The sequence below is a fragment of the Sorex araneus genome, chromosome 1 (genome assembly GCF_027595985.1).
Source record: "Sorex araneus isolate mSorAra2 chromosome 1, mSorAra2.pri, whole genome shotgun sequence".
NCBI lineage: Eukaryota > Metazoa > Chordata > Mammalia > Eulipotyphla > Soricidae > Sorex > Sorex araneus.
The window spans coordinates 169,194,893-169,339,071 of NC_073302.1; positions in this window are offsets into that span (position 1 = coordinate 169,194,893).

Here is a 144,179-nt window from a genome sequence, read left to right on the forward strand (position 1 = left end):
GAGTCAGCCAGTTTACTAGGTGCCCCAACTTCCATAAAATGCAAGTAGGAACAAACCATGGGGCTTGAAACGTGGCTAAAGATCAGTACTAGACAAGGAAGACTGTACTGGGACCAAAGTAAAGAGAATGACAGTTTTTCATCAGTGATCCTCTTTCAAAAGCTGAGAGATAAGATAGTCTTCTTCATATTGTTTTTCCCTAAAATTCTTACTTATTTAGGTTGGCAGATAAAATAGAGTGTGTCAGGGGACCCGTCCATGGGGAATCTTAGTATTCATTTTGGAGTCTAGTCATAAACCCATACTTTCTGACCCATTCTCTCCCCTTTTTGTGGATATGATGACACGATAGTTTCTTTGAGATCATGAATCCTTAATTTTGCTGTCTTCCAACTTGCTGTCTTGTTGTCATTTGATGGACCTCTGAGTGCCAGTGGAACCAAACTTTCATGGTTATATGCTCATAATGAGAATAGCCATGTGCTATTGATTAAATTAGAGTGAGTGGATCACATTCTCACATTTCATCTGAAGTTCCTTTTTGAGAGGGACAGTCCTTTCTTAGAGGACAGAGAGAACAAATCAAGCTGTACACAGGAAATCATATTAAATGAGACAAAAACTTCTGGTAAGCCTTGGGAGTAGGCTACAAGCTACACAGAGAACATCACCTCCTCAGGGTGCAAAATCCTTATTACAAATAAAATGTCAGGACCTCAGAGGGCCATATTCATTTGTCCATAATTTCTTCAAGTTAGTTAAAATATCTTTATTTTCTTCACTAAAATGTCTTTTTTTTTCACAAGTTATAAGTCACCTAAAATCAAATTTTGGGGAACAATTTGCATTAGTAAAATTTTACAGTGTATTATAGTCATATCATGTATTTTTTAATTGATCATGATAATGATAATAATGAGGGAGAGGCAAAGAAAAAAACATTTACTACATTTTTTTTGACATGTTCCAGGTTGGGCTCAAGGCTTACTCATGGATCTGCAAACAGAGATCACTTCCTTCAGGACTTGGAAGAGTATCCGTGGGACTAGAGATCAAGCTTGGGTCATCCATGTGCATGGCATGCAACCTATCCACTGGACTCTCCTTCCAGTCCCCAAGAAAAAAATCACTTATTGCATGCTTGCTAAGTGCAACAAGTTTTAGGCACATTATCCCATTGGTACTTCATGTCAATAAAGTCAGGATTATTTTTGTCCTCAATGTATAACTGTGATGGATTTAAAGGAAGAATTAAAAAGTTTTCATCTATGACTTTAAGTGCGACTCTGGAATGCCAAGACTTCATTTTCCAAAAGGTAAGCCTCTGTGAGTCACAGGATGCAATACTATAGCTTTCTTACCCCAAACCTCAAACATGGCAGAAATGCTCTCATCTACCCCAGAAGACTCCAACAATGCAAATGCAAATTTTCTTTCATTTTCGAAAATGATTTTAATATAAGGAAAAAATTAACAAGAGACATCTATTAGTATAAACATTCACATACTCAATTTATTTAAGAATATCTATGAAACCCTTTGGATCCGGCTGCGGAGCGAACATGATGGAAGAGCCCAAGGGAGCGCCCTTGGACTCCAGGCAGCCCACTGAACTAATTCCGGCATGGGACCAGAGACCCCACGGTGCGCTGAAACAGTGGGACCCGGGCATCCCCCAATTCTTTTAACCTGTCTCTCTCTCTCAACTCCTCCCTCCTGAGCACAGCGCAGAACTTCTCCATCTTATGAGCACCATAAAAGGGTAAAAGTTTGTAGTGATGTTATTTCTGGTTGTACTTTCCCTGGACTTTATACAGAAACCCAAAACCGCGCGGCCGCTGCCGCGGCCACGCGACCTAATGTCATCTTAGCATCAGCAATATGTAATGGTTCGCTTTTAATGGGTCGGACTTTTGTGGGAGATCCTAACAAGAATAGTAAATCTGTTGCTGAAATATTGAAGGCAATCAAAACGGTAGCCATCTCTCTAGACTAAACTAAGCTATATCCCCACGCCAGCTGAGAAGAAATTTTCTTCTTTCTCGGGAAGAAACGCGGCATGTCGTCAACTACAGTGTGATGTCCATTAAGCAAACAGACCTGGTGGCGTGGGAATGGGATATAAGGGGAAAAATTATGTACATGGAACAGTGGGACGCTGGTGGAATCTCGAGCCGGAGCCAATACCAGCGCAAGACCTTCGGTTCCAGAAACTGCTTCCAGACACTCTACTAGTCTATCAACTAAGCCAGAGCCCCACGTCTGCTGATGACGGGAAATAACCATCCTTTTCGTTTTTTTCGTTTTTTTTTTTTTTCCCTTGTCAGGCAGCGTGGCGATTACTAAACAGGCGTGAACTCGGTGGCGCGGGGCAAGGGGGAAAAAGAAAAGTTATGTAACAAACAGCGGGACTTAATATCTCTATATTCTTAGCAGTGGAGAACTATCAAATGCCTCCTTGGCAATAGGACTGCTTTTCTTTTTTGGGGGAAACCCCAACAACGGTAGTGAGTTGTGTGTTGAAACATGGAATGTAATCGAGATAAGGCATAAATGAAGTGAAACTTATCAAGTACAAGGGTGGGGACTGGGGAGGGGGGAGGGGGCGGCAGGTATACTGGGGGGGTTGGTGATGGAGGATGGGCACTGATGAAGGGAAGGGTGTTTGAGAATTGTATAACCGACATAATCCTGAGAACTATGTAACCCTCCACATGGTGATTCAATAAAATTTAAAAAAAAAAAAGAATATCTATGAAAGTTTTACATAGTCAAAGCATTATCCGTAACATAGTTGTCACCTTCAGTTAAGGATGGATTTCTTACCTGAGAGGTCTGCCTATTAACCCTTAAATCTGGAAGGGGGGGAAAGAGCTGCTAGTGCTCTCGGAGGCTGGTTATGTGACACGTGGGGATTTGGGTGTTAAGTGAAAGGTAAAGGCATATCGTAATTTCCTTTTATTCCAGCCCCCCTACCTATGAACAGTTGACAAGCTGAATAGCTTGTGAGGCTGAGCTGATCAAGTAGGAGTGCGTGGAGGAGGCTGAGGCAGACAGCTCTCCCAAATTAGCCGATTGCCAGTCTTGGTTCGCTGGCACTTTGACACCAACGTTAGGACACAGAGCTTTATTGCTGTGGCACTTTGGCAGGATACCATTTCACGAAGAGCTTCCAGCTCCGAGAGGGAGAACAGGCCTGTTATTACTGGATGCTTTAAATTCATGGGCCTTGCAAATTGAGCAAAGTGTTTGTCAAGGAGTCCACATTTAAAGAAATACTTCATGTTGACTTTTTTTGTGGGGGTGAAACTAACTTCACCCTCTGAGATTTCACATTTCAGCTAAGAAAGAGCAGTGGTTAGCTGAGTTCTGAAGAGAGAATGATAAGGGTTGTAAATTATCTTCTACAATCCAAATTTACTCAAGAAAGCACAACAGTAATGAGCATTTATAAATGCCAAAGAATAAAGCGTTTAGTGAGGAAGCTGATGTTAGATTGTGCCTATTTGTCATAGGATTTCACTGGGAGCCTTTTAAGTAAATTCCTCCAGTTCCAAAGGATAATTTGTAGGTTGACACAAATGCTGTGATGTGTTGCAGATGCCATGGGTCCTCTAATGCTGAGAATGTGAACAAGACCAGCAATATGACCCCCGACTCCCTTTTATACATTGGACATAAACAACCATGCTCTGTGGGCCACAAAGTGTGAAGGTTAAACCTGTGGGATGTAAAGTCAGGACACTAGATCATGTGACTATCCTAAAAACTCAGTGCCATAGCTTTGGAGTCACTGCCTTTGAAGGGGAGGTGTAGAATTTTTACCAAATTCAACTTAGCAAAATTAACCCAGGAAATATTAATCCTGCTGTTAATGGAATGAAAATTATCCATAATTTTTCATAAGTGGTACATAGTATGATTAAAACCTGTATTACCTTCTCATCATGGTAATATATTTTTTCCACCAAAAGTCCTCCAGAAATTTGATATCAACATGATTACAACTATGCAGTCTCTAAATTTAGCACCAGTGTGTCCCTGGCTGCTACAGTGAATTCACCAAAGAATACTTTTTAATTTTGGAGGAAAACACAGATATTCAATATCTGTCAGATACCCTACAAACAACTTGCTGAGGTTGTTCGCAGTTTCAATATAATATTGTGCTAGATTTCCTCCATCTCCTCATGTCTTTGTTCAGCTGGGTTTTCAGAAGTTGCTATATGAGGCTGAGGCACATGAAAATCAATGTAGAATGTGGATTAGAAACTGAAGTTAATAATGTCTAATTTGCTTCCACAAACTGAGGAACTCTGCAGTGGACAATAGGTACACATGCCAAATCAGTACACAAGTAGTGCCCAATAGGTACACAGATCCTTTTGTATGCAATATTAGATAAGAATAACAATGCACATTACTAATCCAGGTATGTTTTTGAAAGCTAATTAGTTTTCAGCATATAAATCTTATTAACCTATTTAGAAACAGCTTCTTAATGGAACTGTAATGCATTTCTTTTGGCTTCGGAATGCTATATGAAAATTTGCTGAGACACCAAGAGTTCAGTGAACCAAAACTGATTTTAATCCTTTGAGGTAAAATTTTCCTTAAATCTCTCTTGCATGCTCTTTTTCTTGGTCTCTCCCTTCTTTCTATGCCTCTCTCCTCTCTTTGCCTTACTGTGCCTCTCTATGTCTCATTCTGTCTCTCACCCTCTATATCTACCTTTTTCTCAATCCCACCTATCATCTCTCCCTCCTCTCACACACACATATAGATACAAATTCACATATTGACAAATGAGGTCCTTCCTCCCCTCATTCAACAAACATTTACTGAGCATAAAATATGTGTTAGGCACTAAGTTAGGGGTTAAATAATCAGTATTTGTAGAACTGATGGTCTTCGTTTTCAAGAACCTTAAATTCTCAAGAGGTATGTAGCTAATGAGCAAGTTAGCAAACTATGCAAAATGTAATGTACAGTAGAGAACACAAAAAGGCATGTTTATTTCCTTTTTTCTGAAGGGAAGGGCAGCTTAAGCCATGCTCAGGAAGGCTAGGGCCATGCCATGAAATGTTCAACCAACCCCATCAGAGTTCGGTGCTAGGTCCGGAGGATGTAGTGCTGCTCCAGTTGTGTGCTGGGGGCCTGTAGGCCAGAGCTGGTATATTTCAGGAGCCACAATGGCTTCACCCAGTGATGCTAGAAAGCCTACGTGGTACCAGGGAATGAACTTAGTTGGGCACATCAGTGGCATGAGAGAGAATGAAATGGCATCAGAGGAGACTGACAGTGAGAAAGGGTTACATAACGTCAAGGTGCATAAAGTCCTCGGGTAAATAGGTAAGAAGGGGTGTGTGTAACAGAGTGGTTGGACAGGCAAGAGGAAACAAATAGTATTGAAGGACCAGCCTTATGAGAAGCCACGTTCCAAGGCAGGATCTTCTGACCAGTCTGCTTCTCTGCAAGCCATAATTCCAGAGTGCCTTACTTCAACCCCTTGCTCTAGGAGTGAGGGACTAAGGCTGAGTTACAAGACTGTTCCTAAAAAATAAATAAATAAGTGGGACACTTGCATTTTCTTCCACATCAAGCCCTGTCTGTCATCAATGTTCACAGTCAATTCAAAACTGTGAACATACCCACCCACCACCTCCCCAGCCAATGCAGACTCGGTTCCTGTTGCTCCCTAATTTTAGCAGGAAGGATGCCTGATAGCCAGGCGAAGGAGACTGTGAGTGCTGAGTGCCAGAAGCAGCTGTCACACATATTATTCAACAATGAAACATCACAAACTTCAAGTGACAAAGGGAATTCAACCAAAGTAAAATTCTCTGTATCTCTGTGTGTATCCCTCCTCTGAAAAGGAGAGGGGGAAAAAAGTAAATGGCACCCTCTCCTCTTTGAACAGAGTGGGTTTCAGAAGAAGAATATCTGTTTTTCTTTCTCGACTAGCCTGATCTTAGCAAAGTCAGTTATTTGGTGCCATCCGAGGAAGGACAGTCGATTCTAAGTGATAATTTAGAACCGCTGAAGGATTTTTCGTGGGACTCTTCTTAAAGAGAAGAGCTTGAGGAAATGAAATGATCTCCTGCCTACAAGTAGCAAATTAGGCTTGGAGAGTATCCTGGGCTATTGGACTTCGAGCACTACAATCATTCCACGTTTTCTCAGCAAGAGGACTAGAGTAATTTGTCATCCTTGGGGGAAAAGGAGAAGGAAAAAGGAAAAGGCAATTTGAGGAGTCTTGTGATGTTTAAGATACAGCGACAATGCTGCCCATTGTTTCTGCCCTGCTACAAGGATGACTGTAATTAGGGAGTAATTTGCCAGCCTGCTCAGCTCATGAACCCTCTAGGTAGGAGCCTGTTTGACTCATGGTACTCACTGATGTTGGCTGTGTTTGCCTTGCCGGGTGTTCTCAGCGACTAGACTGAGAGCACCAGCATGTTCTTTTTCATTATGATTTTTTTTTTCATCGAATCAGAATAGTCTTGCTCCAGAAAATCGGGTTTCAAATAAAAAGAAGAGGGGGACAGGAAAATTGGTGGGGATTTTGCTTTTTTTTAAAGATAAGAGTGAAGTTTCAAAAAGCCTTGCCATGTTGCTCACTATACAATTTAGCACTTAATTGTATACTGCCTTGTTTTGTTCTCTACTTTTCTTGCTCACATCTAGAGCTGGACATGACCTTAGCCCTCATCTAGTCCAAGCCTCTAATCTTAAAGATTTTTAAAGAAACACTATGGAAAAGTTTTGTTGGCAGAGAAAATGCCAGGAATAGATATTTTAGGTTCCCGGATTTGAGTTTGCTTCTCTTGGGTTTGTCTCAGTGTCCTCGAGGGCAATAAATTTGCACTTGCGAATATGTCTGTATCTCATAAACAATACTCAGGTCTGTACCCTCAGTGAGTTTGCCATTTTCTTTTCATTTTGCTCTGGTGAGTGTATAAACAAAAGAGAAAGCATAAAAAATCAAAATTGCAGACAGCGATTTGGTCCTATATTATCATCTGATCCAATTCATGCTCTGTCTGGCCTCTGAGGTGCAAATGGGACAAGGCCCAACCCTGCAGGTCTTGGGATAGGAGAGTCCATCTTTACTGAGGCCACCTTTGATGTAAGAGGGGAGATGTGACCTTTGCAGCCGCAGTGCACAGCAACAGCTCTGCGCTAAACTCAGATTCTCTCCTAAGGACAAGACTCTCTCTTGTCATTCCAAGCTACAGAGTGCTTGAGTGATAGATGCCTCTCTTTTGAGCCTCGCTTGGGCAGCCTGTTACGGGGTGGGCACCCATTACTGACCTTTACCTCTGACTGTCTTGGGAACTGGCTGGCCAACAGCTTCCACTGTGCTCTACACATCTGAGAGTCTGTCAGGCTTGTGCCTGCTGGGAGGAGCCATAGGGCCATTTCTAGTTCTGTTGCAGCTATTTCCTGTTGTAAAGGATCTTCCCTGTGAAAGAAAATCCTTCCAGCATTCTAAACACCAAACAGACAGTGTCCGCTACTGGGTCCTTCTTCTCAAGCTACAATCATCAGGGTGATGTCTCCTCTTTCCACCTCACCCCTAGACCCCGACCCTCATACTTTTATTGTTCTTTAGGCACCATGATTTGCAATACCGTTAGTAACCAAATTATGCACCAAATATTCCATGCATATTTGTTCTGGCACCAGCCCTCCACCAAGTGCATTCCCACAACTTTTATTCTCCATCTCCCACCATAGTAAACTCAGTTCTACAGAGAGGATCTCAGGCTCTGTTGTCTGTGGCTAATTGTTTTTCCCTTAAGATGTTCTCTTATATCCAATATATGAGGGAGATAAGTCTGCATCTGTCTTTCTCTTCTGCCTTGCTTCACTCAGCATGATAGTTTCCAGATCCATCCATATAGCAGCAAATTGAGTGATTTAATCTTTTCTTATAGCTGAGTAATATTCCATTGTACATAAAGACATTTCTTTTTACACTCATCTGTTTGGGGGTTGTTTCCAGACTTTTGCTTTTATGAGTGGTATTGCAATGAACATGAGGCTGTAAATGTCTTTTTGGAATAGAGTTTTTTGGCCCTGGGGGAAGATGGCAAGGAGTGGAATTGCTGAATCATAAGGAAGCTTAATTCTTATTTTTTTTGAGAGATGTCCATATTGTTTTCCCAAAGATGGAACCAATCAACATTTCTACCAGCAGTGGATGAGTTCTTTTCCCCCCACATCCACTCCAATATTGCTTAGTTTTGTTTCAGTCCCAGTGGTGTGAGGTGATAGCTCATTGTTTCAATTTGCATTTCCTTGATGGTAAGGCATCCAGACCTTTTCTTCAGATATCTTTTGACCATCTATATATTTTCTTTGGAGAAGTTTATATTCATCTCTTCTTCCCATTTTTGATGTTTTCTTTTTCTTACTAGGCTTTTCAACAAGCACATTATATATTCTTGGATGTAAATCTGACACTTTGTCAAATGAGTGGCACAGAAACATTTTCTTCCAGTCTGTGGCATGTCTCTTATTCAGGTCATTGTTCTTTTGTAGTGGAGAAGCTTTGTGATTTGATGCAGTCCCGTTTGATTATCTTTTGTTTATTTACCCAATGGCATTGAATCATTGAAGATACCTCTAGATTCAGTGCTCTAGAGGGTTCTATCTAGATTTCCTCAACATAGTTTATGGATTTAGGTATATAATATTAAGGTCTTTAATCTATTTTGATTTAACTTTCATACACCCTTTGGACCCCGTTTAATGCATGAGGTAAACTTGGACACTGATGTCTGATTCAGGCCCAGACTTCACTCTGCTCTCAAGCACACCCTCACCATAAGAGAGCTTTATACCCACCCCAACCCTCAGGGAGAGCTTTTCTCACCTGCTCTCTGTGACTCTGCCATGGAATTGGCATGCAGGGCATGATGATGGAATTTAGAATCAAGTTTGCTACTCTAAACTGAGCTATGACCTCTATTCCCAGGGATTCGGCCTGACTATGAATGTGATTGGCTCCATCAGCTGAGGAGTTACTAAGCAACTTGCTAAAGACATTGGAAATACTTTCAAAAATATTAACCTCATTATTTTTTTTAGTTGTCTCAATTTGGTACTGACTTTCTTATTTTTTTTTGTCTATTTTTTACTACTATGATAGCAATTGAATCTATGGCAACGTTGCCTTTACCAGAATGGTACAGGAAGGAAATAGTAGGACAACAGCAGTTCCACAGCAAAAGGAGGGTGATATTTAGAAAGATTGTCTCCCTTTCCCCTGCCAGCATCTAACTGCCCTGTTAAAATAGTAAGTGAAAGATATCTGTGTGACTACCATGGATAAGGTTTATTTTGTTTTCTTAAAAAGCTCTTTTCAATAAGTGCAGATGTCATTTCGACTATACTTTTTGGCTTTTCTGGGATATATTCCCAGAAGTGGTGTTGCTGGGTCAAATGGGATTTCAACCTCTAATTTTTTGAGAATCGTCCATATTGTTTTCCAAAAGGGCTGAACTAGTCGGCATTCCCACCAGCAGTGTAGAAGGGTCCCTCACATTGATTCACTAATTAAAAATAAATAATTTTAAAAAAAAGCTCCTTTCAGTCACGGGGGGCGGGAGGGGAGTTAAGTTTTAGCTTAAGTATGGTAAAACCTCCTATTTTCTTCTTCTTTGGTAATTTTTATTTCAGATATAAATTAATGTGTCTTGTGATGGATTTTTCCATTATAGTATTCACTGAACATTCAAGTGGGCTGTTTTTCCAGTCCTTTAAAAACTATGCTTATGCCAGGATGATTATAAGCCCTTTTCTTATCAACTGGAAGATACCTTGTTCCAAAAACTCATGGAGAAAAACCAATGGTACAGTTCTGGTTGACAGCATGAGAGTCCCAGAACCAAAGGAAGTGTCCTCTGAAACAGTGCAGTAGAATCCAGAGTGTCTTTCATGTAATTTTTTGAATTTTTGTGTCACTCCCAGTGGTGCTCAGGGCTTACTCCTGGCTTGAAGTTCAGTGATCATTCCTGGTGGAGCTGAGTGGAGGCATATGACGGAATTCATGTCAGCCACATGCAAGACAAATACCCTATCTGTTGTATTAGCACTCAAGTCCTCCCCAAGTGTCCGTTAGTGAAGCACTTATATTTAGCAGCTCGGACCAAGAAAACTAGAGTTAGGGGCTTCTCATTACCCAAGGTCTCTCAACAGATCCAACTTATTCACCACCTCTACCATTTCATGCCTGCAGGCATATTGTAGGCTTTTACAAAGATTTGTTAATTAATTTATGGTGGGGTAAGGGACTTTTGTTTTATTTTCAGTTTTATGTTTATCTATACTTATAAGTAACAAATTTCTTATTTGGCAAAGTAATCTTCTGGTGATTATATGTCTTTGAGATGTGAATTAGTAGAACAAAGCAATTAGATCTTGAAAAAGTCCATGTTCAGACATTTTAGCAAATGCTTCGCTACTACTTAGCAGCACTTTGAATAGGAAGTTCAAGAACTCAGAAAAGTCCTGAAACAAACCAGGGTGTCCCAAGAGAAATTCCAGAAGACAACACTGCCAAGAATTATTCCTACTTCAGCAAATCATTATTTAATATTAAGCAAATAAGAGAGGAGTTGGAATTTTAGCAGTAATACTAAAGTAAAGAGGAACAATGCTAAATTGATTGTCCAGGTCACAAAGAGGTCAGAGCACTAGATAGTCTGCTTTTTTACATAATTTCTGAATTTGAACTAGATATTCACTAAAGTATTTTTACACTCTGAAGTACGCTGTACAAAGCTTTAAACTTCAGAATATGAGTTCTTTAAAGCCATGGAAGATTGATTTCATGTTTTTCTTTTACAGCATTTTGATGTGGACTTGGCAAAGAAATAGGTTCCTGTGTTAATTTCCTCTTGCTCTATGTAATTAGTCAGCATTTAAAATGAGGTAACAGGATACAATTGTCTAGTGACCATTGCAAGCCCATTTGTTTATGACGAACTCTCCTGGCTTTTAGATGTACAATATTATTACCCACCTCTTCACTTGCGCTGCTGTCTCTTTCCTCTTTTTTTAATTTCTCCAGTTCCACACTCCTCGATCCCTGCTTCCTTTGTGGGCAATGCAAGAAAGCACTTTTCCTTCCAGCTGGCAAGGCATTAAGGAGGTCTGAAGGGGGCGTGCAGAGTGACTTACACACTCCCTGGAGGCCAATTACACTTGGAATCCTCCTGATCTGCCCTGATCAGGGAGTGAGACTTCCCTACACAGCCCATTGTGCTAGTTTTAGGCCACCTGATCAGCCTGATCCTACCCAGTATTTAAATGAGAGGAGTACCAAGCTTGAACCTCTTCAGGCCTCTAGGTAGCACTGGGGAATAAATTAACATTCTGCTGTTGTTCCAAAGCCACATGGACACGATTATTAGAAGCCTATCAGCAATAAAGGACACATAAAAGCCTCAAGAAGAAAGAAATGAAATAGCATCATACACTTGTGCGTCATTGTGCTGTCTTGGTAATAAAATATGTATATATATATATATATATATATATATATATATATATATATCATTGTTGTCTTTGTTAGGTTTGGTGAAGGGGAAGTGACAGCTTAGCATAAGACTGAAATCTTGCCTTCAGAATTCTCAAATACAGCAATGCAAGGAAGAGAGGGAAGGAAAGGCTGAAGGAAAGCAAAGAGGGAAGGAGGCAGGGTGGAAGGGGTGCAAGAAGATGAAGGCAGAAAGGGGAAAAGAAACGGAAAAAAGAATAGAAGTCAAAAGGATGCAGCCTTTTATTCATGCTTAGCTAGAATTGGAATTGAAACTACTGAAAGGCAAGTGATCAAGCTAGTTTATAGGAACACTTGCATAACAAAGCAATGACAGAAAAGGAAAGATACTGGAAAATGACTAATAGGCAAGTTAGCAAACATCAAACAGTCTGGCTCTGAGTAAGAATTATGTGAGAAAATATGTTTCAAAATCAATAGCAATGCACTTTACAGAATTTTAGAAAGTAAAGAGAAGGACTTTGAATTTATTGAGGACAAATCTTGGCAGGACATCATGATGAAATGCTTTCATTTTACAGGAAAAAAATTTTTTTCATTGTTGAGAATTTTTGCGTTTTGTTTTACTTTGTTTTCTAAGGCAATTGATAATCTTGCTACAATATTAAGCAGTAAATTTCCAAGATGTTCCATGGTCCTTCACATTCAAAAAAACACATCTATTATGTAATTACATCTATCTATATATCAACAATCTTACTTTCATAACCCTTATAACCTGTATTACAGTGTCCTAAAATGAACACCAAAAACGAAAGCAGTGAAATCATACTCTATAAATAATCAATAAAGGGAAGAAAAAGATTTTACATAGAGTGTGTTGCCATTCTTTTCACCTGAAAAACTATATTTACATATGTAGTTAAATATATATGTTTTATGTACAAGCTAAATATATAAATGAATACTCAAACTCACTATTATAAATAAATTTACATCAGGAATTATGATTTTCATTTAATATTAAAAATGTGATACACGGCTAAAATAACTTCAAGCATTTTACAAACATTTACAAGACATTGTTATTTTAAAATTCAAGGCAATCAGTGGTCTAAGAGATAGTATAGTGGGTAGAGCACTTGCCTTGGACGTGGCTGACCCAGCTGCAATCCCTGCACCCCATGGTTATGCAAGGTTGCCAGAGGAGATCCCTGGTACAGTCAGGAATAAGTCGTGGGCACCAACAGGTATGGCCACCCAAATAAAAAATAAGTAAATAAATAAATGAAATTCAATCATTTTTATATTAATTTTGTAGTATACACTGTTTATTAAGAAATAAAATTTTAATTAAAAATCAACTTAACTGGTATTATAACTACGAAATCTTAATTTTATCATAAATATTATGTTAGATCAGAACAGTGAGTAAAACTGCCAATAAAGATAGGTAAAAATATCTTTAAATTATTTTAAATTTAACTTTAATTTATGGCATTTGGAGAAATTCTAAACTACATGAATTGGATGAGTTTAGATTTTTGCTTCAACGTACTTAGGCATATATATCAAAATAATTAAAATAGTTATTGAATACATAAATATTTTAGAAATAATTAGAAATAGAATATTCTGGGAAGCAGTGTTTCTCATGCTTTCTAAAAACTACCTGAGAATGTTCTAAATTATATGATAAAAAGATCAGTGAAATGGATCATAAAATGACAATGTTTCAGGTAATAGAAACTCTAAACAGAATCATTACTAAGTAATTAATTACAGAAAAACTAAACTCCAGAAAGAATAATTGCTATAATAGACATTTAAAAAATTTATGTCTAAAAGACATAAATTCATATGATTTTATGAAAAACTCTTATTAAATATTTCCCCATATTAGATAATGTCCATAAGCATTCAATATGGGAAGTAAAAGAAACTGCCCAACATAATATATAAGGCAAAATTCTGAGACCAAAAAGTTGAACAAGGATAAGATAATAAAATAAGATTGCAATCCAATTTTATTTGAAATATAAATTCAAGAATACTAATAAATGAATCTCATAGTTCAGCTACAAAATAAAATATTTTTAAATAGGATTATCATAGAATAAAAGGATGATGTAAGACTGGGAAATTAATTACAGTAATCCACAATAAGAAATAGATTAAAAGAAAAACGAGAGAGTCCTCTATAGATGCCAAGAATTTTTAATGAAATCAAATCTCCATTACTGATTTTTAAAGTGGTGGTTAAATGCTTCTCCAACCCTGAAATTCAACCATCCTACTGCAAATAAGAAGTTCATTTTTATTGAAGTATCACCCATTATAATCCCTATTTATGGAGAAGAGCCACTACTGACTTTCTAAAGACATTGAGAGTCTCACACCAACTATTTCTCAATGTGAATTGAACTCATTGTTCTTTGTACTTTATCTGCAGTTAAGAGTGAACAGGTTACACATAATTTTATGGTAACATTTTTATCCTACCAATTATGTTTCATCCCTTTCTCTGTTAAACATCAACGAATTCCTGTATCAAAACTTTATTTAACGCAGTTTAGCATAGAGAACAGAGCCATGCTGTTGAAGCCAATCCCTAATACATCACACATTTCTAAGTTCAACTGTCTATGGGGTTTTTGGGGATTTTTTTGTTTTGTTCTGTTTTTGTTGTTGTTAATGATTCTGTCTCATGACTAAGAAAGAAACTCTGAGACACTAGAGAAAAAGGCTTTATTTTTGTTTGTTTGTTTGATTGTTTGTTTGAGGGGTACCAGACCTTGCAGTGTTTAAAGATTACTGCTGATTCTGTGTTCAGGGATTTCTCCTGGCTCTGTGCTCAGTGATCACTCCTGGCAGTACTGGGAAAGTCATATGTGGTACTAGGGATCAAACCTTGTTCAGATGTGTGCAAAATGTCCTACCCACTGTATTATCTCCCTGACCTTTGCTTAAACATTTGCATCTGCCATAATTACTTAGAAAAGTACATGACAGATATTTATCATTCTTGTATTAATTTAAAACTAACAGCTTGATACGCAAATAAAATGACTAATTTAATCTTAAAACAAATTTAAGAGACAATATAGGGAAAATATCTTAATTAAAATTAATATATTTTACATTTTATTTAAATTATTATATTTTCAAATTTATTTAAATTCAAATGACAAGTGGGGAGCTATTTGCTTTTTTTATTTAATGACATAGACCTGGGTCAGCATTTCTCTGTTCTTGGGGCCTTTCCATCTCCTAACAAGCTAAATTCTTTGTTAGTTTTCTGACTGCCATAACATACAAAGCAGTATATAGTGTGGAGCCCTAGATGCATGAAGAAAATAATTCCAAATTTTTAATATCCACAACCAATGTGAGTAGCCACCCTTACAGAAAAGTACATTTTCCATTATTATAAATAATGGACCATATTTCCCCAGTTCTCACTTGACTAAGGTATGTATATTTGAAACTCACGGGTAGAAATTAATAATCCTAGCCCCAGAGTGGTCTAGAATCTTTAATGAATATTGAACACTTCACCCAAGGACAGGAAGAGAGTTTGGCATTATGAAGAAAAATAAGAGTTTATAATTTCCTAGCTTTGTATTTAAATAATCTTAGCAATTGTTTCATCTCTTCTTAAATAATTTGAAGTGCTGACTTCCTTATTCTGAACATATTATGAAGGCAAGACATCGCAAGTCCTGGTACATATAGCTGAAGAGTGAAGAATAGATTTTTTGTTTTGTTTTGTTTTGTTTGGGGGCCATACCTGGTGGTGCTCAGGGCTTAGTTCTGGCTCTGTGCTCAGGGATCACTTCTGGTGGGCTCAGAGGATCGTGTATGTGGGGAGGTGGGGGGAGCAGGATTGAACCCAGTTGGCCAAAAGCAAGCACTCACTTTACTATCACTCTGACCCCTGAAGAATAGATATTTTTTTTAAAGATTCGTGTGTCCAATAGCTCAAGCTCTACAGTATTAATGAGCCTTTACTCTAATAGAGCCAACATATGTCAGTGACCACCCACTCAGCGCTAGTCTATCAAATGCTAATGGAAAATTATAATAAACATTTCAATGGGCTACCTCCACAAATAAGAAATCACTGTATATTTAGGATACTTTTACAAATTGCCTCTATCTTCAGAAAATTAGGCTTGCCCACTTTTCATCCTACTCTCCTTTTTTTTTCCCAACTGAATTTTGAAGTCAGAGGGCAGAATCTGATTCATACCATTAATGTCTCTTTGTTCTTGGTTCTACTGCTTTCACAAAAATGCTGTAGGCGGTTCACTAGAATGACTAATTTACTGGAGAAGTTATCAGAGTCCATTCAGTTGCAACTATAAAATAATTCAAGTAAGACAATGGTGCCTGCTAGCACTCCATGGTGAAAGCTTGTCCCTGAAATCATTTGATTTACCCCAACATATTCATCCATGAAGTTAAAGATCTCATCTTGAATGCCATGTCCATAATGAATTTTTCATTCCTGTTATAAATTAGAAAATAAAACCTAGAGACTTTCTTAAAGGTTTAAAAAATAGTCATATTTCTATGCCTTTCAACCAAATTTTGCATTACAAATTTAAACATTTTAAAGTTTGTTTATATTATAATATTCAGAAGCCAAAATCACCTTCCTTAAGTTAGTTTGAAGTCTCTGTATTGCTTCAATAAGTGTAAGTTATATTCAAGAATACATATACATATGAATATATATGTATATACATATATATATGGGGACCATGTAAAGTGTTAGGTATCAAAATGGGTTGACCTGGAATAAAGCAAATGTATTACCCTCAGAACTACCTCTCTTGCTCTAATTTTTCATGTTTAATTTTAAAACCTATTACTATGAGCATGACAAAAATATCAGTAAACATAGACTAAGGTTGAAAATGTAGTAAAATTATAGTGCCTACTCTGTTTGACTTTGCTAAAATATTACCAATTCACTCAGATGCATATACTTTTAATGGTTTCGGTTAAATAATTGTGTTTTATAATAAGTCATTCTACTCTACCTGGAGTTTTCTTCTAGTAGTGAGCTCTCATTTTATAACTTAGTTTTTGCATATAAAATAGGAAAGTTTAGTTTTAAAATACCCATTCAATACTCAAAATACTGTTCCCCTACCATACTAAAGTGCAGATCGTGGAATTAGAAATCATTTTCCATAGCAGTTTCCAAAAAAAACTCAAACTTTTAGCATCTATCTTTGTAGAAAAAGGTGTGCTCAAAACCAAATAAAATAAACTGATGATAAAGAATACCAGAAAGTAAACAGGTAACAAAAGAATATTAAGACATAGTATTGTAATAGAAGACAATGCTTCCTATCCCAACACTATTATATTCCCCTTTCTTTAATAAATAGAACCCTGACAGTAGAATTGGGATAAATTAAACAGTTATTGGGAAATGTTATCAAAAAAGTCAGCCAGAATATCAAAATACTAGATTTAATAAAATAATCCATATTATATTATATATATTAAAAAATAATTCGCTCATGCTCTGGGACTCAAGTATAGTCTCAGTCCTTGCTCCTTCCAATTTCCCTCACTTTTTGTTAAAATGTTGAACTAGTTAAATGTTCAACTTGACAGGACTTCACACATCTTACCTTTAGGAACAATATTTCCCCTTCCCTTTATCTTATGAATTTCTATTTGACTAAATTTTAACCCAAATGAGCTTTTTCTGGGAATCTTTCTCTAGAAACCTGGATTCTCTTTCCTTTATGCTTGCATCATATTTTATACATGGTACATGTTTTCTGAAAGCAACAAAGCTCTCAAACAGCACCTTTTTAGAACAAAAAATAAATCCAATACATTTCCATACTCTCGATATATAATACTCGTTCCTAGCACACTATAGATGAGCAGCAGAGTCTTTTAAGTCAGAAATGAGGGAATCAAAATAACAAAGTTCTTAATTTTTCCTAATATTACATAAAAGGTGTTCTGAAACAGGAAATAAAGAAGTATATCTAAATAGGGCTTTTAAAAAGAAACTATTTCAGGGAATGTGATGGACTTCAAAATGACTTCTATAAAAACAATGGGAGTTATCATGAGACACGAGATAAAATACAAAACACATAGATAACTGTTCTATCAACATTTTATCAATGTGTTTTGAATTTGGTCTCTGACCAATGGAATGCTACTTAAAAAAAATTGTAACAAACAGAGTGAGTAAGTGAGTTAAGGAGAAGAAAGTGTTCATCACGAAAGAGAATGAAGTCAGATGGACTGTGCTGGAATCTGAGTAAAGAATTATCCTTGGGCAGTGGTGAGGGCTGGGGGTGGGGACTGAGGGGAGGGAGTGTGGTTACCTCAGAGAAATACTGAGGAGGAGAGCAAAATTAGCACATGAAAGTGTCTCTTGTCCTGGACCTTGGCAAAAGCAATTTGGTTATAACTGTGGAATGAAAACTACATTAAAGAACAAACGGGAAAGTGAGGAAGTCCAAACAATATACACAGCTGAATATAGTTGAACAAGTTTGGTTTAAAAGGGGAAAAGAGGTGGAAAGGGGCTAACTGAAAAGAAAGTAGAGCAAAGAGATCATTAGTTTTGAGTTTCTTTTGTTCCTTTTGGAAAACTTTTTTTTTTTTTGAGATGACATTTTATTTCAAAAATAGCATTTTATGCTTTGAAAACAAAACAGGATGCATTTTGTGTTTTTCTCTTTCAATTGCTAAGCTGATGTTACTTATAAGGGGGGGGAAAGAAAGAAATTAAAAGAACTAATGGAACTACTTTCTTTCAGATTTTATTTTGCTAACATAGCTAAAGACAGATTCTGATGGTAGAACACAGAGGGACCGGCAAGAGGCTCCAGCTCGTCCAGGCTCGTGTGCTGCCTCGTGCCAGGGCAGACCAGGAACTTCTGTACATCCCACACGTGGACTTGTGTCTGGTTTCCTAATATTTTTAATTGCACCACACAAAAGGCAGTTTGTTTACATTATGAAAGACATAAAAGACACACTTCAGAGAGAAAGATGGGATTGCAAGAGAGGAGGAATGGGTCACAGAGAATAAGCTATAGTATTAAGAAGATGGGATTCAGAGCACAATTAGAAGCTTGATAGTTGATGAGAGGCATAGCATGAAGTTCATGCTATTCTTTGAAAAGAGAAAACAATGACAGGTATAAAAGAAAACCCTTAAATACGTCAGCTAATTTCATCCCAAAGTTCATCAATACTATGTTCTTTAACTCATAATAAAAGGATACAAATAAGTTATGTTTGTCAGGGTAACTGAAAAATGGTAAAACCTCAACACCAGATATAATGAAGGCGTTTTTTCTTTATTGTATCCTACTTTCAATATTATGCATACTACAAATTAGTCTTAACTGTAGAGATCCACTGTGTCCTTTATCTGGAAATTTGCTGATTGTCATGCATAAGGCAAAGAGAATGGAGTAACTATGCCCTGGCTATAAAAACTTCTGCCTGGAAGTGACACACCAGACTTCTCACATTTTGTTGGCCAACCCACATCAAAATGTCATGCTTGCATTAAACAGAGCAAGATATAAATCCTTCCTGTAGGAAGACACTGCAGGGAATGTCACTGAACATGGCTGAACCTTATATAGTTGGTTCATACCCTTCAATTTAAAAAGTCTCAGACAAAGTTAAAATCCTGGTTGTGGGATTTTTTTTTATCCTATGACTGTCTGTTCTCCACAAACATGTCAAATGCAATATGATAACTTAAAAATTACTTATTATTTAAGGACCTCATTGGACTATTACTGTCATGAAACTGCTACTTCAACTGTAGTTTTAGTCTTCACAATGGTCAATGATGTCTGCTATTTACAGACTCAAAAAGTATTTGCTATGGACTAGGAATATCAGGGCCATTCAGACCTACTCCACCACAAAGAAAACTGTAACACCTTCAACAGTATAAGTGGATAGCACAAGCATTTTGTGATTACATTAATGTAGATGAATATCTCATAGGTTTGAGTGAACTATGGAAAATTGAAATGTGGATATTGGCTCCTAAATTAAATTATGCATACAGTGACTTTATGACAAATGTATTTTCAATTTCTTGAAAATGGAGGCAATACCTATGAGAAAATCTGCCCTTTGAAACTGTGTCTTGATTGAGCCATTTTACTCAAAACATCATAACCAGTAGAAAAAGATGATCATTTTATGAATGAGATGACTGATAGGACAGATATATCGGGAAAATACTGCAAGATTAAGCCTTGTCCTGCAAACTTTCAAAATGTGAAGAGATAATGTTAAGTTGTAGAATTTAATGACAGATCATAGAAAGAAAGCAAGGATGAACTGGCTCATCTCTAAATGAAGAAATATAATACTTCCATAAGCTTTGTATAAATTAGAACACCTTCCTTGGTAACTGGCCAGAAGAGCAAGAGGCAGATAGACAGTAATAGTTTTAGCTTTTAAACGACATTTTTCATGGTGTTTTCCTATATTTAAAATGATTCCTGTCCAGGGCATGTTGCTACTTTGTATTCATCTTGATATTTTCATTTAAAAGAGAGCTGCAGTGCAAAATAATGTCCTTGTCTGTCCCTTCCTCATACAAACCTCCAATCAAATTTAATAAAGCTAGTTTGATACAATGCCAGCCTACACTTGGTTTACCCTTGGTCGACTTTAATAGGGTCAAAAATATTTTCGCATTGGCAGTGTACACATTAATCATTTTTCCAGAGGATTTAGAAAATTGGAAGAGACAAGGCCAAGCAAAATTTTAAATTAATTGGGCCTACCCCAGCCTTCCAGGGTCACCTTGTGGCAGTTGTCCCACATTTTCCAGGTCATGGAGTTCCTGTGTTTCCTACAGCTGCCATGAGGAAAGATCCATGCTGTGGGCACACAAAGGTGAAAGAATTTCTCTCTAAAAGTGAGAATTTTCCTACAGCAACCACAACAATTGCAGTTTCCAGATTGTCGCCAGACACCAACCACTTAAATAATGCATGCTCGGCTGCCGCCTTCACTTGTGCATTTTCTAATCGAGTAGTCAGGAAAATTTGCAAACACTCTGTCATTTACCATAAATCCGCTGCCTACTTATAACTACAGAGTAATTAATTTTAGAACTGCTCAGAATTAATAATTTCAGCCAGAAAAATCTGTTTTCTCAATTGCTATTCCCCCCCCCAATTGTGAACCCCCCCGCCCCCATCAATACTCATGAAAAAAGATTGAAGTCGTTTTCTTAGTGCGGGAAGGTTTATTCACAGGAAAGTTATTTGGGATCTATGTGATAGCAATAACAGACTTCACCATCTATACGTGTCCTCGTGAGTGCCTAGCTAACTCACCACCTGAAGTTGGCAGCATAAATAAGGGTTCTCATGAACATAGTTCTCTGTGGGCTTTAAGGTCTCAACTACATGACAGGAAACCCATCTCAGGATATGGTTTTTCTAATGCGATTTAGGAGTAAACTATAATCTCAATGAAGAATAGAATTTCAGCCTTTTATCAAAATTAGCAAATATTTTTCACTGCTTAATTTATCTTGTCATTTGACAGAAAATAGAGCAAGAATCTTTACCAAGGATAAAAATAACTTGCAGTAGAACACACAATTATGAACATACTGATATGAAAAATCTCAATCACGTGTGTATATAACATACACGAAATGAACATTAAATATGGTGCATTTTTTTCTTAGTAAAGCTAAATCTGGCACCCTCTCTTCTAATACTACTTTTCAGCAAAAGCGCTGCATGACATGTCAAAGAATGTCCACTCTATAAATATGAAATGAGCATGAGAAAATATTGGCACAGCTTTGTTTGACTAATGACGTGATCTCTCCCTATCAGTAGCAAGAACACAAAACTAGCCCAAGTATTGGCACTTTAATTGCCATGGAGGATTTTGTTTCCGCTTTCCACTGCATGAGCGATCAAGAAAAAAATGAAGGGAAAGTAAACTAACATCTAGAGATGTAAACATGACTCACTGGGAAATCAGACATGGTTAAGAAAATTCCAGGATGTTTGTGGCTATCTGGGCCTAAACATTGCTGATAGTTCTAACTAATCTTGTTTTTAACTATTTTTCTTCTTGGTGTTTCTTAGTCCAAGTGAATACTTATAAAGACCTCCAACCTTTTGATTATAAAAAGTCTGACAATTGTATAGGAAGGAAGAGATGCCAGCCAGCATTAATGAAATTGCATAGTAGAATGCAAAATACTCTCACTAATAAACATCCTTTTGTGAGGAAAAAAAATCACTAAGAACACTTTTGAGAAATCTGAATATTGGTACAGATTTGTCCTAATTTTTTTCTTTGTAATGTGGTAGGATTGGTCCCATCCACTTTGGTCATAATAAATTTTATAGATCCTAAAAAAAATAAGAATTTTAGAAATGCTAGTCTAAAACTATGTGTAAAATGTAAAGAAATTTTACAGAAATTTCCCAAACCATTGCTGAAAGTCAGATTTCCACCTGTATTTCAAGAGAATTCCATTCAAAATTCTAACACTTCTTTTTTCCCCAAGTTTTCCAGACACAAATGTAATGCTATTCCAGACACAGATAAAATGAACATGTCATCAAGACACCTTTATGTCATACCAATGTAAGAAGAGAAACACTATATACTTAAAAGTCAAGGAAAGGAAAAAACACTAATCTCTATTAAAGTTTCTTAGTTTATAGTCTGTGGCATTTTTCTTTGCCATGGCATATTTTTAGAATGGTAGATTTGAAAAATATGCCTTTGAAACTATGATCTTCTTAGATAAAAGGCAAAACCTTGAATACTCCCAAACTGATGGACTAAATTCATCTTTTTAAAAAAATTTCCTGGGTTATTATAAAGGTTCATGGAGAGAAATAACGTTTTTTAATCACTGCAATAAATAATTCAAACATTGTGTAACTAATCCAGAAAGAGAACAGAGTTCAACTCCATTAATTAGTCATTACAAAATACTGGCTTGTTAAAAAATATTAGTGGTGTTTCTGGCATAATATACTAGAGAATTGTGTCCAGGAGAGAGTTATCATACACAAAGACAGACAAATTTTTATTGAAAAATGTGTTACCAAATTAATACACTATTAAGATATTACAATATTAAATATTACTTTTTTCTATTAATCATAAACATTTAAACTTGCATTCATGATATTTGTTAAAAGTAGCACTGTTCTGATTCTCACTGTATTTTGACAGCAAACTGAATTCTTGTTCACAAGTATAGGGTTTGTTTAGCTCCAGGCATCTGTGTTTGGATTACAAGAACGCTGATTGGTTCCCTGCCAGGGGCACCCAAAGGTCAAGCTGTCCTTTTAAAAGTCTCTCTCTCTCTCTCTCTCTCACTCTCTCGCTCTCTCGCTCTCTCGCTCCCTCATTCCCTTGCTCCCTTCTTGGCTCGCTCTCTCTTTTTTTCCTTCTACTTCTCTCTCTCTTTTCTCTCTCATGCTTCATTATTCAGAATTTAAAAAGTAAAAGGTAATAACTTCAAATCAGTTCATTCTGTTCCAAGGATCTTTGAAAAGCAGAACTCAATGTTGGTGTGAGGTCAAGGCCAGGTGAGCACAGATCACACTCTTGGCTCTTCTGACAGGTGACCTGAAACCTTTCAAACTGACATCTGTCACACAGACAGACACAAGTTTTTTAGCCCAAGAGCTTGTTTTCCTGACATTTCATTTTTCATCAGATTCTGAGAGAAGGGAAGAAAGATGAACTTGAAAAAGTCTTGCCAGGGGCAGAAAATAAGATCAGGTTTTCTACAGCTGCCTGACTCACCTTTAAAGGTTAGAGGTCCAACAAAAGGGAACGAAAAAGATCTCGGTTTGATGTTATTGGATAAAAGGAAGTGTTATTACTTTAAATACATTTCTGAGACTTGCATAACCATTAGGCAGCATAACAGGAAAAATGGGATCAGAGTGAGATTACATATCCATTTTAAATCCCAATTTTAGAGTTTAGTCATGGAGTAAATCAAATCCAACTTCACCTATTCATCTGGCACAAAAGATGAAATCCACAGGTGCATGAATTTTCTCATGAATTGAATAATTTCCTGCTCCTATGGTATTGAAATGGCCGGTGAAATTTAGACAAGGTATTGAAATTCTTACTTCATACTTAGAGGAATTTCTGCAATAAAGTAGTTACATGGTTTATCCTTACTGAAAAATATTAGGTGAAAATGTACACTATTGAATAATAGAGAAAAGAACTTGGGAGTCCCAAAATACCGGAGTTAGATTCTTGACCCTACTAACTGTGTGATCTTGGATAAGAATCATCACTGTTTGCTTCCAGGGAGGAGTCTTGCATGTCGCTGACCCAGATTCAGAAGAAACATCAGTGTTTCAACTTTACTGTTTCAATTTTATTCACCTATAAAATAAGGGAGATGATAGCTACCTCCTAGTGTTTCAAAGAGAGTGAAACAACATACTAAAGATTTGTATTCTGCCAATATAAAATAAAGTATGAATTGGTGGGAACTATATTGTGCTCTGCTTTTTTTTTTCTAATTTCCTGTGCCTAATACACTATTTTAAATGAAGTTACCTTACAAGAAGTAGCTCTTGATTTAAAATGGAAGACAGTTAATTTCTTATCAGGTAATAGTAGTTTAAACTTGGGTCCAAGAAACTTTTCTATGCAGAATACCTTGATTATAGGATGGGAAATGAATGCTTTCCTTCAGATTATTGTAAGTATGAACATAAGAACAATAACTGGAATAACTAGGTGGGTATAACAGAATAAATTCAGAGACTAAGCATATATTAGACTAAATGATTTTCACACCTACAGAACCAGGAAAATCAAACCAATTAGGCCAGAAATCTCCAAACTTCTAAAACAATGACTTCAGTATCGACAACAGGCCAACAAAAAATTTTTTTAGGATTAAATAAAGAGTTTTCTGCCATAAATCTCTTAATAGTGTAGAATACTACAAAATGTAAAGAATTCATTAAATAATAGGAACAACTTAGCCTGGATCTTATTCCTGATAAAGGAATCAAGTAACACAATATTTACAAAATACTGTTTATGTATCATCCTTAGAACATATCTCCATAGTAGCAGAATATTGCAGAATTTGTCTCACACAGCTGTGGGTTTTTGTATATAGTACTTATGAAAATATTGAAGTTAACTGGAAAGTGGATGACAAAGGCAAGCCCTTTGGAGAGACATTTGGTTATGACATCTACTACTATAGGTAAATTGGGGTCCAGAGTTTAATGTGCTCTCATATTTTTTCAATACACTTCAAGCTAATATATGTAGTAGATGAAGTTAATGTATTACCATTTTGTAGAGAAAACTTGTAATATATTTTAGAATATGAAGCAAAGAAACATAGTGTTTGTCTGATTCAAATCTTATTTCAGATATTCAGATTCTGTTTTCCCTTAAAGTAGAATCATATGCATTATAATATGTGCTACAATTCTTGGTTTTGAAGACATTTCACAAAATTATGAAAATAACTTGGATCAATCTTTAAATCTTTTTTTTGTCTATATAGGGTGTCCTATGTGCTATTTTGAAGAAGTTGCCTAGTTTTAGAAAAGTTGCCCTTTTTATAGGTTATAGTTTCTCTCTATTAGTTTCCCGACAATGCTGAGAAGATCTTTGTTGCAAAACTATTTCAGTTTTATTTTACCTTCTGACATATGCAGGGTACCTTGGCTACTAATAGCTATTGGAGTAAAAGTTCTTTGGCATCCATCCCAAAGGAAAAGTGCATGAAAGTACTAGCTGGAAACTTAAAAGTAAAAAAACCAACCAAGAAAACAAATACATAAAGAATATTTTTCTGTAAATTTTATAGAACTATGGAAATTTCATTAGTCTTAAACTTCTGACATATATTTTAAGATTTGTGTATAGGCCTGAAATCATAATCTGTTTCTGTTATTTGGTATCTTTTATACAATCCGTTATACTATTTCCTATACTCATTTTAAGGGATAAATGTACTTTCATTATTTATGCATTATTTCTGAATGTGTGTAATCTGAGATGTACAATATGTACATTTTTGCTTTCTTAGCATCTATTTTTTTCTCAATTACACAATATTTAGGGACTGGAGTTTATAAGTGCTACTTGATTTCCAAGAACAGGGAGGACCCTTTCATGAAACTTAAAAGTCATTCTTTCTTAAAACAAAAAGTTACATTGTTCTAAAGTTATGTGAACCAAAGTGCCAGAGTTCAATTTCAGTTCAGAAACCCAGAAAATATGAGTGGGCTTCCAATTTGGAGAAATATTTTAGATCTAGCTTCTGAACTATAGAAGGATGATACAAACAAAGTAACACTCAGAGTCTATGAACAGACATTTCATCCACCCACCGGTTTTGGACACATAGAAAGGGTTGCTAGGACTTTTTAACTTATTTTCCCTACATCCTGTTCCTTGAATCATGAAAAGGGGATTCTCTAGATTTGGCCAAGAAATGATACTTCTGGTTTGACCAAGAAATTCTAGGGCTATTGAGTCTGTCCACCTGAGAGTGTTCAAGTCTGGACTGCTGAGTAGGTTTCTTCATCAACCAATATGACTTGCAATAAGGAAATTACTACCTCTCTTTCCTTTTCCTTCTGTCTTTTCTTCTTCCTTCTTTCCCTTCACTCCCTCCCTCCTTCCCTCCCTCCCTCTCTCCTTTTTTTCCTTCCTTCCTTCCTTCACTCCCTCCCTCCCTCCCTTCCTCTCTCCCTCCCTTCCTTCCTTCCTTCCTTCCTTCCTTCCTTCCTTCCTTCCTTCCTTCCTTCCTTCCTTCCTTCCTTCCTTCCTTCCTTCCTTCCTTCCTTCCTTCCTTCCTTCCTTCCCTTCTTCACCATGACATAATATTGTTAATGATAGAATTTCAATCATACAACATTCCAACGTCACCTCCTACCCCAGTATGTCTGCTCTTGGCTTACTCTTCTCCCAGCACTCCCAAGCCTTCCCAGACCCCTACCCACACTTAATAAACTCAGTTCTATAAACCACTTCTGAGGTTCTGTTGTGTTTGAACATTTGTCATTAACACACTGTTTCTTACACACCAGCGTGAGGTCATTCTGTCTGTCCCTCTCCATTCTGGCTGACTTCTCTCAGCATTTACTCAATCCAGTTCCATCCATCGACACAGCTGCAAATCACATGATTTCTTTCTTTCTTACAGCCAAGTAGTATTCGATTGTGTATAAATACCACTATTTATTTGTCCAGTACCTTTTCTTTTAAGGATATAATGCACAAAATTTGTTTTTAAAACCATTCTTAGTCTTTCTTTGCCCATCTTTTTACTCTGTGCCAAGTAAATTGTCCCATTTATGATATTTTTTTCTTCAAAAAATCACTTGGTTTGATTGAAGATGACAAGTGTTGGTGAGGATGTGGAGTTACAGGTACAAATGTATAGGAATGTAAATTGTGTATCTGTTATAGAAAACTGTCTGGACACTCTATAAAAACAAAAATGTAAAAACTATATAATCCAATAACATTGTACTACTGTCACTGTCATCCCATTGTTCATTGATTTACTCGAGTAGCGTCTCCATTGTGAGACTTGTTGTTACTGTTTTTGGCATATTGAATATGCCATGGGTAGTTTGCCAGGCTCTACCATGCAGGCCAGATACTCTCAGTAGCTTGCCAGGCTCTCTGACAGGGGCAGAGGAATCAAACCTGGGTCAGCTGCATGCAAGGCACACGCCCTACCTGCTGTGCTATTGCTCCAGCCCATTGTACTACTTTTTTTTTTTTTACTGCCCTTTGCTATTTATAAAGGATCCATACAGGAATCCTTTTGGGGGTGGGCATTGCTTTTGACACTACAGTTCAGGAAAGTGAACAGAAAACTTTTAAGTCTAAAGGGTCTTTTACACTAATTCCCTTCTGAGGAACTTATAAGTCACCAATCTGGGATCCAGTTCATAACCTGAATCATGCCCCTAAAACAGAAAATTAGAAATCGTCTATGAGAGAATTACCATTTTGAGAAACATGCCTTGGCGCCTTTGCTGATGTCTGGGTTTCTCCCACTCAATTGTTTTTCTCTTGACTCAGAGAAATAAACTGTCATTTCATTAGCACCAGAACAAGAACCCACCATCCATGAGAATTTTCCCACTAAAACTGCCAATTCTAGCATTTTCCTGAAGGATATGAGAACACTAACACAAAAGAAAAAAATCTCATTCTTATGTTCATAGTGGCTATATCCACAACAGTTAAGAGATGGAATTAACCTAAATTCCCATCTACAAATAACAAGGTAAAGAAACTGCAGAATATTTACACAACAGAATGTTACTTTGCCACTAAAAAAAATGAAATTGTGCCTTTTGGGACAAAATGGATGGAACTTGAGGTGATTATGCTAAGTGAAATAAGTAAGGAAGTGAATGACAATTACCATATGGTTTCACTCCTATGTAGAATAGGAAATACTAATGCAAACGAACTGGCGAGAGACAGCGAACAAAACTAACTGCAGACTCAGTGAAAACTAGGTTAGCTGAGGGAAAGGGGAGGAGTGGCAGGAACCAGCAGAGTTCTTTTTTGGTCATGGAATGACACTGAAGATTTGGTGGTAGGAATGGTGATAATTACATACATATAGAAGGATGATGCGAAACCACTGAAATTCCATAATGTAATCTATAAGTCAACTTAAAAATTAAAACGTACTTTTATTTTTGCTTTTGCTGATTATACTAACAGTTCATAAATGTTCATTGGATATAACATACAATATAATGTCCAAGAGCATTGTGTGCTCAGTCAATTTATTTCTTAATCCTTTTTATTTTTTAATACATAGGAACATACAAAATATACCATGCTGTATTCTCATTTTTCACTGTCAGGAGAATTTCCCCATCACTCCAGAAATTATTTTTAAAGATGATTTTACTAGATGCATAACATCCTCACAATTTAATCTCCGTTATATTCTTTTCCCTTTGTCCTTTAGCTCACTTATTACAATGTCAGAGCTTAGTCATTTTTAAATTACTGTATGTCTTCATAGATTAAAAATCAATCCCTTGCTATTTGAAATATTTCCAAATTACTACTAGTCCTTTATAGCCTTTAAGTATTTTTATGGAGATTTTTAATATTAGCAAATATATTGATTTTTGGTTTGTTTCACTTTGCAATTGCTCACTTTATTACATTTTAAAGTTTTTCCCATTGCTTTATAAGCTTGAAAATTTCCCCACATATTTATGTGTATTTTTCATTTTAAATATTAATGTTCACTATCATTACTTATACTTGCGAATATTTGGAAATCTGTTATACTCTTAAACTATTTTTATTTATCATTTTATGTATTAAAAATTAAAAAGCAATGTTTTCATTGCCTCCTAGCCCACAGATACTTAACTTCTTTAATTTTCCCCCTGGATTCTGATGGAGATAGTACTATTTGAAGTAAAGTGTCAGTGAACAATAATGATATTATGGCAGTTATTCCCAAAGTTCAGTAACTACAAAAATCACCTCAAGTATTTGACTAAGATTGTAATTCAAACAGGCTGGTGTGAGACTAAGAAATTTGCATTTTTAACAAGAACTAAGAGCAATTATGTCTAGAGATTCTATGGACCACACTGGAATTATGTACTTCTTATTTTAAAATTAGATGAACAATTTCAACACATGGTGCAAGAACACTTGGATATCCATATGCAAAAAAAAGGAATTTCAATCCATATATTGCACAATATTCAAAAATTATCTTAAAATGCATCATATAAAAATTAAAACAAATGGATATAGACCCAAATCTAAAATTATAAAATTTCTAGAAGAAGATGTAGAAGAAAATCTTAGTAGCCTTGGTTATGCAAAGATTTCTTAGCTATGACATTGGAAGCATGATCCATAAAATTTTAAAAAATTGTAAATTTGGGCCAAAGAGCTAGTACAATGGGTAAAGTACTTTGTACACAATAGACCCAGGTTTGATCCCTAGCAACACACATGGTCCTCTGAGTCCCACCAGAAATGAACCTGTGTGGAGAGCCAGGAGTGAGCTCTGAGCACAGCTAGATGAGGCACTCTGCCCCCAAATTTTTTTGATAAATTGAATCTAATTTAAATTTAAAACTTTGTTGCTTGAAAAACACTGTTATGAAAAGAGAATGAAAATACCAGACTGAGGAAACAATTTCAAAGGACAAATCTGATAAAGCACTGTTCAACAGACTATATACCCCTTAAAACTTTATTTAAAATTTTGATGACAAATAAATAGATAGAAATACTTTAACAAAATTAAGATATGGGTCCCTCTGAGGGTATCCTGCCCCCATAGCAGAGCCTGACAAGCTCCCCGTGGAGTATTCAATATGCCAAAAACAGTAACGACAAGTAACAACAAGTCTCACAATGGAGACGTTACTGGTGCCCACTTGAACAAATAGATGAACAATGGGATGACAGTGCTACAGTGCTACAATATATGGGTAGCAAGTAATATGATGGGAAAAAATGCTCATTATCATTAGTCATTGGAGGGATGCAAATTAAGGCACAGTGATATATCTGGCATAACTAAAATTAGCTAAGACTTAAAAAGATAGAAGTGAAATGATGAGGATTGAAGGAACTGGAACTCTCATACCCTATTGGCATAGATATAAAATGATACAGTCACTTTAAAAAACAATCTGACAGTTTTTAAAAAATTAAATGTACATCTGACATATGTTCCAACTACTTCATTTTTAGTACTTAACCAGGAGAAATAAAAGCAAATCTATACAAAGACGTAGCTAAATGGTGATAGCAGATTTATTTATAATAACAAAAAATTGGAAAAAATCCAAGAGGCCATCAACAAGTGAATAAACTATGAATAAACAAGTTGTACTATATATATATATAATGGAAAACTACTCATCAATAAATAATAAATTAACTCGATGCATGTAATAGGTGTGAATTGCCAGACAATTATTTTGCATCAAATAAGGTAAACAGATTGAACTCTGTATTATTATACTCATATAAAATTCTAAATAGTACAGATAAATCTTTAGTGAATGAAAGCTGATTTATAATTTCAGGGAGAAAAAGGAAAAGGGTGAAAGAGGAATTCCAAAGGCGTATAAAAAAACTATGAAGAATGAAAGATATTTTCTTTATCTTTAATTTAATTATGGTTTCATGTCAAAAAAATGAAAACCATCCCAACTTGATTGGAGATTCTAGAAGACAGAGGTCTATCTAGTTTCTCTGCCCCTCTTCCTAATTATAGAATATAACACAAGCTTCTAGGCTGAATAGGCGGGGTCTATAACTAAAACCTAACAAGAATTCCAGAAAAATTGTGCAAAAGTCACATGTAGTAAAATTGTTTTGTTTGAGGGTGAGCCCATAAAGAATCAGTCTGTCTTAAAGAAAGTTACACAGTTTGGGGTTATCTAAGAGGCAGACTCGGAGATAGAATGCTCCTTGTGGAGTTGCAGAGTACATCATTGGAATTAACCACCATGTAAAAAAAAAAAGAAGTATGATTGGAGAGTGGAATCAGTTAAAGCTATAAAACAGGTCTAGATGCTTTAGCTAACCCTATATCTACTCTGGAGCTAAAAAGAAAAGCAATAGTTGAAAAAAATTCAAATAGATGATAACCATGTTGCTAAGAGTTATAGAAAGCAACTATAGAATATAACAATTAATTCAGGCAGGCTTTGAGTTGTGTTCAAAAAATGTCACAAAAAACCAAGCTTATTGCTGTCTCTCTCTACCACCTTCCACAGCTCAGGTTCCACGCAGTGATCACCTCAGTTACAGACCTCAAAGACAAAAATACTTTGGACATATCTCCAAAGTCTTTTTAACCTATGAAAACGTTTTTTATGTTTCTTTGGTGGTTCTGTGCTCGGACCTGAATCAGTTTCCTTCAGGAGGCTGATGGAGACTTAAGGCACAGTCCAGAAACTCAGGTGGAATCATTTCTTCCCAAATGGGAGAGAGTGGAACTGGTTTCACAGGAACTTGATGAAGTAGGTGGCATAAATGCCGAGCCAAAAGTATAGCTGGAACTCTAGTAGAGCTACAATTATTTAAAGCAAAGGTAGAAGCCGTAGGGAATTTCAGGAACAAAAACAACAAAAAGGTTACATTTGGAAGCCCCGAGTGACCCCCTCCAATATCATCACAAAGGGCCACCTGAACCCACTTACTAATACATAATCAGGTTTTGCTCTCTCCATGGGTAAACACATCCTCATCCTTTGAAATTAAAAATTCTAAGAAATGTCAAAAACGAAAAACATTTTAAAATTAAACTCTATTAAAGAAATGCTAGTTCAAAAAAGACATAATTGGGCTCTCTAAAACCTGGCAGCTCCCAAACGCCAACAAGTTTTTCTCTTCGCAAGTCTGTTCTCAGCCATTCCAAGAAAGGAACGGAGAAGAACAGAGCTATATCGTTTTGATGACAACCCACTTCTAATCCACAGGATCATATGCCTTTGCACCCTGCTCAGAGGAAACTTGGCCTAGAAAAGAATTAGTTTCATAACAAACCAGCCACTCTGAGAATAGAGGTGAGAAGAGATCGGGAGGAAGAGTCTGAGAAGCGTGAAGGAGTTGGCGAGTTTTAATTGCCAGTTCATATGCAGCTTCGGGCTTGTGCACGGTGACCGAAGCAACTTGGCTTCCAGTTTCTTAGTTCAATTCTTAATTCAGGAATCAAAAATAAGAAAATTAAAAGGTGCCTGGTGATTATTGAGCTATCAAAATAGAGGGGTCTTTTCTTTTCTTTTTCTTTTTTTTAAGTCACAAGCTTAAAACAATCCATCAATAGGAGAGATCAGCATCTTCAGCAGCATCTTTATTATTCCCATTTCACACTTATTAAGTGTCTGGTTTGCAAGATATGCCAAAATTTCTCTTTTTTCTGAACCTTAGAATGCAACACAAAAATGCATATTGATTTTGGCAAGAAGAGAGAGAAATAAGTCAGAGGAAGGCCATCAAATTGGGAAGTTGCTATGAAACAAAAATAAGACAAACATATTTTTATATGAATACAAATTCCACCTAAGGCATGCTTACAGCAATAGGTGAGTGGCAATTGATTATAATGAGATTTAAAAGTTTTCATCTAAGACGAAGAATTAAAGTTGAATACCAAAACCTTTAAGAGGGAAAATGTGTTAAGTGATGAGAACCATCATTTCATCAAGTCTCTTCTCAGAGAAGTGTTTCAATGGCACAATTCCTTAAACCTCACTTTTATTTCTCCTCCTACCTCTACTTTCTATACTTACCATTTCAAGAAAGCTTCACACCCAAGAACTTCCTGCTGTTAATGAAGCAAATGGTAGTAATGAAACTCAAGTTGGAAATAAAAGACCTGTTTTAACTGTCTAAGTTCTAACAAAGCATCTTACGGATTAAAGCCGTATAGGTGATATGTGTGTGAGGCTTAGGTTTTCATGGTGCTTTGATGAAATAAGCAAAAAGACATGAAAAATTAGTTGCATCCAACCAATCCCTTCTCCTCATCACCCTGTCACCTAACAGGCCACTAAATACACTAGAGAATGATTATGGGAAACAGAAGACATGCTCCTTTGATTCTCTTGATTTTCTCTCATTTCTGTGAATTTAATTTTCTGTGTGAGCATGTGTCTGAGCTGGGGCAGACAGATTGGTGCAGGGTTTCTTAAAAACAATTTTTTGCTCCATCAGACACAATATATTCTGCTGAAAGAGAAGAGAGCACTATACCCCAGGGAGAAGAAAGTTTCCCCAAAAGTTTGTTCTCTCAAAACTTTACAATGGAAGAAGGCGTCCCTCTTGGGTGATTCAATTTAATTGTTATGTTTTTTAACTTTGTTCTGGGGGAAATTAAGCAACCATCAACTGCACTTCATAGACAAATACCACTTTTTGGTAGATAGAACACAAAACTAGGAATCGGAAAACCAAAAAAAGAATCCTGGCACGGAGCTGGGTGATTTCATCTCCACATGCCGAAATTTCCTGTTTGCAAAATGAGATAGAGCTTCCCACTCATCACTTCTTTCTTGGAGATGCTATAAGGACTAATAGTCTTAACTCTGATTTTTTTTCTTCCAAGAAGAATCAGAGACTTTTCGTGGTTTTAAAAGATGCATCTTGAGAAGCATGGGTAGAGGCACAGAGCTTATTCTGTAGTAGATTCAGTGAACACAATGGTTCTTGAGCTGCTTATAATTTACAAGAGCATCAGACTCTGACGTAGATGACTGAACATGGCAAATGTCAAGATGCATATAGGAACAGACCAAATTGAACTAAGTCTTATGAGGTAGGAAGTGCTGGGAGTTTAATGCACTGGCTCTTAATCTCAGTTTTAGAGCCATATTTCTAGCTGTGTAACTTTGAACATGTTACTTCTCAGTGCCCACGTTTTCGTATCCTTATGAGAGACATAACAATAGCACCTCCCACAAAGGCATAATATAGACAGTGTCTGAATAGTCAATGCCTCGCATATTATAAGTGATATTGTTCTTATCCTTATTAGATGAAAGAAAATTGTCCAGATAAAGAGAAGTGGGAGGGGATCTCAATGTAGCAGCCAAAATTGTAGAGGCCAGAAATAACACAATTGAATTTTTAGAATTCAAAAATATGTTCTATTCCTAACACGTAAAAGACTGAGAAGTTTAAGTCTATGTGGAATGCTCATGAAGTTTTTTTTTTCTATGAGCTTGACTTCATTTAATAGTCAATTCAGAGTCTGTAACAATCTTAGATAAAGAAATATCATGACAGACTTGTAATTCAGTAACTGATTTAAAGAATATGCTGGCAGGACATGGGATAGTTTTTCATTCTTTCTTTCCTGATGTCCACTCCTCTTTATCCTTTTTATGAAGAGGGTCTCATTAAGACTCACAATGAACTTTCCTGTCTACCTAATATGAAATGACCTCGAACAAGCTTTACCTAATAAAACACCATCAAGTTTGATTATGCTACTGTCAAATCTAAATTCCAAGAGACGTTACGCTCTTTGATATACTCTCATAGAACCTAGACTGAATCAAGTGGACAAACCTACTAGAAAATGAGAAGCCATGCAAAGTAGGAATAAACCATCTAAGTAAGCCAGTTAGTTTCAGATAATCTAGTAACAGACCACAGAGACCAGACAAAACAAATAGCTTAGTTCAACCCAGCAGAAACCATAAGCCTGAAACCTGCATAAAAAAAATTGTTGTTTTAAAAAATTAAATTTAGGGACTGGAGCAATAGCATAGCGAGTAGGACACTTACTTGCCTTGCACGTGGATGACCCAGATTTGATCCCTGGAACCACATATGGCTCCCACCAGAAGTGATTCCTGAGCACAGAGTCAGGAGTAAGGTCTAAGCACCATTGGGTATGGTTCCAAAACAATAAACAAACAAACAAACAAAAATAAGCTTAGGAGAAGGTTGTTATGCAGTTATATGTAACTGATATACAGAGGATGGACTTGTTTAGAATAACTAAATTCAAATAAGTCTTTAATGGTTCATTTATCTATGCACATGATGATAAAAAATAATAACGTCATCACTGTATTTGTAGAAAATATTCTAGGAAGCTCTAATTTAAGTTATCTCTATGATTCTGAAATTTTCAAAGTATTCTGAAATGAGTATTATATTTCATTTCATTTCATAGAAAGCTGTGGCAGGTCTATAATAACACAAAAGAAAGTGGCTTGAACTATAGAACCGAGTTTTTCTAAGTTTATCACTGTGTTTCCCCAGGAAAATAAATAAAAATGCCATTTCTATTATAACAAATAATTGAGTTTTTAGGTGAAATGCTATGCTGAAAACTTGGAAAAGCATGATGGATACAACAGTAATAATCGCTTTTTTTATGAAGTGTTAGTGAGAGCCATAGGTAGGTGAACAAGTTCCAAACAATGTGGGGAGTGTTATGACAGCAAAAGTACAGAGTGTCCTCAGAATTTAGGGTATTACGGAATGCTTTCCAAGACAAGCAATGTCTAAACTGAAATCCAAAAAAATGCCTGAGAACTGGCCACACAAATAGGGAAAAATGATTCAAGAGAAGGGAGAATGGCATAGGAAAAGTCACTGAGTGCACAGGGCACTTTTCCTGGAACTGAAAGTAATTGCTCTAGTGTATAGGCCATTCATAGGTAGATGAGCAGGGAAGAAGGAGTCAAGAGCAGGAATCTGACCTTACAAGATTCATAGTATTTGGCCAGAGAATTGAAGGCAATTGGAAGCCATGGAAAATATCTTAAGTAGGGTCATAACATTGTCATAACTGAATATTGGAATGATAACCCTGCTTAAAATAAAGAGACAAAACTGAGAGAGTGTTAGAGGCTTAGAAAGAATTTGAGAAACATTTTCTATAATTAAGATAAAAGAAGGTATCTTGAGACAGGATAGATGTGAGTGAAGTGGAAGAAAAAGAATAGTCAAAGTCAGGAGATAGAGTGCAAAGGCTTTAATATTTTGTTAACTATTGATAACACTGTAGCATTGTCATCCTGTTGTTCATCAATGTGCTCGAGTGGGCACCAGTAATGTCTCCATTGTGAGACTCGTTGTTACTGTTTTTGGCATATCAAATATGCCACTGGGAGCTTGCTGTGCAGGCAGTATACTCTCAGTAGTTTGCCGGGTTCTCGGAGAGGGATGGAGGAATTGAACCCAGGTCGGTTTCGTGCAAGGCAGACGCCCTACCCGCTGTGCTATTGCTCCAGTATGACTATTGATAAGACTGTTGGTAAAAGAGGGAAAAAGAGCTACCCCAGATTCTTGTTTGTTTGTTTGTTTGTTTGTTTTTAATTCTTTTACTAATTCACCATGTGGAAAGTTACAAAGCTTTCATACCCCAGATCCTTAAATTGAGCTAACTAAAGAATACAGTGTCCATTAGATTTACTGATATGGGGAACACTGCAAAGGAACAGCTTCGTAGGGGGAAATAACAGTTCTATCATAAGGAAAATCAAGTATAGTATTCCTATAGGGTGTCCAAAAGGAGATACAAAGTAAGAAGCTGAGGAAAATTGTGATATGAAGAAACAAAAATTTAATCTCTGATGTCTTGAAGGATTTTGGATCTGTGGCATAATTACCAGTAGCAACAATCTGGAAATGTGGTTTGATAGTACAAAATGGTATTTCTTTTTCTGTGGATCCCCAAGGATAAGAAGTTTGGCAAACAGCTTCTAAAGAGTATACATGTAAGGACTAGTGCTGAGTAGTTGAAGTGATGGATGGGCACCCATTCATTTTGCAAACATATGGGAATATGGAGTGACAGAGGGCAGTGATTGTGTTCTGATCTCAAAAAAGGGGCAGATTATCTTGTCTTCTACCCTGTAAATTGGAATAATCCACAACTTATACTGATTCACCTCATGAAAACATGTCTATAATATTGGAAATACAGGTATTACCATTCCTCAATTCATGGGTAGAGGCTCTAAACCTTTTAGTAACAAGTGAGGTCCCATAATTAGTAAGTAGCAGAGCCATGATGCTGGAACTCCAGGTCTACTGTTCTAAATCCAGTACTTCTTCATTAAGAAGGAAAATTGCATTACAATCACCAACAGCACATAGCATATTAGATAAAGGAAATTAAAAGAGTTAAGATGACTATAATTTCTGGTCTGATAAACTTGAATATTAGAAATGTCTCTAGTCAAACCCAAAAATTTGAGGATGAAAACCTTCAGTAGAGAAAATGCCTCGAGTCTTTAATTGAAATTTCCAGGGGGAATGGGGGTTGACCAAACAAAGTCTCTAACCTAGATAGCTCTTGCCTTTTCCTGGCTGTAAATATAACTTCATCTTCAGATTAGCAGAAGGAGAACAGCATCTTTCTAAGAAATCATCTCTTCAAGCACTTTCATATACACAGTCGCTTTGTTAACAGTTAAAAGCAGACTACAGTACATCCTAAAGACTAAGTGTTCAAGGTAATAAAATCATGAAAATAAAATAGGTTACTGGTATTACTTTTTTAAAAAAGTTATCCCTGGCTCTAAATATAGCTCCTAAGCATGAGTTAGAATACATTTAATTGTATTTCCAGGTTACCCATAAGGAAACAGGCAGTATTTCTACTCACTTACCTGACAGAAGCATATGTGTCTTAGCTGATAAATGTGTTTAGATGAAAAGAGTCAAAGAGGTTGTTATTTATTAGAAAATACCATAACTAGAGCTTTTCAGGCAATATTTTTTCTTACTACCTTTCTGACATTTCCTTTGAAGGTCGTGGAGATGACCGAGTGCAAAGAGGTTCATAGTATTTGGGGTTATTTATGCAACTTCTTGTGGACATACAATTTAAGTCTGACTGGTCTGATCACTCTGGAATGAGCCCTGGCCAAGTGCTAGGGATTAATCTGCCAGGAAAGAGTCTTCAATAAATTATTTGCTTGGATTTTCCCCCCTTTTTCCTGCTTTAAAACATTTTCCTCCGATAAATAATCGAGTTGTAGACTAGAAAACAAAAATGACTGACCTCCTTAAAAAGTAAAGTCTGAAAATGGAAACTGGAGATTTTCTCCTTCTAGTGTCCACTGAGTGAGAAAATGTACTTATTTATTTGAAATACCAGCAAATGGACTCCTATGTAATGAAATATTTATTGAAATTGCTTCTTTGGCCCTCTACACTTGCTGATAGAGTTTAACGAGAGTCAGGTAAGGAAACTAGAGTGAAAGTATGTCTATTTATTTATTTATGGTCCAAGCAGCTTCAATCATAAGGATTACAGTGGGAAATCATACGAGCAGGGTCATACATGATTGACATAATAGTTATTTTATATTTTTATTGAATCTTTGGCTTATAGCTCAGGAAAAGCTATCTTAATGGATTTCTATATTTACTTGGTTCAGTGCTTAAAACTTTACACTATGTTTAAGATATGGTAGTTTTAATTAATATTCACAATATTGAGTACTTTTTTAAATTTTTCAGAAGTATAGCATCAATATCATGTTTCTTTTTCGTTGTATAGATTTTTTTGTTCACCTATTTGTCAGTTTCTTTACCTTTACCCTGAAAGTCTGTTTTACCTCACTAATTCACCATTTTTCATTTTTCCTTGCACTGATCAAGATTTGTCTATAAAAATTAACATCCTGCCTCTTCCTATTATAACAATGACCCTGAAAAAACAATTTCAAAACAGTTCTTAAAATAAAACATGTGTGAGCTACACTCAGAAAGAAAGAGAAGTGTATAACATTCTAAATTTTAATATAAACCAAACAAAGGCATTATTGGGAAAAAAGGGACATCTCGACTTTTCAGAGAACACTGGAAGAAGTTGGGGCTCTGTGAATTTTCATGAAGTTCATCATGATTTATTGAGAGAGCTTGAGAAAGTCACTAACCAGAGGTTGCAAGAAATAGACTCCAGCATTACTTTAAAAGCATTCCAAAGTGTTTACTTTTGCTATTTCTGGCTTTTAGAGGACTAATAAATTAATAGAAGCATATACTTTATATCTTAAAGTAGCATTAGAGACCATCTTATCAAAAAGCTCCTCAGTTTATGAATAAGGAAATGGATCCAGAAACATTAAGTGCATTGAACAAAGGGATATTGCTAGTGAAAGGCAGAGCAGCAACTGGAATACAAGTTTCTTTTTCTTTTTTTTTTTAATAGGGACCCACCCCCTGGTAATTGGGAGCTCCTCCCAGCAGCATATGGTTCTGAGGCTCTAATTCTACCTAAGTCCTGGCCCAAGAACGCATGTGTCAATTACCACTTCAGTGTCTTCAAGAACATTACATGATTATACATTCATCATTAGGGTAATCCCCATCTTCACAAACACACATACAAGGGCACATACACACTACAGAAATCAATGATACATATATATGTATATCATAATTTGCTAAAAAATTTCAAATATTACTGATCAAGATGGACTGGAGCCATAGCACAGTGGGTAGGGTGTTTGCCTTGCACACAGCTGACCCAGGTTCAATTCTTCCCTCTCTCTAGAAGAGCCCGCCAAGCTACCGAGAGTATCCTGCTCGCATGGCAGAATTTGGCAAGCTACCCATGACATATTCGATATGCCAAAAAAACAGTAACAACAAGTCTCACAATGGAGATGTTACTGATGCCTGCATGAGCAAGTCGATGAACAACGGGATAACAGTGCTACAGACAGTGCTACTGATCAAGATACCATAATACACATGCACATATTCTAAACACCGATCTTGTGTTCGGTGCACAGTCCAATTCCACCTTCAAACTCTAGGTCCTCTTATGTTACTTCTTCATTATAATTGGATTTCTCTTTATTCTCGGTTCTGCTGTTTTCATGCCTCAATAGGTACTGATATTTAGAAAGCCAGTCCCCCTAATTCAGCATGCTTGCAATTATTTACCTCAGAGCTAACTTCTGGAGAACTTAACCAGAGACATACAGTGTCTTAGTTTTAAAAGCAGGCTATGGAGTCAGAGAGACAGTACAGGAGCTAAGGTGTTTGCCTTGCAAGTGGCCAATCCAGTTCAGTCTCTTGTACCATACACTGTTCTCTGAGAGTCAGGAGTGATACCTGAGCATAGTCAGGAGTAATCCCTGAGTTCCACCACAATGTGACCTCAAAAGCCTTAAAAAAAATAAATAATAAATACAAAAGAAGGGAAAAAGTCTGTAGATTCAGGCTGCTAGGTTCATGGTGCCACCACTTTTTAGCTCTGCTTGGTCAAATTTCTCTCAAAAATCTCCTTTTGATTGTTTCTTAAAACGAGATTAATATTAGAAACTACCACAGTGAGTAGATATGCATTATAAAGATAATCCATGTAGAAACCATAGTGTAGTGCTTGGCAAAGACTAATTGGCAGTATCAGTCAGGATGCTAAAGGAAACAGATGGCACATTCAAAATAAAAGACTATTTACAGGGATGTGGGCAGAGCTAAAAGAACCAATAAGGAATGGCAAGGCATGCAGGGATTAGCAGCAGTGGAACACCAATACCAGCCCCAGCCCTGACAGAGTAAGTAATCAAAACAATGTGATAGATGTACACTTGATATATACAGCCTTGACAGAGCTGAAGTGGTGAAGGGGACAACCTCCAAGAGAAGCGAAGCAGAAGGGGAGCAAACTCCTCCTAGATAACGTCAAGGGGGATAGAAAGCAAGAACAATACAGAAAGTTCTCTCCCACCCAGCCCAGGGTTTCCTCTAAGTTCAACATTGGTCAAACACAACAAAAAGAAAGGAAACAAGAGCTGCCAGGCAAATGTATATGGGGAGACTATCCCCATCTCCCCCCAACCTCCCTGCAAGTCCCATGTTCACAAACCAGGGCAAGGCAAAAAGGGCAAAGATAGATGAATTGAGCAAACTAATAACAAATCATTCTGGTAGTTCTCAAATATTAACACTTATCAAATCTTGGAAATTCCTGGCATATGCCATATTTATGGTCTTGTTATCTATAAAAATGGAAACTAATCTAAAATGTGATTCAAAGAATAGATCCGGCTTTCTCATCAAAAGTCAATGTATCCAATCAGTCCTAACAGTCCATTAGCAAAATATCCGCCACAGAAGAGGCACTCAATTAATCAATTAACAACATAAATACAATTAAAAATTTCTCTTTTTTTTGCTTTTTGGGTTACCCCCAGCAATGCTCAGGGATTACTCCTGGCTTTTCACTCAGGAATCACTCTGGCAGTGCTGAGGGACCATATGGGATGCTGGGGACCGATCCTGGGTTGACCACATGCAAGGTGAACGCCCTACCGACTGTACTACCACTCCTGCCCCGAAATTAAAATTTCTTAATAGGGAAAGTAAAAAAGTAAACCTTTGTGAGATAAGATTTTACTTCAATTTTAGCAACCTACTTTCAAGTAACTAAAGAAATTTAGAATTGTGAAGAGTTATATTAGTTGATTGTTATTAGCGTCTCGAAAGTAAACGATTGAAGGGGTATATATAACACACGTGCAAAAACAACTGAAACTGAGAAGTTGTTTTCAGTACTTGTCTACAGAAGTAGGCAGACTAGGACAATGGTAAGTGGACACGTGAAATGGGAGCATTCTGCTGGAATATTTGATGTGATGTATGAAACCATATTGATAACATTTTGCAAAACGCAGAGCAGAAAATAAAATAAAAATTTAAAAAAGAGCTTTTTAAGTTAAAAACAGTAAAATATTAAAAGAATAAAATTCTATACATAAAGATAAAAGATAATAATAACCTCTGAAAATTAATTCATTAAAAGTAACAAATCCACTTATGAGAAAGTCTGTATTTCATCTGGATTGATACTTTTCAAAAAAATTTCAAGGAATAGAGAAAAGAATTCTGCTTTCTCCCATATAGGATGAGTAAAGCATCAGGATCAGACAGGTCTTCAGAACAGACAATCCCCACTTCACAGGTACTTGTTGTATAGTTTTGGATATGTCACTACCCTTTTCTGAGTGAGTCTCAATTCATGGTCTAGAACCAAAAATAAAACCCCGTATATTCCATATTTCAAAGACAAATGACATCACTGAATTCCTAAGAGATACACAGGAATGCTGGTGTCATTCCTTCTGCTTGTGTGTGCATGGATGTAAAACAGCAGGGTCCTGCCTGCCCCAACATCAAGGAAACCTGGATATTGACATTTAGGAGTGACCTTTGCTGCTTGCATGGGGGCAATAGACAGAGATTACAGAAGACTCCGATCTTCTGATTACAAAGTCCAAATTCTACCAAAAAGTGGAACCCAAACCACCTAAGCTATTAACCTAGAGATCTCCTGGAATCCCTGCAATACTGGAATCTCCTGGAAAAGAGGATGAAAAAATATATTATATTACTCAGGGGAGATAGTCCAGTGATTACAAGAAACTTTCATGGAAGTGAGCATCACACAGAAAGTTTATGATCTTATCTAAACAACCTCTGTGGCCACATCCCAGGGAGCACTCCCTCCTCATGTGGTCCTGGAAGGAGCTTGTATCTCTCCCAATTAACCTGTGTTCCACATTCCCTTCACAAGGGGTAAAGAAAGCAATTTTATCTGTGAATACAGTGACTTTGCTCCCTGAAGCTTGAATATCAATTTACATAATGCAGTTTTCAGCATGTGTAGTCAGTTCTCACAGTCCAATGTCCTCTTTTATTATTATTTCAGATTTTGCTGAGGCAAATCTTTTGATTGCCTGAAGGTTTGCTGCAAGCTTGATATAGTGCAACTTTTAATGTGTAGGCCAATATGTATGAAAATCTCAATCCTGTGAGTAAAACGCGATGTTTTTAAATGTTTTGAAAACAAAAGTACAATAATAAAGCTGTAGAATAGCCTAACCTTTTTAAAATTCAGGTATAATTAACTGGATTTTTCATGTTTTAAAAACATACTTCCTTAATATTTAAATTCTTAATATAAGCTTTTATGAGAAATTAAATTTTTCTTATATAATATTTAATTTGACTAATACAGTGATAATAATGTCTATTTAAATAGCATTATATATAATTTTTATTTGATAGACAATTTTATAAGTACTTTATAGTTTTTTATATTATTTAATCCTCAAAGAAACATTTGTATGTTACATTGTTCAGAAAAAGTATATAAACATTTACATCTTGTAAATCAAGGCAACATTAACAAATTTTAAAATGATACTCATAACAATTTTATGACATGGAGATGATTATCATTCCCATTTTACAGATGAAAGGACTAAAGGAGCAGATCCAGATTTTAAATTCAGATAGAAAGAAAAATAGCAGCCCCAGTAGAATTAAGAACAACCAAGAGTTCTGAGTACATACTATCTGCCAGGCATTAACCTTGACACTTTCCCTTTTTCCCTGCACTATTTCATTCAACCCTTACTACAGCAATATTGTATTTAGGTATTAAAGTACTAATTTTATCCCACTTTACAAATGAGCAAGCCAGTCCAGAAACACAGTTTACTTTAGACCACACAGCTAGCAAGTGACAGAGGCCAAGATTCAATCTATGTTAGCAGACTCCATGGTCAGGGCTTTTAAATGCATTATAAAGAACTCAATTAAATACAAAGAGGTTAAGGTCAGGACATGACTCCCAAAGCTGGAGTGCAGGCTTTGAAAGCGGGAGGTTTGGGTTGACATCCAGCACCACTTGGTCCCATAAACACCTCCAGAGTTAGCTCTAAGAACAGATCTGGGAGTAGTCCCCAAGTATGACCAAGTGATCCGACAAGAAAGATGATCCAACAAGAAAGATGAGGAAAGAAGGAAGGAAGGAAGGACGGAAGGAAGGAAGGAAGGAAGGAAGGAAGGAAGGAAGGAAGGAAGGAAGGAAGGAAGGAAGGAAGGAAGGAAGGAAGGAAGGAAGGAAGGAAGGAAGGGAGGGAGGGAGGGAGGGAGGGAGGGAGGGAGGGAGGGAGGGAGGAAGTAAGGGAGGGAGGGAGGGAGGGAGGGAGGGAGGGGAGGGAGGGAGGGGAGGGAGGGAGGGAGGGAGGGAGGGAGGAAGGAAGGAAGGAAGGAAGGAAGGAAGGAAGGAAGGAAGGAAGGAAGGAAGGAAGGAAGGAAGGAAGGAAGGAAGGAAGGAAGGAAGGAAGGAAGGAAAGGAAGGAAGGGAGGGAGGAAAAGGGAAGGAGGGAAAGAGAGAGAGAGAGAGAGGGATGGAGAGAGGAAGAATGTTTACCAGGCTCTGTCAGGCAAAAGAACATGAAAGTATGACAAGAGAGTAAATATCCCTTCACTTCATAAACATCAATTCAATTTAACAGCTAAAAAAAACTGAAATTATTCTTCAGCATGAGACTTTAGTTGCAAATTCTGTTCTCCCACACTTCTCCCAAGCATGCCATCCCCTTCTAGCTGCCATCAAAAGCAGATTTATGTTTGTTGGAATCCAATGTGCTGTGTGCTCAGATATCCTGTCCCTGGGCTGTGGGAATCAGAGGTGACAAGAAGTCACAGATACAAACCCCAGCACACACACAAAGCAACCGGAGTCTTCCGCCCCCATACACTGCAGAATCCCTGCCAGTCTTCCCCCGAGAGACTGTTGTTAATCTGGTCTCCTGGCCCTGGGGGATGAGAATCTGGGCCAAGGTATGTGACAACAGAATAGCAGAAGTCAGCAAGGCAAATAATAAAAATGCATTTCAAAGGCTTCATGCCTTATAAAGCTGTTTCACATATGTATTGTTTCATATGAGCACTTCCTATGGGAATTATTTTAAACTGAAACTGGTTCGAGGTAATATTGCTGCTTCTGAGTTTTTATATTTACCTTTGGCTTTAATATGATTATATATCTTATTTTCTGTAGTTGTTCTAAGTTTGTAGCTTAACTTTCCCATTTACTCAAAAACGACTAGTAATTTTGGAAACATATTTGACTTTACCACAAACTTTTAAATGACTAAACTATTGTAATCTTGTAACAAATATTGCTAGTATTGCCTTATGTTTATATGGAAACTTTATTTAGATTTGAGAATAATTTAAATATACTTAAAGGACAAACACATCACGTGTATATATACATATGTATGTGTATATGTTTACATATGTACATATATACATATCAGAATGGGGCCCTTATTCTGGCATAACTGCCCTTATGATAAGAGATACTACAAAGTCTGCTCACTCTCTCTCCACTTTCATATGGACACATAAAATGATGGTATCAATGCAAAAGACAAGAGCTCAACCAGAACCAACTATACCGGCATCTTGACTATGGTCTTCCAGTTTTCAGAACTATGAGGGAAAAAATCCCTGATATATAAGCTATCAACCTCTGGTATTTTGTATGGCAGCCCAAGCTGACCAAGATGATTTTCATAGACAAAAATAATACACAATATAAATGATAGACATGCAACATTTATATATATGTGAAATTATATTTATAGCGATATTCTGTTATAGAGTTGTTAATATTGATATACACAATAAAAAATTGAAGGAGAAATTTAGGAAGAAAGAAGAAACAAAGGAAGAAAAGAAGGAAAGGAGGAATTAAAAAAGGGAGGGAGGGTGGGAGGAAGGGAGGAAGGGAGGAAGAAAGGAAAGAACTAAGGAAGAAATGAAGGAAGGAACGAAAGAAGGCAGACATGAAAAATGGCAATATAATACCTCAAGACATTTTTGCAATGTAATTTTTAAAATAAAAAAATATTCTAAGAATAGCTCATTGGTTGCATCTAGAAAAATAATTTAATTGAAGCAAGCTTAGATATAAACTGGACGAAAGGAAACTATCCAAGGAACCATTCATAGTGACCACAGAAGATTGGCACGGGTGAAGGAGGAGAAGAGAAAGGAAATGCCTCTTACCTAAGGAGCATTTTCATTCTGAAATTATATAATGTCACATGGAAGTAGACTGTTTAAGGAGAGAACTCCTGTGCAAGGTTAGAGTTGAGGATCAAGTAAATGCAAATTTGCTTTTGACAACTTGATCTTGATATCTTTATTGTGACTGCTCTGCTGTTGGGTGCACAGAGTGAGCAAGAGCAGAACCAAGGCCCTGGGCTCTATTAAGTAAAGTCTTATTCCATTAAGCCCTTGGTGAATTAAATTGCTCACACACAACATACAGTTATCTTCAGAACAATTATAAATGTTAGAAAAGATGGGGAATGAACTTCCATAACCACTTTCAAGAGAAGTATTTTTACACATGCATAAAAAAAGACAAAAAATTCTTCAAGAGCAAAACAGGCATTTAATTTAATCATTTTGGTATTACAATTCTTAAACAGTGAAAGTTCTCAAAGGTTGTTGTATCTTTCAAAACCTCTTATAAAATTAGAGAAATTCACTTCAAACTTCCTCATCACATAGGTATAGATAAGAAATGTGATGGTCCAAGTAGGAAATGTGAAAAGGAAAGTCCATGTACTATTCATCCAACTTTAACATGGGTAAATGTCAGCCTACTCTAAAATTTATTAAGGTTACTTATACTTTTAAATGTATTTTTCATATTTTATTCTAATATTTAGTAACAAAAATCTGTCACTTCTATACTTTAATTCAGTTTTCTCCAGATAAATGTAGTCTAATGAACCTACCAAAGATGAGGAAGATCTAGAATTGCTGATCTTTACAAAGATTAATTGATTTGACTTAGATGTCAGCCAGACTGTAAAAGAAGACCAGATTTTTAGGAGAATCAATCATTGCAATTGAGTGATTCAAATTTTGGGTGAAATAAAAAATTCAGAACAATATTTTTCTGGTCTTGGGACTGGACTGATACTACAGCAGGTAGGGCCTTTGCCTCACATGCAGATGAATCAAGTTCAATGGTCCCCAGAACACCATCAGGAGTAATTCCTGAGTGTAGAGCCAGGTGTAACCCCTGAGCATCACTGGGTATAATCCAAAAGGCCAAAAACATTTTTCTGGTCTTTTGATGTTATATAAAATAAATTATCATCATTCAGCTTATTATATGCTTTCAGCTAAAAAAACTAGAGGTAACAGATTTGAACTCAATGGCTAAATTTCCATGTTAGTTGGTTTTTGCAATTGAGTTAACTAGTGAGTACAAAATACACAGCAGCTCTGAACTTAAAAGATTGGTTTGTATCAGGATTTCAGAGCTACTTAATCTAGGAAAAATACAAAGTTCTTCCTGAATAAACTTTTTATTGTGTGGTTGCTTATTTTGTGTGTATGTAGGGGGAGTGGGGAGCCACACCTGGAGTGCTCAGGACTTACTCCTAGCTCTGCATTCAAGGATGATTCTTGGGGACCATATAGGTTGCTGGTGATTAAATGTTGGTTGGCCCCTGGTGATTAAACATGGGTTGGCCGCATGTAGGGCAAATGCCCTACCTACTGTACTATTGTCCCAGTTCCAGGAGTGGACTTTCTTATTAACGAATCATCCTTGAATGAATAAGTGCCAAATTAGAAAATGTTTTCAGTAACACCTTGTGTTTACTATGTAGCAGACATTGTTTTAAACATTTTGCTTTCCAAATACATAATTTAAAAATCCTAAAACCTTAGAAAACCAAACTTTTTGTAACCAGAATCTCATCTGGCAGCAAAATCAAATTTGATTTTTAACTACAGACAGTGTTAATGTTTTGTTACTGACAAATTTCCTAGATTTCACTGCGGGTATTACATTATATATAGTGCATTATAAGACATACACATATAAATCATATTATCTTTCTGAAATCTAAAAAGTTCTAAATTCCAAAACACATCTGATAAAAATTATTTCAACTAAGAAGAGTGTTTCTTTTAAGTCTCACAACAAATCTTTAAAGTAAGTGCTTTAAAAATTCCAAACTTCTCCAAGTGGTCCTGGCCGCCGGAAGTCACGCCCTCGACCCACCCTCGCGCCATCTTGCCACAATCCACAGAGAAGCGGCAGGCATTCTGGTGAGCAACGCGGCCCGGACAATGCTCCGGACCCGAATCGGGGCCAGCAACACCGGGGGCCGGAAGGAGGAGGTGCCGCCAGCACACCTTCTCCAGATGGAGCCCTGGCGACACTGAGCAGCAACTAACACGGCTCCAGGATTCGGGACTGGGACACATCCGAGCCGCACGGCTGCGTTAACGTGAAAACATACAATCTTTTAATGGAAAACTAATTATCAAATGCCTCCTTATTAGGGTTATCTTGTTTGGGGATATAACTCCCACAACAATAGTGAGTTTTGTGTTGAAATATGGAATGTAATCAAGGTGAAGAGAAAATGAAGTGAAATTCATCAGTTATACAGTTGGGGTGGGGGGCGGGGGGTATACCGGGGATTTTGGTGGTGGAATATGGGCACTGGTGAAGGGAAGGTGTTTGAATACAGTATAACTGAGACATAAACCTGAGAACTCTGTAACTTTCCACATGGTGATAAAATTAAAAATAAATAAATAAATAAAACAATAAAAAAATAAATAAATAAAAATAAAAATTCCAAACTTATAGATGGGAAATCTAAGATAAAGATAGTGCAAACTTAATGCCTAAATGTATACAAGTGGTGGATCTGGAATATGAACTCAGGTGCCCAGGTGTCTGTCTGTAGAGCCCATCCTATTAATTACTGTACTACAATACCACCTTGAGTAATCTGCAAATGAGGTATCTTTTTAAATAACATTCATTTGTTATTATTGCATATGGATTTGACAGAGACAGTCAGATTATGTGTGTGTATATATTATCCTTAGATATGACTGGTAGCCTTCCATCTCTTTATCAGTCAAATTCTGGCTAGGAAGGCAAGTTATTCACCCAGGTAATTCACTCAAGGGAAACAAACACAAAGGCATTGGGTGGCTTTATAGGGGACTGACTATAAAGCAACTTAGGAAATTAGACTCAGAAAAACTAAATCTCCAGGGCTTAATTAATACAGAAAAGAATTGGCATCACCATATCACAGGACCCAAGGTTGGCAAAAGTTATTGACACCAATGAAAAAATTTTCTTTTCAACTAAAGCAGCAATTAGTACCCTGGAGCAGATGCCCAAAGTAAAAACATATAATGGCGAGATGTATCTTGTCTTTACTCTTTCTTCTGCCCACCAATTTTAGCTAAGTATCTCCATTTTCCAAAGCTAACTAAGAGGCAATTACCAATAAAAACTGGAAAACATAGTTTTAAAATGTCAACCCTCTATTCTTCAAAGTGGAGGAAAGGAGAAGGGCATTGAAAAATGAGTCTAAGGGGTATTGATCAAATGAGACTGTTAGCTCGAAGCAACCATTTTGGTTAACATATTAGAATCAATTTGAAAAAAATTAATGGATGATTACAAAGATACAACCTAAAAATATTATTTTCCTCATTTAGTTACCAAAACCATTATTTGTTTATGAAGGATATTCCGCTTATATTGTATAGATTGTTGCAGAACAGCTGGACAAACAGAAGAGACAAAGGCATATACTCTGAGGAATAATAAAAATCTACTGAGCACTGGTGTCAGCCCAGCCTGAGCCTATAGTTCTGGTTACGTTTACACAGGGCACATCCCTGTGCTTGGGCATGGTGTGTGCTAGGAACTTGGTACTGGGTAGGAAAGTGGGTCAGCTTACACAGGAGAGGGTGATAAAGTACACAAACATGTAGGGGTGACATAGTACATGGACTTGGTAGCATGAGATTGTGGTAACCAGAAACAGGAACAAAAATCAAGGCTTCCCTTCAGAAATCAGACTTCCCTTCACAAAATGCATCTAAGACCCAGGTTTTTCTTCGAGCATCAGTGAGAAGTATTGGAGTACTGGCCACTACGAAGGACAAAGCACATTTTATTTAATATATTCATGATTTCCTTTCACTAAGAAGGGATGAAGCATATTTTATCTTATACATTGATGTTTTATATATTGATGTTTTCCTTTTTAACAAAATAAAATTCAAGAAATGTAAATGAAATGGAGGGTCTTAAATTTGAGTATACAATCCATTGTACCTGAAATGGAGAAAGAGCTGTCTTAGCAACATGTGTTAAAAACAGTCTGAGAGGTTTCATCCAACAGCAAATTCTATGAGACAGTAAGTCAAGAAGCATCAGAAGAATAGCTAATTAAATAATGGGTAACATTAGTCAAAGCAATGTATTAAAATGTGATAAGTGATAGAATGTGGTAAGTCATATCATAAATCCAACTGGTCGAATCAACTAAGAGTGATGCTTTTAACTTCTTGCTATCTCTTTAAAAGAGATATAAATCAATCAAATTGTGTCCTGAAGAGAGATAAAGTGGTTAGGACACTAACATTTTGTCTTTTAAGCAACAATGAACAGACTGAGGACCTTTAATCTAAAGAATAAAGAATAGGACAGAAGATAAACATGTGTTTCAAATAAAATTTTAATGCACATGGAGGAGTTAACTGCCCACCCAGTACACTTGAAATAGTTCTATAGCCTTAATATCCATGCAGCAACCTTGCTTTATATTCCATCATTCCAATGGGGCAGAAGTGATTAGACCACAAGTTGAAATATGACTGTGAGACTGAGGCAACCAGTCCAGAAGCAAGTCACCGATGCCAGCACCTAGAATAAAAAAGGTCATCTGGTCGTGACTCCCTAATTGGGAATTTGCGGTAGGAAACAGAAATACTGAACAAGTTAGTAATAGGGACAGATGTTAGCGGAAACCAGCAAATAGCACTGGCCCACAGCAAACCAAGACTGCATAAACTAAAGTGAAGAGAAAGCAAAACACTGTCAGCTGAGAAGTTTCAGCAGCAGAGGAAAGAAAACAAAGCAAACCATGGTGGACAGATAAGTTGCTAGAGGGAGAGAGAGGAAAGCAGAATCCTATACTCTCTGTCACTCTGTCTCTTTATCTCTCTGTCTCTATCTCTCTCTGCCTCTGTGTCTCTGTCTCTGTCTCTCTCTGTTTCTGTGTCTCTGTCTCTATTTCTCTCTCTCTTGCACACACACACACACACACACACACACACACACACACACACACACACACACACACACACACACACACACACTTCTAAGGGCCAGAGATACAGTTAAATGGTAGAGAACATGTCTGCATCAGGCCGTGGATTTGATCCCAGCATCACTTGGCCCTTCAGAAGCACTGCAATTGTGGCCCTCACAGGAAAATAATAAATACGTTCTTTGTTTCTTAAGATAACTCTTGTGAGTCTCTGCCCTTGCGAACAAAATAACTAAAAGCTAAAACAAACTGTTCTGGGAAAAATGGATTAAACCGGTTCTTTTGAGTCTTGAGGAGTAAACACCAATTGTTAGAAGCTCTGGGGACATTGGTTTCTTTCTAGGCGCCCATAAATGTGAAGCGGCTGCCTGGAGAAACTGTTTTTTCTGCCAGAAAGCCCAAACCCACTAGTCACATGGCAGGAACCCAAGCCCAGAATACAAGGCCTGACTGACCAATTTCATGATCTTTGCCATACTGAAACAACATCTTCTGATTCTAGGTGGAAAATTCACTATCTTAAGGTAATAGAAATGATTTTCATAAAAGCATAACTTCTAAAATAAAACTTTGCCTTTTGTTTTTCATTTAGACTATTTTTCCATCCAGTGTTTTGCCATCTTAAGCTTCTTTTCTTTCCAATAGAAAATGACAAGCCCAACTACAATTTTAGCTTCAGTAAATAATGTCTTCAGTGAACTTTTTTTTATTTTTGGTTTTGCAAAAAAGGAACAGGTCATTTTGGCACTGTTTGTTTTTTCCATTAATTTTTAAATTCACGTGTATATTTTAGTAAATTTAGTTCACCTGATTTTGATTTATTTACACTTAGCAGCCTAAAATGGGTGGTTAGCAATTTGATGATGATGCAGCTTCTAATTAGTCTGTCTCACAACCAAAAAGTCAAATGTTGCCAGCATGACCCAAGTAAAATCCAGTTGACATGGATTTGGACCCAAATCGAAAAAGACATAAAATTCATGACCATTCTAAACTCGGCAATAAAAGTTCTCTTGTTCCCCAAAGTTACAGACAAAACAAGTCTCATGCATAAAATACTTACATTTTTCATACAAATATGTGGTGTACAGATAAATGGCAACGCGACAAACCTCTCCTAATGCTCTGCTACCACAGTTATCTCGTGAACTGCTTGTGGTTATAGGATGGATGCTGCTTCCCAAAGGGGGGGGCATCTCTCTCCCCAAGGAATCTGGGACCTAGTCAAGAAAGTTAGTCAGCCAGTTATTGAGTAGCATGTGAACCTAATTATTCCCACGATGTAGAATGTTGATCATCCATTGAATTAGATCATGTCGAGTGTGATAGGATCCTTACAAAGTATCTTGGCCAATCCTTCACTTCACTAATGTATTTTAAATGGCTGTTTTGACATTTTATGTACATAACCTTTAAAATTCAAATGACATTGGTCCAGGCATGAGTTTAATTATAAAATTCAAGGCACATATGGAGCAGAGAGAACATTTTCTAGGGAAACTAGATAATTGAAAACTAGATAATTGTTTTATGGGTTCATTTTTTCCCCACTTATTCTTGAAACCCCAAATATGGAATTGATTTCTTTAGGTAAAGAAACCTTTAAATGTGTTACAATGATAATGCTACCAGGGTATACTAAGTATACATTTTATATACAAATTATGTTGATAAAAATTCTAAACCTGCTTCAACGTATCTATATGTGCCAATTTTCTGCAAGCCAACATTTCATAAATCATCTTCAAGATAAACACCAAAAATACATGACTTACATAATTAAATACTTTTGAATTAAATTTACAAATGTGTGTAATTTTTCCAATTTAAAATATTTACTCATGTCAGGGTGTATGTATTCAGCAGTGCGTGGGTGTGGTATTAATCCTTAACCAGAAGTCTTTGCCTTGATGAGTTCAATGGTAAAAGGTTTAAGGCCACTGCCTTTGTATCCTCTTCTTGGCACTCTGTAAATTAGATGGGCCTAAACAATTCTGCTTGTTGATTTTTCCCTTTTCCAGCAGTTTCTGATTATCCTTCACCATTTACAAGTTTTAGTTTTTCCTTATTGGTGTTCTCATATCTTCTGAGATGACAGATGGCCCATTAAGCTTGTAAAGCATTATCTTGACCAATAAATCCTCAACAAATCTCTTTCATTATTGTACCACTCATCATCCTTCTGAAAAATCTAATTGATACCATATAAAAAAGAGAAAAAGCAATTTCAAAAGGTTATTTTGAAATTCAAGATTTGTTTTGAGGTCAGAAATGTTTGAGATTACTTCTTTTTTCCTATAATTTTAAATTGTTCCTGTTTTAAATCGCTTTCTTGGGAAATTCCTCATTCTCCCTAAACCATGTTACCTCCTTCTACCCAAAATGCGTCCCATACTTTCAGATTCTACTTAAGTCTCATCTATTCCAGGAACTCTTCCCTAATCCATGCTTCTATGATCAGTTCTTAATTTAAATTTCAATATGCATTAATATTCTCTGCCTCACAGTTGTAAGTCTATACTACAAATAAGCTTAAATTTACTTGGATCATTTTATATTAGTTCTGTCTTGCTAAGTTGATTAGACACTCCCATGAGGGAAAAAACATACTTTATGCTATTTTCACATTTCTGTAGTGAGTAGATTGTATAACCCAAAGTAGTTATCAAACTTGTCTGAATTAATAGATTGATAAGTATTTGTTTCTACTTCACAAATTATAATTAAGAAATATTTCTACAACTAATTGAAACATTTATTTTCAGTACAGTTACCACTGACAGAAGTTATAAATAAACTTTGCAATAAAAATCATCCCTTCCAATAATATACTGGTTTAACTAATAAGCATATGACACTGATTTCTGCCATTCTTATGAGGGGGGGTCAGTAAATTAAGATGCAACGAAGAACTGCTCCTAGAGGAAAGTCCTTCACATTAAAGGCCGGGGATAAGGAAAAATTGACAGAGATTTCTACCCAAACTCTATCAATATCCTATATAACTTTCTAGACACTAATTCTGAACAATAGTTTTGTTCTTCTGGGAAAAAAAAAAAACAGGGTGCTGTAAAACACCATTTGCATTGAAGTTCATACTAAAATGTACCTTAAGAAAAGAAAATAGCTTGAGTATAAAAAAGTCATTATGAAAAGTATATATAACATTATCTAAATATGTATTTGGAAAACATGTGAAGCCCTTTTAATAAAAGTATAGTTATTTTTCTATTCAGAATAAAAGTCACACTTGCAATTTCTGTCTACATCAGTCATATTATTTGCCATGCTTTGCTTTTTTATGTCTGTACAATTTCTTCTAAACATGGCTGGGAACCGACATAGATTTGGTAAGGTTTTGTCAAGAATCAATAACAGTATTGTAAACCACAGTGCCTGAGAGGGTTTTATGGTTTGTTTGGGGTTTTTTTTGCTTTTTGGGTCGCACCTGTCGATGCACAGGGATTACTCCTGGCTGTGCACTCAGGAACCACCCCTGTCGGTGCTCAGGGGAACATATGGGATGCTGGGATTCAAACCCGGGTTGGCGAGTGCAAGGTAAACACCCTATGGGCTGTGCTATCACTCCAGCCCCTGAGAGGGTTTTTTTTTAAAAAAAAAAAAAAAAAAAGAAGGAAAGAAGTAAAAAGGAAAAAGAAAATTACTGCACATTGCCTGCCATAGAGGCAGGGTGGGAAGTGATAGGGAAACTGGGAACATTGGTTGAGGAAAGTCAACACTGGTTAAGGGACTGGTTTTGGAATATTGTACCCCTGAAACTCAATCATGAATAACTTTGTAATTCTGTAATTCATTGTCATTCAATAAAACAAAAATTGTTCAAAGAATGCCTTTTGGTAAAATGTAGTGTAGGGTAGAACACTGACATTATTTGTTTTGAAAACTTACTGTTCTGTGACAATATCAGATCTCACTGCAGACTAATTATTGTACACATCAAATATGTGTTTCAAAAGTCTTCAAAAGTTCAAAGAAGGTACAGCTGGTAGTACCCACAGCTTATCCCAGCTCTAAGCTCAGGGGTCACTCCTAGTGGTGCCCAGGGGACTATATATGATGCCAGGGATTGAACTTTGATTGGTTGTATGCAAAGTATGCTCTTTACCCATTGTATCATATCTATGGTTTCCTTTTTTGAGCTTGTTATTAATGCTCCCTTTTATTTCCTTCTTTTACATTTTGATACTTTTATTTTTCATGAATAGTTATACAATAATTCAAATTGATTTTCTTCTATAAGCAAGTAGAGAAAGACTTTGATTTAAACTTGCTTTGAAATAATTTGAAATGTGAGTCATGATTGGTAGAAAGGGAAAGAAGTCGAACTTAAATATCTAAAGAAGAAATAGAAAATTAAAAGAAAATCTAAAGAAGAGAGAATAATAACCTTAATGAAAAGAGGCTGGAAATAAAAGTAGAATAAATATAATTTCTAAAGGGTTAATATTTAAAAGACAATATCATCTCATCTTAAGCATATTTGTTATAGTTGACAGTTAAAAAGAATTATAACAGTCTAATTTTGTTCTAAATATATAATGAAAAATACCTAAGCAATTATACTATAAAAGAAAGCAAAAGTGGCTACCTACTTGGATAAAGTAGATTTTGAAACAAAAAAAATTATCAAAGTAAGTAAGGCATGTTATGTAATTATAGAAAGACCATCCTGCAAAAATATAATAACATATGTGTATTCACTAAGCAACAGTCATCTCAATTGATAGAACAATTCAAAAAATCTGCAGAACTTAACAATCCATCAATTTATAGGAAGTATTTGACATAATATTCAATAAGAGCTGAACACAAATAATGAATTATATACCAAGATAGATCACTTTCTAGATTATGAAATAGAATTCATAAGCTATTTATGAATAGCTCATGAGCTGGAAAGACAGTACAGTTTTTATTGTATGCAGGAGACCCAGGTTCAATCCCTTTGCCCATTATCAGTGATTCCTAAGCACAGAGCAAGGAGTAAGCCCTGAGCACAATTGGATGTTGTAAAAGACAGTGAACTAAAAAAAAAAGTTAGCAAATATAAAAGAATCAAAATAATCTTAAAGGAATTCTCTTACTATAATGGACTAAAAGTAGAAATCAAGACCATACAGGTTACAAGGAAATATCCAAATTAGTAACCTTTATTTTCTTTGGTTTTGATTTGGGGAAACACCCAGCAGTGCCTACAGAGTGTTGGGGATAGAACTCAGGTCAGCCACGCGTAAGGGAAGTGTCATAGCCTCTGTACTATTGCTATGGCCTGTTGGGGATGGACTGAGCTGTCCGGGTGAGCCCACATAGACTGTACTACAGACAGGAACATTTTCCCCCTTCAAGCTGCCTCCAGAAAATAATTTCACTATATTGAAAAGAGCAGTTTTCCTTCTCTCACAGAAGCCTGGCTGGTCTTTGACATGCAGATCTCAGGTGTTAGCTAGGCCTGACCTTTGATATTGTAAATTGTAGGCTCTGGCCTAGCCTAGTCACTGGGATATAGATTTCAGATGCTGCCTAGTTTGTAATTGACATGTAGATTTCCTGTGGCAGCCCAGCCTTGTCTTTGGAATGTAAATCCAAGTGCTTTTAGCCCAAGGAAGGTTTCAGTTTTGGTTTTGTATCTTCTTTCCGGAGGCTAAGATTACTAGCCTGTAGATGCAAGGAAATAATACTGCCTCAATGTTCTTCCTGCAACTTCTTTTGATGCCTTTGGTGACTGGTGACGTCACTGTATTGCGCCCTTTAGAGGTACCATGATCAATAAAATAGAATAACATCACATGAAGCTGACACCCAAGGACAGTGGATAAAAGGGCCAGAAAGATTGCCCTATAGCTGGAAGCCTGCTTCATGAGTGGAGGGGAGAAGGCAAATGGAATAGAGAAGGGATCACTAAGAAAATGATGGCTGGAGGAATCAGTAGGGATGGAAGATGTGTGCCGAAAGTAGATAATGGACCAAACATGACAACCTCGCAGTGTCTGTGTTGTAAGCCATAATGCCCAAAAGCAGAGAGAGAGTATGGGGAATATTGTCTGCCATGGAGACTAGGGGAGGGTGGGAAAGGGGGGGTAAACCAGGGATATTGGTGGTGAGGAATGGACACTGGTGGAGGGATAGGTGTTTGATCATTGTGTGATTGTAACCCAAACATGAAAGCGTGTAACTATCTCACAGTGATTCAATAAAATTAAAAAAAAAAAATTAAGAGACCCTTGTTATAGCTGACTTCAGAGCAGGATGAGGAAGTGGATCTCTAGTGGTAGGTATGGTTTAAAATGATGTATTTGTGAAAAGTATGATTAACTGTATTTTAAATCCCAGTACCTTAATAAAAACATAAATAGAGCTTCTGATTCAGAAAGCTAGAAAAAAAGCAAAAAACTAAAAATAAACCTGGAAGAAAGTACTAACAAAATTAGATAATAAAATTTAAAAGAAGAAAATTGCAAATGAAATGAAGAGCTACTTTACAGAAAACATCAGTATAGCAGACCACCTTCTAACAATAGTGACCATAATTAAAGAATAAAATTACCATGTGCAATGAATGAAATAGATTATCACTACAAACTCTATAGATAGGGGCCGGAGCGATAGCACAGCGGGTAGGGCATTTGCCTTGCACGCGGCCGACCTGGGTTCGATCCCCGGCATCCCATATGGTCCCCCAAGCACTGCCAGGAGCAATTCCTGAGTGCAAAGCCAGGAGTAACCCCTGAGCATCGCTGGGTGTGACCCAAAAAGAAAAAATAAATAAATAAAATAAAATTAAATAACTCTATAGATAACAAAAAGGATAATACAGTGCTATAAAAAAACTTGACATATTTTTTGACAACATAGATAAAATAGACCTTGAAAACTGAAAACTTGTTTCATATAAAGATATAGTTTTAATAATCCTATTACATCAATGAAACAAATTTGTGATTTAAAAACATTCCCTTGACCTACCCAGTTTTTCAACCTAATTGGAAAACTCTAGCAAATATTTTACAAAGAAATAATACCAAAACTATAAATTTGTCTTCCAGAAAACACAATTGTATTTAGAATGAAACTAGGACCTGATATCAAAATCAGATAAAATACAAAATGGAGGAAACTACTTGACAATATCTTTTATAACCATAGATGAAAAAACCCTTTTGAAAATTATTACTAAATAGCATTCAGCAATATATAAAAATACATACTTAAGCTCAGCAAGTGTATTTCACTTCAGAATTGAAAGATTTGTTCAAGATGGATAATCAATAGAACTGTTGTCCCATTATTCATCAATTTGCTTGAGCGGGCACCATTAACATGTCCCTTGTGAGACTTGTTCTTACTGTTTTTGGCATATGGAATATTCCACAGGGAGCTTGCTAGGCTCTGTCATGTAGGCAGGATACTCTCAGTAGCTTGCTGGGCTCTTCGAAGGGCCAGAGGAATCAAACTCAGGTTGGCCGCATATAAGGCAAACACGCTACCTGCTATGCTGTCGCTCCAGCCAAAGGGAAATATATATATATATATATATATTAATATATACATAGTTTATGTATATATTAAATATATATATGTATATACAAAGGGAAATATATATATTTAATATATACATAGTTTCAGATATATATGAGAGCTCACATCACTCAAATTTTAACAATATATTAGTGATATTCTAAAGAATGTCTTAATGGCCCCAGCCAAAATAGAACAATCTTCAGACTGTCTCCTCTATGGATACTTTTCTGTAGCATTTTTAGTGGTTTTTCCATAATAGACAATACAAAATATGTTATTTCAGTTGTGCTTTGGGATAGGGATTGGGTCTTGGAATGGAAACATCCCAAATTTTTGATGGTGGGAAGGTGTAATGTTGGTGGGATTGGTGTTTGAATATTAACTGTAATCAAATATTGTGAACCACCTTATAAAATAAAAAAAAATGAAAAAATCATTTAAAAAATAAAGCTTTCAAAGGATGTGTTGTGTTAAGAGCACCCAGTGAGACAGCTGCAGAGACTGCAGCCTGCCCGCCAGGTGGGCTCTACGCAGGCCTGGAGAGAAAGGCTCAGCCCAGCAGCACTGGGTGGCTTCATGCCTGAGGCACGGGTGGATAGGAGGAGATTAGCCAAGCCGGTGAACAGCACACTTGGGGGCTTGTGTTTTGTTCTTCCATATTGGAAAAACAAATAAAAACCTTTCATTTCCCATGAAACTGCTCAAAGCCAGGAGGATCTCACCTAGCAAACTGCATCCTCCTGGCAATCACTGACCTCGTGCCCCTTGCTAGGCTCTGCTCTCCACGGGGCAGATAGTGACCAGAGACCCAGGCCACACTGGGTGAAGACACAGTGGACAGGACACTTAGAGCAGCGGGGTGGGGGGGGGGATAAGAGAGCAGGGGAGGGGTGTGGGTTCGGGGGGCTGTGTGGGCCTGGCAGAGGCCTGGGGGTGGGAAAGGGACACAGGAGGGAGGACAGTGCAGGCAGCAGAGGCCTGGGAGAAGGGGAGAGGGCAGTGAGCAGGGGGCAGCACAGGCCTGGCTGCACTGAGGAAGGCTCAGTGGGGTGTGACGGGCAATGCAAGGCCAGGGAGTGTCCAATAGCTGCTCTAGGTGCTCAGGGGGCAGGATTTGACCAGTATGGGGCCCAGGAAGACAGAGGTGGGGCAGCGCTTAGGTCAGGGCAGAGAGATGGCAGGGCAGTGCACAGGTGAGGGAGATAGATGGAGGGGTCAGTGCCCAAGTGAGGGAGACAGATTGAGGGGCAGTCCTCAGGTGAGAAAGACAGATGGAGGGGGCAGGTGAGGGAGACAGATGGAGGAAGCAGTGCCCAGGTGAAGGAGACAGATGGAGGGGGCAGTGCCCAGGGGAGGGAGACAGATGGCGGGGGCAGTGCCCAGGGGAGGGCAAAGCTTTGGAGGGACACAGGCTGTGGTCAGTATGGCAGGAAACAGGGTGAGAGAATGAGGTCTCTGAGAGTGACCCCTGGGATTCTTGCGCCTGAGGAAGTGGATCCCACCTGTGCTCCTACCGAGAGACTGAGGGGTTGCAGGCAGAGCAGGACCACACGTGAGCCTGGCAGCTTCGTTGGTTGGCCAGCAAGTGCACGTGTACATACACACACACAGAGCACATAGGAGTACACATATACACAAGCATACACATACACACGGGCACACACATACACACAGGCACACACACAAACACACAAGCATACATATACACATAGGCACACACATACACACAGGCACACACACATACACACAGGCACACACACACATGGCCATACACACATATATATGCACACATGTACATATAGACACAGCATACATCTATACACACACATCAATATGATTCTCCAAATTAACAAACTAAAGAAAATTTTGTGTAATCCTATCAATTAAAACAGAAAAAAGTTTGGCAATGCTCAATACCCAATTTAAAGTTTTAAAAAACTGTCTAGAAGCAGAAATAGAAAGGAACTTTCTCAACAAGTTGAATTTTGATGCATCTGGAGCAGTAGTTTGGCAGACAAGACACTTGTACTTGGCCCACCAAGGCTTGACCATCCATGCCCCTGAGCCCCCTGAGCCACACAAGAAATGATCCCCTAAGCACAGTCAGGAAATTAGACATCAGCACTGATAGATGTGGCTCAAACAGAAAAATACATTAACTAAAAGTTTCAAGTTTGAAACCTAGCTTACTTCTAAGATTAGAAACAAGAGAAACTCTCACCATTCTAGTCATTCTTTTTTTTTTTTTTTAAATTTATTTATTTTTAATTAGAGAATCACCGTGAGGGTACAGTTACAGATTTATACACTTTTGTGCTTATACTTCCCTCATACAAAGTTTGGAACCCATCCCTTCACCAGTGCCCATTCTCCACCACCCGTAAACCCAGTGTCCCTCCCACCCTCCCCAATCCCATCTCCCCCCCACCCCACCCTGCCACTGTGGCAAGGCATTCCCTTCTGTTTTCTCTCTCTAATTAGCTGTTGTGGTTTGCAATAAAGGTGTTGAGTGGCCTCTGTGCTCAGTCTCTAGCCCTCATTCAGCCCGCAACTCCCTTCCCCCACATGGCCTTCGACTACAATGTAGTTGGTGATCGCTTCTCTGAGTTGACCTTTCCCCGGAACGTGAGGCCAGCCTCGAAGCCATGGAGTCAACCTCCTGGTACTTATTTCTACAGTTCTTGGGTGTTAGTCTCCCACTCTGTTATTCTATATACCATAGATGAGTGCAATCTTTCTATGTCTGTCTCTCTCTTTCTGACTCATTTCACTCAGCATGAAACTTTTAATGCCCATCCACTTGACTACAAAATTCTTGACCTCCTTTTTTCTAACAGCTGCATAGTATTCCATTGTATAGATGTACCAAAGTTTCCTCAACCAGTCATCCGTTCTGGGGCATTCGGGTTTTTTCCAGATTCTGGCTATTGTAAACAGTGCTGCGATGAACATACATGTGCAGATGTTGTTTCGATTGTACTTTTTTGCCTCTCTGGGATATATTCCCAGCAGTGGTATTGCTGGGTCAAATTCACCATTCTAGTCATTCTTATTCAACACAGTGCTAGAAACTCACCCAGTTTAACAAAGCACAAGAAAGACATTAGAAGCATACAGATGAGAAAAAGAAGACAGAACTATTTTGTTTGAAAATAGCGTTTTCATTACCAAAATTATTTTTTTAGTTTTTAGTAATGAATAGATTAACAGTAAAATGAGAAGTGCAACATACAGTTCTTAAAGAATAAAATAATAGGTATAAATGTAATATAGTCAACCCAGAATTTGTATGATACAAATCAAAGATGTAAGTGTATTAGGAAACCAATATAGTAAAAATGTTAATTCTAGAGTTTGGGAATATGGCTCAAGTAGTAGGCACATGCTTTGCATACAGGATTCTGGGTCAGATGCCCAGAACTGCATGATCTTTGACTTGGTGGCCCTCACACTGCCAGGTGTAACTCCCAGGTTCCCAAGGACCACAAACTGTGTTATCTACAATAGCAGAAAAAAGTAGGGCAAGGTGTCTATTCTCCCAAATTTATTCATGTAAGATGCCATCAATATTTTTTTTAATTTTTATTTATTTATTAATTAGTGAATCACCATGAGGGTACAGTTACAGATTTATACATTTTTGTGCTCATGTTACCCCCATACAAAGTTTGAGAACCCATCCCTTCACCAGTGCCCATTCTCCACCACCGGTACACCCAACATCCCTCCTACCCTCCCCAATCCCGTCTCCCCCCACCCCACCCTGCCACTGTGGCAGGACATTTCATTTTGTTCTCTCTCTCTCCTTAGGTGTTGTGGTTCGCAATAGAGGTGTTGAGTGGCCACTGTGTTCAGTCTCTAGACCACATTCAGCCCGCATCACCCTTCCCCTGCATGGCCTCCGACCTCATTATACTTGGTGGTCCCTTCTCTGAGTTGCCCTCTCCCCAGAATGTGAGGCCAGCTTCCAAGCCATGGAGTCAACCTCCTGGTACTTATTTCTACTATTCTTCTATTCTTGGGTGTTAGTGTCCTACTCTGTTATTCTATATTCCACAGATGAGTGCAATCTTTCTATGTCTGTCTTTCTCTTTCTGACTCATTTCACTTAGCATGATACTTTCCATGCCGATCCACTTATACGCAAATTTCATGACCTCCTTTTTTCTAACAGCTGCATAGTATTCCATTGTATAGATGTACCAAAGTTCATCTTCATGAACTTCATGACTTCAACCAGTCATCTGTTCTAGGGCACTCAGGTTTTTTCCAGATTCTGAAGATGCCATCAATATTTTTAATAACTGTGGACATTATTCTCAATGTACCAGCAATGAAAGAGTAAACAAGAATAGCTAAAACAGACAATCTTGTCAAAGAAGAATGGAAGTAATAATATTTCATCACATAGATACCTTAATCAAAATTAATGTGATACTGACAGGGGGAGGAATACAAATGTACATCTTTGGAAGAGAATAGAGAACTCAGAAATGATACCAGGGCTAGAGCAATAGGACAGCAGCAGGTAGGGCAATTGCCTTGCATGCAGCCGACCTAAGTTCAATCCCCAATATATGGTCCCTGAATCTACCAGGAGTGAATCTTGAGTGCAGAACCAGTAGTAAACCCTGAGGATCACTGGGTGTGGACACACATACACACACACACACACACACACACACCACAAAAATTCAACTGACTTTTTTTTCTTTTAGGCTACAGCTGGCAATACTCAGGAGCTAGTCCTACATCTATGCTCAGGGATCACTCCCAATGGTGCTTGGGAGAATATATGTTATATATGTTGCTAGGGATGGATCCAGTGCTCTTATTTGTAAATTATATGCTCTAAGTCTTTAGCTTTCTCCCCAAATTTCAACTGATGTCTGACAAAGGTGCAAAGAAATTCAGTGAAGGTGAGATAGAGACTTTTTAAATTAGTGCAAGAGCTCAGACATCTATAGGCAAACCCAACTATGCAATCAACCTGTCTCAAAATGATGTATCAAGGACAAATGTATAATAAATTATAATTTTTGGCTATAAAACTTTTATGAATAAAAAAAAGAGGTGGGTCAGGGCTTTGACTCAGTGCCTTGTATATGTAAAGCCTTATGATTGATCCATGGCATGGAAATTGAAAACAAAAAATAAAATAAAACATAAAACATGAGCTGAAATCTTAAGGATCTGGGGCTCAACAAATAACATGCTTCAGGAAAGGAAAATTTGGAGATCCAGCTTTACAATATATAAGGCAGCCTCCCCCTTTATAGCAGGTAAATGCTTCAAAAACCGGAGGCACATTTGTGTCATAGAATACTCAGCAATTTTTCATGCAGAGAGATCATATATCTAAAACAGGCCATTCTGAAGACATAAAAGAAGGAAAGGAAAGGGGACACTTAAAACAGCCATCCACCCAATTAAAGAATGTGGATGTTTGGATGACAGTGCTTACATGTATCAATGACCAACTAAGTCACTCAGCCTTGTGGGTAAAAGTAAGGATGGAGAGGGGTAAAGGAAATGCTCCTCCAATGCTGTTCATTCCTGACAAACGTGGAAATGAGGACCTGGGAAAGAGTTCTCCATCAGAATCACTGCAAATCCTTGATCTCAGTTGAGTCAAAAGTAAGGTTTTGCTGAGTTAGAGGATGGAGATGAAATGCTGCTCTAGGAAATGCAATAGGGTGTCAGCAAAAGAATTGTAAGCAGTCATAAAATTAGAAAGCATGACTCTGTACAGATCCAGTCAGAATAGTTTTGTGATTTTCTATAGCAACATTCAACAGCCCAGCTGTGTGATAAAAGAAATAATAAAGATGACCCTGGATAGAGAAAATTTCTTCTTTTGATTGACTCCTTGTGTATACTCATAGATTTAAAAATAGTTATGTCAAAGTGTCAATTAGTTAAAAGTGTGGTTTGGATAATAGGTCTTATTTTTCAATCTGAACGATACTGCCAATTAAAACATCTCAGCAGCCTAGTAACTCTTGTTTTTAATTACAAATTCTAAAGAGCAGAATGTCTTCAGAAATATTATTTAACCATAATGTATATGTGCTTGTGGATTTAGATGTACCTATATTTATTAGTGCATACTTCCTCAAATTAATTGTGGGAATTAAATAAGATCATGCATGAAACATTTAACAACTTCTAAATAAATGTCTAAATAGATGAGCAGGGAGAGATCTTGAAACTCATAAGCAAAAGCACTATTTGTTTTATAAATTATGAGAATTAAATCAAAGTTTATTGTTGCTCGCTCGAGCAAATCGATGAGCAACGGGACGACAGTGCTACAGTGCTACATAATTTATAATGAAATATAATTTCCTGGTTTATTATTTATTTTTAATGTACTATAGGTAACATAATGCCAGAGATCTTTGTTTGGATCGATTATTGTCCAAATACATAGCTAACATATAATAAGCATTCATGAATCAATTGTTAATTAAGATGTACCTGGTACTCAGTGAGGTAGTGATCACAGAAATACTTTATCAAGAGTTTTGCCTTATGTGTCTAGATAACTCTTAAGATCACCACACTAATTAAAAAATGATAAACTATAAAGATAGTACAAGGGTTCAGGTATATGCCTTGCTTGTGGTCAAACCCTGGTTTGATTGGCAACATTACATTGTCCCCAAGCATACTGAATACATCCCTAGAAGCCACCAAGCATCACTCGGGTAACCCAGAGAATTCCCAGAACTACAGGGCTAAAGCAACATGCATCTTCAGGCTCTTGCATTGAGCTACTGACCCAGTTTGACTGAGGCTAAGAATCACCAAGAGAGATCCCTCAGGCCTTCTGAGCACAACTTGGGAGGTTAAATAAATAAATGGAAAAATTCAAGGATCAGTAATGTAGCTAAGTACTTATGACATGTTTGGCCTATGTGAGGCCTTGAGTTTGATTTCCCAGTACCACACATGAAAATAGAAAATAAAAAACAGTGAGTTTGTTTGCAATTCTTATATCTAGATTTCTTTCTCGTGTTATACAAAAGATTGGCTGCCGTCTTGTTAGTTTTGTAACCCTTGTCTCTGGGCCTAAATGTAATTCATCTTCCACCAGTCAGACTAATGAAATAACTTTCATCATGTATGAGTATGTGACTGTGGGGGAGAAGGTGTTCTCACAAATGTTGTTGTACATGCTTGTTTTTTTTCTCATAATCATAACTCTTTTTCTTTGTCAAGAGTTGTATCCTCTTCCTGCTTACATTTCCTACCATTATCTTGAATGATGCTCTATCTTCAATGATGCTCTATACTCATCATTAAAGTCTCTATCAACAATAGTATTTCCCTATCAGATTTTTAATCCTCTATACCGTTCACCAGTGAAATCTGTAACACAAACAAGAGTCCATCTTTTTTATTTGTCCCCAAACTGTTACTATCATGTACAGATAAATATTTGTTTGAGTTACCAGCCTGAAAGTGAAACTCCCACTTTTAAAAATTATATACATGAGCAACAACAGAGGCCTTCACAACTGCTTTTGGGAACTGCTGTTTACTGCAAAGAGCTTCTTTAATTCAACTTTAGTTGACTGTGAATAATTATTTTCTTATCTGCTCATTCTAGGAAATAATGCATCTTACCTAAAAATGTCTGAAGCAATCAGATAGGTTTGTGGTTCAAACATTAAAGAACAATCTGCTTTACCAGCTTCCCCAGAACATAGGGTATCCTTCTGAATCTCCAATCAGGGTCCTCTGATCTGCATAATTTTGAGAATATCCAGCTGGTGGGATTTAAATCATATTTTAAGTGCATATCCAACAATTTTCTTTCCAGCTTGTTTCTTGAATTAACTCTGGATATGCATTCTGATTTATAGTGGGTGCTGTTTAGGAATTAGTTATTATGAATTTCAGGGGTAAAATGAAAACAATTCTTGTAAAAATGAAGAAATAATTTAAACCTAAAGAACTATCAAAGTTTTCAAGTTTCAATCATTAATAAATCCTATTCTCAAAGATAGTTACACTCAATTAGCTTATTAATTTTTATTCTAAAACCAAACATCTGTTGATAAAAGTGAGTGGGTAACTTCTAAACTATTGATTTGCTTAACCTCCTATCAAATTTTTAAATGTTTATAAAATTTTAGTTTAGGTATATAAGCCCACATATATTTCTTTCATAGAAAGAAAATGAAAACCACTGCATCATAGGGTCACAACTTAATAGAAATAAGAGTGAGCTCCTTGATGTAAGCCTCTCACAGAATTAGGTGGATGAGTCCAATTTCAATATGACATTAGACCTATCAGAGTTTAATTCTTTCAAAGGCAGAGAATAAATACATGTTCCATAGAGAAATAATTGTAATCACAAAATCATAACCTATACCAGTATGTCAAAAGTATGCCACAATAATTTGGAATAAAACACTCAGAAAAATTTAAATATATCTTCTTTGAGGAAATGTTGATTTCCACAAAAACAATTAAGAACCTGTCCCCTATTTTTGTTTCTTAAGTAACAATGATAAGATTTTAAAATGAATTTTTGATTGTCATTATTTCATGTTTTTATAATGCATATTACCTATTATATGTTATAAATAAAATCATTTTCTAGGAAATGCTGCAATACCTCTAACTCAGTAAGAGCAATGATAGACCCAGTTAAATACTAGTAGACTCAGCAATCTTAAAGCAGTTCCCAAAGCGCAATGTAATCAGAGGAGGATTTGGGCTGGAGAGCTGGGCACAGCAAACCTCAAATCAGTTAAAGAAGCACTCATGCAAAATCTATTATATTATGTACAAAGCACCATATTTGATTTTGGAGAGACAGTCAGAAACATAACATTTTTTCAGAGGAAACATAACAAATGAGCATGAGTATCTTGAAAACTAATCAGAATGATAATGTGTAAGTAGTAGAACTTAAAACAATGAACCATAGTGAGGAAACAAGAAAGATGTAGTTTTGTTCCAGAGTAGTTTGTGGGTTGAGGGTTGTCTGGAACTTAATAAAAGACCTATAAATGATTAGTCAGTACTTTGAAGAATTTCTTTGTTCTAGTAAAAAAAAAAGTCATCCGGAAGGGAAGCCATCATGGACATGAAAAAAAAAGAGAGAGCGATTAAATATAACCCAAACATGAAGCAAGAACTTCTTTTGACTTAGAACCTCAGGTTCCCTTGTCAGCTTAGGAATCAGATCAGATGTAGTGGCACCTGGGCCGTTTTGGCCAGTTGGTTTGAATCTGCTAGTTGTAACCTAACTTCAGTATTTTAGGTAACCCACAATTACATGACTATTGGTGACAAAGTCCTACCTAGCACAATGTCTCTAAATTTGAACCTATATGGGCCCATCACTGGAGTCACCGATGTGAGACTTTGTTGAGGCTAAATGATCCATCTACCCACCTACATATTGAACATGTTAAACGTGAAAAAATCATTTCACTCAAGATTTTCTTAATCAGAAAAATTGCATGAAAAAAATTATTACAAATAGTTATGGCATAATGCAATGCTAAAATAATTTTTGATTAGATTTGTTCTTTGACTGGTACCGTTTTTTCTACTTGTTTGTTTGTTTGTTTGTTTGTTTGTTTTTGGGTATCACCTGGCAATGCTCAGGGTTTACTCCTGACTCTGCACTCAGGAATTACTTCTGGCGATGCTTTGGGCTTCCAAATGGGATGTCCGCCATCAAATACTACCAGCCAGCCTGGTGCCAGGCAAGTACCCTACCCACTGTTCTATTTCTCCCATTTCTCTACTTTTAAAAAATACAGACTTAGTGATTATGATAATTCATGAGAGACTTGCACGTACACTAGTTTCAAATTTAGTCTAAAATTTTAAGATATATTAATTTAACCGTAGCAATCACCCAACATGCCAATAAAAGTCAATAGCTAAATTTTAACGAAGATCCAATGGCCTCCTCTGGGTCTTTCTCTAAACTCTTTGTATACAGTTCTAACTTATCTAATAGTTGCTTTTCTGATCCAAAGATCGGTAATGTTTATCTCTAGAACTGACTTAAGTGGCCTGGCCACCCCCTCCTCAGAGCTCGGCTCTCTGCGCTAACCAGGCTTTGATGAAGCAGGGAGTGAACTGAAGCGAGCCTCCTTCCGCCAACTCAGCAGCAATGTGTTTTCTGTCTCAACTGAACTTCCACAAATTTGTAATTTATTTGGAAGAATATGTTGCAGATAAGCAAAAAGAGGGGGGAAGGCATCTGGAAGCCTTCTTGCCAAATGGTAACTTTCTGGAAAGTTCCTCATTTAGAAGTAATTTCTGGAAAATTTCTTGATTAATACAAATCCGTGAACAAACTTAAAAATGATGGCTTTGTTATTGCTTTGGCACAATATGTTAACAACACTGCAATTGCTGCCAAGACTCTGAGAGTTCTTTCATGCGGATTATGGTCTTGTTTACAGATCCAGCTGTACTGAGGCCTTGTCCATGGCGGTAACCTAACAATGTTCTCAGTGGGGGTGCCCATTAGGGGAGGGGAGACTAACTGAAGTTTAGTTTGTTTAAATTGGGCAAGAATGCACAGCGGCACTCAGATCTTTGGGGAATGTGTTGGAAGCATACTCTTTCTGAGATCTGTTTTCGCTTATTTAAGGGGGATGTTTGCATTGCTCAAAAATTGCAATACACAAACTTGCCATACAAAATGCCTTCCAAATGTTTACTGTGGTCTGTACAGAAGTGAGCAGAAAACATAAATAATGCTAGATTAAAGTAAAATGCTAAGTGAAAAAAAGAAAGGAATTGCCAACCTTTGAAATTTTTATTAATTTACCCTCCCCCAAATCCTTTCTGTTATATATGTGTCTTCATATACATATAAAATGTATATTCCTTAATATGACCATTTTAATAAGACAGGAAACAAAACTCCCTGAAGAATTTGGAATTGTGGGAAACAGATTTCTATTAATAGGACACATTCAAATATTTTATTTGCTTGCACAGTAAGCAATTTATATGTAAATTTAATTGGAATTTTGGAGTTTTATTTTAGTGGTATAATGGCAAAAATAACAATTGCTCCCATGGTCTCCCCCCCACCAAAAAAAGAGAAACCTAAGAATCTAACATTTTCTGACTTTTAACAAAAAAATTCACAAGATTTTTAGCTATTACATGCTTCAACCAAAAGAGTTGGATATTAATTTCCTCTACACTTACTTTCTGACTCTATTTTATAAAGTTCATAAGTAGAAGTAACTCATTTAGAAGAAAGTTTCCAGATTTTTTGTCCCCTTCCCACCCACACACACACCAATCTTTCTGCTAAGAACAGGGGAGGAAGCTAAAACTCTTGTAGATGAAGGCTTCTCACAATGTTTTCTGTCTAATGCCAGTCAATAGAGGCCACTGTGCTTCTGTTACCTTAAAAATGCATCGAGCTTTTTCATCTGACCTTTTGGATACCATTTAATTCAAAATAAAATTTTTCCTAGAAAATTCCCAATTCACACCATTTTTAATCTTAAATCATTTTTTAAGGTATGAAAAAATTCGTTTTGTAGTTTAATCAAAAAATGAAACACCAGTGAATTTTTTTAAACTATGTTTCTTATTTTTTAAAAAATCAATTTTCCTATGTAACTGCAGTTATATAATTGCATTGTTGCCATCAGTGGGTCAATATTTTCATTACATGTTATAGAACTTTCACAGATATGCAAGAGGAAAAATTCAGTTGCTTTTTTTCTTTAGAATTGTTTAGTCATTTACTACTCTACCTGAATATTTAGCACTTCTATGTGTAAATAACATATTGTATAACTGTACACAATGTATCCCCCACCCTATAGCCAAGCTTCAAGGCTAGTGATGAAGGACAGAGGAAGGGATAATTCTATGCTTATTTGTTTACAAAGCCATTTTTATATTCTCCTAATAATTTTATTCTCCTACAAATTTTTAAGACTACATTTTTTTGTTTTTCTTTATTTTATAAGGAACCATACCCTGCAGCACTCAGGGGTTACTCCAGATTCGGTGGTCAGGATCCTGTCGGTGCTGGGGGAGATAGGGATACATATGGGATGCTGGGATCAACTCAGGTAGGTCTCATGCAAGGCAAGTGACTTATCCATTGTACTATCTCTCCAACCTCTACTTCTACAATTTTTTTAAGTTTCATATAAACAGTTTCATAGCCTTTAAATAAATTTTAACCATCGAAAAGCAATATAATAAGATCTAAGGGCAAAGAATACAGCATTGAGCTATCTATGTTACTATATCAAAGACATTTTTACATATGTGCCTTGGGCAGTTACAAATCCCTTCTGTATTTCAGTTTCTCGCTTTAAAAACTGGTCTAATAACAGTAATTTTTTAGTGAATTGGTTTGAGGATTAAGTAAAGTAACATGCCAGCACCTCAAAGATTTCCTGGCATGCAGTAAGTCCTTATTAAATATTATCTATAAAACTAGTAGGAAGCATAGGTTATTAAATCCACTCAATTAAAATTCCTTTTAGTATCTTTTGTGTGTCAAAATTATGTTAATGGAGGCATATTTTTAAAATATTAGGAATTGGGGAAAGAGTTCAATGGGATAGAGCACATTCCTTGTGTTCTCAAGACCTCCAGTTTGAAATTCAGAATTTCATATCTTCCCAGCAGTGCCAGATGTATCCATGTTGGCCCCAAGCACATAAGTTTCATCACCAGGAGTGACCCCAGTGCCCAAACAATGTTCAGGAAACCCCTACTAAAAAAAAAAAAAAAAAAGAAAAAACAGAAAGACCTAGGGAAAGAGGAATAGTACAGGACTAAAGTATTTGCCTTGCATGTGGTTGACCAAGTTCAATCCCCAACACTGCCTTTGGTTCCTCAAGTAACCACCAAGAGTGACTCCTGAGCTCAGAGCCACATAAACCCTGAGCACCACTGGGTATAACCCCAAAGCAAACAAAATTTTAAAAATTAAAAACAGGACAAAGAGATATACAGACCTTAAAGTGTTAACTTGCATGTGACCAGCCCAATCTGATCCCTGATACCACATACATATATGGTTTCCCTGAGCACCATCAGGAATGATGTCTTAGCTCAGAGCCACGCGTAGCCCTAAAACAAAACAAATAGTGGGAGACCATTTATTCCTAAAATTATTTCTCTATTTAATAATAACAGCCAACCAGATCTGGAAATATTTACAAATTATAAAGCCTATAAAAACAGAACAAATTAGAAGAAAGTGTTTTGATCTGTTACTTTAGAGTAAAGAAAATTTGTGACAAATTCCTGTAACAAGTATTAATTTAAAAATCAATATATGTGCATATATATGAAGATATGTTTACAAAAATCCGTATATATTCATATATGTATATGTATATATGAAGATAAATTTAATAACCAATTATATACATATTAAATGTGTATTTACTAAATACTTAGTACATAAATTGGATATTAAACTTATCTTCATAGATATATACACATATATATGAAGATATATACTGATTTTTTGGTCGTACCTAGTGTGCTCAGGGCTTACTCCTGTCTCTGTTCATTTCTGGCAGGTCCTGGAAGACCATATGGGGTTTGAACCTAGGTTAACCATATGCATGGCTAGCACCTCTCTGCTATGCTAGCTCTCCAGACTTAGAACCCAAAGATTTTTCAATATTTTATTGACAGTATATAATTCTTTCTTATTGTGAACTCTTCTTTCAAGGTTTAGCATGTATCATCTACTGTCACATTCATTTAAAGATACAATATTTAACCTATGAAATGAATCCTGTTTGAATTTTTGTTGTTTTTGTTTGGGGGGTCACATCCAGTGGTTCCCAGGGCTTACTCCTAATTATTCTAGGTTGTTGCTCTGGACCCCAAAGAATCCTTTTTTAATGAAAGTTCTTAATATCTAGAATAAGTTATCAAACATGTTCAGCCTGCAAAAACTGAGTTTGGGGCTGGAATGATGGTACAGCGGATAAGGCTCTTGCCTCTCAAGTGGCCAACTGGATTGTATCCTTGGCATTCCATATGATTTCCTGAGCCCGAGAAGAGTGATCTCTGAGTACAGAGCCAGTAATAAACCCTGAACATGGCCGGATGTGGTCCAAAAGCAAAAATAGTAATACTAAAAACTGAGTTTCCCTGAAATGCTGTCCAAATGCTGCAGTAAATTAGTATCAAGAATGTCCATTCTGTTTCTGAAATGCAACCTCTCCACATCTGCAGTGTTCTCTTGGTTAATTACATAAATAAGCCAGAGGGAGGGATGAACTGAGAAGTTTTTCTGCTATCTCAGTATTAAATGGTTAGAGATGAAATATTTCCTAATCCTATTTTTATTTGCATCCCAAGGATGTAGATGACACAAGGCACCAGGAAAGCAAGTACATTTTTAAAGAAGAAAAGGTTTTTGATTATAATTTACTGCCTGAAAAATAAAATTGATATATCAGTTTTCCAGAAAGAAACTATAGTATCTCCTTATTAACTCACCATATTAAGGCAGTTAATGAGCCACACGAGATATTTTTAAATAGCTGTTACATATAGTTACATAAATTTTTAAGTAATTCATTCTAGTTTATCCAAAGTAGCACCCAATATGTAGTGGTGAGAGATGTTCGATCAGAGCTGAGAGATCTGGGAGCTAAGTTATGGTAGCGTGAGTGAAAACTAATAGACACAAACTTCCACCTAATATTACAAATTTACCCTATGACATTGGCAAATATTTGTGTGTAGTAGTATTCTAAATGCTTGTGAAAGTTTACTTTAATGATATAATCCCTTCTCTGTGCTATTCTTTCATTTTTATTTTCTCAGTATAGATAAAATAGTCTTCTAGTCTTCGAATCTCTAAGATTCAAAGTCATTTTAGAGGAAAAAAGAAGTACTCTTTGCCCTAGTAGTGAATCATTTGTAGCTGAAGGCAGCCTTTGTTCTCAGTCACCGGTTAGACTACACTTTCATAGCCTAGTGCCTTCTACCAGGGCCCCTTGATATATTCACATAAATGATGGAAGATGCATGAGACGTGAAGGTGACATGTGCAGTCTCCAGGAGGAAACTGATGCCCGGCTTGCTCGCTAAGGAGCCATCCTGGCGTTAGCTTGCATATGCAACCATCCGGCTGCCCTCCCAGCTGGAAGAAAGGTGTTAAGCAGCAGCTGTCAGCAGAAAGAGGTAGGAAAGGGGATGCAGTCTCTCCAATTCACAGAAATAAAAATTGTTAATGAAAATCTCCAGCTCCTTATGCTTCTAGCCGCCTTCTTTGCAAGACTCCTAACTCTCTTCCTGGAAACTTCTTTAGCCTCCCGGATTATCAGTTTCGGGGCAATGTATTATTTGACCACTGCCTGTGAAGTGAACCAGAGCATTCTGAGGTTAATTCACCTCTCTCGGCAATCATAAAGTTTGTTCATTGATAGATTCAACGATGAAATTGTTACTGATTAGTCCAAGTCAAAAATCTGCACTTTGATCATTCCAAAAGATTTAATTACCTTTTCCTAATGGAGTATGTATGGCCCATTTGCCAGGACAAAGAGCTATTATTCAACACACATATACACACACAAAATATTGCTGTAGCCAGCATAGTCACTTTTAATGTTTTTACTGCTGAACTGTCAAAATGTGAACATTCTCACCCCCTGAAAAAAATAAAAGTATGGAAGTATAGTATAACCTTCACTTTTATAGTAAAAGGTTCCGAGAATATGACAAAGAAAACAGCAATTTCAGCCAGGTCATAATTTAGTATAAAATAAAACAAGACATTTAAACCCGAGGAGGAAAAAAAAATCTAAGAGTGGTAGAACTATCAAACTATGTGTGCAATTTCCTTGTGCTCAAATTGCATTTTCTCCCTTCAGTGTTATACGGAGTAGGGTCTTGCCCTCTAGATTAGAGACTTTTGCATTAGAGGAAACTAGGTTATGTCTTCCACTGTCAGAGACAGAAATTATGAGCTGGAGTGCATTTTAGCCAGTCACTCTGAAAAATGCTAGCCCAAGGGGGTAATAATTAGAACTATTTTTGTCAGGTGACTGCATTTTAAGCAGAGATGTGTCTGAGAATCTAGCTGAGGGGTTTAATATAAATATAAATATTTTTCAGTCAGCATTGTGACTTAACTTTTTTTTTTGCTTTGCTTTTTATTTCAGAAGTAAGCATTTTTCAGGAATTATCATCTAAAACATCCTACAGTTTAGTGCTATGGTGACCTGATGATATAATAGCCTTCAAGAATAGTATTCAAGCCATCTGAGAAGTTAACCCATACAACCAAATTAAAGTGATTCTCAGATCATCATGAAGGCTTGAATACTAACAACCGGTCTGCATAGATTGTTTATAGAAATTGAAGCACAAACATGACAATTTTAATCCTAAATAATTTTTCTTTACTTGAGTTGTTATTTAATGCAATGTAATATTGAAGTATTCATCACTGTATCACTATATCACTGTCATCCCATTGATCATCGAATTGCTCGAGCGGGCGCCAGTAGTGTCTCCATTCCTCCTACCCTGAGATTTTAGCAGCCTCTTTTTACCCATTCTTCCCAGCAGTGCTGCATTGGAGGCTCTTTCAGGGTAGGGGGAATGAGAACCATCATTGTTACTGTATTTGGCATATAAATATGCCACGGGGAGCTTGCCAGGCTCTGCTATGCGGGCAGGATGCTCTCGGTACCTCGCCAGGTTCTCCGAGAAGGAGAACTAGGCTATAAGAGGTTTATAAGAGCGCATTCTCGGCCATAGATTCTGGGAACTTTGTTTTATAGTCTCTGGATCTTAACTGTTGATGGGATTACACAACTTTGGGGGCAGTTCGTGGGTGTGGCTGTCTAGCTACTGGAAAATGAAGAATCTGGGAGGAGGAGCCCAGTTCCTCTGCCTATTCCTTCATATGTGAGGCTCGTCAGAACATGTGGAGAGGGGCCTTTAGCATGACTGTGGCTCATTTTCGGAAGCATTTGGCTGCCAGGACTCTGCTTGGGGCAGGGAGGGAAACTCAACCCGCCCCCTTCTGAGGGGTCCTGGTGAAGACAGCCAGGTGCAGGGGCAAGAAACTCTGCGTTGCTCTCTTCCGGGAGCTTTGTTTTTTAGTCTCTGGAATGTTGGCCGTTGGTGGGATGACACGGTGCCGGGTGCAGTTCGTGTGGAGAATATTCATAAAAAGAATTTTTTTTTTACATGTAATCCTGGTGAGCTTGGATAACATCAAAGTAGTATAGTTACCTCTCTGCTCAAAGTCCCAGAGTGTGTGAGGACCTAGGAGTTTCACATTGTTTATTAAGTTGTCCAAATGTGATCATACCCCTTTTTGAAAAGAAGCATCATTTTAATATTTGCTCCCATTACAAAAGCATTAGGGATGGGGATGAATGGAGATAATTTTCTATCCTTTTGCTTATAAACTTTACTAGAAACTATTCTTTGTTCATACAATAATTCTACCTTTACAAATAAATGAATCACTTTAAATTGCAAGCTTCTCAGAAAGTCATATCTTCTACTGGTTTTTAAAAATACCACATAGACCCTTACTATTACACATAAATTATGAATAATTACAAAATAAAGCCTGGCAAGCTACCGAGAGTATCCTCCTTGCACCACAGAGCCTGGCAAGCAACCCGTGGCATATTCGATATGCCCGCTCTAGCAAATTGATGAATAATGGGACAACAAACAGTGCTACAGTGCTACAGTGATAAAAATTTTACTTTAATTACTTTATATAATATGAGCAATAAATATCAGGACTATTGGACTTCAGGTGTCTTAGATAAATCAAAATTTTCGTCATTGAATCCAAGAAATAGTACAGAAGGAGGGCACTTACCTTGCACTTGGCAATCCTGGATGGATCCTAGGCACTCTTATATGGTACCCTGAGCATTACCAGGAGTGATCCCTGAAGGCAGAGCAAGGAGTAAGCCCCAAGCACTGCTGGGTGTGGCCCCAAAACAAAATATTATTTTCTCTAGTTTTTCCCAATGAAACCCTTTATTATATTTTATAACAGTATTAATAATGTTGCTTGATGTTTGCAGAGCTACTGCACCACTATCACCACCAGAGCATCACTTCCATCTCCAGGCCCTTCTCTCAAACTCTCTCTTGGCAGCTTCAGTTTTCAATTTTGTTGGCAACTAGGTTGAAGTTTAAAATTCTCTATTTTTTTAAAAAAGTGGTTCATTTAGAGAAAAAATTGTTTTGTATTATAGCCAATTATAAGTTTTACTTCTTTTATAATCTCAGAAACATGACATTTCAGCGAATAGGCTTAGGAAGTGTGAGTGCATTTCACCTCTACCTGACTGATCTCATCTAGCTCTGAAGCATCAATACTCATTTCATCCAGTTTGAACCTTCCCTAACTGCTGAAAAAGACTGATTTATAGTTCTCTATAATTCTCTCCTCTCAAGAAATCTGTTACTTGAAATGTTTCTCCTTCTCTGCTTCCCAAGATCTCATGTCCTCATGTTGACAGAAGGACTTCTGGCTCATGGACTAGCATCTGGGTCTTTGCTGGCCTCTGCCATTCTTCCCCACTCTATCAAGTACATCCTGTCCTTGTATTCACTGTTGTGCTTTTGGGAGTTGGAGAAGGAAGGGCAATGATGACTAACAGTCCTGAAGGCTTTAGATCCTGTTGTCACTTTCTCTAGCAAGATCTTTGTGTTCGGTAACTTTCTTGTCCTAACCCTACAATCACACTGATTCTCTTATTAATAGGATTTTTTGAGAGTCATAATCCTTAGCTATTCCACGGCCATGAAAAATGAAGAGCATTATTGAACCTTCCTGCCTAAATGTTTCATTTAGTTATTATTAATTTACCTATCATGTGGCACCTTGTTGATATTACTCCCTAGCATTCATGGGACTTATTTAGGAATTATCATTTTCCCAGAATAGATGCTAAAACAAGTAGTAAATTTAATCTACCAATCTGTGAATCTCATAATTTAAATTGTATTTTTCTGCTTGATCTCGCTTTATCCCAATCCAAAAAGTCTTATGATATATAAATTCAAAAATACTCAGATGTGATCTCCTGTCATTTACATACCCTCTGTCTTCCTTATTCTCCAATCTATTAATTTTGTGTAAGTATGATACATTCTCTTTTTCCTTCAGGTTAATTCATTCTTCCCTTCGCTAGTTCACAATAGCGAAAAGCTTCTGGAATAAATCAGAGTGGGAAAAGACCATGGGAAGTAAGTTAAGAGTATTTGTGTGTCTCTAGTTTCTCTGATTTTGCCTCTACTCTCATAGCTGGGGCAGGAAGCTTGCAAAAGCTACATTTCCCAGACTCCCTCACCAAGTAACTTCCTGTTCAATTTTGCCAATGGTAGATACAAGCAGGAGGCTGCAGAAAACAAGATGCAATCCCCCTCCCCCCCCCCGCCAGATTTAATCGAAGTTTCATCAATAGCAACAGTGACAGTAAGTATAGCTCCAAGTTACTTTCAGTTAATTCACTTCCAACAGCAGCAACCTCAGCTGCAAATGACTCTAGGTAGCACCATTTTCTCCTCTTGGCCTCTAGACCTAGAGATGGTAGAATACTTTCATATAAGGACTACTCTAGGTAACCTTTCCACATTGATTCCCCTAGGCTTTACAATACTTTGTAACAGTCTTAAAATAACACCACCTGAACTTCTGTATGTGTATAGTTTGATTAATCAATGACTGATATTAGAAATATGCCAATCGAATGATTGCTATCATTCTTAACGAAGTCTATTAAAATATTATTGGTCTAGTTTTTTTTAAGCATAGTTGAAAAGAATTGGAGGTAGAGTTTTAAGGTAATATATCTTAATCATGACTGCTTAAAGAGAATTTCAACACTTACAAGATAAATTATTTCACCGGGGCCTAAATGGTGTCTTTAGTTGAGAAGAGAAAACATCAGATATCGTAGTCCAGTTTTTTGTTATGGATTTATATAAATAATAGTTCGTGTCTGATTTAACATCTTTGTATTTAGGAGGAAATATCAGTTATACTTTTGGAGTCATGTTACTTTCTCTTCTCTCTGTTGACTCTCTTGGTCCCTCTAACTACAAATAAAAATGAAAAATAGGGGCCGGAGCGATAGCACAGCGGGTAGGGCGTTTGCCTTGCACGCGGCCGACCCGGGTTCGATCCCCAGCATCCCATATGGTCCCCCAAGCACCGCCAGGAGTAATTCCTGAGTGCAAAGCCAGGAGTAACCCCTGAGCATCGCTGGGTGTGACCCAAAAAAAAGCAAAAAAAAAAAATGAAAAATAACAAAGTATTGTCTTTATTTAGATACTTCATTTAGTAAGTACCACATGTGTTGCCACTCCCAAATTCCTAATTCTCTGAAGGAATTACAGTGCTCCATTAATTGAAATGCTGTGCTCCAGTGACTTCAAAGAGTGAATATGGTATAAATATACACATACACATTCAATTGCTCATCCATTTTCCTTTGAAGTGAGGGCTTTGTTAAATGGAAGAAATACTTTTACTTTCTATTTTTCTTTATGTAGGCCCATTTTATCCCAAAGTTGAAAGGTATATAAACCAATTTTATGTTTTTTACAGATTTAGGACCATAGACTTAGAGACTAAAGATTAAGAAATTGTTGTTATTCCTCCTTGGAGATATTTCTCTCCACTCTAACACTCATCGTTCCTATGATAACTTTTTTTAATCTTCCCAACTTGTCTATTAACTTCTTGAGTCAAGTGACTATGATTTTATTTAACTGTCTGTGCCTAGCATGAAGTATAAAACACAGAAAGTATTCAGTAATTGGAATTATTGAAAGACATATATGAAGTGTAGAGATGAATTGATATGTGAATTAGTAAGGGATTTAAATTGAACAACTGATGAAAATTAATGACCATCTAATCATGCTTTCTTTTCCTAAATTCAGTGTTGTTTTCACTACTTTATTGAATAACTTTTTGTCCTTTTTCCTTTAGAGAGATGAAGAAGATTGGTTGAAACAAGAGAGGTACTATTCCACTTCTCAGACTGGGGACGAGAAAAGAAAGGGCTTAGTACCTAGACCAAGATTTTCAGAGCATCAGTAAACTTCCCAAGACTATTAGGAATTGGAACAAATAAGGCAATTGTGATAGAGAAATAATGCTGGGCACACTCCCACCACATGCTCAATGTCTATAATGGTCACTCTATCCCCATTTGTGGGAAACATGTCACAAACACTTAGATGCTTTGAATTTTCACCAGGATACAGATAAATGCTGTATTCTCATAATTTCACCCCAAAATAGCACGCCTTCCTATATAAATAATTTTAAATAGCAAAAGATAAAACTACCTTAATAGAGTCATAATGCTCTAGAGTATTGTTGGTTTGAATGTCCACTATTTGGAAAGATGTGTGTTATACATTACTTGATTATTATTTCAACACATTGAATTTGTAAGCTAAAAAAACAATTAGGAAGATAAATGAGTAAGATTGAAAAATAAATACTTTAAAAATTCTGTTTATTTTAAATTCAACTGAAAATCACAAACGACAAAGAAAATTGTATATATATACTTGTAATCAGCAATTTTGGTATAAAATTAACATATCATAATGCATAGTAAAAGACCCTGTATGCCACCATTTGGTTGCATATTTCAGTTTCTTCCATTATGTGATGAAGTAGAAATGTGACTTTTGCTATTATCACTGACGGTTAATTCTGTGAACATTTTAATATTTTTCAGACATCCCAAGATTTATATTTTTCCCTCTTCAAATGAAAGTGAGAATTTAAATACCAATTCTTTCCTTTCATCTGAAAAAGTAAATGCTATAATACACCTCCCAAGGTTAATGTGTGTCCTTGCACCTTCGATGAATCCATGGCAAGAATGTTTTTTATTGCTCTGCCATATCTAAAATTGCTTAGTCCATAGTCTCTGAGACACATCATTTTTCAAATTCAAACTTTTTAGTTTCATCAGGAAAGAGCACATTACACTAGATGCAAAATGAATGACTAGTAACTCATTTTCTAGGAATAGATGCCATTATTTGCCAAATAAGCAAACCCATGTGTTTGGGGTTGAAGAAATCATTTTGCAACAAACATTGCCAAGATACCATAGAGTTTGAATGATTCTTTGGCAAACTCTAAAGTAGTTTGTTCTGGAAATTGTATCATCCATGGAGCTCTAGCCTGCACCATTTAACATGTAATGGATATTGTTCCAAATAAATAGTCTACAGTTACAGCCTCGGCTTTTCTTATCTCCTCTTTAATTCTCAGCCTATTGCAACTACAATCTGGTTTCTTTCTTCCAACTTCAAAACAAGCTGGGAAGAGGGTTTGAAGAAAGTTATTAGAGATTGAATTTTGCTCTCTCTCCCTCCAAATCCAAATGCCCAGTACCTTAGAATGTGACCTTATTTAGAAATATGGTCTTGACAGATGATAAAGATGAAGTTATCCAGTGTGGCTAGTATACTTAAAAACAGGGGAATTTGCAGGCGCTTGTGATTGCGTGCACACACGCACATACACACACATACACACACGCACGCACACACATGCACACGCAAACGCACAGGAACACCTAATGATGCAAGCAGAGATAGGGGTAAGCCCTATGCAAACCAAATAATGCCATAGTTTGACAGCAAGCTAGGAAAGAGACATATAAGAGATTTGCTCTCACTGCCTAGGAAAGAGGCATGGAAGACGTGGAAGAGGTGTGGAAGACTCAAGCTCGGAAAGAGGCATGGAAGAGATTTGCTCTCAGTCTTCAGAAGGAACCAATCCTATTGGTTTCTAATTTCCATCACTGGGAGTAAGTAAATTTAAGAAATCTGTTTTCTTTATGCTGCCCAGTTTATGGTACTTTGCTACATCCACTCAAAAAAGGATTTTCTTCTTGACACTTCAAAGTTTTCCTCATCCTACATTCCTCTGTCAACTTGAGGTCATCTGTTTGCAAAATGGTATGCCTATTTCCATCTCTTGTCTTTGATTTAAGTATGTATGCCAGACTGCTTGATCAATATCTCCCCTTCATTATTCTTCAAGTACCACTGTGAAGGTCAGCCCAAACCTGTTAAATTTTCTATGACATATTTTGAATCTATCCAATCTGGTTCAAATCCTTATTATTACCTGTTCCAACTTCTTCCAGGAGTTATATGAAGATTTTCCCTGCCCTAGAGACACACTACACACTTTCTACAGTTATTATCTTCCTAACTCATCTAAACTATAATTATTTTAAACTACTGAGATCTAGAGCTGGTAGCTGGCATGTAAACCATGCTGATTTATGTCCATTGGTATCTGATGCATAAACTATGTTAATTTATATCAATCAGTGAGTTTCATACTCCTGTATGCTTCATTCTGATTTACATGTTAGGGTAGTTTATATATATATATATGTATGTATGTATATATGTGTGTATGTATATATGTGTGTATAGAAATATATATAAACCACCCTAACATGTAAATATATATGAATATATTACACATACAAACCTAACATGTGAATATATATAATTATATATTTTATATAGATTTATATAGATATATGAAATTGCCGCTAATAGCATGAATCTTTGTGATCAGAAAGTTAGTATAGGTGCCTTCCTGATATGTGGCCAACCCCATTTTGATCTGCAGCATCATATTGTTACTTAAGCATCTTGAGATGCAGTCCTGGTGGTCCTCAAGTACCCCTGGGATAACTCAGGTAATATTGAGCACTGAAGAGCCCATGTGGTACTGCAGCCTCTGTCTCACAACTGCCAGTGACCAAGAATTGCTGAAAGGAAGATCTGGGACCTCCTAAAAACAACCTAGAGTTTTTTTAATAAAAGAGAAGATTGATTTGGGTATTTGGGAGATATTTATAAGGATTGGAGAATTTTTTCACACGCAAGAGACCCAGGTTCTATTCTGATACCATATAGTCTCAGGAGAACCCCCAAGAGCACCCCCTGAGCATCAAGTCAGGATGGCCCCTGTGTACCATTGGGTATAGTCACAAAAATATAAATAGAGAAATAAAACTATGAAATGTTTCAAATTAATGAAATAATATGAACTTTGAGAACATTTTTTAAATAATGACCAATTAATGGCATGCATGCATACTGTAAGGCTCAGGTCAATTGCTTCTCCTTGAGAGTCATCATAAACTCTTCCCTGGTCCTTACATTCCTCTTTCTTATTCCTAATAGTTGTGTCCTTTCCTCTTTGGCATCTCTCCTTAGTTTTTAGATACCTGTTTCCTCGTCCCCATCGCCACCCCCAGACACACCACCCAACTGAGCTGTAATCTCCTTAAGGTCAGAATCTGGACCTGATGCAATTTTTCAGTACTCTAAAGCATCCCACACAGTGTGAGGCCATTGTGTATGCTCAGTAAATGCGAATTGAATGAGTTCAGTCACAAAAGTAATAAATGGATTTTTTATAAATGTAACATCTCTCTGGAAATTCACAATGCACACATTTTGTGTTATGAGCTCATTTTAGAGTGATTGGATGCCTTTTATTGGCTAATGTCTGCCATGTGGTAATGTCTTCATTTGCTGAGTTGATGTTCCAAATCTTACAATTCTTAGTCATAATTATTAGTTTTTCCCCTGAATTTTGTGCTTCATTGAGGTTTTAAAGGGTAAAATTAACCTCCCAGCTTTTCCTCCATAAATTTATAATTTCATTGTGATTTCATTGCTGTATTGGCTTCCATTTCAGAGATTTGTCCAAAGTTTAGGTGATTATGTGTCTGTTGTTTTTCTCCTCTCACAAATGTAGTTATTTCCTTACAATCTAACTTGTTTAACTGCTTAGCAATAGACACACTGGCAAGGTAAGAAATTCTAAGTGCTACTTGCTTAGAAATATAGATCTTAAGGGAAATGGAAGATGCATTTTTACCTGTGCTAAAATTATATCAGTATTTATGGAAATAAATATTCATTCACCTAATATTCTTCCTACTTTGGTATCTGTTTACCTGGATATAAATAAATGTTTTCTGCAGAACACACATTGCAAAAAATATGTTAACAAGTTCTTCAGGGATATCTTAAGCATGCAATTTGCTTAACAATTCAACAAATGAAAATTTTATTATTTAACTGAAGTAGAAATACAAAGCTCAAATTTCACTGGTTGTACATAATTATACACAGCTTAAGAAATGTATTTGGGATTTCTTATTTCACAATGTTGGTTAAAGCCATGAGACATTAAAGTCATAAATGATAGAACCACTTGAAAATAAATCATGAAGAACTTTGTTGTTGCAAACACACTTATCTAGAAGGTTAGAAAACCTAAGTCAGTCTGGAGACAAAATTAAGCATAGATAAGTCACACAATGAAAATTCTTGAGAAAAAAAAAACTGGAGCACTTATCTTTACCTCAGACTTTCTAAGATTGACATGTAAAACCTCCCTTTAGGGTGGGGATGGTGCTTGGGTCACACCTGGCCGTACTCAGGATTTAGTTCTGATTTAGAAATTACTACCAGTGGTGCTCAGAGGGAGCATGTAGGATGCTGGGGATTGAACTAAAATTAACCACATGCAACCAAAGTGACTTAACCATTGTGCTATCTCTCCAGCCCCTACATTTCTTTTCTATGGATTTATTATGGGTCTAAAATACTCTCACTTTTCAGGGATATTTTTCACTCCTCTATATGTTTAAAAGACTCCCCCCACACACCAACAAAGGTTGTTTACTCATTTCTCTAGCACCTTCATCCTCTTACCCTTTCCTTCCAGTAACCACCATAGTTTTCACCCAGGTGGAATTGCTTTGTTGAAAATCCTGCTATTCTTGGGAGGATGGTGCTGCCAGCAGGTCAACCTGTACCTGCGGGGCAAGTGCATCAGCAGCCTGGCAGTGCCTTCAGACTTCGATACCCCAAATTTGCTGCTGTTCCTTACTGGACAGCAACAACTTTGGGCCAACTTTACCAAGAATTAAACAGCCAAAAGTTAGGTATGTGTGAGCCACATCCACAAACCACCTCCGGCTCAGCTATATAAGCTCATTTATTGAGTCTTATTTCAGAGATCCATAAGTCTCGAAAGACATCAAAAAATACAGTTAGGATTGGTGGTGTGGAGCAATGCGGGCGAGCAGGCACACCCTGCAGGGCATATGCCAATAGTTTTTTTTCTTTGGAAAAGATGTTAACAAGGACCATGATCCAGACACACACACACACACACACACACACACACACACACACACACACACACAAAATCTCTGAACCAAGCAGCTCACTGCAGAGATGCCTCTCCAGACTTTAAGCCAGGTGAACTTCACTGAGGTGCCTCAGACAGGAGAAGACGTCATCCCTCCGCTTGTCCCCTAAAAACCCCCGGCAGCCGCCAACTTCCAGAACCAAATGACAAGTGCAGGTAAGCGGGTTCAGTAATGACAAATTCCAGGCCTCAAGGGATAGGGGATGGGCTGGTTCCTCTCACCCTCCACCCATCCCAATGGGGCCCTGGAAGTCATTCCCACAAACTGACTCCAGCTGCATGCTACTTAAGCTCTTTAATGGCCATTATTTAGGGACACACGGAAGAATCTCCAAATCAAGCAGCCTGCTGCAGAAATGCCTTCGGACTTGAAGCCAGGCCAGCTTCATTGGGATGCCTCAGATGGAGACAGGAGTCATCCTTCTACCTGTCCCCTAAATATCCCAGCGGCCTCCAGCTTCCAGAACCCAATGAAAAGTGCAGGCTGTCTTCACTGGGGCACCTTAGAGGGAGGTGGGTTGAGTTTCCCTCCTGGCCCCAAGCAGAATTTTGGCAGTTGAAAACCTCCAGAGCCCAACCACCACCATGCCCAAGGCCCCTCTCCACACGTACAGATGAGCCTCACCAAAGAGGGGACGAACCTCACGGGAGAGCGGACTGGCAGGAAAACCCAAATATGAGGGAACTCGTGACTAGATCTCCAAGCCTGCTTAGATCGGGACTGGGCACCCTCCCTCCAGATCCCCAGTTTTCCAGTAGCTTGATAGTCATACCCACAAAGTGCCCCTGACACCATGTAATCTCATCAGTTGCCAAGACCCAGAGACTATAAACTAAAGCTCCTGGGAGAGAAGAACACAGAATTTCCTGGATATTATATTCTATCCATAACACAAGCAATACAAAACAAATCATCTAGCATTGCCTTTTCAGCAAGTTTGAGTAGTAGTGAGACTAGTGTCAAAATATCAAATATAACCAAAGTAGAGAGAGAAGTTGTGGGAAGTTGTCTGCCACACAGGCAGGGAAATGGTTGGAAACGGGGTGCGGGGGCAGGAGAGGAGAAGGATACTGGGGATTTTGGTGGTGGAAAGTGTGCACTGGTGAAGGGATGGGCTTTGATGATTATATGACTGAAGCTCAAACACGAAAGCTTTGAAACTGTATCTCACGATGAATCAATATAAAAGGGGGAAGAAATTTTAAAAAATAAAAAAAAAGAAAATCCTAATATTCTCTCTATCTGAATGGCTCAAATCCCAAAACCTACACCACCCTACTACCATTCTCAACATCATACCCCCAGGTATATCCCTTCCTCATATCTGTCCTCATCATCAACCCCCAGGAAAATGCAGACAAAAGACTGCCAGTAACTCAATAGCTCGGAATTAGGTGTTGTACTTCACTTCTAATAGCAAAACTTGCCTCCACCACCAAGACTCTCCCTCATGCCTTGGTTTATGTAATGTCATTCCATTGTTTTCTTTCTCTGCTCTGATTTGCTTCTAGTTAAGCTAGTTAAATGCTCAGAGAAAGCAATAGCAGCATTTGGGTACTTAGTAGACATGCAAAATCTTGGGCCCCATTCAAACCTACTGAATTAGAAAATCTGAGGATGTTGAACAAATGCTCCTAGTGACTATGATAGGTGCTACAGTTTGAAAACTACTCAGCTAGTGCTTTGGCTTCAATTATTATTACCTTCATGTTCTTCTCCGCTCTTTTCCTATCCTTAATAACAGAACAAGTATCCTTTAAAAAGCTGAGAAGTAGCAGGAAAGATTGTTCTTCCAGCTTCAAAACTGTGTGACTTTGATGAGAGAGAGATTGAAAATTAAATGGTGGTATGATGTGCTGTACAATATATGATGGAAAAATACTTACCAATACAGATAGGATGAGGGTAGGTGTTCATAATTATTAAAAGAGACACAAAAGTCCTCATCTGCAAAATTATGCGTGTACTCCTTCTGCCCAGGACATTTGTAGAGGCAAACAACTTTTAGAGATTAGTGTACTTTTTCAGGAAGACCATAACTTGTGGTGTTCAGAGCAACATATATGATGTGAAGGATAAACAGGGATCAGCTGCATGCAAAGCAATCCCTTGCATTAACCCCTGGACTATCTCTCCAGCTCCAATTAGTGTACTTTTTTGGTAGCTGAGCTGTTTCTTTGAATTCAGCACTATAGACACTGCACCATGTGGAGACCAAATCAGTATTATTCAGGTTTTATGAGAAAGTGACCTACCCTGCTCAGTGTGTTATGAGACAAGAACAGCATGGGTCAGACAGAAAAAAATCGGCAACCTCATTTCCATCCCCTTCTGCCCCTTCTGATGTATGGTTCCCTTGGGTATCTTCCTGCCTTCTTTCATCTATTAACCTCCTTTCTGTATTAGTTCCTTCTCCCTTGGTATGTAAACTTGTGAATACTACATATATAGGAAAATATACTATCATCATATCTTAAAAGCCTCTTTTTAAACTGTGCAAAAAAAAACAGCTTAGGTTAAAACCCTTTTAAAAGTCTTTTTTATTCATACCATGCTCCTTACCCTAATATGCTGTTCTTTTCACATACAACTTTCTATAGAAATGAATCTACTTTCAAAATTTCAACTTATCTCTTCCTGTTTATCCCTTAACCCAATTTAATAAAGCTTTATTCCCTCCAGAGAGTTGAACTTCTACTACTATGTTCATAAATGACCCACTATCAAATCCAACAGGTAATTTATAACCACTATCTTACTTGCTCTCTCAAAAATATAATATCATTGCCCATGCTTTCCTTGAAAGATGTTTCTGATTTCCATAACAAAATTCTCTATTTCTTCTTTCCCTTTATGGCAATTTCTTTCTAGCATCCTTTTATGCTCATCTTCTCTTGCTCTCCTTTTAAGTCTTGAAGCTTCCCAAAATATCTTTGTCCATCTTCTTGTCTTACTCTATGCATGCTTCCTAAGCAGTTTTCCCTTTTACTACCAACTCTCTTATGTCTTCCAACCTAATTTATCCAGAGCATTATTCTGATCTTCAGACTTTTAAATCTAATTTCCTGGTAGATTATATTCATCTAAAAATGCCAACAGATGGTGACTCATCATCTTTCCCTCAAAACTATATCCGATCTACATGCTCTACCTCCCACTCATTGCAAAACCAGAAAGTTGGACTTTCAAAGTACATTTAAAGTGCCTCATAAATTGGTATATTCATACCCAGCCAGACTGACTTCTACCTAACTTCACTTGATTTTTTCAATTATACTTCTAACTTTCTGTATGTAAAATGTCCTTTCAACCCTTCGTGTTTATAGCTACAATATTCTGTACATAATCATTTCACTTTAGTCACAATTTTATTTTACATTAAAGGTTTGTATGGACTGGAGCGATAGCACAGTGGGTAGGGCATTTGCCTTGCATGTGGCCAAACTGGGTTCGATTCCTCCGTCCCTCTTGGAGAGCCCGGCAAGCTACCGAGAGTACCCCGCCCCCACGGCAGAGCCTGGCAAGCTCCCCGTGGCCAAATACAATAACTACAAGTCTCACAATGGAGATGTTACTGGTGCCTGCTTGAGCAAATTGATGAGCACCGGGACAACAGTGCTACCACATAGGTTTGTACCTTTCCCCCTAAGTAAACTCTTTGTTATCTAGAACAATATATACAATTCTGTATCATGGTACTTATTGCAATACCTGGTATATAAAAGATGCACAATAAATGATTGTTCAATAAAAAAGGAAAAGTAATTGAATCACTTGAGTTTACAGTTCCAAACCACCTTTATTTTTATTGCTCAAAGAGTCAAATATAATTATTGTTTGGTATGAATTTTCATTTTCTTTACCCTTCCAACTGTATAAATTAGGTTGCTCAAAGAGATTGTTATATTCATAAATTATGCTGTTGTCCTCGCTGAAATGATTGTCTACTTTCAAGGGCTTTATCAATTAGGAAAGTAGTTGTGGGGGGGTCTGTAATATAAGATGAGTAGAGGAAGAAACCGAAAAAAGTAAATAGTTAAGTCATGGTGGCTAAGGAAAGATCATAGTGTCTCTTAAGAATAAACTTGGCTTCCTCTTGTGAGGAAGATGCTGGAATAAAACTTTAAAAAGCACATGGGGAAGTTGGGGTAGAGCGATGGTATAGTAGGTAGGGTGTTTGTCTTGCACATGGCTAAATTGGCCTCCATCCCAGCACTTTGTATGGTTCCCCACAAGCAGTGGCGGGAATGAAACCTGAGTGCAGGGCTATCTCATCAGCAGAGAAGATAACAGACTCTCTCGTAAGCCCTGAGCACAGTCAGGTGTGGTCCAAAAACAAAATAAAAAAGATACATTGGCATTGTAGGTGAAACCATTCACTTGAGATGCACCATTGAGCAGGGACTCCTAAACTAACTATAGAACCCAGATACTGGCAGTTGGAAGCATGGAAAGGAGAGGAAGGAGTCTGTGTGCATGAAAATCACTAGCAACCATTGTGATGTGTAAGTCTGGAAGTCTTAAGGTTGGAGTTCTTCTTCAGCTCTAATGCTCACCAAATGTGTCATGAGGATATTTACCATCTTCAAGCCTCAGTTTGCTAAACTCTGCTGTGAGGGAGTAAGACCAGAGCTGCCTCTAAGGTGTCTTCTAGTTCTAAATATCCACAACAGAATAATTACCGGGTTCTTGCCTCTCCTTGTCTTTTATTATTCATTAGCATATCCATAGGAGCAATAAAAAGGAAGTGAAATTTAAACCAGCCAATTTTGCTGCTTATCAGCTCTGGGAAAAGGTTTGATGAACCAGGAAACTAAGGGCTATCTGTTGGCTTCAATTATGACACATTATCTGCCCACCATTACACCACAGATAATCAAGATTTTATTTTTCTTTTGGAGCTTCTTTTTAAGTACCTGTGAAATTATTTTCATCATCCCCTTTGACACCTCTTTAGAAGCCCACAGGATCCTAGAGTCCATCATATAATATCTAAATATTAAACAGCTGCAATGCATTACTAGAATTATCTTGATCCATTCAGCTCACACAAAATGTCATTTGACACTCAATCTTTTAAACTGCATCCTTCAAATGGATAAAAAATACTGGTTATAACATTATAATTATAAAAAACAGACAAACGTTTCAATGTTTAATAATTCTAGTAAGAACCAGTATTCATGCTTCTGTTATGTGCCAAGCACTGGAGCCAATAAGCTTCATTTGTTGAGAACTTTCTTATTCTTCCTGACATACTGAAAAGGAAGCGCCTTGTGGACAGGGATTCATATTCAGTCCTCTGATAGTTCCCCAAGAATCTAAGAACTGTGTTATCTCTGCACAACTCAAATTTCTCTTGATGTGATTACTCACTTACCTTGACTCTAACCCCGTGTTGTATCCTGGGAAAATCTGTCTCTGAGTGCACTTTCAGAACCTGTCCCCATCACTTACTACCAGGGCGACCTTGACAAGCTATTCCATTCCATTTCCTCTTCTAAAAAAGGAGCATAACTCTAGCAGTACCACATAAAGTGGTGAAGATTCATACAGATGGCTCTGACTTATAATGGTTTGCCATATCATAATTTTTCAAGTTTACAGCAGTATCAAAGGGACAGCAGAAATTACTCAGCAGAGAAGATAACAGACTCTCTCGTGAAGCTGGGCAACAGCAGTAAGTAAAGCTCCCCCCACCATCATTTCTGACTTTGGACTTTTTCAATTTATGATGGGTTTATCAGAACATAACTGAAGGACATAAGTCAACGTGGTTCCATATTCATGGTGATACAACAAACCACGAAAGCATGACTCTGGACAATAACAGCCATTACTTTGTGCTCTTCTATCTGCAATTTAAAAATAACAACACAGCAGAAAAAGTTCACGTCCTCTCCATATACATCAGGAAGATGGCCTAACTGAGGATAGACTGCAGACTGATCCCCCAGAGGACTGCTTCCACCTTTCTGCAAAATGATGCTGACTAATGGGAACTGGGTTTTTTGAGGTGACCCACAATTCCTCAAAGCATGCAGTTGAATTCAAAAGGAAAGCTCCCATGGCTGGAGAGATATTACATTGGGTAGAGTGTTTGCCTTGCATGTGGCCCACCCAAGTTTGATTCCTGGCATCCCCAGGGGAAATTCCTGAGTGCAGAGCCAGAGTAAGCCCTGACATCATGGAGTGTGGCTCAAAGGACACACCCAAGAAAGGCTGGGGAGAACTTCCCCCACTTGGAGAACCGGCAGAAACTATACTTGCTCTTTAAACTTAGATTTTGAACTCCCACAACATCACGGTTGCCATACTCTCTTTCTAAGGCAAAACAGTTACAAAGGGCCTTCCTTGTAAGGGGGGGGGGGAGAGAAAGAGTCTGCCTTTTGTTGAGAGAGTGATAAAGACCTAGAAGAGCATGGGAGAGAAAAAATATTGTTGTGGTCATTTGGGAAATATAAAACCTGCCACAACTGTGCCCCTGAATCTGGTTTTCCTCAAAGGAAATTTGTACTTAACTAAAGCATGATTGGAATGTCCAGCTACTTTGTGATTAGGTAAAACTGCCCTGTCTAATGGCAAGGGACAGCAGTGTACTGTTCACTCATCAGCACAGTAATGTGTGAAGGCTGACAGTGGGGTTTTCCCAGGCCCCGGGATAGATAGTAGGGAATTCCCAGGCACTGGGCCATGGAAGCTATACAGAAACCAATCCATGTCTCGAGCTGGAAAGGTGAAATGGAGCTATAATTAGAGAATGGGCACTGAGCTACGACCAAGGGAAAACATCGATATATTTTTATTGAGTCAGCACTCTAATGCATCTTTATCTTGGGTTTGAAAGTCTTCCTACAATTTTTCTTTGTCCATTTGTTTTTTCACTGACCAAAAGTCTTTATGTATAAACTCTTTACTTAACCCTCTCAGTAATTCTATGAGCAAAATTATCCTATTAAATGTATCCAATAAGACTCTTCTGAAACTGGCTCATTCCTCTTGGGGCAGTTAAGGTTATTTCAGCTGCAAATAAGGTGCACACTTCTCAAAGTAATTCTAGCCCCATATTTGTATCCAATGTAGTTTCTCTATAAGATTTAAAATCTCTAAAGATTGAGAGAATATGGGGGTTAAGACATGTGCCTTGCATGTGGCTGATTCTGGTTCAATCCCAGGACTGTTGGGTCCCTGAGCATCTCTGTGTTTGACCGAGGAGGCTCCAAGTACCACCCAGGTGGCTCAGGTAATCCCCAGGTCCACAGGACCCAAACAGCACAGAATCCTCAGTCTTTGCTTTGAACCCAAAAGCACTTGTTGTTGGCCAAGAATCATTATAGGCAGCATCTCTGACCCCCGGGTCCTCTGATCACTGCTTGGGAATCCTTAAATAAACTAATCTGATTGGGTTGGTTTAGGTAAAACACGGCTGACACATCACTAACAGTGCCAAAAGAAGATAACATGCTGAGTGGTACAAGAAAAGGTTAACAAATGATTTGGACATTTGTATCATTCAAACTTCTCCAAGAAGTTTATAAGGATTTTAACTTAAAACAATTTTGATACAGCTTATGTTTTACTTTTTTCACTCCAGGAAATGTTCATTTGTTTTTAATATTTGTTTTTCTTCTACAAATCACTTCCTTATCTGTAACAAAGTATCTCTTCTCCTACATTTCTGTGAAATCCTGAAGCATCCAAAGGATGTTTTTATAAAATGGTTCCATTTACTAGTAATTCTATAGCAAAGCCCCTGAGGATCAAGATGCAGTGAAGTTTTAGCATAATATTCTCTTGGATACAATAATTCAGCCATTGTAACTCATATCATGGGAACATCAGTTTAATGAGAGTTTTGCTGTAAGGCATCCAGTACCCATCCAGGGCACTTAAGAAAATCAGGTAAAACAGGTGTTTCCTCAATTAACAATTTAGAGTTTTGTTACTGAAGAAATAAGTGAACCAAAAGAGAAGATAATATTTCTAGAAAAACATACCAGGACTTTACATTTCCCATTTTCCCAAAGACCTGAACGCACCATTTTATGTATGTCCTTTTAAGTAATTAATTTAAAGTTTGCTAAGAAAATATTCACCAAATCATTATTTACAGCAACTTTACATTAACCAGCAGATTTTTAATTAAAAAACTGTCAAGTAATGAATTATAATTTTAGTTCTAAAGAATTAACATAAATTTTATGATTAATTAATATTTCTAATTGTACATAAAAACCTTACTTAAGTTTTATAAAATGAGTATTGTCCATATTTATAAAAAATTTTTAGGTGTCATTTTTTTAAGTTAACTCATTGGCAGTTCGCCTTTAACTTTTGCAGAATTATTTCTCCTACTTTGTACAAAAATTGAATCTGTTGGTCATATCCTACTTATAATTCATTGTTGATTGCTCTCAGAAGGCTAGCATCTATTCTAATACACTACCCAAGATAATTCGCACAATGGAATCAAGTGAAGTCTGATTCCACTCCCAATTCTCTAATTAATTTAAACAAGTCATCCAAATTCCAGCTCCTCCATTTTCATCTGAATAGTACAACTATGAAGAAAAATCTGAAATAATGTGTAGTATTAAGTTGCTTATCATAACAGGGTTAAAAAATATAAAGGGCATAATGGCAACAAATCCAAGAAAGATATGGACTCTGGATGCACTACCTAGACAGGGTTTGTTCTGGTTTTCGTATTCCCTGCATGATCACTCCATCACTCCAGTGAACCAGTTTTTTGACCAAATCAAAATATTTTAATTTTGATCCTTTACACAAATCTATAACTTCAAAGGAGGCTTTGTATATATTTAGGATGACTATACAATCTATCTCCCAAGTAAGGACACTTTTAAGAATAAAAGCAGATGTGATTTATGACTTAGCCTGCTTAACAGACATAAACTGGAACTATCTTGAACAAACTGGGACCTATGTTCATTCTGTACTTATACACAGTGATAACTTGGTCAGAGATAAATTAAGTTCACAAAAAGCAGATGTTCATGGAAAACATCATAAAGTTCTGCACTATCTTGACTCTTATCCTTTAATTGAAAATTCTAAACCCTTTTCGGCATAAAGTTCCAATTCTTACCCTTGCTTGATTTAACTTCCATATTGGCCTATTGCTGATTTCTTAAACTTTAGTTAGAGTCTGGGCAAAGAGATTTGTAAGTATAGGACAAAGGCACCCAATTCCAGAAGCACAATAATCACAACCAAACCTTTGTAAACATGCATTGTATCATCTCCTAAATGCTTGGGAATTTAAATGAGTCTGTTTAGAAATGTCTGCTTGGAATTTTACTAACATTTTTCCTGAGCTATATTCTCTCAAATTGTCCTACATCTGTCTTAGCCCCTGTGGAACCAGAGTTCCCTCTTCTGTGAGGCTTAGAGTTGGCTGTACACTTACATCGAGTTCTCTGATGACTGGCTTGTTGTTGCAAAATTACAGGAGCCACTCCAAAGGAGTCAGATCTTGGGATAGCTCCAAAGGCAGGTTATTTTCCTTTCATTCCCAATTGAGTCAGAAAAATTTATTCATTTACTAGTCAGAAAGTAAACTTGATGCATGTTCCTCAGGAGATCCGTGTACTATACCTTTTTATGGCAAAATGCCACACATACCTGAGAGAGGACTACTTTGTCTCATGGGCCCTGCTTACAGTTGTGTAGGGCACAAATCACTCACACCTTGTTAGGGGAGCAAGGTTGCATCAAGGCACAACTGTGGAAATGAGACCCAGAGAAAAGTCCTGCTATGTTCCAGATGACGCCTTTTCTTACCCTTTCCTTACGGCTTCAGCAATGAAGAGACTATGCGTGTTGGGGTCACTGGCTTTCCATAGCAAGAGCTGGGGGTATGATACGACAGACGAATCTATCAAGACTACTCCCATTCTATTTTCTTTCCCCAAACCTAAATCCCTGCTCCCTCTGCCAATTTGGGCTAGTTTCAACTTCTCCCTATGTGATATATCCTAATATGCCCCTTTTTAACTAAAATTGGATGAGAGAACTGGCTCTTCTTTGCTCAGCTATGAGCATATTCACTAAAATGATGGCTTGATTTCTTCAGTGGATGACAAGTCTTCTACTGTCAAAATTAAACAAACAAAAAAAGCAAAGCATCTATAAATGCTTTAGTCACATGGAAACTTTCCCCTCAGAGTAAAGGGTTATTGAAATCAAGAGTAGATCCAATACTTGAAGTTTCAAAGGAGTACCAAACTGCTCATCTCCTTAACAACATAGGCAGATGGCCTGGTCTAGGAATTGGTTAAATGATTTATGAAGGGAAAAGTTGTCAATTAAACTATTAGGGGAATTAAAATGGCATTCCTCTTACTGGAAAAAAAATCAGCATTATTTCAGCTTACCAAAAAAATTATGAGCATATTTTAGTCTTCTATTCTGTAATCAAGCATTTTTATGGGTTCCATTTATATTAATAAGGAAGTAAAGGAGGAAGCTTTAGAAAAAAATAATAATAAGCAATTGCAGAAGGCTATGAGACAATGACACAAGAAAGAACAGGCTACCTTGGGTTGATCTGGCTTCCAAATTTCATTTGCTCTTTCTTTGGTTAATGAGGAAACACCCTGACCAGTCTTGAAACATAGGACTTGATCGATCATCATGTGAGAAGCTATTAACCTTATCCACGATTGGCCTGGAAATATGGTTTCAAGAATTTGGAAGATTTGCCAGCTCGCATTTGAATTTTTCTTCAGAAAGTACTCTTTTATTAACACCCTCCTCCCTACTGTGGATAAAAACGGTTTCAATATTCTCATGGGGAAAAAAAAGAGCATTCTCAAGAGCCTCTGTAGATAGAGAAATAGAGTTTCTGGCCAAGAATAAAAATGGGAAAGTCTGAAATGTTTAGCGCTTCTGATTAAACTTTCAGTGGTATATTTCTCTTAGACAAAGCATTTGTCATAAATGCCTTGTCTGCCTGAGTATGATTTATGTGGCCGGGCTGAAATTGACTGAATAATTTACACTATTTATTGTTCTGGAAAGTTTATTTCCTTAATAAATAAATAAACAATGCTGTGTGAAGACAAGGGGAGAAATAGTGACAAGTGTCAGTATTGTACAAAGGGGGAAATGTTGTGTTTTTTGGTTTTTAATGTTTAAAGTGAATATCTTAAGAGCAATGGTCTCCACTTAGAATGGCAGGATTCTAATAGGTGAATATAGTCAGCATTTTCAATGAAACCAATTGGCTAAGAGGAACTGTCAAATAGGTGTGAAATGAGGTAAAATTACGAGCGATACACTTTCTTTTAAGGTACTTTGCTTTGTTCCTCACCGTGCCTTGCAGCAAAAAATTTAATTTAAATACTGAAAATGGAATGCAGCTATATTGATTTAAATTTGCTAAGAATGTCTTGGACCCTATTTCCTGTTTCCTGCATAAGTACAGAATGTGTGAGTCTGTGTATGTGCTTGCATGTGTGAGAGCCGTCAGCTTTTCTACTATTTATGAGTGAGTCACAGTTTATTAGACCCTACCAGAATGTATATTAGCATAAAACACATAACTTGAATTGTCAGTTTATAAAATTTTCAGAATGTATGATTATAGTTCTGTTCTTACTGTAAATTTTTACATAACTCCAATGATTTATCCTACCTGCGGTAAGCACAGAGCTCATATTAGACACTGGTTGTTTTTTGTGGAGCTTTTTTTATTTTCTTTTAGAATTTTTTTGTTGTTGTTACCATTTTATCACATAAATTCTTTTTCCTGGAACCTATATGCCAAAGACAGAGTTATAGACAAAAGAATGGATGAATGAGTGTGCAGAAATACATGTGGCTCCGTTCAGCTGAAACCGCTTCACAGATAACTCACTGTAAGCTATAACTAAAAATATTTGAAATGTTTACCGGCTGCATAATATATATGTTTGACATATTAAAGGAGACTTCTATCAGCTGCTCAGTAACCATTCCAGAAAAAAAAGCGCCTTAAAAGAACTCAAGCAAAATCACAGCCCCTCATCTGCTGTGCTGTTTCTAATTTGAAGGCAAATTCATCTCTGACATACAGCAGATTCTGTGCAGGTGGAAGCAAGCCCCTCTATGCTCCTCTCTCTGCCAGTCAAATTATGTCATCAGTGAAGGATCACTGGTTTTTAATGATACGGTGGCCTCCATACTGAGAAGCAGCCCTAGCAGAGCAGTATGCATAGCCAATAAAATGGCTGTCACCAAATTACAATTGACACTTAACATCACTAAATCTGCAGTGTAATTCCTTGTGACAGTTGTGTAGGTATATTAGAAGAAAATAATTTACTTCAAACCCAGCATGTTAGACACATTTTCCTGAGCGTAATTCATGTCACATTTACAGTAGCCAAAGCAAGCAGTCTCGAGGCAACCTTAATCTGGGAAGCGATCATAGATACTAACATGTTCATTGAAGTATGATTATTTATGCATGCAATAAACAAAGCTAGAGCAGTTGTTCATTGTAGGTTTTAATTGTTATTCAGGGTTTTAATTGTTATTGGGTTTTAAATGAATATTGGCCTCTTTGGCTGCAGGGAATAAGAAAAACTATTTTTTTTAAAAGCCACATTTTATATGGAGAACAGGCGTCAACTATAATGTCTTAATTTAGGGGAGAGGAGAATTATATGGTCATTTGTGCCGCCCTCACCCCTACCCCAACACTGGATAGTGTTTGAACTTGAAATTCTAGACCGACTACCACAAACATGCAACTTCCGAAATGCCAATAAACTGGAGCACCAGCAACATTTCCGTTTTCCCTTCTCTCACAGCAATAACTTTTGGAGAACAAAGGTTTGGGTGGCAGACACAGTTTCTCCTGGAATACTATTTTGATACATTCATCGGGAGCAGATCTGCAGAAAGACCCTTCCCTGGCCTTATAAGCATATATAAATATGTGACAGAGTTAAAGGTCTCCACTCTTCAGAATGAAGTGGTTTGAATGTCTGGTGAAATGGGACTGCAAAAAATTCATTCCAACTTTGTCTCTAGGCAATTCACCTTTGGCCCAGTGATGATATGAGTCTTTCTGCTGATGGGGGAGATATAATAAGTCAGGTCAGGCAGTCTCTAGAAGGCAGGGGCCTATTTGTTAGCAGAATGAGGCAGGTGTACTATTCCAGGGGAGATTAGCTCATCCCAGCATGATAATTACCTCACAGGAAACCCTCAAGGTGACACATCAAACACAGGAGCAGCACATCCAGTCCTGGAAATGGGCATGCCAGTATCGTTAAGTAGTCTTAATTTAGAAACTCCAAATTTAAAAACACAAATCAGTGAGTGATAATTTCCCTGTCCTTTCATTAAGACATTAAAACGTCTCCAGCAAGTGCAAGCTCACTAAAGAATGCTAGGTTAGATTACAGCTCAGCTGCCAAGCGAAAGAATTATCCTCCATCCGTGTTTCCTAGTTAATTTTCTTATCGGAGTGGGAAACTGCCAGCAAGGAATAAGAGAGCCACATTCGACTCGCTAAGGTCCTCGTGGCTGCTCATGCTATTTGCTTAATCCCACCTCTTTGGAAAAAGATTTGGAAAGAGTCATGCATTTTCCAAAGCAGAATCACAGAGAAACAGAAATCACTCCGTTTCACCAAAGATCAAAAGGAGAAATGGCAATTGGAGCTCTCTGGGTTTTTTTCCTGTAAAGTTGAAGACCACAAGATTGCCCTTCCTACACCAGCCTGGCTTTGGGTGTCTGTTCTAACAATGTCTCTGGGGGTGCTGAATAGTTAGCCCTAGTACTACTACAGTGCTGAGCCACTGCCTCAAGCCACAGGTGAAAGCTAGAAGCTTGTCTTGGCCAGTGAAGGCGACCTGTGAAATTCTTCTGCATTGCAGGTCCCTTGAGCACACTCCTGACCTGACAGCTCAGGATTGGCAGGGTGGCATTGCCATTGCTTGTTGACGGCTGCCAGATTGATCAGTGGGCATCAGGCATTGTAGGGAATACACAAAAAGCAATGGACGGTGGACAGAGTGGGATAATATGATTGGGAGACAGATTTCACCAACCCTTGTGGGAAGCATATCAAACAAAGATGTTTTTATGAATTTTTGTAGGTGGAAATAGAAACTTCTCAGCTCTTGACTGAAAAACGGAGTTTTGATGCGACATTCTCAAATATGCATGATGACAAAAATATTCTACACCCAAGTCACAATTGTGAACACAAACATTAATGCCATACTCTCACTTGAAAAGCACGATTTTAAAATATTTCATTGTATTAGTAAATGATTTGTAAATGATTAATAAAGAACTCGGGTTTGGGATTTAATATCTTTCCATGGGGAAATAAACTATACATTTCATGGTCTGAAGTAGCATTAAATTTATTATTATATATTTATATTATACAGCCAGAGGAGAACTTGTTGCTCTTTCATATTGCTTCTGATATGTTCAGTGGTGAGGATAAACAGTATGACAAAACAAAGAATGGTTTTCCTCATGCAGCGAATTTATTTCACTACTTGCATTTTTTTTTTATCTTGTGAGAGAAGCATCCTTTTTTTCCCAAGACTCTACCAACACCCTGTCAGGAAAGATGGTCTTTCAAAGAGTTGCACTGCAGTGGCTTCACAATCCTTGTTGTGTGTTTAAAACTCACACCCCTTCCACCACCAGGCCTCAAAATACCCAGAACAAGAAAATCAAATCAATGCCATTGTTTCTTCTACAGAAGTCATCCACAAAAACCTCTCATTGAGTGACGATGGCAGAAAAAAGCATGAAATCCTAGACACCCTTTTCAGAAAACACCTTAATCTGTATTTTGCAAACATCATAATTGTATTCTTATTCTATGAAGCCGACATGGAAACATACCTTCACACAGAAGGAATAAGTTAACTGAGGTCAGGTGGCATCTAATCTCTTAGTGTTCTGATACTTTCAAACCAGGTCATGTTTGCCAAAACAATTCTGATCTGTCGCAGAACATATGGCTTGTTGCCTCTTTATTAAGAACAGCTGATTGGAAGAAACTGCTTTCCAAATTATCAAATTTAGACTAATTCTGTCAAAAAAAATGATGTTAAAGGGTTCTTTTGGAAGTAGTCTCTGCTTTGAAGAATGTTTTCATTGACAATAATTAAACTCTCTTTAATTGAAGAGAGTTAAATGTGTGCACAAGTGTGCAGAAACACACATACACACACACATACACACAGATATTCACCAATGTACTCTCAACCATTTTTGTTTATTTACTTAAAACTCCCAAACACATTCATAGAAACAATCATTCTAACCCCAGTCCTTTTAAAGACTCTTGTATCACACTAACGTTCAGTCTTCATTCTTAAAACGAACACGTCTTTCTGAAATTACATGCTGAATTTCAAACAAAGGCCATTTTAATGTTTTCAAGGCCAGACCAATATCATGGATAAGTCTGAAAAGGATAAAAGTCAAATCATGTACTGTGTATGCCTTTGATAACCAAATAATTTGAGTGATTAAGACAGAGATGTACGCTCCAGAATGACATTTGCACGATGATAAGAAGCAGCACTTATTTTGGGAGATCTTTTCATTGACATAAGATATCAGAAAAATAAAAGATAATATTCTTATTTCAAAAATAATTCCTCTTTATTAGATCTTGCATGCATAAGAATAATTTTTCAAGTGGAAAACATAGAGGTATTCCAATTCTACATGAAAATGCTACTCTATATTCCGTGAGGTCTGTACATTGCAAACTACATTCTAATTTATATCACTGAAACATACATAAGACATCAACTGCTCTTTAAAACAGTCTCTTCTAATAAGGATATCAAAAGAGAATTACTTATCTATATGTCTGCATATTTCTTCTACTTTATAAAGTGATCACATTGATAACAGATAAAATATCCCCTTGAGGCCTCAACACTAACAAGGTAGTATTTCCTTATATTCACATACTCCTATTTATCCCATATATTCAATTTTGTTCTTTTTTTATTGGGGGGATCACTCCTGGTAGTACTCAGGGGATAAAAGCCTCTAATAGTAAAAAGAAAACCCATATCAGACACATGCACAGCAAATGCCCTACCTACTGCACTATTTCTCCAGTCCCTTCAGTTTTAAAATTTATTTTTCTTATTGTTTATTCACCACTTATTTACAATACCATGGGATTCCAATATTTTGTGATTTCACATCTCAAATATCTACTTTAATAAGTTGCAGAGTTACAATCTGTATGCAGATTTGTCTTTGTGTAATTGTGAAATTTGGAACATGTGTAATTGTTATATTTCATTTTTCTTAAAAATAAATAATTGAAACTCATTTTGTTTATATTTTTAATCAACTTAATAAAATATCTCTATGTCTAGTATACTACAACTTATATGTCATCAGGAAAATGCAAATGGAAATAATAAAATCCCACTACATACCTAATATGATGGCCAAAATCGGGAACACTGACAACACCAGATGTTGATGCGGACATGGAGCAATGAAAAATTTTGTTGGTGTGAATGCAAAAAGTGTTGCTTCTGTGATGGAAGATAGTTTGGCAGTTTCTTAAAATATTTAACATAATCTTAGCAAGCTTACTTCTTGGTATTTATCCAAAGGAGCTGAAAACTTGTGTCCACACAAAAACCTGCACACAGATGTTTATAGCAGCTTTAGCTTAGAAATTAAAGCTTAGAAGCAAACCATGAGATCCTTCTGTAAAATGAATGGATGAATAAACTGTTGCATGACTATTATGGAATATTATTCAGTGCTAAAAATAAATGACTTATTAAATTAAATCAAATGAAAAGACATGGAAAATTCTTTAATGCATATTACTAAGTGAAAGAAGTTCATATTAAAAGCCACACACTGAATGATTTCAATTATAAAATATTCCAGAAACTGCAAAACTATAGAGACAATGAAAATATCTATAATTTTAAAGGATCAGGAGAAGGAATATAAATAGCTAGAACACAAGATTTTTAGGGCAGTGAAGATACTCTGCATGATACCATCATGATAGATACACAGTATTATGAATTTGTCCAAACTAAAATTATACAATCTACAATACCATGTCTAAACTTTAATGTAAATTATAGACTTCACATTATTATGATATGCCAATATATAATTGCAATGATTGTAATTGTATAAATTAAACACATGTAAAATCTTTGTACCATCCTCCCAATATTTTTGTAACTATATATATCTTTAAAATATAAATATTTAAAATATAAATATATTGTATTTAAATAAAAATATATAAATTAACTCAATAAATGTTCTTGGTATTAAGTATAAAATATTTTTTGAATAGTTAAAAATTCTCAAACAGGGGTCAGAACCATAGTACTGAGGGTAATGTGCTTACCTTGCACAGTCAATCAAGGTTTGATCCCCAGGGGCACCCCATATAGTCCCCAGAGAACCTGCAAGACTGATCCCTGAGCACAGAACCATGAGTAAGCTCTGAGCATTGCAAGTGTAGCCCAAAATCAATAATAAAAAAAATTTCAAATAAATGCAAAAATTATCCAACATGAAGTTAGGAGGTTCCAGATTTTACCAAAAGTAACCATGTATGATTATAAGCACTTTAAGGAATTTACATTATTATAAACGTCTTTAAAAATAAAGGTTAAAATATTACTGTATAGCAAATTACCCCTAGAACACATTTACCATTATTATCATTTTTGTGAGTTAGAAATTAGAGCAGGACTCTGCTTCATACAATATGAGCTTAAATCACGCAATAATACTCATCTGTAGATGGTAATATTCATTGATAGGCTTGTCTGGTCTGAATTCCTTACATACTTGGAGTCAGAAATAAAATGACTACAGTTAGGTGTTGACCAGTGTTGATCTCTTTTCCTATTCTCTCTCCAGGTAGTTAGGTTTTACATTTTCACTGCAAGTCAATCTCATAATAACCATATTACTTAGCAGTCGAACTGGACTCCAAGGACAAATGTTCCAAGATAAAGGAAGCAAAATCTCCAAGAGAGACCCAGCAACTTGGCAGAGCACTGCTTCCATTAGGTTCTGTTGGCCAGAGCAGTCACAGAGCTCACACAGACTAAATACTTGGGGATAACAACTTACCCAACTTACCTGCTCATAGGAGGAAAATGTCTCAGATTTTGTAACCATCTTCAATCTGCTATAGCCAAAAAATTAATTTTGAAATTACATTGTTAAAATGTTTTCCTACAGAAAAATAAATCCTTCATCAATTTTCTTATTGGAAACTTCTACGTCCAGAACCAGTTTCAGTGTCACCAGTTGAGAGAATATAACCAACAATAAACTCATACAAAAAAAACTAAATATAGAAACCAAATATGTGACACATAAATAGCCCATTATGCCCATATAAGAATAAATCCAATGGCATCAGATTACCCAGAGTGGGGTGGGCCCTGGGCTGGCCCACCCAAACAGAGCCTTGGCAGCCTACACTACAAAATCGCCATCATGCCTCTGGCTGGACTCCATTGTCTTGAGATCAAGCCTCACTCAAAAATTAACCAGCTGAAAATTCAGGTATTCAGGTCTCTGTGACTGAAATCTCCAGGCTTTCTTGGAGTCAGGATGGGCTACTTCCCCTGCCCCACCTCCCTGTAATTCCAGGAGCCCCAACAGTCATATACACACCTCAAAGCCACTGGCCAGTTAAAAAATTAACTCCAGCTGTACTACTCAGTTAAAAATTCTGGATTTTCTGGAGCACACAGGTGTGAACATCTCCAAACTCTTCAACATTGATAACCCAATAGTAGCACGCCAGACTGGATGGAATGTAATATAGAAGGCAACAAATCCAGGGCTGGAGTGATAGTATAGAGGGTAGGGTATTTGCCTTGCACATGGCGAACCTGGTTTCAATTCCCAGCATCCCATATGGTCCCCCCGAGCACCGCTAAGAGTAATTCCTACGTACAAAGCCAGGAGTAACCCCTATGCATTGCCAGGTGTAAACCAAAAATGCAATAAATAAATAAATAAATAAATAAATAAATAAATAAATAAATAAAAGTTTATTATACCTAACCAAGACATTGATTCAACTTTGAAAATGATTTTACATTATTTATACGTGTAGATCAAGGAAACTGATTCTAAAAGTATACTCAGCAATCAAATTAATCACTCCACAGTCACTCATATAATAACACAAATTAATCAAAGTTGCATATGTCATTAATAGAACAGTTCTGAATTTTAAAAAATTCTCCTTGCCTTATAAAATAGGAGTAACACTTGGTAGTCAGTTTGCTCAGTCTTTGAAATTCTAGTTAGAGTTTTAGTTTAAAGTTTAGGATGCAAAAATATCCATAAAATTATTCATATTTCTACAACAAAAGTTGAATAGCCTACATCTAACCAGGCTGCTGACAAACTAACTTTCAAAAGGTTGCAAGTACCTATGAGAATATATATATATATAGGACACATGAACAGTTTACCCTTGAAACATCAAAAAAGAAGAAGATAACCACCAAAAGGGTGGGTAAAATACAATAACTAAATATTAACATTGTTTTTACTAATGACTTCCACATATCATTTTGTTTCTTTCACTCCAAGTTTTATTTAGATACAGGGATTTACAATACTTTCCATCAACATTTCAAGCATATGTTTCAAATATTCCAACCCACACCAGCATCCCAGCACTCTGACCTACTATTGGCTACAGTGAAAATTTAGTATGCCTGGTAGACCAAAATAAAGGAGTGTTGGATAACATTGGGTTTTCCTTGCTCCTCCCGCAGGGAGCTTGAGTTATTGAGTTACTCCTACAACAGTGTCCAGGAGGAACACCCAATTCCATCTATCACTAATAATCCTATATTGTTTTTCTCTTTCCTTTTTGTCCTTTGCATGGTCTATTTAGCAATGTCCTTTTTGTATAGACACAGGAAGACAGCTGATGCTATGCTTTTGTAACTTGAGAGCTATAGACTCCAAATAATATTTGCTCCTGGACATCCATCATATTTACCTGACTTAAGCCTCAGTTGCCTTTACTTCCTAACACCCCAAAAGGGAGGGTCCCAACGAAAGGACCTGATGGACATGGGGCAAGCTGTAAACTACCCTGGCATCAAAAGGTGACAAGCTAAGCACCATATATATAATAAGTTAAGAGCATGGTCATAGAAAAAAAACTCTGTCATGACCCAAAAAGAAGTAACTGAATTAAGGACACTGCTGGGGTTAGGAAAGACTAACCTGGCCTAAGGACTGTAGTCTGGTATAGATAGCTAGACGTCCTCAGGAAGAGCCAAACTTTAAGATTAATATATATCTTAGTCTGTTCATATAATGATAGAAATATTATAAGAAGTAAATTTACTATGATTGTTAAGTGGATTACTAGCTAAGGAAAGGAGAAAGCAATACACCCTGGATGAAATTCCGCCCTTGAGTGGGTCTCCTAGTAATCCAGAGTACTGAACTCTCAGAGGAGATTTTGTCCTTGAATTAATCTCCTAGAACTTCCCCTGAAGGAGTGGCTTTACCTCTATTTGCTGTTATGATAATGTTCACCCCTCACCCTTCATGATTTCTATATAATTATGCTGTCAGGGGTAGGAGAAACTAGAAGATGAAGATGAGCAGAGGACTTTGAGGTATCAAGAGACTATGATTACTGGGACTACGATCAAAACTATGACTACGATTGTGCTGTAAGGGGAGAGACAGGAATATGAAGAGAGGAGAGAGAAATACACTGTCTACCCACCAGCCTGGGGCCCAGTTGCTTTTTATCTGTTCCTCCATCCTTCATTCATCCATCACCATCATCCAGCCTGGGAAGGCAGCTCTCCGCCACCAAATGCTCGTTCTCTGCAATGCTCATGCCCGCTGTATACACGCTTTCTTTTGAAACTCACCAAAGAGAAAGTTGAAGTCACTTGAAAGCTGTTTTCAACACCAAGTATTTGAGAATGAGGAAGGAAACTTGAATGTGGCTACCCTTGGTGGAGCAGTAACAAGACAGTAACAAGAAGTCTCACAATGGAAACATTGCTGGTGCCCCTCAAGCAAATTGATGACCAATGGGATGACAGTGCTACAGTGCTACAGTGATATATATAACTGTGTTATCAACACAATTTAGAATTCCAGAAGAACTGGCATATTTCAAATACTGAAGAATTATTTAAATTTACCTGGAATTCTAAATTAGGAAAAACACCTATCAAAATCAAAAGTAAAATAAAGCCTTTTTAAAAAATTGAAATACCATGAGATTCACAGTTACAAGGCAGTTCATGATCAGGTTTCAGTCATATAATGTTCCAACACCCATCCCTGCACCAATGTCCATTTCCCACCACCAATGTCCCATGTCTTCCCTTTCCCGTCTGATGCCAACCCACCCAGTCTGTGTCTATGGTAGGTGCTTTTTTTTTTAATTTTATTGAATCACCGTGAGATCATTACAAGCTTTCATATTTGGATTATAATCTCACAATGATCAAACACCCATCCCTCCGCCAGTGCACATTCTCCACCACCAATATCCCGGTATAGCCCCCCTTTCCCACCCTTCCCCTGCCTACATGGCAGACAATATTCCCCATATTCTCTCTCTACTTTGGGGCATTATAGCTTGCAACACAGACACTGATAGGTCATCATGTTTGGTCCATTATTTACTTTTGGCACGCATCTCCCACCCCAACTAGTTCCTCCAGGCATCATTTTCTTAGTGATCCCTTCTCTATTCCATCTGCCTTCTCCCCTCCACTCATGAAGCAGTCTTCCAGCTATGGGGCAATCCCCCTGACCCTTGTATCTACCATCCTTGGGTGTCAGCCTCATGTGATGCTATATGGTAGGTGCTTTCCATCTTTCTCTCTCCCTCTCTCTCTCTCTCTCTCTCTCAATGTCTCCCCTTTTCTCTCTCCCTCTCTGTCTTTATCCATCTATGTCTGTCTCTGTCTGTCTCTCTTTCTTTCTCTCTCTCTCTCTCTCTCTCTCTCTCTCTTTCTCTCTCTCTCCCTCCCTCCCTCCCTCCTTCCCCCTCCTTATGGGCATTATGGTTTGCAATACACACACTGAGAGGTTATCATTTTTGTTCCTTTATCTACTTTCAGCATACAGTCCTTTTTTTCTTTTTTTTTTAAATTTTTATTAGTGAATCAACGAGAAGTACAGTAACAGATTTACAAACTTTCCTGCTTGCATTTCAGTCATATAAATTGAGTAGCCATCCCTCCACCAGTGCTCATTTTCCACTACTAATGGTTCCAGCTTCCCTTCCACCACCACCACCCCATCCCCCCACCCCACCCCGCCTCTGTGGCAGGGCATTCCCGTCTATTCTCTCTCTCCTTTTGGGTGCTGTAGTTTGCAATAGAGGCAATGAGTGGCCATTGTGTTAGATCTGTAGTCTACATTTGTCATGCATCTCCCAACCCAAGCAGGTCCTCCAAACACCCTTTACTTGGTGTTCCCTTCCCTATCTGAGCTGTCTTTTCCCCCAGCATGTAAGGCCGGCTTCCAAGGCATGGGGCAAAACTCCTGGTCCTTATCTCTACTATTCTTGGGTGTTAGTTTCCTGTTCTGTTACTTTATATTCTATAAATGAGTGCAATCTTTATGTGTCTATCCCTCTCTTTCTGACTCATTTCACTTAACATGATACTTTGCATGTTGATCCACTTATATGCAAATTTCATGACTTCATCTTTTCTAACAGCTGCAGAGTATTCCATTGTGTAGATGTACCAAAGATTCTTTAACCAATCATCTGTTCTTGGGCACTAGGGTTTTTTCCAGCAGCACGCAGTTCTTATCCAGGGCGATCATTTCAAGCCATCTTTGTCATAGTGATTCCTCTCTATCCCAACAGCCTTTTCCCCAAGCACTTGAAGCAAGTTTCCAACTGTAGACCAATCCTCTTAGTCCTTTTTTCTACTGTCCTTGGGTATTAATCTCATATTATATATTTTTACATCTCACAAATGAGTTCAGTCATTGTACATCTGCCTCATTCCTTCTGGCTCATTATGATACTCTACATATTATCCAATTATAAACGAATTTCATAACTTCATTTTTCCTAAGAGCTGCATAGCATTTTGTTGTTTAGATGTACCTTGCATAGATTACATACTATGTACCATACATACCTTACAGTGTTTCTTTAACCAGTCATCTGTTCTTGGGTCATAAAGGGAGACACAAATCAAAACAACAATGAGATACCATCTCACACCACAGAGACTGGCACACATAGAAAGAACAAAAGCAACCAGTGCTAGCATGAATGCAGGGAGAAAAAGACTCTCCTTCATTGTTGATGGGAATGCTGATGGGTCCAGCCTTTTTTGGAGAACAAATGGGCATTCTTCAAAAAACTAGAAATTGAGCTTTCATGTGACCCAGTGATACTACTACTAGGAATATAATCCAGGACCCCAAAAGCACAGAGTAGAAATGTCATCTGGACTTCTATGTTTCACTACAGTAGTGAATAGTGAATACCCAGCATCTGAAGTCTATTTTTATACAAACAAAAGATAAGATAATCATTTGACATCAAACTTACCCTATAATAAAAAATGAAATAATTAAGGTGGGAGAAATACATCAGATGCCAATTTGGAACTCCATAGAGAAATGGAAAACACTAAAAATAGTACATCTATGAGTAAGTGTACAGCATTCTTAAAAAATATTTAGCCTCTGAGTCTGGTGGTATAATACAGTGGTAAGGTGTTTCTCTTGCACATGGCAGATCCATGTTCAATCCCTAGCACCACATTGAACATATGATTTTCAGAATCCCACTAGGAGTGATCCCTGAATGCAGAGCAAGATATACTGATACTGTATTTACTTTCACAATCATAATCACGATCATGATAGCCCGTTAAACACCGATTTCTTGGTCGGGCCCAGTAACATCTCATTTCGTCCTTTCCCTGAGATCTTAGAAGTCCATCTGCACTTGGCCCTCCCAACGATGTTGCACTGGGGGCTCTTCAGGGTCACGGGAATGAGATCCAGCTTGTTACTGGATGTTGCATATAAATACACCATGGGAAGCTTGCAAGGCTGTCCCATGTGGGCAGGAAACTCTCAGAAGACTGCCAGTTTCTCCCAAAGGGAGAAGCAGGCTAAAGATATCGCTTCTGAGAGCTTGCTTTTAAGTCTCTCTCTGGATGTTGGCCGTTGATGGGATTACACACACCTGGGTTCCTCTGCCGGTACCTTCATGCATGAGGCCTGTCTGAACGTGTGGAGAGGGGCCTCCAGCATGGCTGTAGCTAGGTTCCGGTGGTCCTCGGCCGCCGGGAGCTCTGCTCAGTGTGGGCAGGGAAGCTGGAGCCCATCCCCTCCGAGGGGCCCCGGGGAAGACAGCCAGGCGTGCAGGCAAGAGACTCTCTGCATCACTCTCTTCGGAGAGCTTGCTTTTAAGTCTTTCTCTGGATGTTGGCCGTTAATGGGATTACACACACCTGGGTTCCTCTGCAGGTACCTTCATGCATGAGGCCTGTCCGAACGTGTGGAGATATTTAGACAGTTAAATTTTAGAGAATTATACATATATATACATGTATATGTATATACATATAAAAAGTAACTGTCTAAAGTACAAATAAAATGTTATAATGTATATAGAAGTAAAATATTTGGAGATAATGTTACCAAAGATGGAAGGAAATAGAAGTTAACATTTAAATTCTCAGATTATGAAATGACACAATATTATTTTAAGAACAATTTCATAAGTTAATTTATTTACCAGATGCTTTTATACCACGTGGCATAGTTTCATGCATCATAGACAATGATGTCTTGACTCTAAAAAGGTACCCATACCTGAGAGTTTTTTAATTTCACATTCATTGTAGAATGTTGCTATACTCTTATTCTCTGTACCTAAGTAACTCAAGTTTAGATTTTTTTAATGTTTCATGAATCAAATACATTCCAAAGGAGAAGTATCAGCATGGTCCCAGCAATGTAGAAAAGGAGACAATAAAAACAATGTGTAAACATCCAGAAATGGCCTCCTCTTGGCATGATATGTATGTTATAGTGAAGTGCTTGTGATTGATGTTAAGAAAGTTGAGCAATGCATCTGTTTTCTAGCACCATTACAATGAAGTACTGGAGACTGGGTGACTTAATAAAATTTTGTTTTTTTATTGTCCTGAAGATTAAAACTTTGAGACCAAGATTGCCATGGTTGGTTTGCTTTTTCTTACATGCATATGGCTAAGCTCTCTCTCTCTCTCTCTCTCTCTCTCTCTCTCTCTCTCTCTCTCTCTCTCTCTCTCTCTCTCTCTCTCTCTCTGTGTTTACATGCTCTTTTACTACGTATATCTCCCAATCGCCTCTTCCTATAAGGACACACATCAGACTGGGTTGGGACCTACCCAGAGAGCCTTATTCTTATTTAGCCTTATTACTTTTAAAATCAAATATAGTAACATTCTGAAGTACTGTGGATTATAACTTAACATATAACCAGACCAATAATAAATACTCCAGTCACAAGAACTCAAGTTATCATAGGATTTCCTATTAGGCAGTTTTTAATTAATCTTTTTGTGTTTAACATCCTAAGGCTCTTTCGTGACCATATAGATAGTAAAGTCACCCTCTCTTAGGAATAATTCTGCAATACTACCTCTTGTATTATAAATAAAGGAATGGAAACATTAAACCTCCAGCTTGATACATTTTTAAAGTGATAAACTTAGTTTTTCCTTAAGTCTTATTTGTGCGGTTTTATTCCTTATTACTTGTTAGCGTTAGTCATCTTAATGAAGTCAATCCATTACAAATGGCCATTAATTCACTCAGCATAAAAGTGCAGAATCCACTGGCATTTATATATCAGGCATTGTTCTTCAGAATATTGCAGGTTTTCTTTTCTAATACAGAAGTTATCGCTAGCCTGGCATCTCCATCTATAGGCACAAACAAACACTAACAAGTCTACAAATTTGTATCTTAACTTCAAGAAATGACCTCTCCTAGACTGTATCAACAGCTATGTCAAAAACTATATTCCTTTACCTACAATTTTCTTATCAATTCGCATCGGCTTCATGCCATGGTTTCCTATTAGTTCTGCCATATGCTCCTCAACGCTACTGTTCAGTATATCTTGACATTTCACAGTCAGTTTGATTTCAGTACTTGCCAAATAACATAGTCATAGGATTACTATGGAGATCAAATAAAATAATAGATCTAAAAGCAATCTATTTCTTCAAAAATGCAACACTAAGTGGTGTTTTAGATTCAAGGATCACAAAGATATTTATCAGAGCTAGCAACACAGTGTTAAAAATGTATATTATACAAACAGGCATCAAATAAACACATTATTTCTTTTTACAAATGAAAGAGAAATGTGTAGGGCTTACTTTCTGATCGGGAGAGATGCAAGAAAAGAACTTAACAAAAGAATAATGATGATGATGATGATGATGATGATGATGATGATGATGATGATGATGATGATGATGAATGGAGTGGTAACCAGAGCACAGGGTGTATTAAGATCGAGAAAGGTTTGGGCAGATGAGACAATTCAAATGAGATAATACAAGCTTTACATATAAGAGTTCTGGATTCAATCTCTTACATCATATGGGCTTGCTAGCACCTTTAGGAATGACTCTTGAGCATCACACATGGAGTGTCCCTGAAGTATCACTGGGTGTTGCCATGAAAACAAGAAACAAGAACTATCAAAAAGAAAGAGGGAAGAAAATGTAATGGGACTACATCAAACTAAGAAGCTTCTGCACTTCAAAAGAAACAGTGACCAAAATACAGAAAGAGCCCACATAATGGGAAAGAATATTTACCCAATACCCATCTGGTAAGGGATTAATATCCAGGACATACAAGATACTTGTAGAATTGTATAAGAAAAAAACCTCCAACCCTGTAGGATGACATTACTTTGTCCTTTCCCTCCTTGCCACAAGTAGCTTGTCCCGGTTTTCCCCGAGTTTAGGCTTACCCCAGTCACACCCATCAAGGTGTTCCCAAATCTCTCCCATCCCTTTGTTTAGCTATAATCACTTCTCCATGCTCTCTTCCCCAAAAGAGTTAATCCGCGGTTTTCCCTTAATCTGACTGCTCATTTGTAAGGTCAGAACTTCCTAGGATACTGAATTTATATTATATAAATTAATATTGCCTTTCTCCTCTTCTTGTGCCTTTTGAATAATTTACTTTAAAGCTATGTCTGTTTTGTATAGACACAAGAAGACAATATTATGTTTTTATAACTTGGGAATTAATTGGCCTCAAATATTATTCCCTCCCGGGCATCTGCTTTCTCCACTTAAGACTCAGTTGCCCTCAGTTCCTAGCACCCCAAAAGCTGGGTCCCGACGAGGGACGGGAAGGATCCAGGGCAAGCGGTGAGTTATGTGCTACCCTGGCATCGAGATGGGCCTGGCCAAAGTGCCTAATTCTTAACTATAAGTTAAGAGCTTGATCATAGACAAATGCTGTCATGATCCAATAGTAATTATGAGACTAGGACCCTGCCAGGGATAGGAAAGACTGATCTGGCCTGAGCACTGTAGTCTGAGATTGAGATGGCCCCAGGAGAGCAATTCTATAAGCTTTAATGCATCTCTTATTGTGTCCATACAAAATAATTAATATTATGAATTCTTATATGTTTGCTGGCTGAGGAGAAGAGAAACACACTCATGGGACTCCGCCCTTGGGTGGATCCTCCTGCTGAAAGAGAATTAAGTCCTAGGAGAAGCATCCCCTAAGGGAGAGGAACCTCAACCTGATTGATGGTGACTACACCTATGTGTACGCCCCAACCCACTCATGCTGTGGAGATTTAACTAGGCTGTAATAGTGGGTTAGGAGCCAGATCCACGGGGCCAGATCCACAGATCCTGAGAGAGACTGAGAGCCGGGAGAGAAGCGGGGAGAGAGAGAATGAAATAAACTGATCGAGCAACCAGTTTGGCCTTCTTCCTTCCGTCGCCTGCCCTCGACCGACAGCACACATTGCGGTTCCGGGGCATTGAATGCGGGCGGTGAGACAGAGCCGCCCCGAGAGCCGAGAGTGCACTCGCCCCTCGGCGAGCCTTAGTTTTTTACACAACCCCATCAAAAAATGGGGAGAACAGAAGTTTCCTCAAAAAAAGAAATGCAAATGGCCAAAAGGCACATGAAAAAATGCTCCACATCACTAGTCATCATGGAGATGCAAATCAAAACAGCAATGAGATACCAACTCACAGCACAGAGACTGGCACACATTCAAAAGAACAAAAGCAACCAGTGCTGGTGTGGATGTGGGGGAAAAGGGATGCTCCTTCATTGTTGGTGGGAATGCCAACTGGTCCAGCCTTTCTGGAAAACAATATGGACAGTCCTTCAAAAACTAGAAATTGAGCTTCCATATGACCCCTCAATACCACTTCTGGGAATATATCCCGAGGATTCAAAAGCACTGTAGAAATAATATCTGTACCTATATGTTCATTGCAGCACTATTCACAATAGCCAAAATATACAAACAACCCGAGTGCCCAAAAACAGATGACTGGTTAAAGAAACTTTGGTATATCTACGCAATGGAATTCTATGCAGCTGTTAGGAGAGATGAAGTCATGAAATTTACTTATAAGTAAACATGGAGAGTATCATGCTAAGTGAAATGAGTCAGAAAGAGAAGGACAGACACAGAGGGACTGCACTCATTTGTGGAGTGTGGGGCAGCAACACATGACGCTGACACCCAAGGATGGTAGATACAAGGGCCAGGGGGATTGCCCCATAGCTGGAAGACTGTTTCATGAGCAGAGGGGAGAAGGCAGATGGAATAGAGAAGGGATCACTAAGAAAATGATGGCTGGAGAAACCAGTTGGGGTGGGAGATGCATTCCGAAAGTAGATAATGAACCAAACATGATGACCTCTCAGTGTCTGTATTGCAAGCTATAATGCCCCAAAGTAGAGAGAGAGTATGGGGAATATTGTCTGCCATGTAGGCAGGAGGAGGGTGGGAAAGGGGGGCTATACCGGGATATTGGTGGTGGGGAATGTGCACTGGTGGAGGGATGGGTATTTGATCATTGTGAGATTGTAACCCAAACATGAAAGCTTTTAATGATTTTATGGTGATTCAATAAAATTTTAAAATATTTTTTAAAGAAGAAAGAAACTTATAGTGAGCAAAAAGATTGGGACTCAGTATGATGCCCCACTAATGTCCAACTAAGAAATATGCACACTATTCAACAGGAAATAGAAAGCCATAAAGGAATTCTCTGTGGAGTAGTACACACAGGACAAAAGTTTACCCAGGGAATTTTGGTTACCAAATTCAGGTCCACATTGGCACTTAACTAGGACTGGAAACACAAATCCTGAATTCAAATCCCATATTGCTACTTAATGTTGAACATATATTCCAGAATATAAATATTTCAAATCAATATCTACTTTACTAGGTTTGCAATTTTCTATCTGGCCTCATATCCTGGTAAACTGGCTTGGACATATATAAATTGGGGTGATTCTTGTGATCCCTTAACAAAAAGTACAAAGTTGTGGACTTCTAAACCATCATCCCCTGAGCCTCCACAGGCTGGAACCCCACGTGACAGCCCTATGACTCAAATAAAGGCACACAAATGAGAAGAGCATTTTTCCCAAGAGTTTCAGGAAGAAACTGATTCAACTAATAATTCATTCCACAAGTTCTGTGCACAATAGAACTTCCTTATAACGGAAGAATTTAACTAAGGTAATCAATAACCCCTTTAGTAACTGAGACATGTCTATACATACTCACTCCATTAAATTTGGGATGCCAGAACCACAGCTCTCAGAGATAAGTCCCTGGACTATAGCATTAGCATCCCTATGAAGTTGTTAGAAATGCAAGTTCTTAGGCTACAACTCAGAGCCACTACATCAAGGACTCAAGGGATGAGGCCCGGCAATTTACAAATTTACATTCTAAGAAGCTTTCAGTTCTCTCTCTCTCTCTCTCTCTCTCTCTCTCTCTCTCTCTCTCTCTCTCTCTCTCTCTCTCTCTCTCTCACACACACACACACACACACACACACACACAAATTTGACACCTACCAAAAACAAGTTAGAATGCCACATACCCTTTCAGGGAACATGCTTTGTGAAAGTTTGCCCTAAAGAAACTAGAACAAACTTCTAAGGTAGTCAGTCCACAGAAGCCCAAGCAAAAGAAGTCAATCCAATTTAGCTTGCATTATTAATACAGCAGCAATACAAATTCAGACAAAGTATAATTGAAAAATAACAGTGGCTTATTCTCACAGGTGTGGCATATTTTTAAGGAAATCAGCTTTGAAGTTTACCTCAAAAAGAATGCTGGCCTTTACTGGGCAAATGACTGGTTACACAAAAGAAACTGAATAACTCTTCACCTGTAAAAGCAAGCTAATCATCCATATGGAATTGTGGCAGCCTTTGAACACATCATATGTAAAGGCAAACCCAACAGAGGAGCATTTATTTCTTTAAATCAGTAGGTGATGGGATAAGTAACAAAAAAATCACTTTAGGTATATTTTTCCTGCACTTTCCTGTTGAGACCAAGTCTTAACGCTTCATTTTGGGGGGTTGCGGGGAATAACAGATCTAGCAGTGCCCAGGGCTTCCTTCTGGCTCTGTGCTCAGGGGATCAGAGCTGGGAATTAAACCAAGGTCAGCTTTGCATGAGGCAAGCACCTTAACCCCTGTACTATCTCTCCTGGCCCTGATTCTTTTTTTTTTTTTTTTGCTTTTTGCTTTTTGGGTCACACCTGGCATTGCACAGGGGTTACTTCTGGCTCATGCACTCAGAAATTACTCCTGGTAGTGCTTGGGGGACCATATGGGATGGTGCGAATCAAACCCAGGTCGGTTGAGTGCAAGGAAAACGCCTGACCCACTGTGCTATTGCTCCAGCCCCTGACCCTGACTCTAGTGTACTTTCTTGGCTCTAGACTTATTTGTGTCATAGCAGACCAAACAACCAAATTATAGAAGGCAGTTGCTCTGAATGAAGAGAGGTAGCATGACATCCTGGGGAGGAGGGGAGAGAAGCGGGTAACTGCGGATAAAGAAAGACAAAGGGGAGAGCTTTCACATTCTAGAGAGAAGTTAGAGCCCCCAAGGAACTTGTGAAAAGTGGGGATTGTGCACTGTTCATTGGAATTGTAGTGGAAGGTAGGTTGAGCAGGGACAAATGACTAAATATGACTGATAGGACTGGATTATAAGTACAAAGTTCCTAACACAGAAGCAAAGTGACAAAAATCTCTGAACCAGAAAGGAGCTTTCAGACCAAGCAATGTGTGCCTTTAAGGGAATTATCTCAGTGTCCAATAAGGTACATAAAGTACACAGAACTTTTAGCTTGATCTCATGGATCTTTGCATGACTTGGAAGGAAGAAAAAATTACAAATCAAACTGACTTTCTTTCAGATCAACATGATGGCTTACAGATAGATTTTAGCTGAAGGGAATTTTTTAAAAATATTTTTATTGAGTCACCATGTGGAAAGTTACAGTTTTCAGATTTAAGTCTCAGTTATACAATGCTTGAACACCCATCCCTTCACCAGTGCACATATTCCACCACCAAAAATCACAGTATAGCTCCATCCCGCACCTCCACACCCCTAGTCCCCCCACACCCCTAGCCCCCCATCTTAGCCCCCCCCCCGCCTGTGTAACTAATAAATTTCACTTTACTTTCACTTTGATTGCATTCAATATTTCAACAAAACTCACTATTATTGTTTGGAGAGTCTCTCCCCTAAAATCAGACCTGCTGAAAAGGAAGCATTAGATAATTTGTTTTCCATTGCTGAGAATGAAGAGGTATGAGGTTGAGTGACCACACTTAGCGGCCTCACGGTTTTGGGTTTCTTTATTTTAGTATTTTAGCAACTAAGTCCAGAGCGATATCTGCCAGAAGTTGCATCATTGCCAACTTGTACTTCTCAGTTACATTATATTCCACATATGAGTGCAATCTTTCTATGTCTGTCTCTTTCTTTCTGACTCATTTCACTCAACATGATACTTTCCATGTTGATCCACTTATACGCAAATTTCATGACTTCATGTTTTCTGACAGCTACATAGTATTCCATTGTGTAGATGTACCAGAGTTTCTTTAACCAGTCATCTATTTTGGGGCACTCTGGTTTTTTCCAGATTCTGGCTATTGCAAACAGTGCTGCAATGAACATAGAAATACAGATGCCATCTCTACTATACCTTTTTGCCTCTCCAGGATATATTCCCAGGAGTGGTATTGCTGGGTCAAATGGAAGCTCAATTTCTAATTTTTTGAGAATCGTCCATATTGTTTTCCGAAAGGGCTGAACCAGTCAGCATTCCTATCAGCAGTGAAGAAGAGTCCCTTTCTCCCTGCATCCACGCCAACACCGGTTGTTTTTGTTTTTTGGGATGTGGGCCAGTCTCTGTGGTTTGAGATGATATCTCACGGTTGTTTTGATCTGCATCTCCCTGATGATTAGTGATGTTGAACATTTTCTCATGTGCCTCTGAGCCATTCAGATTTCTTCTTTGGGAAAGTTTCTGTTCATTTCATCACCCCATTTTTTGATCGGGTTGGCAGTTTTCTTCTTGTGGAGTTCAACTAGTGCATTGTATATCCTTGTTATCAACTCTTTATCGGATGGGTACTGCATAAATATCCTTTCCCATTCTGTAGATTGTCTTTGTACTTTGGTCACTGTTTCTCTTGAGGTGCAGAAGCTTCTTAGTTTGAGATAGTCCCATTTATTTATCTCTGTTTTCACTTGCTTGGCCAGTGGCGTGTCAGCTTTGAAGATACCTTTGGCTTCAATGTCGTGGAGGGTTTTGCCGACCTTGTCTTCAATGTACCTTAGGGATTATGGTCTGATGTTGAGGTCTTTTATCCATTTTGATCTGACTTTTGTACATGGTGATAGGTGGAGGTCTAAGTCCATTTTTTTGCATGTAGCTGTCCAGTTTTGCCAGCACAATTTGTTAAACATGTTTTCCTTGCTCCACTTCACATTTCTTGCTCCTTTATCAAAGATTAGATGGTCATATATTTGGGGGGATGTGTCAGAGTATTCAACCCTGTTCCATTGGTCTGCCGCTCTGCCTTTGTTCCAGTACCAAGCTGTTTTAATGACTACCACTTTGTAGTAGAGTTGGAAGTTAGGGAGGTTGATTCCTCCCATTTTCTTTTTCCCAAGAATTGCTTTAGCTATTCGTGGGGGCTTATTGTTCCTATGAATTTCAGGAGCACTTGCTCCATTTCTTTGAAGAATGACAAGGGTATCTCTATAGAGATCGCATTGAATTTGTACAATGCTTTGGGGAGAACTGCCATTTTGACAATGTTAATTCTTCCAATCCATGAGCAGGAAATTTTTTTCCATTTCCTCGTGTCTTCTTTTATTTCCTGAAGTATCATTTTGTAGTTTTCATTATACAAGTCCTTTACCTGCTTAGTTAAGCTGATTCCGAGGTATTTGATTTTTTGAGGCACAATTGTGAACAGGATTGCTTTTATCATGTTGCTTTCTTCTCTCTCACTATTTGCATATAAGAAAGCCATGGACTTTGGGGTATTGATTTTATAGCCTGCAACTTTACTATACGAGTCTGTTGTTTCTAGGAGTTTCTTGGTAGAGGTTTTAGGGTTTTCTAAGTATAATATCATATCATCAGCGAATAGTGAGAGCTTGATTTCTTCCTTTCCTACCTGAATGCCCTTAATATCTTTTTCTTGCCTAATCGCTATTGCAAGTACTTCCAGTACTATATTGAACAGAAGAGGAGAGAGTGGGAATCCTTGTCTTGTCCCTTTTCTCAGAGGTAAGGGTCTTAGTTTTTCCCCATTGAGGATGATGCTTGCAGTAGGCTTGTGGTAAATGGCTTTGACTATATTGAGGAAAGTCCCTTCTATACCCATTTTGGCGAGAGTTTTCATCATGAACGGGTGCTGGATCTTGTCAAATGCTTTCTCTGCATCTATTGATATGATTATATGATTTTTATCTTTTCATTTGTTGATATGATGGATTATGTTGATTGATTTCCGAATGTTAAACCATCCTTGCATCCCCGGGATGAATCCCACTTGGTCGTGGTGTATGATCTTTTTGATGAGTTGTTGAATTCTGTTTGCTAATATTCTGTTGAGAATCTTCGCATCTGTGTTCATCAGGGATATTGGCCTGTAGTTTTCTTTTTTTGTGGTGTCTTTGTTTGCTTTTGGTATTAGGGAGATTTGAGTCTCATAGAAACTGGGAGGGTTTCTGTTTCTTCAATTTCCTGGAAAAGCTTGAGAAGAACTGGCAATAGGTCCTCTTTAAATGTTTGGAAAAATTCGCTAGTGAATCCGTCTGGACCTGGGCTTTTGTTTTGGGGAAGACTTTTGATTACCATTTCAATTTCCTTGATGTTAATAGGACTATTCAGGTACTCCTGGTCTTTTTGGTTCAGCCTTGGGAGATTATAGGAATCCAGGAATTTATCTATTTCTTCTAGGTTCTCTTGTTTCGTGGGATACAGAGTTTCAAAGTAGTCTCTTATGATCTTTTGAATTTCTTTGGTTTCTGTTGTGATGTCCCCCTTTTCATTTCTGATTCAGCTTATAAGTGTCCCCTCTCTCTTTCTTTGTGAGTCTTGCTAGTGGTTTATCAATCTTATTTATTTTCTCAAAGAAGTAGCTCTTGGTTTCATTGATCTTTCGAATTGTCTTTTGGGGTTTCCATGTCGTTGATTTCTGCTCTAAGTCTTATTATCTCTTTCCTTCTGCCTGGTTTGGGCTTCTTTTGTTGGTCCTTTTCTAAGGTCTTGAGCTGTGAAGTCAAGTTATTTATGTGGGCCCTTTCTTCCTTCCTGAGATATGCTTGCAGAGCTATAAATTTTCCCCTTAAAACGGCTTTAGCTGCGTCCCACAGGTTCTGGTAGCTCATGTCTTCATTCTCATTTGTTTTCAGGTACCTTTTGATTTCCTCCTTGATTTCCTTCCTGACCCACTCATTGTTCAACATCGAGCTATTTAATTTCCAGGTGTTTGATTTGTTTTTCTGCATCTGTCTATGAGGAACTTCTATTTTCAGTGCATCATGGTCTGAAAAAATAGCTGATACAATGTCTATTTTGTTGATTCTGTTGAGGTATGTTGCGTGGCCCAGCGCATGGTCTATTCAGGAAAATGTTCCATGTGCACTGGAAAAGAATGTGTATTCCTTTCTTTTTTGGGATATAGAGCCCTGTATAGGTCTATTAGCCCTCTCTCTTCTATTTCTTCCTTCAAAGCCTGTATTTCCTTGGTGAGTTTTAATCTTCTTGATCTGTCCAGACGTGATAGGGCGGTGTTGAAGTCTCCAACTACTATTGTGTTGCCCACAATGTCCTTCTTAAGGTCTATTAGCAGCTGTTCTAGGTATTTAGCTGGCCCCTCATTGGGTGCGTACACATTTAGGAGTGTGATTTCTTCCTGCTGTACATATCTCTTGATTAATAAAAAGTGTCCTTCACTATCCCTTCTAATCTTTTTCAACCTGAAGTCTATGTTGTCTGATACTAGAAAAGCCACCCCAGCTTTTTTGAGGGAGTTGTTTGCTTGCAGAATTGTTTTCCATCCTTTGACTTTGAGTCTGTGTTTGTTCTGGCTATTCAGATGTGTTTCTTGCAGGCAGCAGAATGTTGGGTTGAGTCTCTGAATCCATTTTGCCAGTCCGTGTCTCTTAATTGGTGAATTAAGACCATTGACATTGAGAGAGATTATTGTCATAGGATTTTGTGTCATTTTTCTGTAAGTGTTTGTTGTGCTTGTAGGGGTTTTTCTTGTCTTATAGTAGCCCCTTTAGACCTTCTTTTAGGTTTGGTTTAGAGTCTATGAAGTTCCTGAGTTTCTGTTTATCCGCAAAATAGTGTATATTTCCTTCGAGTTTGAATGAGAGTTTGGCCGCATAAAGTATTCTTGGTGAAGCATTCATTTCATTGAGTTTTTTCACTATATCCCATCACTGCCTTCAAGCTTGAAGGGTTTCCTCCTATAGGTCTGCTGTGAACCTAAGGGGTGCTCCATTGTATGTGATTTCCTTCTTTGACCCTGCGGCTTGCAGTAATGTGTCTCTATCTGTTACGTCCATCATCCTAACTATGATATGTCTTGGAGTTTTTCTGTTAGGGTCTCTTTTAGCTGGCACCCTTCTGGCTCCTTGAATCTGGATGTCTGCATTGTCCATCTCTGGGAACTTTTCAGCAATGATTTTTTTGACTGTGGCTCTTTCATTGGGGTTGGTTCGCTGAAGGGAATTTTTGATGTCATGTTATTTTGATCTTTTATGATATTTTATATTTACATATGAACTGAATTTGTGGTATAATGCCCATATACTCTGTTATGCTGATTTTGTTTTTCTTTTTCATTTTTTACTGAAGGATGCTTCTGGTAGGTTTTAGGGGACAGTGTGCTACTGAGACTGGTCTGGGATTGGAGCATGTGCTCCAATTCTTTGAGTTACCTTCCAGCACTAACTTTTATGCTATTGTTAACAATAATTTTACTGTCATATTCACAAAGATATGATTGGTTCAGGAAAGTGAAGAATTTACACATGAAGGAAATGAAAGGGGCATAGTCTGCCTTCATTCCTAGACAAAAAGGCAACAGTGTAGGCCTAGACTAAAAAAAATGCCAAAATAATAATTTGTGGGTTTAGTAACGACTATTAAATCTCATCCAAGTCTGCATTTGTAAAACAAGATTCTAAGACTTAAAGCTTTTCCTAAATTTACGTTGATTTTTATATTCTTATACACTTTATGTTAAAAGTTCTTTGTAACAAAAATTAAACTAGGTTCTCTGATGACATATTGTGCATACTCCCCAAAAGCCAATAACAATCTAGCAGATCATTCTACCTAAGAACCTAGACCAAAGATATGGCTAAAGATACAAAACATGCTCAAATCTAACAATATCAGAAATGATAACCACTTCTCTGACCACCTGTGATAAATTATGTCCACATCACTGTGTAAAACAGTAGGCAAAACCATCCCAACATAAAAAAGGGATAAAATCTAACCTTTGTACTCAATCAAATGACATCAGATATATGGTAGCCAATGACCTTCTAAAATTGATAGAACTCTTTTTTTTTTTAAAGAGGCTATTTGAACACATTAGCCATTTGAATTCCTTCCCTCGGGAATTGCTAAATTGCTTCAAATCTAAAATTACAGTTCAAGAAAGTACATTATAGTACTGGCAAAATATAATGAAGCAAACTGGTCAATTCAGTACAATTTGGTATTCTCTCACAATTTCAGATGTTCTCTGAGGCTATTCTGTTGTGATACTACATCTCCATGCATTTGAGACAGCCCCATTCCAACCCAATAGGTCAAGACATAGAGCAAAACATTACTATGATTAATATTTATTACATGCTAGCAGTTTGCTATGTATTATTCAAGGACCAGAGAAAGGGGTTCAAGCAAAAGTAACATATGAAAATATGAAGGGTTCAAAAAAAAAGGTAGCGTCACTTGTAGGTTAAAATGCGAGTAGTTTGCATTCTTTAAGTAATGCTAACAGACTCTTAAGGTAATGCCTACAGACTTCCCTTGAGCCTCAGTTCACCGTAGTTTCATTGCCAAGGAGACACTGATTGGAATAAAAGGGCTATTCTGCAACATAATGCCCAAAAATAGAGAGAGAGTATGGGGAATATTGTCTGCCATGAGGCTGGGGGAGGGTGGAAAAGGGGGGGTGTATAACAGGAATATTGGTGGTGGGGAATGTGCACTGGTTGGAGGGATGGATGTTTGATCATTGTGTGATTGTAACCCAAACATGAAAGCTTTTAACTATGACACAGTGATTCAATAAAAAATTTTTTTAAAGGGGGGGCTACTCTGGACATATTGAGAAAAGTCTAGCTGACCCCTTTGGCAAAATTGATTCCTCGGTTCCTGCATTTTTGAAGCTGAAGATTAGGCTAATTAAATATAACTTCCTGGGAGATTCCTTTAAGTCAATTTTCTAACATGGAAGTTTCACTCTAACCTTACTAACTGAAAAAATTCTGACATACAATGTTTGTGACTTTTGGAAAGAAAGAGAGGCAAAACACATTAATGCTCTCCAGAACATTAGAGGACAGATAAACAGTTCCAAAGTATTTAAAACAATTTTAAAGAATTAAGCTCAACACTTAGGATCTGATTACTTTCCAGACTGTTACATTTATTAATCTTTTCCATGTCATTTATTAATATCCTAATCATAGGGGAAAATACAGCAAAACTAGACAAGATGACTTAGTACTCCATGTTCTGAGCTAAAACACTATTGAAACCTATTCTGGAATCAAGTTTCATCTAGCTCCAATTTAAGGTTATTTCCAAAGATGACACTGTAGATACTTCTCCTACCAAAAATTAAGATGTGATTCAAGAAGAGAAAGCACTGCAGAGAAAACTGTAAAGTAGAATAAAGAAAGACACATAGGCATTCACACTAAGCACCTAGGAGACAGACTAGGGGCAGATGATAATATAAAGATAATTTGATTACAAAGAATTCAGGGTACAAAGTTTTGCCACAATGTCAGGAATTATAAAAGCCTTTGCAGGAAGAAACGGGAATGAAGGGAAGGAGGTGGGGCTTACAAACACCTATTTCCTGAAAGAATTTAAGAAAGCAATAACCAGATCTGCTAGAAATCTGCATCAGGAAAGGGCTGGTAGTGTTTGAGGTTGTCAGATGACTAGGGAATAGAAATTAAATCAATTTCACAACATTCTAAGGTGAAGTTTTAAGAACTTGGTCATTGTAAAGCATGAATGAGTGCACTGTTAAGAAAACACTTTAGAACTTTGAACCTGGGGCTGAAGTGATTGTACAGTGGGTAGGGCGTTTGCCTTGAACTCGGCTGACCCGGGTTTGATTCCCAGCATCCCATATGGTACCCTGAGCACCACCAGGAGTGATTCCTGAGTGCAGAGCCAGGAGTAACCCCTGTGCATTGCTAGATGTGACCCAAAAAGAAAAAAAAAAGAACTTTGAACCTATAGAACTTCAAGAAATCTGATATAATTAATTGATAATGTTCTCAACCAAATTAGGGAGAGGAGGGGAGTGCAGGGAGGAAGATGCCAGGTCAGGAAAGTCATAGCTAAAACTTTTGATGTGAAAGAAAATATACACTGGAAATAGGAGACAATGGGAACCAAATTGAATCAATTCTAAATCTGTTGAAGTTCATAGTAGATGGACCAACAAATACTGCTCTGCATTACAAAGCCATAGATAGGAATACAGTTTGGTAAATAGTCAGGATGGAATTACAAATGTAGGAAGGCACCAAAAGAGTTATCCAACTAGGTAGCCTAAAGGGCCACTAAGATATTTGACCCTGTCCATGAGACACAGACAATTTTCATTGTTAGTTTCTTCTCTTCAGTCTTATAGTCAACAGGACAAAAGCCTCAGTATCTCACTTCAAAGGTGGAAACAGGATGCGAGTCGCATTCCATTATCTATGCATTTGTTTTTCATTTTTTGAGAAGACTAGCCACTCTTTCCTCTTGAAACCCCTAAAAAAAGGAACACAAGAGAATTTAAATGTGCTAAGACATTTGAAATTCTAAAAATGCACTTTAGCATTGGCTGTATAAGAATTTCAATGTTCCTGCCAGCTCAGATACAGACAATTTTATCCTTTTTTTTAATGCTGTTTACAGCTGCTAAGAATCAAGAGCTTTACAAAATAAAAATTGTTACTGATGGGTACTACAGAACTTGTGTTTTGCCAAAGACATAGACAAACTACAAGTAAAATTCTGTGATAGTATTTTCTTAATTAAAATTAAATATACACTCTTTTGGTTCAGTGATGGAAAAAATACTAAAAATCAGAGTGCCCCCCACCTCACCATACTGTGCAAGATAACCAGAAATGGCTACTCTATCTGCACCTTCAAATCCTAGAATATTATGCCCAATATCCTGTATATTATTTGGTTATGAAAGGGCAAAGGGAAAAATTTCCCACCTCTGCTATCTTTTCCCTTCAGGATTTTCTAATCTACCCTAAAGAGGAACTGCAGCAGAGACTATAGACAAAGGGGCTGTTTCAGAGGCAGCAAATGCATTCTTAATATCTGCACAATTTTTTCTTTATTAGCAAAACATTTTAATTTAATTTTTTTCTTTTCATACAGTAAGAAAATAAAGTGCACTGTTAAGTAAAAAACAATGTTAGTCTAAATTTGACAAAATACAATTTCACATAACCTTAAGCATTTTGAAGACAATATCAAGAGACTTAATCCAGTTTCCTTGGATAACAATCCAGGTGTGGACTGTTGGCTAACAGTGAAACTAACTAATCACTTATAGTTACATCTTGTAACTGAAACATCACCTGAGGATCTTTTCAGTTCACAAAGAAAACAAATTCAGTAAACCTACCAGGACAAAAGCAGAATCTTGAAAAGTTGTAGTTCATTGGAAAAATTTGCTCATGGAATTTCAGTTTATTCTCCCAGGTCCATAGAAGGCTCATCAGATGTAATCAGAGGAACTAAATGAACTACAGGGAATTGCATTCCTCCTGTCCTACATCTGGTATGGATTTATAATGAAAAAAAGGTGGGGGGAAGGGAGTCACTTAAATTAGACATGTGGATTTCGTGTGTTAACCTTGCTAAGTGAAAAGTAGGTGTTATCCCCATGAATATCTGTGAAATTGGTAGTAAATGTGTAAAAGTCAAGAACACCCCCCAAGTCTATTAGAAAGCCAGGTGTTTAAATGTTAGAAATAAAGTGCTAGAACATTCACACATGGAATATATAGATACAACGTAGATGATTTATTATAGGTTCAAACCTGATCTTTATACATTATATAACACACATATATACATATACACACATATATTACATATGTCACAAATATATGCATCACAAAACACAAGAAAAACATGAAAAATAAGTTAGGGGGTGGAGAGATAGCATAGCGGGTAGGGCATTTGCCTTGCACGCAGCAGACCTGGGTTCAATTCCTCCATCCCTCTTGGAGAGCCTGGCAAGCTACTGACAGTACTCCGCCCACATGGCAGAGCCTGGCAAGCTATCCCTGGCTTAACTGATATGCAAAAAAACGGTAACAACAAATCTCACAATGGAGACGTTATTGGTGCCCACTCGAACAAATCAATGAACAACGGGACGACAGTGATACAGTGCTACTATAAGTAGAGCCTTGTCATCAAATAACCAATGAGCAAATTCATAATCTAGATGTCCAAGTCATGTAATAAAATCTGAATGTAACAGAAAAAGATGAAGTATGAATAAATCTTTCCCTTTAGAAGCCATAGTTTGAGACATCCTGCAATTTTTACTTTGACAGTGGTTTTTGGGCTACACCTGGTGGTGCTCAGGGCTTACTCCAGATTCCGCCCTCAAGGAGAACTCCTGGCAGGACTCAGGGTGTGGTGCCTAGGTTGGGTGCCAACCTCAGGCTAGGTTAGGTGCCCGGCATCAAACCAGAATCATCTGCGTGAAAGGCCAACACTTCACCTACTCTACTCTCTATCACCATGCAATTATTTTTAACCCTACAGTAGATTATTTTATTGCTCAAACTTTTAAGTTAGATTAAACTGAAAGATGGTTAAAGTAGAGTTTCTTGGCTATGTAATTTGCTATCTTCCCACAATTGTACTATTGGCCACTCCAGCCTTTCATTTCAGTGTTGGGTTAGGATTCCTCAGAAGCCCTGCCTTTGCTTCTGGAGCCTACTCTAGCCTCCTTTTTTTCAACCCTCGAACTGCACAGGTTCACAGTCAGGCCCTGGCTCTTATTATAGGTTTTAAGATGAAGTCTATGCAGTGAAAAGAACTCTGTTTTTATTTCTTGGGAATTATTGGCTTTCAAAGCCTTTGAATTCCCTGCACATAATTACTGTTTTGGCTCATGATTTCTCTGATATTTGATGCCTCTGAGTGGAATAAATTACCTATCTAACAAGGAGGGTTAATTGGTAGTTGTGAGCCAATGTATGTGCTCCTTGTATTATGTTTTAAGTGCCCTGTAAACTCTGACCATTGTTTTGAATCATTGCACTAGGACCTGTGGTTTGGATTCTTGACTACTGAAAACTAAAGGAATAGGGAAGCATCATAATAGTTTCAGATGTTGTTGATGTTGAAGGTTTTTCTGCTTTTGTGACATTTGTGCCTCCTCAAGGGGACCACTCTTCACATATTCAGTTTAAGGATTGTGTGACTCTTGAGGCTTATGCTCAGATCCAGTTTTATAAATCTTACCCAAATTCAGTCTTAGAGATGAAGTTTCCATAAAATTAGCTCTATCACATTCAGTCAGTCTTAGCTGCTTCACAAATTCCTCTTTGAAAAATAGGCTTTTTGTGTGTGGTATATTCATCTTATCAAATCTAGCACCAACTTTCACACAAAATTGTTTTGTGTGAATGAAAGCTTTTTAAGAGTGCAATTCTGGACAAAATTACCTGAAAGTAGTTTAGTAGTATGCCATGAAACATAACATCTGCATATCAATAATGTGTTCTGCATGAGACAAGAAAATTTCAGTACTGAAGCAGTTTTCTAATATTTACATATTGATAAAAAGTGCCTGTCCTGCAGAGAGCCAGCTCACCTGCATGCTTTTATATCACCTAAAATCAAAAAGGCTTTATGCTTGGGTGTTCTAATAACCATGATATTATTTTAACAATTACACAATTTAATACCTTGGATTAGTTCCTCTGATAGTGCTATTAGCTGTCACTATACTCAATAAAAGGTGGCTTCATCTTTGTTATGACATGATCTTTCCTACTGTTTGTTGACCTTTCAATACAAGGGGGAGGGGACACTCCCAGCCCCCCAAACCTTTAAGCAGCTACTGTAAAGCAGCAGTTTAATTCTCAGCTGGAATGTTTAGAAACGCTCAGTGCTAAATACCTCACTGGACTGCTTAAACACCAACAACAGCCTTATGGGGCCTTAGCCGACCTTAAACACATCTTTTTTTGTTGAGAATTTTGCATTCTGCCACAATTCTGTGGGCTAACCCTGGGCTCACATTAAATATACCAGCCTCATTGAAGCTTAGTGAATTGAGTTGAGTTGTTCTTTGTTTTATTCTCTCTCAGCTTCACCCCCAACTGGGACTGGGCAGTCTTTCTTCCAGTGGAGCGTGCTTTAAAGTAACCCAAAGAAGAGAAGGAGGGGTACAGGGGTGGGGGGGAGAGAAAGCAAAAGGTGCAGCTAAGGCCCATAATTAGTCTTGATCCTCCAAGTCTAAAATATTTTAACGCCAGGTTTCTGATTGCAGTCCGGGCAAAGTGGATTTGGGAATGCAGAAAAGTAATTAGGTCTGTGCATTGAAGTGTGGAGAGCATTTAAAAGTGAATGGGTGGTTACTACAGTCTTGGCAGGCTGTTTTTTATCTTTTCATGCTCTGCCGTTGTTAGAGGTGATGGGTTTATTGCAGTTTTTGCACTCTGGAGGTGGCTGTGTTTTTCTTAACCTAGCCTTTTGCTCTTCATCTCAAAAATGAATCCTCATGGTGTGAGGAAGAATGAGGGGAATTTTTTTTTAAGTGAAAACAAGGCGCAGGGGCCAAATATGAGGCAGTGAGGCAGAATAAGTTGGGAATAAACCTCAATGCCGCAACAGGTCACTTATAAAGATTCTGGGCTTAATTAATAACTCACTGAGCACAGGACCAATGGGAGACAATGGTCACCCCAAGGAGAATGAAAACAAAACATGTCATTCTCTAGCCATGTTCACAGAGCCATCCAAACTATCTGAGGAGAGGCTGACATCATTAGGCCACTCAGAGTGCTGGTTCAGAAAACAGACCACAATGCTGCGGTTGTCAAAATGCATTTTTTTTTAATTGCTTTCAACCTATAGAACTGCTACAATTTGCTCAGATCACATGTTTCTTCAGCCTAGACCTTCCTGTCTGCCAGTTACGTTTACCATCAGTGCTAGCTTGCAAATCACAGAAAATGTATGCATTTCTTCTTTTATTTTTTTGCAATGGGGAAGAGTGTGGGAGTGAGAAGCTAAGATAAGAACTGATCAAATTTTCAAATTACAATAGAAAATAAGAGCAAGACACAGATGTTGTATTATGATTGAATATCTAATGTCATACATGGATCTTACATATTTTTATTATTTCTGATTATTTTAGTTTGGTAGATTTTGATAATGTCATTGAGGGATAGTTCTTTATCCTGTTGGATGAAGGAACTTTTATCAGAATTTTAAGATCCCTTTTACTAATTCACTAAGAATGAATTAGTAAAGTTTAAATAGACTCCTTTTAATTTCCACAAAAATTTTGAGTTTCTTTTTTTTTCAACTTCAATGAATGATACAAAAAGAATAATTTTTTTGTTTGTCTGTGTTTGGTTTTGGATTTTGTTGTTTTTTGGTTTTGTTTTTTAGCAATACAGATCTCTACATGGAAAAAGTTTGGGGGGAAGCTTGCTCTTCACAAAGGCATTTAGTGAGATTTGCTGAATTTGAAAAAAAAAAAAAGGCAGAATTCAGGGTCAGCTAATGGAAAACCAAAGTAAGTTTTAAAAAAAGAAAAAAGTAGCTTTTTGGTTTTGCTTTTGTTGTTGTGATCTGAGAGCCGGGGAGCTTTCTGTCTGTTTTTTGTTAGGTTTTATTTAAGGAATGTCCCTTTGGAAGGCCTTTATCACAGTACAGTTTAGACAAATGAGTTCCTTACATTTTAACACTTTTAAAATATTGTACCCAGTATCTTAATAATGTGCTATTTTGTCATTTTGTGGTCTGCTGTGTGGTAAGTGTATATTTCTTCAACCACATTTAGTTCACAGAGCACTGGCTTTATCTCCATTTGTAGGGAACAAGAATGTACACTTTACTGGGTGACATATTATCTCTTTAGCCGGAGCTGGACTCAAAGCAATTCTCTCACCTCAAGTTTCCCATTAAAAAATTAATAAAGAGGTGATATTGCTCAGCAACCTTATATTCTAGGTCTCCCAGAAGATGCAAAGAAATCATTTAGTGCCATTATAAATAAGATTTACATCTTCATCATAGTTTATTTTTTAACAGAGAAAATTTAGAAACAACATAAATGTCTAACAATGAAAAATTAGTTAAGTAAATAATGATATATCCATACAATGAAATGCTATGCAACATAAGATATGATGTTAGGTAGGACTATTTAATGACTAGAGGAGATTTTTCTAATTACATTGTTTTAAAAGCAGGTTATAAAGCAAAATACATAGTATAATCCCTGAGTGCATATGTGCCTATTAAAATGCATAGTAAATTGCACAATACATAATCATTATAAGAAAATAGTGAGTCCATTTTTAAGAAAGATAAAAATGTTCCAGAACATTAATAAAGTCCACAAGAAGTGAAATTCAGGGTTTATTTCATTTTCTTCCCTCGACTTATCTGTTTTGTAAAATTGACTTAATGAACTTATATTAGAACAAGATAGTTATGTAATGAAGTATTAACAAAAATTGTTCCATAAAATAACATACAAAACTATATTATTTAATTTTCTGTGTATGCATGTAAAAATCTTCTATAAATAACCGTCTGAGTGCAAAACAGCAAAAAAGTAGAAATATAGTTTATTGCCTCACCCACATCCCGTATTTATTGTTGTACTTGAATGTGAAATTTCATTGCCCACAATATTTTCAAAGATTCCTTTCAGTGTCTAACATGGAAAAAGTTTCCAGCATTTCACAAGTAAACTGAGGCCCTCTCAGCCTTTCTGCCATGAGGCAGCCCAGCTGGCCACTGGACCTTAGGAATCTGACTGGGCTGGCGTCAGGCCAACGTACTCTTCTCTGAGATTCTTGAAGCTTATAAGGTCATCTCCACATTAAGCCACTGTGTGCAGAAAATATCCCTTCTTTACATACCTGATGTCTTCTCATTATGCAACTGGGAAATAAGCATGAGAATATCCAGGTCAGATGCATAATGTATATAAATAATTACTGGGAAAAATAAATATCTCAGTAATTGAACTCATCTATAGCCGGAAACTTTAGAAGTTTTTGCCCAGCATAGCTACTGACCTGCTGTTAGCCCATGGGACAATCACTTAACTCTCTGTTTGTCATCTGAAACTAGAGATGATAGAAATGTTGACACAGGCACCCAAGGACTAGGAAAAGATTATGAAGCACTTTAAAATTTCTTGTACCAAAGCAATAGGTGCTATTTAATGAAAAGTTCATAAAAAAATCAAAGACATCCTAAAACCTCTATATTAGCACTGTGATTCAACAAACTGTGATCTAGGCATAATTGAAAAGTCACAACCAAATTCAGAGGCATATCTAAACCATTTATCATAGTTTATTAACATTAAGATTCTTTAAGAGAGGACACACTCAGCAGTGCTCGGGGATTATTCCTGGCTCTGTATTCAGAAATGACTCCAGGGGGTGCTTGGAGAACCATATTGGTGCTGAGGATAGAATATGGATCACCTGTGTGCAAGACAAGTGCCCAACCCCTTGTACTATGTTTCCTGACCCTATGATCTTTTGTGAAGAGTTATCAATCTTCTAAAGAAGAATACCCATCAGATGTTTGTGTGGATTTCCTAGCTTCCTGTGATTTCAAAAAGAACCCACCCAAAGATGATTCACTAAGAATGTTCTTGAAAGCACTATTTTCTATAAATCAAATTGGTCTTAAGCAAGTAGAAATTAGTACATTGACTAATATGACACAATTAGCCCTGTGATACAGCTCAAGATCACACAAAAGCCACAACGACTACATTCTAGAGCTGTCCTGTAATTATGTGGCTTTTCTACTGCAGTCACTGTAAGCTTCTGTGGCTTCCTGAAAGAATACCATGAGGAGTAATCGGCAGCAGTGTGCTTCTGGTCTACCCCATATCCCTTTTCTGTTCCTCCTGGGCATGATCATCTCCTACAATCTCTGATCTGAGTCCAAACAATGTCTCAGATGTAGTTTGTCATATTTTCTAGATGGCTTACCAAATTTTCTATGTGGTCAAAGAAAGAGAGTGCTGCTGGCAACTTGACATCTCCTGTGAATTGCATCATAGACTTCCACCACCATCTTTCGACAGGGAAGAAAAGAGAAAGCTGCAAAATCCTGCGTAGGAACTGGTGCTGTCTGTAATGCGTCCTGGAATTTCTAGCTTCACATAAAATAAAATCAAATTAAAACACAGCTTCTTATATTTGGGTTACTCCGTGTCACATTGTGCAACCCTCATATCTGTACCTAATAGAGATGTTCAAAGAATGGGCGTTGGAGTCGAGCAGACCTGAGTTAAAACCCAGCTCAAAAAAAACAGAGTCCTATGGGCTGCAATTCATGCTTTGCATTCATGAGGCCCCATCTTGATTCACTGCACCTCATAGTACCCCAAGTATCACCACGGGTGACTTTTGGCACAAAACTGAGAGTAGCCCCTGAACACCGTCAAATGTTTTCTCCAAACATACTTATCTAAAACCCAATTCCACTTATTAACTAAGTGGCCTGCAGTAAATCATTTTATAATTTCTCACCTGTCTCCTCATCTAAAAGGAAAATAACATATACCACTGCCTCGTGTTATAAAAGGGGTTAAGATGAGGCATCTCGGTACTTTACAGAATATTGGGCACATAGTATTTATTCAATTAATGTCAACATCACTGTTAAATACAATGCTGTTGTAGCTGTTTGCAGTAGCTGGTTCCCTTATTTGGTAACACTGACTGCTCAGTGGCTGGCAAGACAGAATTCCAACCAAGGAACCCTGACTGCAAAACACATGTTGTTTCCACTCCCCTTCACTGTTTTCCTCTCTGGGAAACAGTCAGAGCAGTTCATTAGGACAAATTCATAAACCCACTGAGCTAATCAAAATACGCACATGCGAGATGTCTAAACACAATTTCAGGCATAGAAGGATGTTCTATCTTCAGCAACCATACTTTGTCCTCTTATGTGCTAAGTTCTGTGTTTTTCCCCAAACCACAGTAGTCAGGCTTCCTGGGATAATCTCAAATGAATTTCTAAGCACTAGGGCAGAAAAGAGAGCAAAAGTGATCACTCCTTTCTTCCCCTTTTTTCTTTGGGTGGAAAATCCATGACCTCCGTGACCCTCAACCCAAAACCATAGCCCAAGGCTCAGTATAGCTAAGGGTGGAGGCGTGCAGAGGCCGATGATGTTAGAGAGAGATGAAACAGGAGCAGAAACAAAGACCAGTAAACAGAGTAAAAGAAGCTTAGAAAGGTTGAGGCTGGGGGGAAGGAGGGGGACCTGGAAGCAGAGAATGAAGCACAGAAAAAGGACTTGGAGAAAGACTGAATAAATTGTTTGCTTGTGCTATTTAGCAAAATCAGCTAAACTTGGCTTTTAGAAAGTTTCACACAAAATCATTTTCACTGATTATTTTTTGGCACAGGAAATTTTGTAAAATTTGGAAATTCACAAAGTGACACAATTTGCTAAAAATGCCATTCAACACAACTTGATGTAACCTCAGAAATGTTGTTATGATTCATTAGAAAAACTTTTAAATGTGGTAGTGTCCTAAAATCTTGGATTGTTGCCACAAGAATCGCTGGCAGCTAAAAACCAGCATAAGAATCAAAATGCTCAGTCTATCTATTCTACAGGCAAACTGCATGTGTCTTGTATGGAGTAGCTTCACTTTAAAATCCTGTAGATATTTTGAAGTCATTTTTCTTCCCCCCACACCAAAAAATGTCAAATCCTCTAGCCCTTCCATATACAGGTATGTCTATATGAATCTCCCTGATTATTAGTGAGTACCAGGGAAAACAGAATGGTTGGATCTAACCACAAGTGCGTATTAAGATAGAGAAAAGACCGGTATGACAATAATAGCTGGAATGATCACTCTGGACAAGATCTGAATGTTAAAAGTAGGTAAAGGGATAGTCTTGATAATATTTCAGTATCAATATTACAAACCACAATGTCCAAAAGGAGAGAGACAGAGACACATAAGAGGGAGAGATAGAGGTAGAAAGACAGAGAGAAGAAAAGTGTCTGCTATAGAGGCAGGCAGGGAAGTGGGCAGGGAAGTGATGGGAGGGAACCTGGTGACACTGTTACTAGAAAATATACACTGGTAGAGGGATAGATATTGGAATAGTGTATCACTGAAATCCAATCATGAACAGCTTTGTAAGAGTCTATCTTACAATGATTCAATGAAAAAGCTAAAGATTTTTTAAAAATAAAATTTTAAAAATCCATATCATCTATTGACCAGCAAGTAAGGCCTCACTTACAAATATACCTAAACTCCAAAGATCTCTGTTCAGATTCTGCTGCTTGATTACTAGAATTTGCCTGTGTGGTGTACGTGTGTGCCTCTGTGCTTTCTGAATAAGATAAAAATGCTTGACTGACTAATGGAATTCGGTAGGCTAATAAAATTCTGGGAAGCATATGTCATACAATTTCTTAAAATCCTACTCAACATCGGACTAGAAGACTACTGCCTCCTTGAGGGAAAGAATTATGTAAGCAAAGACCCTAACAAAGAGTACCTATTCAATAAATTATAGAAAAGAAGAATAAAGTAGAAAAGAATAAAGGAAAATGGACAGAAAGAAGGAAGATTAAAGTTCAGTTTTATTACACAATAATGTAAGCTTGGGTAAATTGCTATTTTTTCCAAACCTTTTTTCTTGTATGTAAATAAGAACAACATAACATCTCACTAGTATTAATAGTCAGGGCTTTCATGATTGGAAAGAGAGGGCAGTTAGGATAGAGAAGGAACCACTACGACAAGTAGAATAGGGAATGATCACTCTGGACAAGAATTGAGTGCTGAAAGTAGATAAAAGGATATACATGATAAGCTTTCAGAACCTATATTACAAACCATAATGCCCAAAATGTATGTGTGTGTATGAGAGAGAGAGAGAGAGAGAGAGAGAGAGAGAGAGAGAGAGAGAGAGAGAGAGAAGAGATGTGCCTGTTGTAAAGGCAGACTGAAGGTAAGGGGTATAGAGGGTGGGAAACTGGGGATATTGGTGTTGGGAAATGCACACTGGTGCAGAGATGATTGTTGCAACATTGTATGATTGAAACCCAATCATGAACAACTTTGTAACTATGAAAAATAAGCACTACTAATTCATGAAAAAATAGGAATAAAAAATAAGCTTCTACAGGTTTGGGGAAAGTATTAGTCAGGGCCTTGTGGTTTACTAGGTTTGCATTGATATGCAAAAATACAATATATTATTAGGCTTTGTTATTATCCTAGCTATTCTTATCATTGTTATATACAGGAGTCACACCTGAACACACATATGAGGTGCTGAGGATCTAACCTAGGTCTGCTGCACTCTACCACTGTACCGAACTCTAGACACCTGTTTCCACTCCCTGAATTACATATGTGGAAAACAATAAAACTACGTTTCCAAAATTCCCTTGGCACTCCAGGTACATTCTGGTTTGACAAAGAGCTGAAGCTGACCAACTTACTCTGACATTCACACATCTGGCAGTGACCTTGGTCAGCATATACCCTGCACTTATGGGCGTTGGGTGAATGGCAGCCAGAATGGAAACCACTTGGCACAGGGACTTCTCTAACTGGGCAAGCCAGCAGAGGGGACAAGTAGAAACTAGAAGTCCAGGGCACTTTTTGACTTTTCTAATCTCTCCAATGATTCTGTGAACTCACAAAACCCTGAATTAAACTGCATTTTTGCTTGAAATACCCAAAGAAGTTTCTATTTCCTACACTAAACTATTTGAATCAGGGACTGGAGAGATAGTATTATGGATAGGGTGCTTGCCTTGCACACAGTCTGCCTGGGTTCAATCCCTGACACCCATATGGTTCCCCCAACCCTATTAGCATTAATCCCTGATCCCAGTTAGCGATGGACCCCAAGCAAAAATAAAATAAAAATAAACTGACTGACATAGAGTCTAATAATTACTGTAGTTCACAGTCAATCATTCCTTCATACCCCTCCCTTATTTTATAGCTAGATAGAATTTCTCTTTTTTAATTCATAATTTACAGATACATAATTTTGTCTTCTCTATTGTATTTTTTACTCGAATGTCCAAGTTCTTCACCCTCATTCCCACATGTGTATCTTTAAAAGTTCAATGTTCACTGTTCAAAGTAGGCAACACTTTGAAGCTCTTTTGGATAATATGTTCATATTCTTCTCTTGACTATAAGATAGATTGGCCCACATTCAGTTGCTGAATGGCACATGAAATGGCACATGTCTTTCATGTTTTAAGAATAAAGTAGCATCTTAGAAATCTATACATATAACCATTTTGCCTATATGCAGGCAAAATGACAAAGATAGTTGGAAATCATCACTCTGGATAAGAACTGAGTTCTTAAAGGAAGTAAAATGATATACATGATAACCTTTCAGTACCTGTATTGCAAACCATAATGCCCAAGTGGAAAGAGAGAGAGTGTGAAAGAGAGAAAGGAGAAAAGTCCCTGCCACAGAAGCAGATTTTGGGGGAGGAAGGCAGGCAAGAGGGAAAATGGGGACATTGGTTGTAGTAAATATACATTGATGAAGCAATGGGTATTAGAACATTGTATGACTGAAATCCAATCACAAACAACTTTGTTTCTGTAGATCTCACAGTTATTTAATTTAAAAAAAAACTTTAAAAAAAGACAATGACATAAACATTCATGCAATTGCCCATGCTATTAAGTTTTTAAGACAACTCTTTTAGGTAAATAAACAAATAACAAACTGGTAAAAATACTATCAGTTTATTTTATTGACAATACAAACATAGAACTAAAGTCTGTAACTGACAAAGAGACCATAGATTCTAAATTCTTTAAAAAACCCTATTAGAAAAGTAATAGCTCACAGTAAAGGAAATAAGAATGACTCATACACTTATGAAAAGATGCTCAAATCACTCCTACATAGAAAAAATGCAAATTAAAACTACATCAAGATACCATATTTCACTATCAGATTGGTAAAAATCCAAAAATTTGACAACCCTTGGGGTTGGCAAGATGCAGAGAAATGGGAACAGTGATTCATTGCTGGTGGGAGTGTAAATAGGTATAATCATTCTGGAAGGCAATTTGGCAATATTTATTGAAATTACAAATGCATATACTCTTTGACTCAGCAGTTCCAATTTTAAAAGTTTATTCTGCAGATTCACACGTGGGTAAAATCATGAATGTGCAGGGTTATTTATTGCAGCAGTTAACATTAATGCAGGGAAACATTAGAACAACCCAAAAGTTCATCGATAGAGAACTAACTGCTTTTAAAGAAATCATGGCACATCCAAATAATGGCATACTGTTCCAACCTAATTTTAAAAAATCAAAAAATTGTTAAACTGCATAATTCAATATGTAAGGACATTTAACACATATTAAGAAAGGGGGAAACAATGTGTTTAACCTGTTACTTTCTTTAAAGAGGAAGGGAACATTGTATATATCATATATATCCATGTATTTATATATATGTATGTATGTGTACATATATATAGTATTTCCCTATATAAATTTTAATACCTATAACAAAAAAGAAACAGTAACAGAGTTTAGTTGAGTCTAGGGTTGGAAACCAGCAGAGAAGAGATTGTTGAGATTAAATTTTTGAGCTTTTATTTTTCCCATTATAAAATTTTAAACTATGTGACTCTATTATTCAAAATATGTAGATGCAAATACCATTAAGAGAAAGAAAAAGTATTTCAGTCTATTATCTGATTTTCTCTGAATGCACAATTCTCTCTACCCTTAATTTAAATCTATAGATCTAGAGGAAAAGTATGTAAATTTTAAAGGGTAAACTGATGATTTATTTAGCATTGTTTTTGTCAGAATAAAGAGAAATAGCAATGTTCTTTTAAAAATAGTCCCATAATAATTTTCTATTTGTTTATTTAATTGTCTGTTTCTTTGTTTTTCAAAATACAGATATAGGATACATTTCATACAAGTAACTGGAAACTCATTATACATTATTTAATCAATTCTTTTACCTTCAAATTATTTTTTATGAAGACACTGTGATTTACAAAGTTATTCATATTTGAGTTTTTGACACATGATGTTACAGCACCAAGTCCACCACCAATGTCAACTTCCCTCCACCAATATTCCCAGGTTCTCTTCCATATCCCACCCACCCTACCTCCAACCTGCCCTCTAGACAGGCACCTCTCTAAATCTGGATGCTAAAACTTGGGTTCCTTAATTGCAGTACTGTTGACTTTGTGGCTTGGATATTTGGCATTCCGTAACACCACCTTTGTACCTGAATCCCCTGACCTGGCCCGATTGCTGCTCATCTGTCTCCTCCCCCCACTCACCCACCCCGCTTTTTTTTCCCTTCTTCTCCCTGTACTCTGGGGCCAAGGTAGATCAGAGCATCCCCCTGCTTTAAAACATTGCACTCCCTCACCTGGTTATGCTAAATATCACATATAAGTAATATAATCATTTAATCTTTAAAAGAATAATTTCTATCTGAGAGGGCTGGGTTTTTACAACAAGAAGAGAGGAGGGAAGTGGGGCCCAAGCTCACAGAAGACAATGACTGCATGAAAGAGCAGCAGAGACCAAACAGCCCAGCAGTCAGCAAGGGGGTGGGTGCAACTCAATGAATGAAAGGAGGAAAGCAAAGGAGATAGGGACGGAACTAAGTTTTTTTTTAAAAAAAGTTTACCTTTTGCCCAGAAACTTGCTGGTTACAACTATTTCAATCCCACAGACAGTCACTGTTACACAGATAATTATTGTTCCTATTGTCCCCACAGACAGGTCCTCTATGAACCTGTATGAACATTTGAACGCTTTTCAAATGTTCAATATTATTGAGGGATTTTTATTTTGTTGTGTTCTGTTTTGATGCAATGGGTAGCTATCTCTTATTTACTATCACAGGATTCTTCTTTTTTTTTTTCCTTTTCCTTTAGGGGTCATATCTGGAAGTGCTTGGGAATATCCCCTGAAGTGTGGCCCATACCCCACCCCAAATTATTTTTGAACCAGCTGATTCACATGAAAACTCAGTTTGAAACTGTTCAACACTCCCATTAATAAAATTCTTTACATTAGAACTAGAGCGATAGCACAGCAAGTAGGGCGTTTGCCTTGCACACGGCTGACCAGGTTCAATTCCTCCACCCCTCTCGGAGAGCCCGGCAAGCTATGGAGAGTACCCTGCCCAAATGGCAGAGCCTGGCAAGCTACCAATGTCGTATTCAATATGCCAAAAACAGTAACAACAAGTCTCACAGTGAAGATGTTACTGGTGCCCGCTCGAAAAAAAATCAATGAACAACAGGAAGACAGTGCTACACTGCAGTGCCATAACATTTGCTTTGAAAAAGATAGCAAATAAAATGAATAAAATCAACAATACGTTCATCTTATGAATATTATGCCTTTCTACAATATTCTGAAGACATCATTGTGCCTATGTTAACCAAACCAGTACTCAAGGTGAATTACATCTTAATTTAAAAGCTTTTAAAAATAAAGGGCTGGAGTGATAGCACAGCGGGTAGGGCGTTTGCCTTGCATGCGGCCGACCTGGGTTCGAATCCCAGCATCCCATATGGTCCCCTGAGCACCGCCAGTAGTAATTCCTGAGTGAAGAGCCAGGAGTAACCCCTGTGCATCACTGGGTGTGACCTAAAAAATAATTATTATTATTATTATTATTACCAGCTCTGGTGCATAGCACAGATTCCTGTCTATTGCTCCACAGGTTGGTAGAATTCCTGTTGCTGGTAGGTTGAGGCTCCACTTGCAGCGGTCTCCATAGTTCTTTATGTCTGTATCAGAACTCTAAAATGTTTCCTAGTATAGAAAATAGTGCGTGGCTATGTATGTAAAATACTTCTCCCTACTTGCTCAATGATAGTATGCATTCATGTTTGAAATACATGTGTTCATTTGTGCCAGGCCTCCATAATATTTTAGTTAGACAAATACATCTGGTGTGGAATACAGGACTCAGTTTAGTGGACTGGCTGACAACCGGGAGATATGTGGCAATACATCCTGTTTTATAGAAATCTAGCTTCTTAGAGATGGAGGGAATCTAGAAATAAGGAGAACAAACACACAATTGGCAGATAAAGACACCAAAGCCAATGATTACATTTACAAATGTTATTTATATATTAACACTATCTTTACTAAAATCTCTTTACTGAGCAGCACCAATTTGAAGTGTGTAGGGGGAGAGAAGAGCAGAGCATCTATTAAAATCAGTGCTCTGTAGGGCAGGGGTGAAAGGTCTTGAGAACATAGAGATTTTCACCGTTAATTGACAGGGAAAGAACAGAACAGTTCCATGTCTTTTGGAGACAATGAACAAATGGGTAAATCTGGCTTCCACAGAATCATAACAGTTGAACCAGGATATTCACCCAGGGAAATGCATACTGATGGTCTCAACAAACTCACCCATCCTGGTTGCCTACGTATTCCTTAGTCTTGTTCTACCTATAATCCAGATAGGACAATGAAATGTTTCTTCCACTGATAACTCTCAGGTGCTGTTACAGTGAAACCGGCTAACTCCCAGGTTCTTGTGAAGAGTGTGTAAGATCACTATCTTGAATATCACATGTCTTCAGTGTTAGAACTCTTTTACTTAATAGCTCACTATTTCACAGGCCACCAAGGTGCACTTCTATAGGCTATCACAGCCCCAGGAATAGGACCCTCCTCACCCGGCACTCAGCCCCAATGCTGTTCACTGCTAGCTTGCCCACCTTCTCGCCCTTCAGTGCTTGTTCATTCTACTCTTTGCCCTCTGAGTAATCTATTATTCATTCTATCTCCCCCAACCCACATTTTCTCTACTTTTTTCCCTCTATTTTTATAGTAAGCACTGGTTTACAATACTGTTAATGATAGTGTCATGAATACATCGTTCCAGCAACACATCCACAGCATCCACTTCTACCAGTGTCCCATGTTTTCTTCCCATCCTCCTTCTCCCTGTCCCAGGAAAGCTCAGTTATGGAGATCAGCTCTCCAGTTACATTGCTTTGGACATTTGTGAGGATCTGGGGGTTTGGGTTCTTTTTTAATTGAATCAAAATGAGATACAAATCATTGTGTTTGAATTACAATCATACAATTATCAAACCCCCCATACTCTCTAGTTTTGGGCATAATGACTTGCCATACAGATACTGAGAAGTTATCATGTTTGGTGCTTTATCTACTTTCAGCACACATCTCTTATCCCAAACAATTCCTCCGAACATCATTGTCTCAGTGATCCCTTCTCTATTCCAGCTGCCTTCTCCCCCAGCTCAGGAGACAGGCTTCCAACTATGGGGCAATATTCTTTGGACATTTGTTGCTCTCTTACTATGTATCTGTCTTCTGTCTGCCTGCATTGTCCATCCACTCGCACTCTGTGTTGTTTTCCATTTGCACTGTCTGCCTGCATGCATTATCCATCTGCACGGCCATCTGCCACTCTCCTACACAGTGTCCTGTGCATATATATATATATATATATATATGTACGTATATACACATATACATATATATATGGACTGAAGCGATAGCACAGCGCGTAGGGTGTTTGCCTTGCACACAGCCGACCCAGGTTAGATTCCTCCATCCCTCTTGGAGAGCCCAGCAAGCTACCAAGAGTATCCCACCTGAACGGCAGAGCCTGGCAAGCTCCCCATGTATTCAATATGCTAAAAACAGTAACAACAAATCTCACAATGAAGACATTACTGGTGCCTGCTCAAGCAAATTGATGAACAATGGTCTGACAGTGCTACAGTGATATATATATATATATATATGCTATCTTCACTATCATTGCTGTATTTGCCTTCTTATAGGTTACACCCTATGTAAGCAAGATTTAAAATGACCAATTGAATTGTCTTGATTTTCTGATTCCACTTTTCCTTACTTCCTCACTTCCTTTGCCATAATATCAGTGTGTGAAGGACAATACCTGAATTAAGTTCTCAAACCAGTAACTTCCTTATTTTCAAACTTTGCCTTAAAAGATTTTCAGAAAAGAATAAAATTCTATCACATAATATCATTCAAAAATATTAGAGTATAGCAAAGCCAACATTATCATTAATAGGTTAATACCAAAAAAGGTTAATATATCTGAATTATTGTTTGACACTCCAAACTCAGATATTACTGTGCTGGTCTTCCATTTCAATACACCTAGGGAATTTCTTTGCCCTATGACTACAATTATTTTATAACTACTTTTGGGGTCATATATGAGAAAGACAATCACTTAGCCTATATCATGTTATGCTGTAGGGAAGAAGAAAGTTTGTTTTCCACATGAAACCAAGGTGCTACATAATAGTAGACAACTAACCTCTCCTCTCTAAACCTAAAATTTCTAAAACATAATATGAAGACCCTGACTAAATTATTTCTAATACCCTATAATTTCAAGGGTAATGATATACTATGGAGTCAATTCTATGAACACTTTTTAGAATAATTGTTATGAATATTATTTTCAGTCTCCCAGGTTCAAATCTGAAATCGAGTTGTAGAGATCACACTCAACATTTCGATTTGGCAGCATTCAGCTAGCCTTTAGCAGTTTATATGGATGGGCACACGTGATGGTTAAGATGTCTCAAGAAGTACACAAAGTGTTCTCTGGTTGACTTTGATGAAACAAAATGCTTTCTACAGGGTGTGATTCGGATGAGCACACCAGGACACACAGCCAAACTCATCTGAACTATCCAAACCCCCTAATTCTGCAAACTGGGTTGCAGATCTTTCAAGAACAGGCGTTCTCACAAGATTGCTGGCACTTTCTCTTCCAATTTCAGCCAGAAAAACAGTAAGAACAGCCTTTCTCATATCATTTTGGCATTTCTGGTCTTGGTCCAGGCTGGAAAATTGAAGTGCAAAAGCACTTAACTGAACATTTCAGAAGGTAAAGAAATGTTCAGTTCAAGTTTAGCTTTTAAATGGACAAGGGTTTCTTCTTTTATTCACTTCATCAGAACCCTAGATGGCAAAGATATACCATAATTTGGCCTCTGCTTTCAAAGTTATCTTCTCTAAGCTCCCAGTTAGAAGGAAACAAAATCCTCGTACGTGTCTCTGTAAATACCACGCTATTGCTTCTGCATTCAAATATTGATCAGCATTCTCAATCTGGGTGTCTCATTCTATTTCAAATGAATAAACTTATGAAGAATTTTTATTAGCAAAATTTAAATGATTGGTGTTTTCAAAAAATATATATTTAATGTCTAATGTACTGTTTGGCTTAATTCAAAGTAATCATAAAATTCTAAATATATACATTTCTTTCAATAAACCCTTGACACATCATTTAGCGAAGCCTTTGGTAACTTGCATTATATCTGCCTTCATTCTAGTTTTGTTTTATCTTTATTCTCATTTTATACTTTTCCATGGACTAGAGCAATAATGCAGAGGGTTGGGCATTTGCCTTGCACGTGGCTGAACCGGGTTCGATTCCGCTGTCTCTCTCAGAGAGCCTGGCAAGCTACTGACAGTATCCAGTCCGCACGGCAGAGCCTGGCAAGCTACCCATGGTGTATTTGATATGCCAAAAACAGTACTAACAAGTCTCACAATGGAGATGTTACTGGTGTCCACTCAAGCAAATCAATGAACAACGGGACAACAGTGCAGTGCAGTGCTACTTTTCCATACACATGTGCAGCATCAGAGTTTCAGTTCAAGTAATAATCCACAGTTTAATTAAAATTAACTGATGGTGGGCTAGGAATTTTATCGTGTGATGCTGATGAATAATGATAATTTCTGTTTCTAGTAATGGAATGTATAATTCACTAATTTCAGTTTCAAACTATTCACCATGATTTTGCACGTGGTCTTTACTTTTCGTTTTATTAATTTTTTTTTCATTTTGGATCACAACAGGTGATACTCCTGGCTCTGCTCTCAGGAATTAGTACTCCTGGCAGGGCTCTGGGGACCATATGGCATGCAGGGGATCAAACCCAGGTCAGCCACGTGCAAGGCAAACACACTACCTGCTGTACTATCGCTTCATCTCCATCATTTTATTTATTCTTAAGTCTATATATCCTTCTCCAAAGTGAATGCTTTATAAAGTCTCTGATTCCAAACTTCTATGATATAAGGAAA